This window comes from Chenopodium album, chromosome 17, assembly GCF_948465745.1.
Source record: "Chenopodium album chromosome 17, dcCheAlbu1.1, whole genome shotgun sequence".
NCBI lineage: Eukaryota > Viridiplantae > Streptophyta > Magnoliopsida > Caryophyllales > Amaranthaceae > Chenopodium > Chenopodium album.
In genome coordinates this window covers 3684870-3813189 of record NC_137850.1, presented here as the reverse complement: position 1 = coordinate 3813189, position 128320 = coordinate 3684870, and the positions used below count along the sequence as shown (strand labels likewise).

Genomic DNA, 128320 nt, shown 5'->3' with positions numbered 1-128320 from the left:
GATATTATCTAATTATGATTTAAAATATGAGATATTTTAGGAAATGTGTTGCCTTAATTATGAACATTTGATGTTGTAGTTTAGACAAGCATGTTGAGTGATTTATTATATGGCACTTTTATAATATATGATATTATGTTCCTATATATAGACTATTATGACCCATAGATTCTAAAATATGATCTGCGGATCGTGATATATTTTTGTAATCTAAATACGGTTTGCGTACCGTTAAGTATTTTTGTAACTTTTATTTAAAGTAAATAGATTAGTTATTTAAATAGTGTTAGTCCATAGAAGCTCATGAAGTGAAGGCCCAAAGGAGCAAGGTGGATGGAGATCCATGATGATTCAAGTGGGAGCTTTTCATTTCTAGTTTTCTTAGGACTAAGGGGACATACTATGTCATGTTTTATTGCATTAAATTAGTAGATTATGCATGGTTAGATTTTATTTATGTTGATTGATGATGCGCTAGAGTTCACTAAATAATCACAACATAAATGAATCTAGGTCCCAGTAATATTGAGATTGTTTTTCCAATTAGATACCCAACAATCCTTTAATCACGAGTGATGGGTTGGCCTCAGCAGAGCGTCACTTGTTATTTTAGGTATTGTGGGGTAGATCACGTTCTACATATTTAATTGGTTATGCTCAACAAGGTTACCTAAAGAGTTTAGAACCTTGAAGCAAAGGGTAATAATTAAACATGTGATGGTTAATTATCCAACCAAGAGTTACAAGAGTTGTAATCAGTAAAGAGTTTACTCACCTTAAAAATTTAATGCTTGATGGTAGGGCCTTAGTCCGGTCAACTATTACACAAGTAAAGGATCTTGGAATCACTTAAAATTCAATTGGGATCAATTAATATTGAATAAAGTGCTTTAAAGTTACCTAATTAATTCGTATATGGTACTTTAATGTTAAATTAAACATAATTATTAAACTTTGCCTTATTTTGACTTAGATGGGTAGCCGTAACAATGATGACAGTAATTCTTTACCACCAACAATGAAAACAAGGCTTAATTTTATCAAATTCAACGATTGGGAAAGAGAACTTAGAAGTTTTCTAAGGAACGAAAATCTCGAATTTCATTTAGACTTACCAATCGAGGGCAGATTTAGTCCAGACATGACTCTTGAGAAGCATTTGAGAAATGTTTCAGATTCTAAGAGAGTCGCATATGTAATGTTGTCTTCTATTCCAGAGGATTGGGCTAGAAGATTCATGGACTATGAACCTTATCTCTTATTCAAGTGCTTACGTGATGTTTGCAATGGAATACTAAATTCCCATGCAGATGGGAAATTGGATGGAAACGTCGAGGAAATCATTAATATGGTTCCCAAGAACGACGACTCCTGGACTGGAAATATTAGGTTTGAAACCTACAAGATCAATGGCGAGATAATTTCGAGAAAACTCTTGCCAGGCCAGTCAGTACAGATTCATGTGAATATGATGGTTCAACTATTTAACCGCATGAGTATGTTAGGGAGACCATACAAAGATCATCAGGTTCATGATATAATTCTGCATTCTCTACATGATGGTTTTGATCTAGAGAAACTTTCACAAGATGGTGAGGATTCTGTAGTCAAGCTAGTTGATTTACTCAAGAATCATGCAGAGAATTACCTGAAAGGAGAATAAGCCAGTACTTGAACAAGGATGTCCTCACTAAGATGAAGTGACAAGTAAGAGTTACCTAATATCCTATGTTATAAACATTTTAACTTTCACTTAGGTATGTGATACCAAGTTGCAGTGTTTAACATTATTAATGTTGGACAGGAACTGCAAAGAAGTGAGGCTAGCAAGGAAGTGAAGCTTGAAGGTGCACTAGAAGTGTTTGAGTGGCTAAAGATAGCTTCATGGTTTTAATTTCTGAATATTTATCATGATTTTAGAACAATTTACAGTTTTTGATGAGACAATTTTCAGTGTTAGTTTGAATACTGATTGGGTTTTACTTGGCTTGGACAAGTGTTGATCCATGACCAAGGTAATAAATTGTTTTCATTTTGCTAGATACGAGTTAAATTTTGTTTTATGACATTGATAAAAGTAGATCACAAAAGCAAAATTAGATGAAAGTAAACTTACTTATAACAAAGTAAGGTTAGGTCACATAAACCATTTGCACATCCAAAATAACAATTGGATGGACTCTAATTCTTATTTGATTATGAATCACTTGAGAATTAGAATTCATGCTTGATAAGGTGAAATGACCAAGTTGCCTTTTAGTTGAAAGGGTAAAAGAGCTAAAATGACCTTTTGGAACTCATACATATGATGTGTGTGGACCATAAGTTCAAGAATTAGCAAAGAGATTTAACTATTTCATTAATTTTACTAACGATTTAAGTAACTATATCGATAATTACTTAATGAAGTAAAGCTTGGAATCATTGAAATGTTCAAAATTCCAAAATGAAATGTAAAATCAGTTTGAGATGAATAATTAACACTACAATACGATTGTTGTGATAAATATTTAACTCAAAAAGTAAATGATCTTCTAAAGGGGATTGTTGAATTAGTTCACAATCCAGAAACATTACAATTAAAGTGTATGTTGAAAGAAGGAATCAAACTTTGCTTTCCATTGGTCGATCCTAGATTAAATTTAATGATTTACAAATATCGTTTTGAGGATATGCATTTACAACAACAATTGCGAATATACTAAACAGAAAACTTAACCAAAGCAATAGAAAAGATATCATAAAAGTTATGTTTTGGAAATGTTCCAAAAGTTATCTTTTCAAAATAGGATAAAGGGTTATGAAATCAATGTAAAATGTTTACAAAGATGAAATAATAGACCCTAAATCAAACTATAGTTCTTCATGGGTTTTCTCATGGAAACTAAGAGGTATTATTCCTACAATCGCACAAAAACAAAGTGTTTGTTGCTCGCGATAGTGTCTTTATAAAAAGAAATCTCTTCCTACAAAGCCAAGTGGGAGTAAAGTTAGATCTCGATGATATTCGAGACGAGCAACAAAAGGATGTGAATAACATCACATCAGAGACGAAGGCATATGAAATCATCTAATTTGATAAACCATGTGTCGAAGCAAGCTAATTCCACTAGCGAGGCTTCTATCGTTCCACTTGAATGAAAGGCTTCAAAGAGTGGAAGAAAATAATTCTATTGTTGCTCATACCTATTTTAGGTTACTTAGGATCAAAACAAACAGTTTGTTGAAATTCTGAGAAAAGGTGGATTTTAAAATTTTCCTATTGGAATGGCTAGAACCCACAACCTACAAGCAAGCTTTGGAAAAGTGCCAACTCAAGAAATGGCTTAAGGCCATGAGATCCAAAATGGATTCCATATCTGTGAAGATGTGTTAGTCCATGATAATCTTACAAATAGGGTCAAACCTATTAGATGTGTAAGCCTATTCGGATTATTCTAGTGATTACTGATTTCGATTACGAATTTTAGCAGTGGAGATCAAAAATCACCTTCATGAAATGTTCTTGATGGATGGCATGTATATGATACAACCTAAGAGTTTTGAAATCCAGAAATCATAGAAAGTTTTGCAAACTTCAAAAATTCATTTATGGATTGAAGTAAGCATTAGGGAGTTGGAACATTCGTTTCGATTAGGAAATCAAACAGTTTGATTTCCTCAAAGAACGAAAAAGGAATCTTGTAGAGACAACAAGTTTAGTGGGAGCAATTTATCTTCTTAGTCATGTATGTAGATGACATACAGTTCATATGAAATGACATATCAATGCTTGAGTAAGTCAAGCAGTGGTTAGAGAGTTGTTTCAATATGAAAGACTTAGAGATGTTGAGTACATATTGGGAATCATGATCCATGAAGTGAATCTTGAAGAATGATTGGAATGAATCAAGAGACTTATGTTGATAAGGTTCTTGACAAGTTCATGAAGCAAGACTCTAAGAGAGGATGTATTCCTATGTTTCATGGTAGTACGCTAAAAAAAAACTCAGTGCTTTCAAAAGCTAATAGAGTTGAGTTGTATGGATAATGTACCTTATGCTTCTGCAGAAGGGTCCATTATATGTGCCATGATATGTACAAAGAAAAATGTTACATATGACTTGTGCATGTGTAGCAAGTTTCAAGTAAATTCAGAATAAGCATACTGAAAGTTGCAAAGAGCAAATCCTTAAGCACTTGAGAAGGACTAAAGGAATTTTTCTAGCTAATGGTGTTAAAAGTAAATAAGTTGTCAAAAAGGTTATACGGATGCAAGTTTTCAAAACAGGAAAGATGACTCTAGATGTTGATCTAGATGCATATTCGTGTCTATATGAAGAAGGACAATAAGCTTGAAAGAGTTCAAAGCAGAATACAGTCGCATACTCATTGTCAGAATATGTGTTTTAGCTACACTAAGAGTAATTAAGGAGGAAGTTTGGATCAAACTGTCCTATGACTAAAAGGATACCTTTGCCAAAACAAAGGAGTCAGGGTCACATCACAAATCCAAACAAATAGATATGAGATATCACCTCATTTATGAGATTAATGACAATCGGGATGTCGTGATCTGCAAAGTTTTATTGTGAGTGAGAAATCACTAAACCCCTTCCACAGACTAAGATATGAGAGTCATATTAAAGACTTGGATTGAAGCAAGTTATGTAATTCAAGTTGTATATGTTTTGAGAAAACATGTTACATAAGGAATGCATCAATTTGCAGAATTATGTTTAAATAGAAATATCATTTCTCTTATTTAATTATAGTTTTGGAAATTAAATAAAATGTCCAAAATAATTATGAATTGATGGGTTCATCAGGTTGATGACCTGGTGAATGAAACCCCACAGGTGAACAAAATTCATATATTATTTAAATTCCTAGTTCGAAATCATTAAAGTGGACATAAATGATTTCAATAAATGGACTAGCATGTAAGATTGATTGGATAGCGCAGTTTCATGGGCTATAGGGGCATAGTGATGCTCGGTCAATCACTTGGATATGCATGAATGATGCATGATCGAACATATTGGCCTACTTTGAAGTTCAAGTATAGAGCTTCCGGATATATTAATGGATTCCTTTGACATGAGTGGAACATTGATTCCATTCAGTGATTGATTTAACTGTGGTACACTCAAACGTCTGCCCGTAACTGGAGATTATAAAGTGTGTTTCCCGGTTACTTCATGAGTTGAGTGGGAGCTTTGGTTGCTACAAGATTGGATTGAGTCTACCTATTAAATTAGGAAATGTGTCATGGCCGCTTGAAGAGGGAGAATTCAAAAAATACGTGGCCGCGTTCAAATGCATTACTCAGTAATCATTTGGTTTTGTAATTCTAACTCAGATTTCAAAAAACAATTTGTAGATTAATATGATCTCGACATGTGATGCAATAATATTATCAAATCAACACATATTGACTTAAGGAATTTGAATATTGCACACTTGTCTCAGACAAGTGGGAGATTGAAGGATTTATGTCTTCGTCGTGTGCAATTACTAGATATATAAATGGATCAAATTATGGAGATAATTAAGTTCGGACAATTGGGTCATCGTTTTATCATAGCTAGAGGTACTAACGATCTTTGGGCTAGTAAAATAGCCCAAAGCCCAATTGGACGGATCCTATAAGGTCTCACAAAGGGTCTAGATCGGGCATGAGAGGATAAGACCCATGATGGGCCTGATCCTCTAGTATGGCCGGCCATATGGAGTAAGGTTGAGGGTTTTGGGCTTCCTAACCTTAGTCTAATTATAATGTGATTATAAATATACTAGGTGCCTAGGGTTTGCTAGTTGTATGCAATTATCTGATCAGTGAGATCAAACCCTAATTAGCAAACACGAGACCAACCCCTCTCAAACTCTCCTCTCTATCTCACGGCTCTCTCTCTCCTCCTCGGCGCCAGTGTGGTGGTTCGTGGTGGTGGTGGATCGTGGTGGTCGGCTTAGTCCATTAAAGGTGGTGATCGCGGTTTTCCTCAATCACTCGACCAATCTAGTATTGGTGGACGGCTCGTTCGAAGCTCGTGGACTAAGTAGAGGAGCAACGCTTGGGGCTCTATTCTCTCCCTGATTTGTCAATCAAATTGCTACGTGGAATTCACGCTTCAAAGGTATGATTATGTGTCTTGTGTGTTATGCATGTGATCTTGGGATTAGGTACTTTTATGAATATGATTCATGATTTTCCGCTGCGTAGTACCTATAAACTCCTTCAGGTTTATGCTACGAAATTCTAGAGTAAGAATGAAGCATGGAACAAGGTCTAGATCTGCTAAGGAAGGGATAAAGAAGACAATCAGAAGACAAGTTCCTTGAGTGAGGAAATGAAGCTCCGGAGTTCCTTGAGTGGAGAACTGAAGCTCCAGAGTCGAAGCTTCAAAGAGTTACAAGAAGTCTATTTTATTTATTCTGTATTTTTATAATCCCCCGTATTTTTAAATATTTTATAAATGAAAATTTATTTTATTTATAATATTTATTTGTTATTTTTCATAATTTAATTTCAAAAGTTTCAAATTATTAATCTGGGTCGAAAATTATTTGACGTTGAAATTATTTTATGCACCTTTATTCTACAATTTATGTCCAATCACACAAGCCTAACCCATTTGTTTACTTAATCGACCCATTATTTTTATGAGGCCCAATCTTTCTTTTTACCCTACAATAATTCTCTTTTATAAATACCCCATGAATCTCCAAAAAATTTCCCACACAAAAAGGTTAGTCTTATTTTCATCCTCCTTTGTTTCATTATTTTGCTTAATGTTAATTTAATTGTTTTGAGTTTTGATTTTGGTATAAAGATTATATTTTTAGTATAAAATTATATTTTAATGGTATAAAGATTATAAATTTCAGATTATATTTATGTTATAAATTTCATATTTTATGAATTATAAACCTAGGGTTTCAATTTATTGAAAATCATGATTTTAGGGTTTTTATGAACAATTGATTTAGGGCTTTTATAGTAATGATGTTTTGAAATTTTGGTGATTATAACTACTAATTAGTTTAACTTAATTCCAGATTATTTTGAACACATAGATTCGTGTTTTAATTTTTAGATTTCTGTTCGTTAATATTAATCCCGTTTTAATCCCGATCAGGTTCTAAACTCATCCGATTTTGACAAAAAAGTAGTGTTTTCCATGTGGAAACAACGTTAGAAAGACTCACTACCTTTGGTAGTGAGAACCACCCTCTCATGGCCAAATTCAGCCTCTAAATATGATTTTCGGGCAGTTTTTGGTTTTTAACGAAGTTTTTTTTTTTTTAATTTTATCCTTGAGTTTAAAGGGTAAGAGATAATTTAATTTTTCTATGGATAACTTAAGTATAAAGATGTATTTTGATGAAGTTTTGAAGTGGTTTTCGATTAGTTTAAAATGCTGGAATTTTATTTAAAGTAGTATAATTGTGATTTTAATAAAAGGGTGTGATTACCTATTAAAAGGGAGATTTTTAGGGGTTTTTATATAATTTTTAGATTTTTATTAGACTTTGAACTTGTTGTAATTTCATGTATAAGAGTATATTTTAAGGTTTTTATGAAGAAAAATTTAAAGAACTATATATAAGCCTTTAATTTTAACAAAAGGGAAGGTTTTAAAGTGTTGTTTGATTTGGATTTTGAAGGTTTTAAAGTAAGTTAGTATTGCTGTAAATTTGATTGATTGGGTATTGATTGAGATGTTATTATTTTTCTTAGGAGAGGAGTTTATTGAAGGTGATTTCTAGTTAGTAAAGTGGCATACCAATTCGTTTGCTCAAGGTACGTACAAGTTACGAAACCTTTCTTTTAGGTGCATGTTTAAGGACGACGGATCGAGAACTTAGTATCATGTATAGGGATGACCGAGTTAAATTGTTTGGTTATACATTGTGAATTTCGTATGACGTGCACTATTTTATATTGCAAGTATTATTTGTGCTCTAATTATGCAAGGTGCGCTTAGAGGCAAAGGTATATGATTGGTGTAATGATTAATTTATTACTCATTCATGATTATGCAAGCAGGATGAGTAAAGGAAGAATTGAAGTCTTCTAAGACGAGGTTGAGGTTTTGGGGTGCCTTATGCACTCAAGGTGTTTATACACCGAGGTAGTAAAGGAATAAATAATAAATGTTGCTTGCCACTAATAAATCAAGAATTGAAATTGAAAAGTTGTTTTACTTGATTGAATTGATATTGGATTGATTGTATTGTTATGCATATGAGTCATCACCAATTAAGTCTAAACCTGTAAATCACGTAAAGTGCAAGATGGATGAGCAATAAAACTCTGGATTGGTGCACTTCTGGAGTAATGACAATCAGGGGTTGGGGTACATGGGGTATTAGCCGTATACTTTTCTCGAGACCGTCTGATCTACGAGTCTCTTATTTCAAATATTTTTCAAAACTAGGAGTTAGGTGAGATCTCATACTAACTACGGTCACGGAGTCGCGCCCGTGGTCGTTGGATGTTTATTGATGTTTCCGAAAGGAGGCATGGGGTTTTTCTTTTATTGATGTTCCAAATGGAGCATAGGTTGGACAACCTTGTCTATTGCGTAATCCAATGAATAAAAATAATGATTTACCTATTATTAATTAATGGAGTCTTAGTAATATAAATAGTTGAGTCGTGTATTGAGTCTATAATTTAATGATGCATGATGATTGATTATTAGTAGCAGGTTATGGATTTCTTAATTTATTTTGCAGCTTGTATGTACTCAGCTTTGCTGATTGCGTGCTTTGTGTGTCTTTCTTTGGTCATGGCCTTCGCCTTTCAATGACCCTGTGACGATCCAATTTTTACACTTGTAATATTGGGGAGCAGAATTATCACAGGTTCTTACACATGCAGCATTCATCAGGGTTGTGGGATCTTGAGTAGAGAGTTGGTTGTTTGCATTTTATTTCTTTTACAAGTTTGAATTTATTTTAAGTCGATTTTATTCGACACTATTTCTTTTGGGTTTGAATTTATTTGAACACTGAATTTAATCACTTACTACTTTTATTGGGTTTTGAATAAGGGCCTTAATGGTTCCAAGTTGTATGACTTAATTTGGTTTCATTCGTTGGTTTTGAAACTTATTTATAACTGATTTAGTTTTTCCGCTGCTATTTTCTGATAAAGCCTTAACGTTTGAACACGTGGCGGTAGCACGCCAGTAATTCTCTTGAACATTGTTCAGGGTCCTCAGAGGTTTAAAGAGAGAATTATTGGGGTGTTACAATTTTAGGCCTCTTGTATTCATGCTAAGTACTTTGATGTTTGATAGGATTTAGTGATTTTTATAAAGTTTTATTTTCCATATTTAACTTGGTTATTTTTGAGGAAATAATTTCGAAAAATATCTTTTATAAAATATCTTCTTGTTAAAAAGATTTTCTGATTTTATTATGTTTATCTTTTGGAAAAATCAGTTTTGGAAATTATTTTTAAACGTGTGTTTTACTTTGTCAAAGAGGTTGAGAAATTTAGGGAAGCAGTAAAACCACTTCCTATTAAAACGGTTTTGCTTGCTGCCCAAGCTCCAACTACTTGCACTTCCTAATTCCAAGGAAGTTGTGGCTTAGTGGAGATTGAGGCAACCGTAGTTTTAACTACCTCTATTTTCTATAAATTGACTCAGTTTTCTGTTAAGCAAAATACACTTGAGCATTACAATATTCTAGCTTTCAAAAAGAGTCATAATCCACTTAAGTCCTTGAGTGTCTTAGTACTTAGCATTTAGAGTTTTATATTGAGTTGTATTGGGTTAGAGTTTGGGTAAACTCTAGAGTGATTGCTTTGATTGAAACAAGGAGAAAAAGAGAGAAGAGAGTATTCAACTGGTTGAAGGATCAGTTGAAAGGGAACTTGAGTTCGTTGAGGAACTCGAGTTTAGAGTCTTAATTTTTAATATGTTGTTTGCCTTATTATTATTAAGAGTTGAGTTTAAAATCCCTTGTGGTCGTGGTTTTTCTTCTTGATTAGGGCCAAGAAGTTTTCCACGTAAAATCTCTCTTTGCACTTTAAGTTTTTGTTTGAGTTTCTTCACTAATTCCGCAATAAATTATCCTAGTTCCTCTACAATACAATTCACCCCCCCTCTTGTATTGTTCATTCGAGTCAACAATTGGTATCATAGCTAGTTCCTCAAAGAAATCAGGAAACCCTGACGAGTTAAGTTCCTGGAATCAAGATGAACAATCACGAGAAGTTGGAAGAAGGTTACTCTATGTAGCGACCTCCTATGTTCAATGGGAATTTCTACATGCATTGGAAGAACAGGATGGAGATTTTTATCAAAGCTGACAACTACCAAGTTTGGAGAGTCATTGAGGTTGGTGATTTTGAAATCACCAAAACCGTTGGTGAAAATGAGGTAGTTCCTAAACCTATGTCTGAGTTTGATAAGGAAGACTTTGAAAAAATGGAAATTAATGCACTTGCTGTTAAATTACTTCATTGTGGTCTTGGACCCCATGAACACAATTGTGTTATGGGTTGTAAAAATGCTAAAGAAATTTGGGATTTACTTCAAGTAACACATGAAGGAACTAACGAAGTGAAACGCTCTAAAATTGATCTGCTTATGTCCAAATATGAACATTTTTAAATGCAGCCAAAAGAAACAAATCCAGGAAATGTTAAACTAGGTTTACTAACATTATTAATGAGCTTGTTTCTCTTGGAAAGAAAATCCCTATTGATGAGCAGGTTAGGAAAAATCAAAGAAGCCTCCCTCTAGATGAGAGATGGAGAGCAAAGGTAACTGGCTTGCAGGAAACTAAAGACTTCACTAAGTTCAACATTGAGTAACTTGCTGGTTCCCTCATGACTCATGAGTTACATCTAGGAACCAACAACAGTGAAGGGAACAAAGGAAAAGTCCTGGCTCTCAAAGCTGGAGAACAAGAGGATTCAGAGGTAGATGAAGAAGAAGTTGCAATGTTGGTGAGAAGGTTCAAAAGAATGTTCAATCGAACAAGGAACTTCACCAAAAATCCCTCTACTTCAAAAGCTAATTCCGGATGTCACAAATGTGGATCTCTAGATCACTTTATTCGAGAATGTCCTCTATGGGAGACTGAGAAAGGAAAAAGGGAAGGCAAAGGAACAAAACAAGAGCAACAAAACTCCTTTCAACAAGACAGACATTAGGAAGGCTATGATAGCTGCTTGGGGAGATTCTGAGAGTGAAGATGAAAAGGAACAACCTGAGGAAGAAACAACCAATCTCTGCCTTATGGCCAAACGTGATGAGAAGGCTTACAATGAAGAACTGGCTAAAGAGGTATTCATCGATCCCACGAACTCTCTCTAAAGGAGTGCTTATTGATTTTATTTTAGAAATGGAAGATGACTGGAGAATTGATATTAAAAAGCTAAATGAATGTGAAAAAGCCCTTAAAGTCTGCAAGGAACACAGTACCTGGATAGAGAACCAGCGCACTGATGTTTAATGCAGATTCTTTGATCTCTTTGACAAGAATCTCCTTCTAAAAGAAATGAATGAAAGACTCAAGTATGAAAATATTATGGTTAATGTAGAATTGACTCAATACAAGCTTGCTAGTGTTGATATAAAATCGTCAAGTTCCTCTTCTGAATCATTGCCTAAATTTAATGAAGATTTTGAAAAATTATAACATAATCTTGATGAGTTAAGAATTGAAAAGGCAAATTTAGAAAAGGAACTTGCTATCAGAAAAGAAAGAAACACTAGTTAACTTGGTATACCTAAGTGGATTGAGAATGCTCAAACCAAAAGAACTGAAGGAGTAGGATACATTCAAAGTAAGCACAAAGGTAAAAAAAAGTATGTTGATTTGCCTAGTTACAAAGTATGTTCCTTCTGTGGAAAGACAGGTCACTTAGTGGATACTTGTTATAAAAGGAACAATCTGTTAGTAAGAATGTTAAGCAAGTTTGGGTCAAAAAATCTGACATTGCTTCAACGTCCAAGGAACCCAAGGAAACCTGGGTTCCTGAAACTAATCAATAAGTTCTTTTGCAGGTCCAAGTGAGGGGGAACAACACGTGGTACCTTGACAGCGGTTGTTCAAAGCATATGACAGGAGACAAATCAAAATTCCTCTCACTTGAGGCCTATTCTAGAGGAACTGTGACCTTTGGAGACAACAAGAAATGAGAAGTTATAGCAAAAGGAAAAGTAGGAAGGTCAAGTTCCCATTCAATTGAAAATGTACTTTTGGTCGAGGGTTTGATGCACAATTTGCTGAGCATATCACAATTTTGTGATAAAGGAAACTCTGTAAGTTTTATTTCTGATAAATGTAACATCATTAATGACAAGACAGGAAGGGTTATTCTCGAAGGAACTAGAAGAGGGAACACATACATTGTGGATCTCAATTCTGCTCCAAGGAATAACCTTACCTGCCTAACTGCCATTAATGATGATCCTTTATTATGGCATAGATGATTTGGACATGCAAGTATCTCACTCATGGATAAACTGCGTGCGAGGAACTTGGTCATAAGATTACCCTCAATCAAGTTCCTCATACAACATATTTGTGATGCAGAGGCAAGCAAGTCATATCATCCTTTAAAAGCAAAAACATGGTCAGCACCACAAAGCCATTGGAACTCATTCACATGGATTTGTGTGGCCCCATGCGTATTCAAAGTAGAAGTGGAAAGAAATATGTTCTAGTTATAATTGATGATTTTTCTAGATTTATTTGGGTGATTTTTTTGTCTAGCAAAGAAGAAACCTTTGATGAATTTGTGTCCTTTTCGAAGAGAGTACAGAAATCAAGTGGAAATCAAATTGTCCACATTCGATCAGATCATGGAACTGAGTTCGAAAATTCAAGATTTGATGAATTCTGCAAGGAGAATGGCATGGATCATTACTTTTCAGCCCTAAGAACCTCTCAACAAAACGGGGTTGTTGAAAGGAAGAACAGGACCCTAGAAGATATGGCAAGAACTTTGCTCATAGCTAGTGGACTTCCAAGGAACTTCTGGGCTGAAGCCTATTGCATGCTATATTATAAATAGTGTTATGATGAGACCAACCATCAATAAAACTCCTTATGAACTGTTTAAGGGCAGAAAACCCAATATTTCTCACTTTAGAGCTTTTGGATGCAGGTGCTTTGTTCATAATAATGGAAAAAGGAACATCGAAAAATTTGATGAAAGAAGTGATGAAGCAGTGTTCCTTAGCTATTCATCTAATAGCAAGGCTTATAGAGTTTACAATAAAAATACTATGTGTGTCGAAGAAAGCATTCATGTGATTTTTTATGAATCTAATATGTTTATGAATGTGCAGAAACAAGACAATAATGATTATGAAATTGGAATGGTTAGAGACAGGGAAAAAGAAGAAGAAACATCCAAGAAAACCAAGGAAAAACAAGAGGAACAAGTTCAAGAACCAGAAGAAAATGTTGAAGTTCCTCAACCTGAAATCTATGAAGAACAAGAAAATGAAGAATTTAGCCATGAAGAAGAGGCAAAAGGAACTGAGTCAAAATTGCCTCAGATTGGAGTTCCAGCAAGAGAGTTTCAACCAAAACTGTTCAAATATCAAGGCTCTCATCCTACAGATCTCATAATAAGTGATATAGGTAGAGGAACTCAAACCAGATCACAAATGAGGAACTTCTGTGCCTTTCAAGCCTTCCTTTCCATTATTGAGCCAAGAAATCATGAAGAAGCGCTCAAAGATGCTGACTGGATAATTGCCATGTAACATGAGCTCAATGAGTTTGAAAGAAACAAGGTCTGGCATCTAGAAGAGAAACCTAAGAACAAAAAGGTGATAGGGCTCAAGTGGGTATTCAGAAACAAGCTAGATGAGTATGGAACAATCGTAAGGAACAAGGCCAGACTTGTTGTGAAAGGCTATAATCAGCAATAAGGTATTGACATTGGAGAAACTTTTGCTCCTGTTGCTAGATTAGAAGTTATTATTATGTTAATTGTTTTTGCTTCATTTATGGGATTTAAATTATATCAAATGGATGTTAAATGTGCTTTCATAAATGGTTTTCTTGAAAAAAATGTTTTTGTGGAACAGCCACCTGGTTTTGAAAACCCCCAATTTCCTAATCATGTCTTTAATCGATAAAGCTCTCTATGGGCTGAAGCAAGCACCAAGAGCCTAGTATGAAAGGCTCTCCAAGTTTCTTCTACAAAATGATTTTAAAAGAGGAAAAATTGATAAAACCTTGTTTTTGAAATCTGAAGGAACTGACTTATTATTTGTTCAAATATATGTGGATGATATTATTTTTGGAGCAACTAACGAAACCTTGTGCAAGTATTTTGCTGATTTAATGAGTGGTGAATTTGAAATGAGTATGATGGGAGAACTCAATTTCTTCCTTGGACTTCAAATCAAACAAACAGAAAGAGGTATTGCAATTCACCAACAGAAATATGTCAAGGAACTATTGAAGAAATACAACCTTGATTAAGCAAAGACCAACCATACACCAATGGGTATAGGCACAAGATTAGATGAAGATCTACAAGGAACTAGTGTAGATCAAACCAAATATAGAGGTATGATCGGATCCTTTTTGTATTTAACTGCTAGTAGACCTGATATTGCTTTTAGTGTTGGCCTGTGTGCTAGGTTTCAATCAAATCCTAAAGAGTCACACCTTACAGCAGTTAAGAGGATTCTAAGATACCTCAAAGGAACTGACAATCTCTGTCTCTTCTATCCTAGAAGTGATACTTTTGACTTGAAAGGTTTTGCAGATGCTGACTATGCAGGAGATTTGGTGAATAGAAAGAGTACTTCGGGAATGATCCAGTTTCTTGGGCCATGTCTAGTTTCTTGGGGCTCTAAGAGACAAAACAATGTGGTCTTATCAACTGCTAAAGTTGAGTATGTTGCAGCTGCAACTTGTTGTTCTCGAGTACTTTGGATAAAACAACAACTAAGGGATTATGGGATGAAGTATGATTGCATTCCTATTTATTGTGATAATACTAGTGCTATATGCATTTCAAAAGATCCAGTTCATCATTCTCGTGTGAAACATATTCACATAAGGCATCATTTCCTTAAGGATAATGTGGAAAAAGGCTTAATTAAGTTAGACTTTTGTGATACTGAAAATCAAATTGTTGACATTCTTACTAAGCCTTTGAGCAGGGATAAATTTGAAAAGATGCGTATGGAACTTGGCATGATACAATTGAGTTAAGGAGACCTCAAGTTCCCCCTCAAAAGGTATAAGTGAATCTTGTATGCATCATATGTGTCTTACACAACTTGAATATGTGAAAACATAGTCCTGAGTAATTGAATGTATGGCATTGCATATGGGATCGTGGCTGTATGTGAAGAAATCAAATTGCATTAAGCTTGTCTATGTTACTAACAAACTATGTTGATTTGTTCCAAGTTCCTCCACAAATTTAAATCTCAATAAGATCTATTTTAACTTTTGAATTAATTGACTAGTCAGTTAATTAATTTTATCTATGTAAATCTTATCTTTTTATTCTGATTTTGAAATATCATCAAATATTCATTTTTAAATTCGAATTTATCAAGCAAATTTTGTTCAAATACCCTAGACTCTTTAAATTCAATTCACAATTACTAAAAGTTCAGAGCAAAGACCAAGTGAGAAGAACTTAATCATCCTCCCTCAAACGACACCTACCCCATTCAATTCACCTTCTACACTATTCCACCGACCTAATTTTCTTCTCAAAATTCCTACCCCTATATAATGAAACTAAACCCTAACCACTGTTCCTCACCACCTTACTCCGTAAAATACAATCTCATCTTTAGCAATTCATCTCCAATTCCCATGGAAACCTCTCCAAAAATTCAAAACTCACCACATAAGGATTCACCCATGGATATCGAGCAAGGAACCCCAGCCAAAACCATTGTTGAAAAACCACAAAATCGACCCATGGCTCGACGTGATTCAAAGAAGAGAAAAGCTCGAGGAAGAAGAATAACTGGAGTATGAGGAACTCGGGGAACAAATTCAGGGGGAAAAATCAAAGTCAGCTGCTATCAAAAGACTTGAAGCTAAAAATTGGATTAAATTGTTCAGTGAATGCTATGATAATGTGCTTGCTCATGCTCCTCTAAAGGAATTTTGTGCTAATTTTAAGAATGAGAATGGTGTGTATACTAGCAAAATTAAAAATCAAAAGATTAGTTTTGATGCTGATGATTTGAGTGTTGTGTTTGGGACTCCTAATGAGGGGTTTGATGAGTACTTCAAAGGAGAAACTAAACTGAGTATTAATGATGTGCCAATTGGTAAAATTATTGAGTCCATTAGGGGTAAAGCTTCCAAAGTGCGAACCAACCAAAATTTGTTCTCTCCTATCCAAAAGCTACTGTTTATTTTTGTTCACCAAGCTATTGTCCCAAGAACCCAACATAGAAATGAGGCTAATCACCTTGATGCTATGCTTATGTATTGTCTTGAAAACAAAATTCAAATCAATTTCCCGTCTCTTATAATTCAGCACCTCACTCACTATATCACCAACCATTTGAAAGTTGGGTATGCCAATTTTCTTATCACTCTTTTTGAGAGCAGTGGAATCTCCATGTCCAACTATGAGAGCCTCAAGCTCAATACAAACCATTATGTCCAACCCAAAAACCTTGAAGCTAGAAGCCTACAGGTTGTTGATAGGGTCACCCAATTTCTCTCCAAATCTTACCCCAAACCTAAGCAGGATGACAGTGTGAAGAAAAATGAGGATGAGGAGTTGGATAAATGGTTGGAAGGAGAGGAGAGTGAGAGAGAAAAGAAAAGAAAGAAAAAGATAAGGGGTCTGAAAAGAAGGATAAGAAAGGGAGTGCTCTAAGTGGAGGAAAAAGAAAGAGTCTCAGGTCGGACATAAGGCCTAAAAGAAAGAATGAGAAGGCTGAGTCTGTTCCTTGTGTGGATCTCAGTGAGGAGAAATTAGGTGCTCAGGGGAACAGGGCACTTTAGAACAAAAGCCTGTTGAAAAATCCTTTCCAACTGGTACAGGGTTTGCTGCATTAAGTGCTCTTAGCTCAACACTGGAATTGAAATCTCTCAAGGAGTCTGTGAAACAGATGACAGATTCTCAGTTAGCCCTGATTCAAGGTCTTGAGGCTCTTGAGAAGACAGTGGCAGAACTGGTGAAGATCTCAAAGGAACTCACCTCATCCTTTCAGAAGAGCACCTCTACTTTGTCTCAAGGGCAGGCTGATTTGCTGAAGAAACTAGAAGAGATGGTCGTTGAAGTAGTTCCAGATGATGATGCAGCAGAAGAGCACCAGTCCTCTGCCCCTGAAGCCTAACCATCTTTCTGTCTTAGTTATAAAACTTTTGATCTTTGAACTTGGTCTGGATTGAACTTATGTTTATTTTGCTTCTTTTGGGTCTGTAAACACTTAAACAGGTGTTGGACTTAATAATTTTGATGATGACACAACCTCACTTACTTACTAACTAATAAGAGGTTGATTGTTTGAGTATGTGATCAGTTACAATGACTAGGAGAACTAAGTGTCTTGCGAAGATACCATGAGAAACAGGAAAGCCAGAAACAAAGTTATCTAGAAAGAAGAGTTCATTTGCAGGAACTGGTGCTTCAGAAATGAAGTCTTGAGAAGAGAAGGTTCCCCTCAGGGAATAGAAGCTTCAGAGCAGAAGCTTCACCAGAGAAAAGAAGTTCCCCTTAAGGAACAGAAGCCTCGGAGTAGAAGCTTCATCAGAGAACATGAAGACTAAATATATTTTTATATTTTAGGATTTATGTAAGTATAAGAATTAAGTTACATTCGAAATAGCTGTGTGGAATTGGTCTTAGAAGATAAAAGAGTGCAAGCATATTTTTAGGAAAACAGTTAATTTCTAATTTTTATCTTTTCTTAACTAAAAAGGATTTTACTTTTATTCTGATTTTTGAAATATCTTTTTATTAAATAAAATCTGAGTTTAAGTTTTCCAAAACTTGCGGCCTACTCCCCATGATCTCTTTCATGTCATGGTCAAGCACATTGAGGAGTTCATGTTTCCTTGAATTTAGGAACATGATCTTCTTAGTGGGTTGTAGTAGGGGCGTAATGGATTTGCTGCACAAAGAGGATTTTCCAAAGCGTTTATTGCACTATAAATAGTTTTTAATCTCTGTTGGAAAAACTCACCCTTGCTCAAATAAGTTTTAGCTTTTTCTTTCTTTAATCGAGTTAAGAGTCCAATTCCACATTAGTGAAATAGAGTGTTCTTGTGTTCTTATACTAGAGTTATTTCTTTCGAGTTGTATTTTGGGGAACGGGGAAGTTTGAGTGAACTTCTGTTGTGAGAAAGAGAAGTGAGAAAGAGAAGAGAAAGAGAAGAGAGATAGAGAAGAGAAGAGTGACAAGTTGAGTGACTTGTTCCTCGGGGCTTTGAGTTCGTTGAGGAACTTGAAGTTAGAGTCTTTAGATTGTAATAGGACCATTTGCCCTATTCCAGTGAAGATTTTTTTCCTAAAATCCCAAGTGGTCGTGGTTTTTCTCCTTGATTAGAGCCAAGGAGTTTTCCACGTAAAAATCTCTCTTGCACTTTTAATTCTCTATCTTTCTGTTCCTTTAGCTTACTTAGTTTTAATTCCGTAAAAAGATTGAATATTCTGTCATACTACAATTCAATCCCCCTTCTTGTAGTACTCATTGAAACAACAACAGGGTATTTTCTTTTGTTTGGTGTTCTGGAGGAACATTAGTTTGTTTATGTGATGTGGATATTGCTTGCTTGCTTTAAGACTATTTGCATACTATTTCTGCCTATATGTGCTTTGTTCTTTGCTTTGGACACAAACCATTTTAGTATGGTGTTGTGTTTAGATATATGTGTGTGCAATAATTTTGATGAAAGCCAAAAGGGGGAAAAGAAAGGCAAACTCAATTGTTGACAAGCTCTCCATCCGTTTGTGTATTGAGGTATCAAGATCCTTATTTTCTAGTTCGTTTACTTTCAGCTTCTAGTTCATTTGTTTTTGTTCTGTTTTGGTTACACTTTTGATTGTATCTTCTTTATTTTACTGGAGTTTGCTTAGGTTTGTCATTCATCAAAAAGGGGGAATATTGTTGACCCTAAGTTTTGATGATGAATCAAAGGAACCTAAGCAAATCCATGTTAGTTTAACCTTTGATTTTAGTTGTGATTGATGACAGGTTTATGCTACGAAATTCTGGAGTAAGAATGAAGCATGGAACAAGGTCTAGATCTGCTAAGGAAGGGATAAAGAAGACAATCAGAAGACAAGTTCCTTGAGTGAGGAAATGAAGCTCCAGAGTTCCTTGAGTGGAGAACTGAAGCTCCAGAGTCGAAGCTTCAAAGAGTTACAAGAAATCTATTTTATTTATTCTGTATTTTAGGCCTCTTGTATTCATGCTAAGTACTTTGATGTTTGATAGGATTTAAGTGGATTTTATAAAGTTTTATTTTCCATATTTAACTTGGTTATTTTTGAGGAAATAATTTCGAAAAATATCTTTTATAAAATATCTTCTTGTTAAAAAGATTTTCTGATTTTATTATGTTTATCTTTTGGAAAAATCAGTTTTGGAAATTATTTTTAAACGTGTGTTTTACTTTGTCAAAGAGGTTGAGAAATTTAGGGAAGCAGTAAAACCACTTCCTATTAAAACGGTTTTGCTTGCTGCCCAAGCTCCAACTACTTGCACTTCCTAATTCTAAGGAAGTTGTGGCTTAGTGGAGATTGAGGCAACCGCAGTTTTAACTACCTCTATTTTCTATAAATTGACTCAGTTTTCTGTTAAGCAAAATACACTTGAGCATTACAATATTCTAGCTTTCAAAAAGAGTCATAATCCACTTAAGTCCTTGAGTGTCTTAGTACTTAGCATTTAGAGTTTAATATTGAGTTGTATTGGGTTAGAGTTTAGGTAAACTCTAGAGTGTTTATTGCTTTGATTGAAACAAGGAGAAAAAAAGAGAAGAGAGTATTCATGTAATACCCCGTATTTTTGAAACATATTTCTAAATATTTAATTAATTAGTATTCTTTTAAAAAGGGTATTTTAGTAAATTATTTTACTATTTGAATTTTAGAGCCAAAATGATATTTGAATTTTGGCGCCAAAAGTATTTTAAAAACTCAATTATTATTTTTGGATTTTGGATAAGATTTAATATCTATTTATTTTTATTTTAAAAACTGGATTATTTATATATTTTGGATATTTTAATTAAAGCAAAAACTATATTTTATTATTTAATTAATAGGTCCGAAAATTCCTAATGATTGACTAAGAATTTTGGATTTTCCTAGTGTGGAAAATCTGATTTTCTAGGTTAATTTATTTAGGTGAATAATTGGTATCTTTTTAATTAATTATTTTATACAATAGATATTATTTATACAATTATTTTTAATCCTTAAAATCTAGCAAATATTTCCCTAAAACTATAAGTGGAGGTCCGAAAATATGAGCATAGATATGCTCAATATATTCGGCCACCATATACTAATTTTGGGTTAATTATTTTTATAGTTTTGTATTTTAATTATCTTCCTCAAATTCCTTATTTCCTTAATTCCTATTTTCCATCTCACAAAGATTTGATCATCTTATTTTCCTACCTTATTTCATCTTTGATTATTCCCCAAGTAATCTCTTTTGCCATATTATTTTCATGACAAACACACTTTCCTAAATTCTATTATTCTTAATCACCTTAATATCAAAAGTTTACATATTTCTTTATTCACTTCTCCAAGTAATTCTTTAAATCTTTTTACCATAATTCTTCCTACATTCTCCTACCATAATTCCTTCATTCATGAGCCTATAAATACCCCTTCATGCCTCTCATATTCTTCACATCTAAAACCCAATTCTCTTCTTCTCTCTTCATCTTCTTCTTTTTCCTAAACTTTTTCATACTTTTCTTCTCCTCTTTTTATACAAATCATCCCGTTTATCTTTGAAGCCAGTTTTCGGGCACTTCTGGTCAGTTTTTGGGGTATTGACGTTTTACGGAAGACTGTTCCTCTCGAAAATCCGTGAGGTTAGGCTCAAGAATCACCCAATTCGGAGTTACATTGAAGGAGTTACAGCCTCTGCAAGTTTTGCCAATTCTTTCCAACGAAAATTCAATTCTCTTTAATCCTATTCTTTTATCTTCTTCATGATTAGTTTTCTAAAATACAAATACCTATTTCAAAGCTACAATTTTATATTAAAGTATTATTTTAAAAGAGTTTTATAGTCCATGCACATTAGATTTGAGTTTATGTTGTAATAACCTTATGGTTATGTTATTTGCAAGGTGTATTCGTGATTGAACTTTGAAAGTGCGAAGTGTTGATTGATATTTGGAATCAAAGTTCTTGAGGTTCTTTTTGTATGGTTTTTCTAGCAAGGATAAGGTACGTTTAGGTGGCTAGATACCTTTGAAAGTGATTAGTTTGAATAACATGTTTTATATGATTTTATTGGTGATTGAATTAAATTGATTTGAATTATATTTGAAGGTATTGATTTGAATAAAAGTATTTTGAATGATTGATTTTTAAATCATGTTTTGAATGGTTTAGATTACTTATCGTGTTTAAATAAAGGAATCGATTTTAAAAGGTTTGTTGAATTAAATAAAGGTTTTTCAAGGAAGAGTTGTTGATTTTGAAAAGCTATTAATTAATATGAGATTTTATTTTCAAGTATTTATTTACAAGGTTTGATTTTGAAAGCATGTGGAATTAATAAAAAAGATTTTGAACTATATTGGAACTATTGGATATTAAAAGGATTTATTGAACTATTGAATTATTATTATTAATGCTTTATAAGCATGTTGGTAATCCCACTATGCGGATTTGGTTTATTGATAAGGCCTTGGACTTTGTATGGCCGGGTCTTTCCTTAAGAATAGCCTTGTAATATAAGGAGACTAGCTTGGGGGGTGTGCACACTTGGGTGAGAAATTGGATTAAAAGAAATTGGTTCTTAATAAAGGAATTGGTTTTATTAACTATTATTTTGAATATTGAATCATTGGAATCGGTTTGAGAATAATGAGTTTGGAATTTATTGGATTAATTATTGGAATTGATTTTTAAAGCATGTTTGCAAATAAATTGAGTTTACATTATCTTGCACTTATCGTACTTAGCATAATTTGCTAATCCGTATTTCTTATTTGTTTTGGTTCTCCCTATTTAACGTAATGGTAAGCAGTGTGAGCATATGGGAGTCCCAGGATTTGCTTTACCTAGTTTAGGAATGTTAGTCTTGTCTTTATTTTGAGTACTCGTAACAATGTTACTATTTTTATAAGTATTAATAAAAGAAAGTTGAGTTTTCCGCTACGAGTTATGTTATTGAGTTAAGTATTTGAGTAGCCTTGCGTAATCACGCGGCGGTAATAAGCCCAAATCTATCTCTACGGTATAATTATACGTATTATACTAGTATTTCCGTAGAGGGAGATTTGGGGGTGTTACAATTCAACTGGTTGAGGGATCAGTTGAAAGGAAACTTGAGTTCGTTGAGGAACTCGAGTTTAGAGTCTTAATTTGTAATAGGTTGTTTGCCCTATTATTATTAAGAGTTGAGTTTAAAATCCCTTGTGGTCGTGGTTTTTCTTCTTGATTAGGGCCAAGAAGTTTTCCACGTAAAATCTCTATTTGCATTTTAAGTTTTTGTTTGAGTTTCTTCACTAATTCTGCAAAAAAATTATCCTAGTTCCTCTACAATACAATTCACCCCCACCCTGTATTGTCATTCGAGTCAACACTCCGGTTTGGGTGGCGAAATTTCGTGCATGGCAATAAGTTGAAGCTAGGAGATGCTTGTGTTTTCGAGCTGGTGGACCGTCGTAGCAATATGTACAAGGTGACCGTCTTTCGAGCCGATTAGTAAGTTAGCCTAGCTCAGCTTAACTAAATCCATAATCAAAAACCCTTTTGCGTTTAAAAAACAAAACAAGCAAAAAACCATAATCAAAATAGGTATGTAATGTATAAACGTTGGTTTATATTTTGTTTAGGTAAAGTATGGAACGGAGAGATGGTGTTTTCTAACCTTTAATTTTTTTTGTTGCAAAAGTGCAATGGTGTCATTCCCATTAACTACGGAGTACTTTTATTTTGTAAATTAATACAAGTATTCTCTATCATATTGATCTGTATGATTTAACTAATTAACCTCTTTCTATGAAGTATATTTTGAATGTAAATTCTTCTCCTTGATGATTATCATCTCCAATCCTTAAATTTATTATTACGTGTCATTTGTTGTTCTTATAGAGACCTCTTTTAATTTACGTTCCTTAAATTCATAAGCAACACAAAATGAAGTTGGGTCAACTTACTCTTGATATAGGTCAAAAAGAGAATTGGAATAATTGACTTTAGAGAATTGGAGAATAATTATTGCTAATTTGGTATTTTTGGTTATACTAACTTTGTTTCTAAAAGTTCGACTCACTTACTATCATGTGGTCAAAATAAAAGAATTTTGAGCACATTTTATAAGCTATAATAGGTATAAATCAGCATGTAAGATCTTATTAAATTCTCCTTATTACTCCGTATAAATAATCCAAATATTAACTTTTTATAATTTTCTGTTATATACAGTCAGAGTTATTCATGATTAAAGATGTTCATTGGAAACCGTGCAATTGCAAATTAGTAAAACTTTTAGGAACGGAGGGAGTATAATGGTTAAAAAAAGAGTAATTGTATGGTTTTCAAATCTCAATAAACAGCATAAATCATAATCACTACTCCATCGGTCCATCCATTCTTTTTAATTTAATATGGAGTACATATGAAGTAATTTTTTTTTTTTTTATTTATGACAAGAAGAAAAAGAATTTCATTAATTTTTGTGCTTTTTAATTTGTTACATAGATTTTTGTCTCTTTACATCAAGATTTCGGACAAACTTACTCACCAAAAAGTTGTTATATAATTCTAAGGGGTATGTATAACATTCTCCTTTTAAAAATGATCCTATTTTTTTCAAAAAAAATTTGAGTCCAATTTTAATATACTCCGTATTTTATTCACTGAAACTATAATCAACATATTAACATTTCAAGAGTTAATAAATGTTTGGATATGAATGCTTAATTTTTTTTGCATAGATAAAATTTATTCAAAAACTTAAGAGAAGATTATTTCCATTTTAAAAAAAAAAATAAAATAAAAAAATAAAAAAATAAAAAAAAATGAATAAATAATAGTACTAGTAAGTAGTAACAAACTTGCCCTGTTTATGACTAGGGCCTGTTCTCTTCAGCTTAATTTCAGTTCAGTTCTTTCAGCTCAATTCAGTTCAGTTTTTAATTTTCTTCTCTCATAAACAATTCAAATCAGTTCAGTAAATCAGAATAGACCCTAAGTATAATACTTATACATGATATATATCAAGTGTAAAGAACAAAAAGGAACATTATGAGTCGATTAATAAGGAAAAAAAAAAGTGACATAAATAATTTCTAGTACGAAAAATACCAAAAAACCGAAAAAAAAAATTCTAGTACGAGTACTAGATCCTACATTACGAGTATGTGACTTAAGCAAGTTTCTTGGGGCAGTGCAACCGGCAACAGTGCGAGTAATAGACAATTACTATCTGCTCAATTAGCATTTACTCGCACCAATCAATTATCAACTTTACTGTATTTAGTTTTTCTTCAAATACCCTACAATTTAATTCAATTTCCAACTTTATAACTGTGATATAGTTGTTGGAGTTTTAATACTTGTAATGCAAAATCGGAGTGTTGCTAAGTGAGTGTTGTTACCCGTTAGCAACATTGTGTGCATGGAGCTAGCGAGAGAGCTATAGATGGCATGGAAAGTAGACTAAGCAAGGTCGAGCTAGCGTTAGAGCTATAGCTCACATGGCATATGAGCTACTGCAAGTCTGAGCTATAGCTTGGATGGTAGCTCGTATGGTCGCTCTGCTTATGGCAGGTGCGAGCTATAGCTCGCGTGCTGCGCTTGTTGCTTGCTGTAGGTGCGAGCTATAGCTCGCATGCAATGCTAGCTCACTACGTTTATTGCTTGCGGCAGGGCCGAGCGATAGCTTGCTCATATGAGAGCGAGAGCTCGGCCGCTTGTGGGCTTATCGTGGAGGCCATGTTTGCTTTATTTATATCCTTTCTTTTGTACATATATATACCCTCCTAAACCCTCAAATTGAGATATACACAGTTTTGTTATCTCTGGAACCCTAAACACATAAACACAAACCTACCCTTTGAGATCTGAACAGTTCTTGAGTAATTCCACGCTTCGGGTTCGGGTACACGAATACAAAGGAGAGTTGCGTTAAACTTGGGGGGCGTGCGTCATCAGGAAACCTGTACCGGTGGTGGCGTATTTCGCTTCTAAGGCAGTGGATTATGTTCCATGGCGCAACTGTGAGTTTGAGATCAAGTATTTTTCCCTTTCATCTTTTTTGTTTGTCATTGGAATCGACAGGTATTTTACCAACAATAGTTTGGACTATGGAGTACTGTTGTATATTTATTTGCTACCTTGACTTTTCTGACAATAGTAATTTCTCTGTTAAGACTTAAGAATAATAGAGGTCAGAATAATGGATCAACAATATTTCCATAAACAACTCCTATCAATTTGTTGACTATGGGAACACATTTCTACAAAATTATGGTCTCCCCTTCAATTCAATCTCACACTCTAGTAAGTTTCTATTTTCATTTTATGTACTCATACTAGATTCTACTCGTGCTAATTTAAATTTTACTAAATTCTACCCTTTTTAATTTAAATTATTAATGTGTCACGCTAAATTTTTTATCGAGTTGTTTCTACAATTCTTTAACTAGTCGAAAGAATGTCTTCACGTACTTGTTGATATGTGACTTATGTGTCTACAAATTTCGCTAGTGTATTATATGTCATTTGACAATTTCTAACTCATCTTATATAATTAATGTATTATATATTTGTATACTACTATTAATTGATCAATATTTATAATTCATTTTTATTTTATTGGATGGCAGCGAATACCCGAAAAATATGTGAACAAATATAAAGAGGTGCAATTAGCAAAAGATTATGTGAACCTCAGAGTAGCCGATGGTAGAATTTGGAGAGTAGAGCTATTAAAACAATGTGACAAAGTATGGTTTAAGAAAGGTTGGGAAGTGTTTGTGAAGAGTTGTTCTCTTAAATTTGGTGATTTCCTCCTATTTAGATATGATGAAGCCAATTTTGAATTTTTTGTCACCATTTTTAATATGTCTGGTTGTGAAATCGACTATGATCAAGTGTTCCAAAATCGTATTATTGACCTAGCTCAACAAGTCCAAGAAATTTCGTCTTGTGATAATGATGATGACATTTCACTTGGTACGATATTTCTAACTAGATTTTTAACACCGAATTATGTTTATACATTATTATATACTCGTAACATAATAAACGGATTTTAATTCATTTTCATAAATAATGTTGTCTTATGAATTCATTTGATTTATCTATGAAGAGGCCAAGGATATTAATACTATTGACGAGACAAAGACAGAGACAGAGACGACAAGTGTTATGCATAGCATTGAAGCCTTCGAACCTCAAATGCCTCATTTCAAAGTTATCATGCATCATAATAATGTCTCTAACCAATATCGACTGGTAAGCGTAGCATCATTTTTAAAGAGTATGTAGTTTGGCTAGATATAGTGAACTAAGAGATCGAATTAGGGCATGTTCCGATTTACTGAAACAACTGAACTGATTGGGATTGAATTGAAGTGAACTAAAATGAAGTGAATTGTTTATGAGAGAAGAAAATTAGGAACTGAACTAAACTTAACGAAAATTAAGCTGAACAGAACAAGCCCTTAGGGGGCACACACGTACTCTTTCATCTCTTTGTCATACTAGTGAAAAAGTTCATTATTTGTCTTTCATCATTTAAAATGCTCATAATTATTTTCCTAGTTGATAAGCATAAATAAGATTAATTGAAATCATGAGAAATCTAAAATTTAATTATTTTACACAAATACATGCATGTTGTAGTCATTTCCAATCAACCACGTTAGAGAGCATTTGACGATTGTGAGCAAGAAGTTGAAGCTAATCTTGAAGGGATCAGTAGACGAGAAGTGGTACAATTTGAGGTTAAATGTGTATGCCAAAAATAATCTCGCACAAGTCGGCTCTGCTGGATGGGGGAATTTTGTACGGGACAATGAGTTGCACGTAGGAGATGCTTGCGTATTTGAGCTGGTCGACCCTAGGACCACCATGTACAAGGTTACAATCATTCGTAACTCGTAAGTGATGCGTTACATAGTCTCTATATAGATGTGTAGCAATTGGAATTTGAATCCTTATATCATTATACGCCTGCCCCATCCCAAATCCTAAATGTTGCTAAGTATTATTGTGTGAGTATTATGCGTTTCACATTAAAAGATAAGAGTTAAAAAAATTCAATAAATAAGCGGAGCAGCTAGATTACGTTTTTATTGCTTTTATTTTTACGATAAACCTTCACGTTGGACTGCTATTTGGAGGAGAATGATAAAAAGTACTCCGATCCGTACAAAGCTTATACGTAGTGCTGTATTATACGAAGTATTATATAAGCAAAACTAGCAAAAAGAGGAAGCATTGGTATGTACTCTACTACTCCCTCCGTTTTTTAAAATGTGCGGAGTTTTAGGAAAAATTGGATAAAGTAATAAAAATATGGAGGTAGTAGGATATGTGAAAGAATAAAAAATTGTAAAAAAACCAAAAGTAGTAGAGAGAATTAGAGGAGAGAGAACATGAAATTAATAAAATATGATTAGTGGTGGGTCCACTAGGTGAGAGAAATTAATTAAATATTGTAAAAGTTTTTCAAATAAGAAAATACAACAAGTATTTAAAAACGGTCAGAAAAAAAAATGGAACAAGTATTTAAAAACGGAAGAAGTACTTGTTAACTAGTCCTGCTAATCCATAAAGTTGTGTCTATTCCTTATTTGGTGTTTCAAAAAATTATAGTCCATACATTTGTATTTCTGGTTGTATTTATGGTCAACGTTAGATTGATGAATATGATTAAAATAGGATGGAAGAACTTATAGCAAAAGAAGATATACATGTTTACCTTCTGTTATAATGCAATAAAGTACACCCACATGCACTTTTATACTACTAATCATTGACGATTAAAGAAACTCCCAATTCCTTAACTACCGTGACATAACAAGATAAACGAGCACAACTTTATAAAATTATGGAATAGAGAGAGTAGTATTTTAAAATTTAGCGGCCACTATTACTTTCCAGATCAAAACGTGAACGCTTAATAATCGTTGATTAAACACTGATCACCACTAACTTGCCAAACACTTTTAATTAATCCCAGTATCCCAGTTGTTAAAAGAACCATAACCAAACATGCCATAAATAATTGGTCCCAAAAATCCGTTAATAAAAATACTTGTACAAAAGACTGCCGAACACATACTCCGACTAAACTAGGAAAGATTTTGTTTACTGTACCCCTTTTTTTTGTTTTTTTTTTTTTTTTTTTTTTTTTTTGAGGGAATACCCCGTGTATTTTAGTTAGACCTTATATTTGGAAAATCGTAGCCAATTATTAAAATATATTTAAAAAAAAAAAAAAACGAAATCTATATATACGTTCAATTGCCTATAATAATTAATAACCGGCTTAAAAGACCGCGATTAAACAAAGAAAACACAAGAAAGATTGGGCTAATGACGAAGATTAAGAAAGATAGCAATGATTCAGAGAAAAGGAACCCCTATTTCTTTAAGATTATTCTTTCTCCACTCGCTCAAAAATCTAAGCTTGTAAGTATTTTTAAGTTTTAACTACTTTTTGAGGTTATTCCAAGTGATTAGTGATATGTACTGTAACATATGTTAACAGAATCAAATCAAATAATGCTGTTGATTTAATTATGAACATATCAAAGATTAGACCTTTAAACCTAAATTAAATTAATTGATAGAAAAAACAATGATATTTTACTGAGTACATTAACATAAATAAATAAATTATTTCTGTATTATTTTAATTGTCTTGATGTTTATGTACGTGAAATATATGAAGGTTACTAGAAAGTGATTATATTAAAATTAATGAATGTCATACAATAATCAAGAGTACAATATCCGAAAATTTTGCGTAATTATTGGTTCCCGGTATCATACTGTTATTAGAATTAGAATAAGAAGCGTCCCTAATGTAGTTTTAATCTGCACGATATCCTTTACAATAGGTCAATAGTTTATCATTATTAATTGATCAACACTTGATATGAAATACGATTTCTTTGCATATGATTTGCAATTTTAATGTAGTTGACTAGTTACCATGTGTAATTTAAATTAAAGATGATATATCTCGGATATTTTTCTCAATTATCCAATGACATATACCTCAATGTTCAAAATTCTGAACATCCTTGGAAAGTGACATTAGAGACATTGAACAATAATAATATATTCTTAGAGAAAGGTTGGCAAAATTTCATGGAATTCTATAGCATAGAATATGGACATTTCTTACTATTTAGATTTGATGGAGGCTTAGTAGAACCACAATTCCACGTTTTTATATTTGACAAGAGTGCTACGGAGATAGACTATCCTGTTCGAAACTCATCAAGCTCTTTCGATACGAATTACAACTCCGAGCATCTTGAAAGGAATTATGAAACAGAAGAAAAGATTGAGGAAAATGATGTCTCAGTCGAAATCATAGATGAAATCAAACCAAATGTCAATGATGTTGCAAGTATTGTTAGTCATGATGATACGTTAGATTCTACTCATTCGAGTACTGATGATGAAGCAAGCTCAAGCTTCAAAAGCAAAGGTATGAAAGCTATTGTAATTGTGACGTGTTTATGTCTTGGTAACTCTTTGTTCGATTCAACTTATTTTGACTGAATTTATTCTATTATCTAAACTTATTTTAGTGACATGATGTTAAGAAGATCCTTAATTTAATCTAATTGAGATGTCTCACTACATAGTCTACATTATTACTTATTATAGTTGATTATTAATGAATTCTTGTGTTGTGAAGGGTATGATTATATCTCTCCAGATTTGAAAAAGAAACTTATGAGAAAGCTTGATGGCATTACCTCACAGCATCCTCACTCAAACAAATCATATATCCCTCAAATGTCCGTGACCAAAAAAAATTGGTAAGTTTATTTACTACCACCGTTTCATATTTTTTGCAACTTTAAGGGATTATTTGAGAAATATAAAATATTATAAAGTTGTAAAAAATATGAAAATGAGGTAGTAGTTATTTTTTTTTTTCATTCCATTTTCATTATATAGCTAGTAGATAGGTTAACATTTTTCATATAATCAACGTATATTCTCTGTTGTGATTTATAATTCTATTAAATTTTGCTTTAATGAATGTTTTCAAAATACTATTAGAATTAAATGTAATAACTTGAATTTATGATTTGACAAATATAAATAATGTTTCAATTAAAAAATTGAGGAATGTATATGTCATGAATGTAATTTATTTATTTATTTTGTGCATGTTATGTGTAGCGTGTTCCATTAGAGCATGCATCAACTTACTTTCCAAGAAAATCAAAGGAGATAATCTTGAAAGGACCAAATGGGAAGAGCCATCATGTAAGATTTTATACTGGGAAAGCTTCTGTTGAACTAATTAGTGGATGGAGAAGGTTTGCATCGGATAATGATTTAATGATTGGAGATATATGTATGTTTGAGCTCATTAATCCTTGCTCCCATTCTTATAAGGTTTCCATATATAGTAGCTAGCTTAATTTTGTTACAAATTCTAATATATATTGGCCGTTGTATATATATACATATCCGACTACAAGATAGAGGTTTTGTGATTCTATAATTATTGTAGTAAGATTTTTAAAATGTGCACAATGTAAACCAAATAAACAAATTACTCCATTTTGATGTATGTGCAATTACTCATCATTTTATTTTTTAAGAGTGAGGGATAGCTCAAATGGTTAGAGTTTCGCTCCCGATTTCAATTGATCATGTGATCGATTCTCACCTCACCTCGTTCTTGTGGCTCTCTAAACACACACTAGACCTTTTTTTTTTTTTTTTTGGCATATAAAAGAAAAAACCAAAGATAAGCCCATTTTCTAGCCTTAGTGGCTAGATCATGGACCTTTCCTACCATATTTCTAGGGATTTTAATTGTTACAACAAAAATAATATAATGAAATCAGAATTGAAACATCAAGCTAAGGGCTAAAGCACAGATTGCATCAAGGTAATTGAACTAATCGGACTTGCAGCTTAGCTAATCAGACCAAGGAGTAGTGGAGTACTAAGGGGTGTTGTACAATTCAAAACTAATTGGACTTGGCTTAGCTTGGTTCATTTGTCAATGAACCAAGTTCGAGCTTAATAATTTTTTACTTTCTACTATTGTATTAGTTTTCAAATTTATGACAAAGTCAACACAAACTAACGTCATTAATACATATAGTTATCAACGCAGTTCAAGGTATCTGGTCCATTATTTTGTGGGAGATTGAGCACATTATCTTCGATATTAGAGCTCTTCTTTCTCAGTTTTACAGCAGGAGCATTCACCATATCTATCGAGAGGCAAATAGAGCAGCACATTGGATAGCAAATGTAGGTCATTTAGTTAGTGATAATATGGATATTATACCTTGTAATAACTCTAGTTTAATTCCCATTCTTTCCTCAGATGCATTAGAAATTCCCCTCGTGAGGAAGGTTTCCTAATGTTTTTCCTTTTTCTTACTTTTAAAATAAATGCGATTAATACATACTTCCTCCGGTTTTTTTAGTGGACACCATTTGACTTTTACACTATTCACACACTATACTTTGACTTGCTTTTGTGATCTATAGATACGATAAAATATAATCATGTGGGATCTTGTTTGAATCGTCTATATGTATATTTTATTAAAATCCACTTTTTATAATTTTACAATGTTGATAATTGAAGTTATTAAGAGTTAAAAACATGTGTTGACAAGCGTGATAATAGAAAGGTGTCAACTAAAAAAACAGAGGAAGTTAAGTTATAACAATATGATTACCATTGTAAATATTCCAATGAGCTTATTAAGGCCAAGTGGCCCACATTTTTTTTTTTTTTGGTGTTTCACCCGCTTCACCCTTTGGGCTAATCCGGAGATCAGTTTTGAGTGGTTAGGTTCTAGTCCCCTCCCAATTGTTGTTGCAGGGGATCGAACATGGTTCCTCCCTACCCATTATAGTCCCAATCACCACTACACCAACAGCCAATTAGTCACATTATTGTATTGACTAACTAACAGTCTCTTATAAATCCTAATTGTCTAACTTGTTTATGTAACTAGACTTGCAATTGTGCCACTATTCTCGTGATTGGTTTAATTTGGTGAAGTTTCATGTTGGAGGTATTATTGTTGGCACTTACTTTAAACTTTACAGAATCTTATCTAACCTTTATTGTAGTAATTAATTAGACTGCACCCATTCAATCTATTCGCTTGTTAGACAAGCAAAAGAGTACATGCAAGAAACTAATATTTGACAACAAAGATGACGACTCTGATCCACTATTGACTTGAAGATCTTAGGTGAGAAAAGTGGATGATCAATTTAATGGAGTAATTTATCACCAATAAAATTTTAAGTAAATTTTTGTTATTAGATTAAATGAGACTAGATCAGATCAAACTAGCTTAAGGCTCGTGCCATACACGGTAAGTCTGATTTTTTTAAGAAAATTTATTATATCCAACAAATAAAATTTGATAAAACATACAAATCAAATACATAGACATTATAATGTCATAATCTATATTAATAGGCAAAGCAATAAATTATCTCAAAAATGGATTTTTTTAGTCTGCCCGAACTCGAGAATTTTTCAGGCGAGGTTTGATCAGATCAAGTGGCCATATTAGTGAATACTTATTTATAAATGCATTTTTAATAAACAAAAAAAAAATCAATCGAACAACAAACTAAAATCTTCACTAAAATTATTAGCAAAAGTGCAAACATACACAAAATTACAAATAATATATCACCTTTATATCTAAAAAAATCATTTGTTAAACACAACATTTATTTTATAGCTATACTATACTCTATAAATCAATTTGTGATAGTATGTACGTATAGTAGTAAAATTTCATAAAAAAATTGTAATTAACTTGAATATATAGTTATATTGAATTAAAATTGAAATAAAATATTAGCTAGAGGTATTTTTAAAAAAAAATTAAGTGATTTTTTAAACTAATTTCTTTAACATCTATTATATGAATCAATTTATTATAACTTTTTTTGGCAAAATCTAATAATACTCCATTTAAAAGATAGTTAAAAAGGAGTTGAAATAATAATTTTTTTTAAAAGTTAAAATAATTATTTAGGTAAATGTATATAGAATAATTATGAACACCAAATAAAAAGAACTATATATTTGTCATAAAAAAAAATATAAAAGATTTGGAATTATATTATTGTAGAATCAAATATTAACAAAAGAAAAAGGTTAAAAAGGGAAGGGCAGTTTTGGAGGGAAAAAACAGCACCAGAATGTGACACGTATCACTCTTAGTGTCTATTTTTCTATTAAGTTATTGATTGATACGGAGCAGGTCTTTTTATTTATAAACTAGTGTGTTGACCCAGGCGTTGCCTTGGGATGTTGACAGTTTTTTTTTTTTTTTTTAAGTGTTTTAATTTTTTAGTATTAATAATTTAGAACATAATGTTAAAATATTAAAAGGAATTGAAAGATTATTATGAGTTTCATTTGTTTTTAGTTTGGTTTTTTTTTATTCTACATTTATATACATTTATATGGATTCAATAAAGCATAAATTATTGCTAGTTAAGATGACAAGGCGTGTGGTATACGTTCCATGAGGTTAGGGGTTCAAACCTCTTTCTATGCATTTTCAGTTAACATTGCCTTGAAATATTAAATCGTGACGTGGCACAATGCCATTGATTATTGAGTGGGTGGCATGACACACGTAGTGTATAAACGTTTTTAGGAACGCTTTTTAATATATAAAGTATAGATTATTACTAAGTAACTTTCATAGTTATCTGAAAACTATACATTAAATGAATCTAGTGACACCTCTTTTGTTATATATTTCTTAAATTAATATATATATAACAAAATTAAATAATTAGATTAGGCGAACTAAACATAGTCTTATTATGCATACGAGTTTAACCATACTCATATCTTTATCAGTTTTACACAATTTTTTACTCAAAACCCTCTATAGTTTGATTCATTCTCACGTATTTCCATCAAGCCATCACTTAAACTTAGTAGGTGTTAAGTGTATAAAAATATAAAATGATCAATTGCAAAATAACCCCTAGAAATTAAAATACAAGTTTTAAAATTATAAATAAATCAACAACTTTTTAATAAATATAGGCACTATACTTAATATGCATCTTGTCGCATAGTCTCTATATGCATTTGTTGCATATAGGAGGGTAAAAGTGGAAAAACGCATTCAGAATGATACTTTTTATGGTGTCAGTTGTACAATTTTATACTATTATACATGTATATTGTACAATTTATGTTTTAGTAGTACTATTATATCTCACAGTAGTATAATATTTTGATGTACCATTTACATACTTATTTGTACTATTAGCATAATATTTATACCATTACAATATTTAATGACACTATTTATCTATTAAATGGTACTTTATACTCCCACTACAACTTCAACTTTATCGCTACATTGTCATCGTATATGCAATGTTTGCATATAGGAGCTATACGCTAGACCTTAACCATTACTAAAATGTCATGATGGTTGTACAGTTTAATTTTTGTTGACTTATTTGCGATTTTGCCACTTGATAAAAAAAACTCAAATAGTCGAGGTAATAAAGTGGGGCTTCTTCCATTTTCCCTCAATTCCCGATATACTTGTAACACGTGTCCCATTTATCTGTATACTTGCAATATTTTCTATTTTACTCCATTCGTATTCAAATAAGTGACACATTTTTCTTGAATACGTATGCCAATGTAAAATTTTGACTGAAAATATCTTTAATTATCAATTAGTAAAAATTATAATAATTATATATTATAAACAATTTATTGATTGAGAAAATTCCAACAAGTACCCATAAACTATATTTATTTTTATGTTTAAAAATCACAAACATTAGTCAAATTGAATTACATAAATAGTGCAGAAGTCAAAACGTTTCAATTATTTAAACACGGAGGGAATATTTTAAAACATGAGGATATCAAATTCGGTAAAATTGTATTTGCTGTGGCTATGTGGTACGAAGGGTTAGGGACATGACGGACTGACATAAATTGTACAAAGTTTAGCATTTATGATGAATGATGGCATGCTTTCTAATCTTATACTACCTCCGTTTTTTTAATTGAAAGCATTCTATTATCACGCTTGCAAATACATATTTTTAATATTTAGTATATTTAATTATCAATATTGTAAAATTATAAAAAATAGATATTATTAAAATATATATCAATATGATTCAAACAAGATCTCACATGATCATATTTTATCGTATCTATAATTTACAAAAGTGAATCAAAATATAATGTGTGAATAGTGTAAAAGTCAAACGGTGTCAACTGAAAAAACAGACGTAGTAATTGCCTTGGTTGTACACTACTTCATAATCCACAAACAACTCTCTTTCTTAAGTTCATATCTTATAATTGCCTTGGCTATAACTAGTGTACACTACTTCATAATCTACCAAATGGAGGTCCTTAAAAAAGGCAACAAAAACAAGGGTAAGAAGATTGCATCAACAACATTTCCAGAAATAATCCCTGACAATTTGCATGCAATTGGACCTTGTTTTTACAAAATTTTTGTAGCTCCTTCAACTCAAACTCACAACCTTGTAAGTTCATTATAATTTTTATTTTTATTTTTATTTTTATTTAATGTAAAAATTTAGGTTTCATACAAAATTATATTGTTGCTAGTTTGTGATGATTAATTATCTTATAAATGACATATTTCTTGCTACTTCATTTAATGGGAAGCAGAAAATACCCGAAAAATACGTGAAGACGTATTATGAAGAGCAATTAGCAAATGATTACGTTACACTAAGCGTAAATAATGGTAAAATTTGGAGAGTAGAATTGTTTAAAGAAGGTGGCAAAGTGTGGCTAAGCAAAGGTTGGGAATGTTTTGTGAAGAAATATTCACTTAAATATGGTTACTTCCTCCTATTTAGATATGATGAGGTCAAGTATGAATACCATGTCACTATTTTCGACACGACTTGTTTCGAAATAGAGTATGATCAAGAGTTCGATAATCATACTAAGAATCAAGAATTGATAAAAATTTCACCACAAGAAGAGGGGGTGGATCAAGATGACAGTGATGATCACGGTGTCATTTCAATAGGTAATGTGTTTTAATTCCTCCGTTTTTTATTACTTGCAAGTCTTGCATGTGACATAAGGTGAGGCCACCCTTAACCTTTTCGTATCTTACGTGTCTAATTAATATAAACTTTTTTTTTTTTTTAATGTAGATGCGAACGGTGTTGTTGTGGATGATGAAAACAAAAGTGTTATAGAAAGTCTTGAAGCTTTCAAATCAGAAAATCCTCATTTCAAAGTTGTCATAGAATATCAGAAAATGAAACTTATCACAAGTAAAAGTCCAATACTGGTAAGAGAAGCCAGTAGCAGGTTTTTTTTTTTCCGAATTATAATAATTAGTGTGAATTAATAAGATTACTTGATGATTCATCATACATATATCCTTATTTGTGTAGGGCGTTCCATTTGCCTATGCCAAAGTGTTTTTTAAAGATAAACATAGACGGGATTTGATTTTAAAAGGACCCGATGATGAAAAGAGCTATAATTTAAGGTCATATTATTACAAGTTAAGTACATCGGCGAGTATTGGTGGATCTGAATGGCGGACTTTTGTAAGGGACAATAAGCTACACGTAGGAGATATTTGTGTTTTCGAGCTCGTCGATCTTAAGAGCAATACCTATATGGCTACCATCTTTCGTCATCCGAACCACTAAAGTATTTTCCTTTGAATATTGCTCGGTCATTACTTGTATTGACTTGTTATATATTGTATTATGGATTAATTAACTACTTCGTATTTCTCTTCTTTAATTTGATTTCTTAGTAGATTTTTTATTATAATTTGAAATTATTTGACCATTTACAAGTTTGATTATTCTTACATATGAAGCTAATTGGTAAGTGATGTATCGTTTGAGTCTCCCTAGACGATGACTATAATTCTAGTCCATCTTCTGTCAATAAAAGTTAGTACTACCTCCGTTAAATACTATGTCCAACTTTGGAATATTTTATATCTCACAAATAACACCTTAAAGTTGCACGTAACATTTAACGGGGATAGAAGATCGAATCCGGCCAATTCATTCTAAATAACTACGGAGAAATTTTATTTTCAATTTTTAATGTGCATAAATAGATACTTTGTACAATCCTGTGGATAGATGTATGTAGTAGTCTTCGAGCAGAAGGTCCGTACCGTGTAGCTAGATTAGATTTACTTGCAATGTTGCCATTATCCATTCTTTATTTTTATCTCAAGCTATTGGTTAATTGGTGATTCCATGAAAGTTGCCTAGTTGAGTAACACTAAATTCTGCACAAGACATTTGAACAGTGAAGTAGGATTACATCACATCCTCTTAAGAAATTTAATTTTCCAATATATTGCATGCAACAAATGAGCTAGCTAGGAGTATTATGTTTTTTTTTTTTTTTTTTTATAAATTAAAAATTGATTTTGTCTAATATAATGGAGAAAATATTTGTACTACCAAGTCACTCAATCAGCTCGCTGGACCAGAATTATACTATTATATATTTATATGTTCAAGAATTTATTTACAACCTTCTGCTTATTTTATGGGAACAAAACCCACAATCTATTTTTTTTTTTATTGGTAAGAAAAAATAATGTACTTCCTGCATTATATGTTATGTGTGACTTTAGAGAGAATTGCGGTTATCAAGGCAAAATTTGAGTGGCAAAGATTAGCAGTTAGTGTAATGGAAAGTAATTAAAGAAAGGGAAAAGAGAAAATGGGATCACCCCACATAAAAAAAAAAAAAAGGTGAGAAAATTTGATTTTATTAGGAGGGAGAGAGAAAATGAGATCACCCCACTTAAAAAAAGAGAGAGAAAATGGGATCACCCTACTTAATGAGTTGTACCCAATTAATTCCCCAGATAAACAAAATTTGTTTATCGGGGGGTATAATCATTTTTCAAGTACCAGTTGAAGGGTACATGCGTCTTTTTATATACTAGTTGAGGGGTATATGTGTAATTTTCTCACCAAACAGTAAAAGCAAGTTACAAATAGTAATTGAACAGCTCATTAAAAGTACTGAATAAATAACCAAGTTTTTTCAATATATTTACAAAAATGCCACCAAATTAACAAAAATTCGTTTATTTGACAGATAAACTTGTATTTGCCGCTACTTAATTATTCAAATTTGATTTTTTAAGTAAGGGTATATCGGTCTTTTTAAGTTTTTTTGTTTACCAAAATAGGAAAGAAATAGAAAGTTACGCATAACCTTGATCATCCGTTTTTTACAAAAGTTGCACATAATATTTAACGATAAGTTGTAACACTAATGGTCATTTCACGGGGTTGAGACTCGAGAGGTATGTTGTAACACTAATGGTCATGTAAGTGATATTGTACATTTAATTAATATACTCCGTATTTTAGTTTGAAATTATGTGACCATTTGCAAGTTTGATTATTCTTATGTAGCCAGTTGGTAAGTGATGTATCGTTTTAGTCTCCCTAGTAGGAATGCTAATCAAGCGAGTCGATCACGAGCTAAGAGTTGCTCAATTCGACTCGAAAACTTTTTTCATGTGCTCAACTCGTGCTTGTTAAAGTTTCGACCAATAAACCTGCTCGACTTGTGTTCGTTAAAGTTTCGAGTCGAGTCGAGTAGCTCACGATCTACTCGTTAACATTTTGGCCATTCTATAATTATAGGCCTTTATTTTTTTTTTCACTTATTAAAGATCTACTTTTTTTATATTATAAATTAACTCTTATTAACTGTCAAATTTGTTCATGATAATAACTTTGTTTGTAATTTCTATATTAATAAAATATACCTATTATCGAGTTGCTCACGAGCTTATTATCGAGTCGAGTTAACATCATGAACAAATATTTGTTCTACCAAGTCACTCAATCAGCTCACTAGACCAAATTTATACTATTATTATTTTTTTATGATAAATAAAAATAAAACATTTTTTTAGTGTTTGAAGCTAGAGCTATAAGGACGAGTGATGAGAATCGATTCTAGGATCATCTAGATACGGGAGGGAAGCTCTAACCAGGCCACCTGATTTATTTCTCACTCTTAGTAAAAATAAAATATTAAAAACCTATTCTGCAAGTTTAATAGATTATTCTCTCCAAGTTTAAATAAGTGAAAAGTTTCTCTTGTGTATGTATGTCAATGCCAAAACTTTGGCTAGTTTGTCCATATACAAAATACAATATACTGATATACAAAGCAAAAGTTCAAATTTCAAATACTTGTATATTATACATATATATTGATGTACATAGCAAAAGTTTTTTCATACATCGGGTGTACAGTAAATTAATGTACTCCGTACATCCGGTTATTGTATACCAAAAGTTACCCTGAGTCTCATAAAGGTTACTCTTATTACTCAGTTACTTTTATTCTCAAAAAGTTCTCTTAAACTGTCAAAAGTTACCCATATTACTCAGTTATTTTTATTATCATCAAATTATCCTCAAACTATCAAAAGTTACCCATCATAAACTATCAAAACTTATATTTCTTTCCTTTTTCTATCCGTCATGCTGTAAATTATTGTACACCCGCTTTTTTAAAAAATAGGGAAATTTTCAATGATAGCTATGTAGTTTTGCACATTCTCAATGGTAACAAATTTTTTTACAAAGTCTCCCAAATAGCATTACTTTTAATAAATTTCTCTAACATGACAATTTTTTGTAATTAACGACTAATTAGCTTAATTAAACAAAAATTAACCTAATTACTGACTAAGAAAAAAAAAAGAAAAATCAGCCACCCTCCCCGCACTCGCGCCACCCTGCTCCCCGCCTCGGCCACCATGCGCCAGCGCGTACTACCCTTAAAACCGCTCGTTGGCGCTGACCCCTGAACACCACTATTCTTCCCACCTAGCTCGACCCCGACCCCTAAACCACCATGAACTTTGCTCCTCTCCCCTCGAAAAACTCTCCCTCCCCATTGACCGGCGCCAAAACCCCCTTCCCAGAGTTGGCAAACACGATTCGCCCCACCCTGCCGTCTTCACTCTGTTCCTCCCCTTAAACCACCACTCGAAACCCTTAAACCCCCAAATTAAAAATCTAGGGTTTCAATTGAGTACAGAATGTTTTTGAAAATCGCGATTGAGCAATAATCCATGGAATAATTCAAAGATAAACGAAGATGTTTGGAGGATTTTTAAAATGAAATTGAATGTGTCGCAACGAATTTAGAGAAAGAAGAGGGGTGATTAAGGTTAAGGTTACAGATTAGGGATGAATGAAAAGAAAGCAGATTGGTGGTTCAGTCGATGTCGGGGTCGAGGTAAGGTGTCGTCGATGTCGACTCGTGATTTCAGGTGTAGTACATGCCGGCGCGCGGTGGCTAAGGTGGAGAGCAGGGTGGCTAGGGGTTGGGGCAGGGTGGCTGGTTTTTTTTTTTTTTTTTGTTAATTATTAGGTTAATTTATTTTTTAATTAAGCTTTTTTTTAACAAAATTTTTTAATTAAGCTAATTAGTTGTTAATTGTAAATATATTGTTATATTTGGGAAACTTATAAAAAGTAATGCTATTTCACATAATTTTCCGAATATTTTGTTACCATTGAGAATGTGCAGAACTACGTAGCTACCATTGAGAATTTTCCTATAAAATATTTGTCTATAAACATATACTATTTTATTAAAACAAATGTTCTAAATAAAAGAAGTTTTGATGTCACGTGACACTCTTTTCATGGGTGTTTTATTTCATGCCAACCTCATTTAATTAGAATATAAAGATATGTCATCCTGAGTATTGACCGAGTTTTAAACTACAAGTAGTAAACAATATTAAATTTGAATATAAATATATGTCATGACTGAGTTTAAAACTACGAGTTGTAAACAATATTTTTTTTTTAATGGGCAATAATATATGTACAAGTAGTGGCATTTCTAAAATGGTAAGAACATAAGGGCATGTTTAGATTTACTGAATTGAGCTGAAATGAACTGAACTAAACTGATTGGAGTTGAATTGAACTGAATATTTTATGGGAGAAGGAAATTACGAGGTGAACTGAAAATTGAAGCTGAACTGAACTAAAAATAAGCTGAAGAGAACATGCCCTAAGTTCGAGAATCAATAACTTAAAAACTGTCAAATTTACAAGTCGTAAGGCTATGCGTATCATTTTCCTTGATACAAATTAAATTCACTTTGTTAATTAACTAATTATTAAATCATTACAATTAATAAGTATAAAATGTATAATATAAACGGAGTAATAAGACTAATAACAGATAAAGGTATACCAAGAATTTTGCCATTTATTTTCCTCAAAAAAAAAAAAGAATTTTGCCATTTATCCATTATTCAGCCGACCTTTCAAATGCACACTACAGTAATTTGTCCACTTAATTCATTAATTTTTCGGACAAATAAACATAATACAGTACTCAGTTGAAAATCATGAGAAGTAGTCGTCTAATGATGATTAAGAAAAGGCAAGCGCTTGAAGAAAGTAACGCTACGAAAACAGGGTTTGATTCAGAGAAAAGAAATCCCTATTTCTTCAAAATCATTGTTTCTCCCCTTGCTCAAAAATCCAATCTTGTAAGTACTTATTTTATCCATTTTTTTTTTTAATTCTACTATTAATTTTTGTTAGTATTTGTTTATACGATTTTTATGTTTTAATTTACTAATATTATGATCTTGAATGTATAAAGTGATTTTTTGTTTTGGGTAAATAACATTAGTGCTGTGTAATCAAGATTAAAGCAAAAATTGCTGTTATATTGACTATTAAGTGTATATTATGTGATTTTCTTGGCTTTTGGTTGAATTATGATATACTGAAATTGATTTACTTCATGTGGGTTACTACATTTTGCCACAAATTCAATTGGGGTTTTACTTTGATGATAGAGGTTGTTAAATTTCTTGGGGAGTTGAGTGATCCATGTATGATTCTTTTGGGTTAAAGTGATCCGTAATTCCAAATATCATCTTTTATTAATGTAGCACGAAAATGGCTCGGGTTTCGAAAACGACTAACCCTCAAAAATCAGCCTTTGAAACGATTGGGATGTTGAAACTTGAAACTTCATGTAGTCCTAGAAGTTTCCATGCTTCATGGAGCATGTCCTAAAAATAGTAGGACAAGGAAATATGCTTGATTCGAGAGCCGCTTTTCTTTTACTAAAAATTGACTAGGATAAGGGATAACCCTTTTTAGGCGAAATAGAAAAATGTGCAATCACAATAAATGTGTCAAAATCAATGCCTCCTTTTTACTCATTTTGAAATTAATGGAAGTGGGTCTACCTAGGTAGACGTATGAGAAGTACTCCTAGTAAGATTTGATCTAAAATGCTAGGATCGGGTGTCTTCCTAAATGTGCCCTTGGTGGAGAGTTGGTCTTAGTATCGATAGGATCAGGGGTGTCCTTAAGTACCATAATCCCATGTATGAGAAATGAGGTGGACTGATTGAATCATTGAATTAAAAACAAATGCTCGTATTACGAGTAGGACTGTAGGAGACTGATGAAATGTTGGTACTAGAGTGCATTGTTCTTTTTTGTTACTTCGTATTATGCTGATGTTAGTGAATCACTACGATCTGTAATTTTCCCCTGTACTCTATATAGACTTTTTGGCATAGATTCTGTCATCTCATCTTCTTGTGTGTATGCATGTTGTATTGCTGTTAGCCTGTTAGACTACACTTGCCTTGCATGATTAGGAGACGGTTTTTTATCTTAACAATAATTGAACATGGTCATTGTTTCACCCGTATGACAGAGGATTCCGGTGGTGTTTGTGAAGAAATATGGAGAACAATTATCTGATGACGTGTACCTTAATGTGCCAAATTCTGAAAAACCATGGAAAGTGGAAATGAAGAAAGAAAACACTGATATGTCCTTAGGTAAAGGTTGGCAAGATTTTGTGGAGTTCTATAGCTTAGAATATGGGCATCTCTTAGTATTTAGGCTAGATGGGGGTCTACAATCACATTTTTATGTCGTTATACTTGACAAGAGTGGTACGGAGATAGACTATCCTGTTCGAAGCTCTCATGTATCAAAGAGAAGTGCTGACAGTAGGGAGCTAAAGAATGGTGTTAGAGAAGATCACAGCCATCACACTGAAGAGGCCAATGATGTCTCCTTGGAAACGTTCAATGAATCCTCACCAAAACTCAACACAATCGACTCAGTTATTAATCTTGATACATCAGATTCAGATGATGATGATGATGATGATGTACAAGGTTTAAGCTTCAAAAGTAAAGGTATATAGTATGCAAATTTTTTTCATCTCTGTGTCACACTCAGTATACACCATACTATTACAAGCAGTATCTTTTATCTAATACCAAGTGTTTTAACTATCTGCACTACATAGGAAAAGTAGAAGTTTTGTCGGAAAATAATAGTCACATGTACTACTTGGTACTGTCACGTTCCTGTCAAGGAACTAATAAATGGTTTCCATAGTAATTAAACCCTTGTTAAGTCCTCAAATACGATAAATTATGTCAATGCAACAAAATCAATTCAGCAGTTGATGTATATTTAAATTCTTCTTTGCATGTGATTATGTGAAGGGAATGATGAAATCACTCCTGAAACGAGGAAGAAAAATCTCAAGAAAAAGCTTGATGGCTTAAAATCACAATATCCTCACTTCAAATCCATTATGTGTCCCACACATGTTAGTAACAAATACACCCTGGTAAGATCATTAATCTGTTTTTTTTTCTTTGTTCTTTTTTCTTTTTGTGTACATTTCTTGTAAAATCATTATAATATCTCATGATTTTAATGTCTAGTCTACATGATGTGTAGAGTGTTCCATTCAACAGCCATGCTTCAACTTACTTCCCAAGTGATAAATCTGAGAAGATAATCTTGAAAGGGCCAACTGGTAAAAGCCATGCCGTTGGATATTACTTTGGGAAGAAACATGCACAACTCATTAGCGGATGGAAATATTTTGTGTTGGATAATGGTTTGAAAGTTGGAGATGCATGTATGTTTGAGCTGGTGAGCCGTAAGCCCAATTTTTACAAAGTTTCTATATATCACGGCTAGCTAGTTAAGTAGTAAGGCAGGTTAATTTTTGACAATGTAGTCATGTAGAGTTTTTATCCGGAGATGCTTGAACCTTAGATTGTGTATATTGTAGTTTGGTAAAGTTTTGAAGACCAAAAACAAAGGGCATATTCAGACTGATGTAAAGAAGTTGAAGAGTCTGAAGACTAAATAAATCACGAGTCTCAGTATATTCAAAGTTCCCAACCATGTTCCTGATGCTATTTGTCAAACGCACTTTTGTACATTGTTAGTTTTTGTATGTTATATATTAATACTCCGTATATATGATCACTGGAAAGTGATACTTATCAAGCTTTATATGATTAATGTATGACATAGCTTACTGACTAACATTATTCTGGCTCGTCGATTCTTAATTCCAGTTGATAGGCGTGTCGCCTACCTAACAAAAATAATCTAACAAGACCACTACTATGTAGATAGGCAAGTAAGGGTCGAATCCAAAGAGACATGGTTTGACTAATTAAACTAACTCAAATAATCACTAAGCAAGTAACCAAAACAATAATGATATTAAAGCGATTAAATTTTAGTAATATAATAAATCAAAGGCTAAAAACATCCCAGATCAAGTATCACCACAAATATAATTAACGCAATAGTCGCTCTACTCCTAACATATAATTCAATTGATTAATGGGGAAAAGTAATCCCTAAATAGTATCAATGGTACGTCTTCTTTAAATACAATAAAGCATATTTTCGTGGAATCATATAAATTAAGGACTTAAGCATATTACTCTAACTTCTCAATTATCCATTCAACTACTCCTGTAATGAACTTCAAGCCTTTAATTGATTTATTTAAGATCATCAAAACCCAACTCCCAATGCGATTAAAACAATGGATTAATAACAATAGTAAAATAAATAAATAAAAAGCAAAAAAAAATAAAATAAATAAATCTTCACCGACATTAACCGCGTAACACCCCTGAAAGGGCTAAAACCACCGTTACCCACCTTCAATCACTTGCTCCTCCATCTTCTTCCCCAAATTTTCTCTGATTCCCCAATTTTCCCAAAACCCTAACCCTAATTTTTTCCCCCAAATTCGCCATGCTTCTCTCTCCAGGCCACTCCCCTCGCCACCTCTCTACTCCATCACCATCTCCTTCTCTCTCCTCCGCCGATCCCCCATCTTCTTCTTCCTCCCAACAACAAAACCCCCCTAAAAAATCTGCAACAGTTCTCGATGAAGACAGCTATGTCGCCGCAATCGAGAAGATCATCGAGCGCGACTTCTTCCCTGACATTCCGAAGCTTCGTGATCGTATCGATTGGCTTGAAGCCGTCAATACTAGGGATCCTGTTCAAATTCGTGATGCCCAGTTGAAGATTCTTGAGCGTCGTCGCGGTTTGAACCCCACTGATGGAGGTAAAATTCGAACTCCTGGTTCAACTTTTTTTAAGAATTCTGTTACCCCTTTTGATTTTGATCGAACCCCTACTGTAATTGATGGGAATTTGGGTGGTGGGGAGGTGGTTGGTGATGGGAATTCTGTTAATGTTAATTTGAGTTTGGATCAGTTTTTTAGGAAGTATACTAGTGAAGATAATGATAGTTTTAATAGAATTATGGAGAAAGTTAATAGGAAGAGGAAGGAGAGATATGGGTATTTGTTGGAAGGTGAGAAGGAGGAAGATGATGAGGTTAAGGGGATTGAGGATGTGAAGAAGGATAGGATTACGGATGGATATGGTACTTCCGATCAACCGGTGAGTACGTTGGAGGGTTGGAAGTATTGTGCTAAGAATTTGCTAATGTATCACCCTGCTGATAGAGGTGAAGCTCCATTGACGGCGGATGAGAGGGCCGAGAGGTTGAAGGGTTTGACAAAGGAGGTTGATCGCTATAATACGAGGTTTCATGGGAAGATGTCGGATTCTGGACCGAAAAAGGAGAATGAGGTTGAGGTTCTTTATAACATGGTAGCGGGGGGTACACCGGTGATGTCTGATAGGAATAGGGATAAGACCAAGAAGTATGATTTGGAGGATTTGAGGAAGTCTCCGAATGTTTTTTATGTGGAGTCTGAGAAAAAGGCTGAGAATGGTTATAGTTTTGTGAAGACTCCTTCACCTGCTCCTGGTGGGGATGAATCGCCATTTATCACTTGGGGTGAAATTGAAGGGACACCTTTGAGGTTGGACAACGAGGATACACCACTTGATATTGGAGGTAGTGGTGATGGGTCGCGTTTCAAGATTCCATTGCCGCCTACACGGGATTTGAAAGCTCATTCTTTGTCACGTGAGGCTGCTCGTAAGATAAAGGAAAGGTCAAGGATGTATGAGAAACCACCCCTGCCTTCGCCTATGAGGAGTGGAAGTGCCAGTCCTAGTGTGAGGACTCTTTCCCCTGCTGCTCAGAAGTTTATGAGGAATGCAATGGCAAAATCATCAGCTTCCGTTGATGAATCTCTGCGTGCTAGTTATCGAGGCAACAGCCCTGGCCCAGGTACTCCGAAGCCGGGAAGGAGCATGTCAAAGCTTGCTAGAGATGGAACCATTGATTCTGCCAGGTCACCTTCTGTGAGAGAAGGTTCTAATCCTCCTTGGTAATTGGTTTATTGGCTTGTAGGAACTACAACTTAGGGTAACAAGTTCCATTGTACATTAATTCTCGGGTATGGATCTCTTTGTAATTCAGCATCTGTATCTGATAACTTATGTTTCCCTATGGTTTCATGAAATACACGTTATATCATCTTGATCTCTTATTTGTCTATTTTATCTCTTTCTTTGTATTTTCTGAGAGTGCTTGATGCCTTTGTACCTCTGATTTATCATCACAAAAATTTATACTTGTTTTCTACTTTATTATGCGTGGTGCTTTAAAGTTGTATTATTGTGCTGTTTTCAATTTTGGTCAGCCTTCTGTTGTTTTTCATATGTTGTGTATTCAAGTTATGAAAGTTCTTAAAGAGGGGATATGCTACAGACTAATACGAAGTATAAAATTTGGTTTCCTTCTCATATGAATTTTTTATTTAACTTGTTGAAGTGCTGATGACATTTTAATTTCATGCAGTAGAAACTAGTATATTTTAAAGTATGGAGTAAGAGCACATTATTCCGGCTATTTACCTATAGATCTAGGGCTGATATTGGCAACCCGGCAGTCATCTGGGCCTGTGGCGGGTGCTGTTAGATAGGTCTCTATGCCCTGATTCTTTTATTAGAACAAAACTCTGCTTACCATAAAAAAACTGTGTTGTGGACCTGTGGTGCAGCGAGATAGTAATGATGTCTTGTTTGTCTAGTACTGTTGGACTGTTGGTTAGTGCTATACTGGAATGTACATGTGTGGGCCATATCTTCTTAAGAACGTATGCTATTATTGCAGTAGAGCAGAAAGTTTTTAGCTGTTTACATTGATCTCTTTGCAATGTTCAGGCTTAAGAGGTAATATACCTCTTAAATAGTTTAGTTATTTACCTATAGATCTAGGCAATTGCCAACCTGGCAGTCATCTGGGTCTGTGGGGGTGCTGTTAGATAGGTCTCTATGCCCTGATCCTTTTATTTGAGCACAAAACTCAACTTACCATAAAAATCTGTGCTGTGGACCTGTGGTGCAGCGAGATAGTAATGATTTCTTGTTATTCAAGTACTGTTGGACTGTTGGTTAGTGCTATACTGCTATGTACATGTGTGAATTTCCTGGGCCGTATTTTCTTAAGAATGTATACTAGTATAGTAGTATTGCAGTAGAGCAGAAATTTTCAGCTGTCTACATTGATCACTTTGCAATGTTCAGGCTAAGAGGTGTCTAATATGTCGCTTAAATAGTTTAATTTTGATTCCTTTTGAGGGATTTTCATTCTTCAACATTAGATAGAGAACTAACAAAAGTTGAGCCAAAAATTTGGAGGTTCTCCCGCTTGTCAGATCAAACACATCAGGAGCTGGCCTGACCCCCACTTCCCGCATTGATGACCTTGATGACAAACCAGGTAGAGTTGCTGTTTGCTGCACCTGGAGTTTCAATCTGATGATCTTTTGATATATTTTTTTTGCTCCAAGATATGTAATCTTCTTTCTATCATTTTATGTGGCTTCCAAAAAATGATGATAGTTCTAATGCAATTGCTTGTGGATTACACTGACCGTCCAACACGACTGCTTCAATAATTCTGCACTTTGTGCTAATTCTGCCTGCTTTCCAGTCATATGCTCAGAGTGTCTTATGTGCTTTTATAGATATTTTGCATGTTCCTGTTTAACTGGGTGTTCGTTACTCAATTTTCTTTATGTAAGCTCTGAGTTTTTTCAGGGTGCTGGCTTTTGACAGTATTCGTTCAAGTAGTTTTATAGAAGAGTCAGCCTCTTTAGAGAATATCCACATAAACTTATAGATTTTACCTTCATTAGAATTATGATTTCTGCTCGCTGTTGATGAGCTTTTACTTGGAGTGAGACTCTGAGACGCCAGTAAACCCATGGAGATTGGATTTTAGGATCTCATTTCATGTCAAGGGTAGTGACAGGCTCCTGTTCTCTAGAACCTGTGGTCAAATTTGGGTCGGGACTATTCTCTCCTCCACCAGTCAGTATCAGGTTAGGAACATGTATGATATATAGTGAGTCAATTGTGAGCTGATTGTTACCTGACTCGACTCAATTTGAAACTTTAAAATTTCTCGCCCATGCCTTGCCCGACTCCTCATCAAAGCTCTTCCTCCTAAAGTTTAAGTGTCAACTTTCTCCTTTTAGTGCTATAAAATATCACGAGCTTATTGAGAGTTGAGTTAGAGCTAGGCAGCTAGTTCAACTTGTGCTCATTTAAAGTTTTGAGTTGTGTTCGAGTCAAGGCAACTCAATTCAAAATTTGACTGAGCATTGACCGAGTCAAGTTCGAGTTGCTTGTGATCTTCTCAACTCAACTAGCACCTTAACTCTTGACTATTGTAGGAATTTCTTTACACAACTTATCTATGAATTTGTCCTCTTTGGAATCCTAGACCTTGAAGGTCCATTTGGAGGATGTTATAGCATTGAATCATTAGTTACAACTCTTACAAGTCTCCTTGGATTACTTTGTGTAATCCTTAGCAATGTTTCTTACTGAATTATGTGGTTAAAATGTTCTGCTGATTTAAGGATCGTTGCTCTTTTTATCCTTGTTATATTTTTGTCGAAATAAAGAGTACCTAATCATCATTATCTCTGATGGCCTTCTCTTACCTTAATTGTCATTTGTTACTTAATACGTAGTACATGTAATATCACTGGACGCAACCTCTGTGGCTCTGTTTAGATTCAGAAAGAAAAATTATGGAAGATTTAAGCTGTAGTTCCTGCCTAGCATACTTGTGCTTGTCACTGTTGTTTACAAAAATACTCCGTTGTCCCAATTCTATTTCAGCAGAGACCCTCAGCCATTTCCACTGTAGCTTATATGTGAACTGAACAATATCCCAATCAGGATTCAGAGTGTATGAGGTAGCATGCCTTGAGCAGCGCCTGTTTAGATTACTGCTGAAGTTTCATGAATAAGAGTTTCAGTGTTATGTCTGTATGATATTGTATTTAGTTTTTATTACATGTGATTCTCGATAGTCTGTGAATGACCTTAACTTCTTAATAATATTGGAAATGTCTACTGTTACATGTGATTCGCGATAATTTGTGAATCACTTTAACCTGTTAAAAATATAAGAAATGTCCATCTAGCTTTAGCTTAGACGTGCAGTAACCGACCTAACCGCCAGCTTTAAGACCTTTCTCACTTCTCACTTTGTCCAATATAGAACTCTGGATTTAGGAACAAGCAAAGGATTAGTGATTAGTCATTAAGTTGTAGTGGACTGTGTTCCAATTTTCTTGTGCATTTTAATATTTATTTAGCATTTGAGTAGAAATGTATTCTATTTTGAATGACAAACAGTTTAGATATTAATGTCCTTTGTTTATAGATAGATGTACTCCGAGTAATCGCGTATTATTGTATTAGTTGGGTCGGTGGCTTTAACTCATCTATCCGAAATTTTGGGAACTAGCAAGTCAGAGGAACTAATTTAGTACAGCAAGTTCTCATCGGGTAGGAAAAAAACATGTACAGCAGGAGTTAAGGAGGAGATTGGGATTTGTCTGGGAAATTCCTTCACGCAAAGAGCTTATTTGAGAGAGGTTGCCATTTTTCTGGAACTTGTTCATTTTGCATGCTGATACATTAATTGTGCTTCTTTATGATTGCGGGTTTTCAGGAGAGTATTGGGTCTTCAAGTTACTGATTTTACCGCATTGATGAGTGACTGCCGGTCTTTTATCTTTCATTGATCATGTTCATTAGATATCTCATATATAATCAATAAACCTGACTGCGGAAATTTATCATTATGATTCATGTGAAGCATGAGTGTAGGAAATGCAGAGAGTCCATAGCCTTTGAAATGCAGTTTTCTTGTGCCCTCAGATTTCATAGTCGGACCGCACTAATCATGCAGAGATTATCATGGCTGGCTCTGCATATGTTATGTTTCTGTAGTTTGCTTGTTCAATAGCTGGCAAATTATTCAAAAGATTATGAGCTCTAGCTTCCAGTGGTGTTGTACTGTTGTGCTTCGTTTCGAAAAGTAGTTGTTACTCCATTTCCTGCCTACTTGAGCAGGATCAGTAACTGTTTGTCACTTTACTGTGACAGGTCGTGATCCCACCCAAGTGGATTGAGGCTTAACTACTTTTTTTACAGTTGTAGTTCTGATCTTTAATAGTACTCTCTACGCCCCTATATATACTATGAGACGGAACGTTGTTTACGTGATTCTAATTCATCTCTAAACCAGTGATGAGAGAGCATCTCGACACTATTCTTCAGAAGTTTGCTTTGATCTTTTAGATTATTTTTCAAAAATTTAGAGTTAATCAATTAATTCACGCTTGAAGGGGGGGTTCAACTAAGGAAAATCACATGTTTTCACATGTTTTGCATTTAAGTTAGAAGCACTTGGACAGCACAATCTCATAGTTTGGTTGATTGCTGATATCTGGGCTTTGGTTTACTTACTTAAGCCTGAAAGTATGGATACATTGTATCTTGATAATTAGCAACCTAACCACGGAAACTGATTCAGCTTCACCTAGAGATAATTAGATACAGTGCGTGACTTTGATTTTTGCTTTTAAAGTTGCTAATTTACATGTTGCCACAATATATACCTAGTCCTAGACTTGATTTTGACAATGTTTGAATCAATCATGATAGTTTCAATTAGTTAACTTAAATATCAATCCAAATGAGAAAATAAACAGTACATATCCAGCAACTTTTGTGTGTGGCTGGCCACACCGTGTGGCCCAGCTAACACACGAGTAACTCCTGATAGACCGGGTAACTCATGACCAAGTAACCTCTGACCAAATAACCCCTGACCGAGTGAGTAACCCTTAATTGACCGAGTAACGTCCAACCAAGTAACCCTGATCGTCTTTTCGAAAAAAAAAAATGTGGCTGGCCACACAGTTGGCCACATATGAAAGTTTGTGATCAATTAATGTTGTATCAATCTTAAAAATTGGATTAGTGTCTTCTAAAAAATGAAGTTTGTTAATCATATAATGCATTCTATCATATCCTATACGTAAATATAGAATTAGTTATAAACTTTTAACCACAACTCTCCAAATCCCTATGTAAAAATTTATACACCCAATCTCGGTTTTTTTTCAAATAAACATTACATATATCCTAGACTCTCCAAAGCATACTTAAGTACACTAAATAAAAACTTTCCACCTCTAATTGCTAAAATAGTCTTTACTTGTAGATGTTTCTGCGCATCATCACGAGTACACTCTAGCTCAACAAGAGGAAGAGTATACATAAAAATCAAAGAAAATATATAACAACAAATCATAGTAGACTAACCCAACTAACCAATTGTAGTACTTGTAAACATACATTTGTTCACGAGAAGGTTAGTGCTTTATAGCAAGTTGAAGTGTTTCCAGAGAAATCAATACTGAGTACTGTTAATACCTATAACACAACAAGTAAGAAAGAAAGTTGGCAATTGATAAAATCACAAGCTATGTAATGGGTCTTGAAGCAACTTGTATTTGTATGCCCTTTTTTACTTCTTCCCTTTCTTTGCATCCTCAATCTTGCCTCATGCTAGTACTTCATAAAGAGGATTCTGCGTGATCTTACCCTATATCAAATCTTCACTTTCTACCTTATTAGAACTTTACGATTAATATTGTAAGTATTGATTAGCTAATTGCCTAATTAACATAGTCATAAGCAAAGATGTTCAATAAGAAATTGGCTAACATATTGAACTTAAAATGTACTGTAGAATTTTATCATCATTAAGAGTATTAATCAAGAAATGGGCCAATTAGTACACAATTAACTTGGAATTATATGGCCTTTATTTTTTACATCATTTGACCCAAAAAGCTCTAACAAAAAATGGGTCTATTGTGCGAAAAAATTATACTTGGAATGATGAACTAAACCCTAATCTAAGCTCTAGCTTAACCAAAAAGTACTATAACATAATTGCATGGTTGTAGAAAAAATGCCATGATTAAACTTGGCTCTCTCAGTAATGTTTTTACCTTGAGTCTTAGATGTGTGGAGCTTAAATTTCACCAAAGTGACGGTGCTTGAGGCATGGGTAGAGATTCTCTTACTTTCTCCACGATTTTTAAGTGTCTGACTTGTATATGTTATGTGTACACTCTTGAAAAATAACAAGGGTTGAAGTCTAGTATGAAATCCTTCTTAACCGAAAATAAAAAAATGTAGAGGCGGTGTATGTTGACCAACTCTGCGGAGTACGGACTACGGCAAACATAAAGTTGGGACTAATATAGTGTTGTTTCTTCCATAACCTCACCACATGGCAATGATGGCATCCTTTAGTATGCGATCAGCGATCTATTATCATCCAAGTTTAGTTTTACGTTGTTGTGTAGCTAGGGGTCGTGTTACCAAAACACTTTATAGCTAAGATGAGACTAATAGTTTCACATCCCATAAGAAGCGTTTTCCTTTATAATAGCTCATTTGGAAACAACAACAACAAAAAAAGAATAATACTTGTAATTCATTGATCAATTTCAATACCATAATCTTGTAAAAATAATGAAGCAAATATACAATATATAAGAGTAACACATGTGGATTATATAAGTTTATAATACTTTGAAACATATTATATCTCATAAATACCACCCCAAATTATAAATAATACTCCTTTCGTCCCTAAATAGTCTTGCTTGACTTTTTACGGTCTTCAGGAGCTCTCAGGAGCTTTAGCCGGTGTTAAAACGTCTATATCTCTATTTTCAAGAGCGTAAAGATTATACTTGATATTATTAATAAAATAATACTCCTTCAGTCCCTATTTGATAGTCACTTTTGGGCAATTTTCACGGGAATTAATAAACATGAATAAGAAGTAGCAAAAGTACATTGAAAAAGTTAATTTACATTGGGTATGCAAAAAAGTAGAGAGAGAAAGTAATTAAAATACATGGGAAAGTCAAATTTGCTCTAATAATTTTGCAAATTGGAGAGAATTTTGGTAAAAAATTAATATTAATGGTACTTGAAAAAAGCAAATGTGACTAACATTTCGGGGCACCAAAAATGGAATAAGTGACTATCAAATAGGGACGGAGGGAGTACAAAATGACAAATCCAATAGATCTCACATGAACCTATAATCTCTTATACTTCCTCCGTTCTTTTTTTACTGCACCATAAGGGATTTCACGCTTGCCAATGCATTACTTTAGCTATCAATATCTTCAATTATACTTTTGTAAAAATTATAAAAATTTGATATTTGAAAAGTAGAGATCGATACGAATCTAATTAGATCCCACATGACTATATTTTTTCTAATGTATAAATCACAAATGATAGTCAAAGAAGATTAAGTGAATAGTGTAAAAGTCCTAATAGTACAATAAAATTAAAACGGATGAAGTATATGAACATATAAATATAATTAAAGTTTTCAAAGTTTGACTCAAATAAAACTATATTTAGTGACGAAGGGAGTATTTTAACAACTACTCCATATTTTAAAGGATAAAAAGAAGGAAATTTTGTCAGAAAAAACCATTTATAACAACTTTTTTGTTGGAAAAAACCTTATAAAAATTTTTTGACACGGAGAAACCAGATTGTAAAATATTTTTGTTGAAGACAACCAAAAACACTAATTACCCTAATTATCCTTAATTTTTTCCTAATTAGCCTTTAACTCTCAATTAATTAATTATATTAATTAAAAAAAAAAACATAAAACACCCTCCCCCACCTCAGCCACCCCCTCCCCTACAGCAGTCGCGGCGGCCAGAATCGGCGCCACCCCTACCACCTGCCATCTACCTCTCCTTTCCCCTACCCTACGCCGGCGCTGATGCCGCCCCTACCCCGATTTCCAAAAGAAATCACACGAACAAATCGCAAATTTCGCCGGCAAGTTATCAAAACAAATCGCAAAAACTTCGGACCCTTTGAATCTTAATTTTGGAAGAGCTTTAAGCAATTCTAATGAATGCCCAGAATCTTAGATGACGAATCCCAATTCCTGAAACAGGTCGTTGTTGATTGCGGCGGTGATGGTGGCCACTCTATTAGGTGGAATTTTTTGGTTAGGGTTTAGAAGGGTAGTCGCAGCGAGGGTAAAGGGGAAAAGGAGGGGGCCAGTTCGCCGGTGGAGGTTGGTCGGCTGGGGTGGGGGGTTCTAGGCGGAGGCTGGGTATGGGAGAGGGGGTTGCTGCCATGGGAGGGAGAGAAGGAGAGGGTGGCTCAGGTGGAAGTGTCTGGTGGTGGTGAGAAGTGGTTTTTGTTTTTTCTTTTTTTTTTTTAATTTATAGATTAACTTAATTATTAAATTGATTATTAGTGAAAATTATGAATAATTTGAAGAATTAAAGGGAAATTAGAGGTTAATTGAGTGATTAGAGATTTCAGGTTGTTTTCAACAAAAATATTTTACAATCTGGTTTCTTCATGCCAAAAAAATTTTATAAAGTTTTTTTCAATAAAATAGTTGTTATAAATTGTTTTTTCTGACAAAATTTTCTAAAAAGATTCCTAAAATAAAGGGGTTGTTTTAAATAAGGAGTAGCAAAGTTGCGCAACTGCAGTAACAATTATAAATCCAAGTCCAATTAAAATTTAAAATAAAAACAACCTCTGTCACTCTATACAAGTCTATAAATACCTTGGCAGTTTACACGCCTTCTTTCTTCTACAATCTACACCCATCACTCTTAAAACTGAAACATCCCTTCCGTTTCTCTCTCTTCTTTCTCTCTCTTCACTACGTACGTCAGCTTTTCGTAACAGTATTCCTCTGCCGCCGCCTTTCGGTACTCTTTCTCTCTCCTCTCCTCAATTTCATCATTTTCTTTCTGCTATTTCCCATCATTTTTCCGATTTTTTATTTTCACTATTTCGTTTTCTTAATTCTGGTAATTACACATTTACACTTGTGTTTTTCCCACTAATTTGCTCGTAATTACATTTTTAAAGATTTTTCTGCATGTTTCTAGGATTTTATTGTGGGGTTTGAATTTTGATTTTGTTATGAGATGTTGTGGGGTTTTGAATTTTGACTTTGTTCAATATTATCTGTTGACTGTTTATTGTTTGAATTTTCATGTTGTTTGACAAGTTTAATTCGTGTCTTTTCTTTGACTTTTTTGCCATAATTTTAGCCATCAATACTAGTATCATGATTTTTTCTAGTTTTAGTTTTTATTGCTGTAAAAGTTACATGTATGTTATATATGTAAAATACATATATGGGCATGTGTAAAAATTATGATTTTTGATATGAAAAGAGATTATGTGACAAGTATGGTAGCTCTAAATTTATGGGATATATCAAAATCCTATTAAACTCCAACTAATCTGGATTCAAGCCGCTACCCTTTTGTCTAAACGAGGTTTTGTAAACAATACTTGGTTTGTTCTGGGTTGAGCAGTTATTAATGGAACGTTTTGTTTGTGTTTCATGTAGGAGAGTTGTGTGAGAGAGCTTGTTTTTCATTCCAACAATCACATATTTCTGAGATGACTTGTGAGAGTCTTGACCCACCTGAGGGTGATAAAGAACCATTCGAGGAGCTTGATCCTACTGGCCGGTTTGGTCGGTATCCTGACCTTCTTGGAGCAGGAGCTGTGAAGAGAGTGTATCGAGCTTTCGATCAGGAGGAAGGAAGAGAGGTTGCTTGGAACCAGGTGAAGCTAAAGAATTTCAGCCAAGACCCGTCAGTGATTGATCGACTTGTGAAGGAAGTTCAGCTGCTGAGCAAGCTGAGGAACAACAATATCATCACCTTATATCATGTTTGGAGGGATGTTGAGCATAACACACTGAACTTCATTACTGAGATTTGTACGTCAGGGAATCTGAGAGAGTACCGAAAGAAACACCGTCACGTGTCGATCAGAGCTTTGAAGAAATGGTCGAAGCAGGTGCTCAAGGGTTTAGAGTACCTGCATACTCTTGAACCCTGTGTTATACACAGGGACCTTAACTGCAGCAATATATTTATAAATGGGAACGTTGGCGAGGTATATAGTCTATCCTGTGATCCTGTCTCTTAAAATTTTATACTGACTGCATCTATCTGAGTTTGATCCTTATTCCTGTGTTTTTAAGCTAGCCATACTGCCATATGCCTATAAATAAACATGACCATTGTTTCATAGTTGTCAGCTGTTCAATGAATCTTGTGAATTTTGAATGGAAGATGTAATACTCTCTGTGTTGGCCCCCTTATGATTGAAATAACCACTATCGAACCTGCTATCTAAAATATGATCCAATGACATATAGCGCATGCATAGAAAACTAATCGAATTAAGAAACTGTACCATAATTTCTTCATTAATTTGTCCTTTATGTATATAAATTTGGGGTTAATTGAGACTATTGAGTCAAATTATTGGCCTGTTTATGTAACCTTTGATGTAACAAATCTTAAATGTACTTCCTGTTAGTTTGTGTTCCATTGACCAGGTTGTTGCTGCTTGTTTATGCAGGTGAAAATCGGTGACTTTGGCTTGGCAGCAATAGTGGGTAAGAGTCATGTAGCACACTCGATACTGGGTACACCAGAGTACATGGCACCAGAGCTGTATGAGGAAGACTATACAGAAGTGGTGGACATATACTCTTTTGGGATGTGTTTGCTGGAGATGGTGACTATGGAAATTCCTTACTGCGAGTGTGATAGTATTGCAAAGATATACAAGAAGGTGACTACTGGAATTAAGCCCCGGTCTTTTGACAAGGTGAACGATCCAGAGGTGAAAGCGTTCATTGATAAGTGCATTGCAAAGCCTAGGGAAAGACCCTCTGCCTCTGAACTCCTCAAGGACCCTTTTTTCGCAGAAGTAGATGATGATGATGATGATAATAACAACTTCGCAGAAGTTGATGATGATGATAGTAACAACTCGTCGTAATTTTGCTACTGATTAGTTGATCAATTTGACGAAGCAGGTATATAAAGTCAAAGTAGCCAAGTGTCTCAATCTATGGATTGATGACCAATAATGTTATTGTTCATGTATGCAGCAATTAATTAGGATTTAACGTTGGTATAATACTATAATGCCAGAACAAGATCTGAATAGAAAATTAGAAATGCATTTTTCTGTTTTGAGTGAATCACAAGTTCAGGAAAAGGCAGATATTACTTTGTATATACTTTTATTTTATTAATGAAATTTTAGTGCTATACTTCGTGGATGTGATATGTGGGCATCTCTTGATGAGCACATAAAGGTTGCTGCTTACTTTGTACTCTAATACTCAACCTTAGCATAAGATTATCTCTACAAGACTCTGCATCTATAATATCATCAATTCGTAAGGCCATGAACGTCGTATATCCTATCAGTTATCGGCCTCAATGCATTTAAGACCTTCTGATTAAGGTGGGAAAGACTAGCCTTTATCCATCATAGTTAGGCTTAGGTTTGAGATCATTTATTAGAGCATTAAGTTTCTGTTTAATTAGGAACCTACTTAACTTTATCTTGGCCTAATTGTGGGTTTTAAGAGTTGGATTAGGTTTGAACTTCTAATTTACATTAATTAATATTAAGTTTTATTTTATGGAAATTTTTGTGATTACGTTTGTGATAAGAGTGATTCTAATTAGATGTGTTCAAGTTGATCATTATTAGGTTTCTATCTATTAGTTTTACTTAGTTGTTTCTCCTAGTCATCATAACTCACAAGGGGATTAGAAGTTAAGTATTTGATGGTGTCATGCTATTAGTATTAGGCGGCACGGTCGTGTCCCACTGCCTAGTGGCGGAGCCAGAAATTTCAAATCGAGGGGACAAATGAACATCGTATAGTTTAACAAAAATGTTGGAAAAATGTTCAATACTTGAACACATAATTAGTTAAATATTAAAGTTTTACAAAATCTAAAAAACTTATTAATGAAATCTAACATCATAAACTAATCATTTCTCCTCTAATGGTACATTATTAGTATTTGCATTAGTGACAGATCTATAAATATTTATTAATGGGTTTTGACGAATTCAAACATAAGATAATATAGGTAAATAAACGCATTTGTCATGATTCAATATCATGATTCCTTATTACAACTATTTAAAATATTGTTAAAAATAATGGAAGGCAAATTATTTTAGACATATACAAAAAATTAAAGAAAATTAAAAAAAGTTAAAAATACTTAAACAGTTACAGAAAATAAAAATTACTTAAAAAGCTACAGGTATGGGATTTGATCTTGCGTTGCCTAGTTTAAATAGTGGGTGCTTTACCACCGCATCAACTAAGTTATTGTAGATAATGTTTCACATGAAACAATACTTATTTGTTAATCAGTTATTAAGCTGATATTTTTTTTTTTTGGAAGTGGGGGGACAGCTGTCCTCCCTTGTACCCCTCTCCCTCCGCCACTGCCACTGCCCATCGTCAAATAGTAGCAACAAGCAGGAACTTGAAACAATCTGCACGGGCATGCCACTTAGGACTCAGGCTCTTCAAACAGGGCATGAGCATGCTAGCTTGGTATCCTCCTTTCAGCTTTGACTGTCTCGTGTTCTGATCTTCTGTGACTTGCTATGCGCGGTTGTGCATACAATAGCACAAGCGTGTCTTTTAGCTTTAAACCAAGCCAAAACACCTCATGGCTCCGTCACTCCATTAAATTTACGTTTTTGGTGGCTTAGAACTTGAAATTAAACTGCAAACAACACTTAGGCTATTAGACACTCCAAATTATACATAGTTTTCTTCTTCTAATATCAGGTTGAATGTTAATTTTTTTATTTTATTATCTGCAACTTTGTTATGTAGTTAATCTATTAAACGCTGCAAATGAACTCCATATATCTTCCATCTTAGGGTCTGCTCTCATTGACTGAAATGAGCTGAACTGAACTGAACTGAACTTATAAGAGCTGAACTGAAATGAAAAGAATATTTTATGAGAGAAGGAAATTAGGAGCTGAACTGAACTAAACTAAACTAAACTAAACTTATTAAAGCTGAACTGAACTGAACTGAAAATAATCTGATGAGAACATGGCCTTAAGCTCCAATTGTGGAGCTAGTGATGTACTTGCCAATTTAGTGGACTGAAATGTTGGTTTAACATTTCAGCTAAGCGATTTGAAGGAATTCTCATTCCAAATTTGCAATATAGCAAAGCATATGTTTTGTGTTGTGGATTCAACAGTACCAAAAGAAAGTTTTATATACTCCATACTTCATATTTTCTTTGAACAAAATTTGGCAACTTATACATAATTCTTCGACTGCAGAAAAGATCATTTAAAGGTACTCCATAATATTATCTGCAATATACAAGTACAATCACATTTGAACTCTCAGTAGACAGAAGTAAAAGTACATTAAAAAGGAGAGAGCAAAGCAATAGATAGATACAGAGTACTCGGTTATTACTCCCCCCGTCCCTATTGATAATCTCTTATGAGCATTTTTCATGGGAATTAATAAACACAAATAAAGTGTCGTTTGGTTGCACAAAAGAAATGGGAGAAATAGAAAATCATGGAAATTTAGATCTTGGGGTTTTATTTGGTTGATCACAAACATAAAATTGTGGGAATTTCAAATTCATGGGAATTTCCAATCCTCACAAAATATGAGAATTAAATTACCAAGTGTCCCCTTAATAACTTGAAAATCCCATGATTTGCTAATTCCTCCATGAATAACAGACAACTTTCAACAATTCATGGGATTTCTAATGTGGAAAGTTAATTCCCGTAATTTGTCAATTCCTATGGGAATTTATTTCCCTTGTCAACCAAACGACCCCTAAGGGCCTGTTCATATTTTTTAGAACTGAGCTGAACTGAACTGATTGGAGCTGAACTGAACTAAACTGAACTGATTGGAGCTGAACTGAACTGATTGGAGCTGAGCTGAACTGAACTGAACGGAAAAATTAAAATGCATAAAAAATATGAAAACGTCTATGAAAATTAATGATAATATATATAGTGAATTGTGGAAAATATAAAAGTGTTATAAAAATAACTCTGTATTTTAAATTATTATATTTTAAATTATTAAATTTTGTAATATTATATTTTAAATATATATACAAATAAAAAGTATTCTTCAATATTTTACTGTAGTCAATCGCATATGCTGCAGTTTCTCAAAAAAGAAAAAAAAAAGAAAAAAAAAAAACCCTACTTTCTTTAATTATTAAAAAATCGTTCCCCTAAAAAAAAAAAATCGTTCCCCTAAATTTTCTTAAAAATATTTTACGCTTGAGTAACCTAAATTTTTCTGGTCATCTCCCTCCTCTCAACTATCAAGCAGCAAGGTTTCTTTCAAATTTCTCGAGTGAATTATTATTATTATTATTATTATTATTGTCGTTGTTGTAATATGCTAAAACATCTAAAACAAAAAAATTAAAAACTGAGTTGAACTGAACTGAACTGATTAGAGCTGAACTGAACTGAACTGATTAGAGCTGAACTGAACTGAAAATAAGTAAATATGAATAAGCTCTAAGAATAGTAAAAGTATATTCAAAAAGTAAATTAACATTGTGTATACAAAAAAGTAGAAAGAAAAAGTAATAAAAGTACATGAAAAAGCAAAATTTACATAGGAAATTTAAATTTACACAAATATTGTTGCAAATTAGAGGGAATTTTAGTAAAAAATTAATATTAATAGTTGTTGGAAAAAGCAAATGGAATCAACATTTTGAAACTAAAATTTGCCCATAAGGAACTATCATTTGGAAACAGAGGGATATTTATAACAATTAGAAGTAAAATGGGCACTTCTACAGTCGGATCATCATCTTAATGAGTACATTAAGGACTTCGTGATTTAAAAAGTGAGACAAAAGCTACATACGAAGTATAAGGCTTAATTAAACAATATAACATTAGCTGCGAATGCAATGTGATTAAGAAAGATGGAACTGCTAACTACTTAACCACACAAAAGTAACTTTTCTACTATATATACACCGAACTATGAAGAATACTCCACTAGATCAGCAATAGCCGAGATAGCTAGTAGAAGCACGCCTTCACAGTTCACACCCTTTTCTTAAATAAAAGGGTGCTTATGAAGATGTTTAACCAGATTAGGAGACACAAGTTGCTTCCAGAACTTCTGGAACTGTAATATCCTTCTTAATGTGGCTAGTTTCGAGCACAGCTCCAATGACTGCCTGCCCATTTACATAATGCTGGCGGCAAACAGGCATGTATGACTCAGCTCCGCCAATTAGTTCTGTCTGCGTCTCCCCTACCTTCCGCAGTGTGAAGAAAGCCCGCTTCCCACACATCTCACACCGAGCTGTCAGCTTTGTTACAGTATCAGCAAGCGGTATCACATCCAGCACAGATCCAAAGCTCCTCCTGTATTAAAAGAAACAGCATTCACATCAGAATTTAAGATCAACTCAAGCACATTATAAAGAAAAAATGTTTGACAGACTTTCGCACCTCAAGTAATCACCATCTAGCCCTGCAATCACAATGGTTTTCCCATCTTTCTCAGCTGCCTTACAGCAAAAGTCGTAGAGGTCATCAAAGAATTGCGCTTCGTCTATGCCAATTACATCCAACTGCAAACAAACATAAGCTTACAATACAAATACAATCTAGCCACAAAGCATATGATGTAATAAAAGATTTCAGATATTGCATCAGTTCAGCCATATAATTTCAGGGTCTAACATAACACTTTCATAAAATAGTGTACATAAATATATTCATGAACTATTTACAGTACCAAGTCCGAAGTTAATTTTCACAATTCAAATTCCGCTATTAACGCAACAATTGATCCAACCAAAAAGAGACGAGAGTATACCTTTTCATAAGCATCAAATCCGAATTTCTCTTGAAAAGAAGCAAGATCAGGCAGAGCCCAACAAGGGAAGCTCACTCCATCATGTGTCACAACTGAATCTTTCGCATATCTCGTATCCTTGCTTGATTTAATCATCGCCACAGTTCTAAAAATAAATAAATAAATAAATCAATCAACAAAATTTTTTTCATTTAAAATTCACGCTTAAAAGATACACTCACAATTTTACTTATATATAATCAATACAATATTTAAAAAATAATAATAAAAATAAAAATAAAAAATAAAAATAAAAAAAAAGCTTTATTATTAATCGAATTAGCTAATTCTCTGTTAGGTTTGATACAACATACAACTTAACATCAGATCTCTGCAAAAGGTACTATACCTTAAATCGACAAATTCACATACAATCTCCATAAATCCCAATTGCTATAGTAATTTAATCCTTAACCCAAGAACCCTAACATAAAGTTAATCCAAATTCACACAAAATTATAGAAATTTCTAGAATCTAAACTAAGATCAACCCACAAATAATAGACATATAAATAAAAGAAAAATAAATGAAAATGACAATACCTGCCGTTAGTGCTTTCAGTTTTAACACGACGAAGAAGGGCAGTAGATTTACCAGCAAACATGGGACCCACAATAACATGAATCTCACCAGGAACAACATTAGCAGAAGCAGCATCGCCATTAACGACGGAGCTGAGAGAAACGAATGATTTAGTGGAAGACATATTCGGAGAAGAAGGCAAGATGAGAGAGAGAGAGAGAGAGAGAGAGAGAGAGAGAGAGAGAGAGAATTGGAGAGGAGATGGAGGGAAGAGTGGAAGAAGATTTCAAATATAAATAGAAAAAGGGTGTTGGTGTGCTGAGGAAGTTTTGTGAAGAGAGGATAGTGAGTGTTTTTTTGGGGTTTTGAACGTTTGAAAAAATTGGAGCGATTTACGAAATTTTGAGATTTGGGTTTTGGAGGGAATTCTATGAATTTATGTGACAACCGGTGAGTGTGACTGTGTGAGTGAGGTGGGATTTTTGGATTTGGGTTTTTTTTAGTCCATTTCCAGGGCCAACTTTTTTATCAACCGTTTCTTTTTTTAAAAAAAATTAAATAAATAAATGCAATAGTTCAAGTGTGTTATCACGTGGATTATTCTATTGTTTTTTATTTCCAACCTTTTGTGATTTTTTTTTTTACTCTTTTCGATTCCTAATAATTGCATAGAGTTTTAGAAAAATAATAAGGTGCAGATCAAAATGAATTATTTATAATATAAAATATAAATAGTAAGAGAAAAAATAAAAATAAATAATTAAATAATGTAAGTTGAGTTGGTAGGAGAGAAAATTTAGTATTTTAAAACATTTGTGAGTCTTCTCAGACAATTGAAACTCACAAGTTTTCTTGGAGTCTTCTCAATAACATTCAAACTTTACTCAAAGGCTCAAAGGCTCAAAGCCTACACTCAATACAAAAGAACTCCTTATTCACTCGAGTTTGTAGTAGAGCTGTTTATGGTTAGGATGGCCCGCCAAGCCCGCCCAACCCGGCCAGCAAAAAGTGCGGGATTAGACAACCTTTTTGAAAAAAATGGATATTTGGGCGGGCTTAGCCCGGCCCGTTAATATAAATGGGCGGGTATGGACAAGAAAATATGTATCGCGGGCTAGTTCGCCCGACCTGTTTAGTAAAATAATAATAATAATAATATTTTAATAATTTTATTTAGTTAGTTAATTATGACATACTTTGTGTATTTTAGAAAATAAATACAAAGAGACTATATTGATCTATAAGCTTTTATTAGTTATAAATATTTATTTTAATTTTATATTTTATCATTAACGGTGTATTAAATAAGTTTTTTCTTTCATATATTTATAAAATACGAAGTATGTCATAATTTCAACCTTTTTTTTTTTTTACTTTCTATTATTATTTGTGAACAAAAATTTTTAAAGACAACAGTACCAAATAATTTTAGCACTACAAAATAATAAAAATATTAATTAGTATTATAAAAAATAAAACAAAAATTTAAGGCCCGTTAGCCCACGGACAAGCCCGACCCGTTTAGTAAGCGGGCATGGACAAAGTATCAAGCCTGCATAAAAGGGTTCGGGTTTGCTACATAAAACTTGTTGGACAAAAAAATAAGCATAAGCCCGGCCCACTACCCGCCCAAGCCCGTAAATGATCACCTCTAGTTTATAGACAAACTCAAGTTCCATATTGAAAAATTCACAAACCTCCTTGAAGTCTTCTCAGTCACACTCAAGCTTCACTAAAAGCCTACACTCAATACAAAAGAACTCTCTCAATTAGTTCTTCCCAAAACTAAAAGCTTACTACTTTCGTTTCGTAATAATCACAATAGAAGGCTTTGCACATAGTTTTAGGAAATTTATAGGGTAGGCATTATAGGGTGAATTTTATAATACTACCTCCGTTACAGGTTATGTGCAACAATTTAATATAAAGCAGAGAAGGAAAATGTCTAATCGTTGCACATAACCTGTAACGGAGGTAGTATAAAGTATATTTAGTAGAGATATATTTAATTGTTATGAGGAAAGAGAACTAATAAAAAATAGTTTAGGTGGGGTTGATATGGAAGTTTTTCGAGGGAGAGGAGAGATTTTATAGGTGGTTTGCGGGGACGAGGAGGTGCGGCTAGGGTATGGGGAGGGGCGGCATGGGGAGGTGGTGGGATAGGTGGTCGGTTGTGTGGTGGTTCCATGGTGGCTCTTATTCCCTTTGTTATTTAAAACAGGTAACACTGCAAATCAAAGGGAGTTACACTCTATTATTCTTCTTCTTTCCGTTTGTTTTTATCATTTTGTTTCCCTTTGTTGAACCAAACGGCCCATAAGTGTTCAGTAAAGTGGTGGTTTGCAGCAAGGACAGAGGAACTCTATTTAAAAACTTGGATTCCACTATCATATTATCAATACTCAACCTTAAAAACATATCTCTTTAAAAGGTAGGATCCTTCTACATATGTAGTATCCTAACTTTAAGAAAAGCAATCTCCCTTGCTTCACAAACTAAGCTAATTAACATTGACAGAAGAGAGTCAAGGTTGGTCTAGTGGTTGGAGGTCCTCCTTCCATCCCTATGAGAAGGGTTTGATTCTCATCACTCCAAGCAAATGAGATCCCTAATTTCCCCCTTCCTCCTCTCCTGAACTGTAAGGGAACTCTCCTTACTTTTTTTTTTTTTTTTTTTTTTTTTTTTTTGTAATAAAACATTTTTTAAAAAATAATAAAATGAAAGAGTAAATAAAGAAAAACATTCAGATTTACAACAAAAAAAAGGGATTTGAATAATATTGAATAACATCTCCAAATTCCGACCTAAAATAATGCATTTAAAGTAAGGAGAAGGGATCTCATTAAATCAACATCTCTCATTGTCTCATATGTTTGTCAATTCAAATATAAAGCCAATGTTTGAGAATATGGCATGAGGGGGGAGGTATGAGAATCCACTTCCACGGAAGTTACATGGGAGAAAAGTTAACAAGGAATTAGGTTAGAATGGTATTTACACATTTGGGAAAACATACAAGTGAAAATAATTCATTGGAAGTCAATTTTAGAATGAAATGACAAATATCCAAAAGCAAAAGAAATTCTAAGTGTTTCAACATGAGAAACAAAATATATTTTTCAAATGGTAAAGTCGTAAATAAATGCTTTTTTTTTTTTTTTTTGTTTACTAGCTTAGCAAAACCACTATTGAAGTAGTGGTTTTACCCTAATTAAGCTGCTACTTTAAGTAGCAATTTTGCCATAGTAGCAGTTTTGCTTGTAATTTTACAAATTTAACCTTTTGGCAAAAAAAAAAAATTTGTTTTTCATTTTGAGAAATTAAACTAGGGTGACTTCCAAAAGCATTCGCCATTTGGTAGATTTGTTACTTTGGCAACTTCAATTCTGAATGAGCTTCGAAATGGTTGTTTTAGTCAATGTGAACATGTTGGCTCTACAGAAATGATAACTTTGTTGAAAAATGTCGTAAATAAATGCATTTTTTTTTGTTCACTAGCTTAGCAAGACCGGTATTGAAGTAGTGGTTTTACCCTAATTAAGCTGCTACTTTAAGTAGCAATTTTGCCACAGTAGCGGTTTTGCTTGTAATTTTACAAATTTAACCTTTTGACAAAAAAAAAATTGTTTTTCATTTTGAGAAATTAAACTAGGGTGACTTCCAAAAGCATTCGCCGTTTGGTAGATTTGTTACTTTTGCAACTTCAATTCTGAATGATCTTCGAAATGATTGTTTTAGTCAATATGAACATGTTGGCTCTACAAAAATGATAAATTTGTTGAAAAATGTCATAACTTCTTCTCCAATTCTATAATTGATCTCATGATCATTTATTGGATAATTATTGAGATAAGCTATCATACGTCACTTGAACATCATCATATAAGTATATCACACGTCACTTGATGTAACACCCCAATAATTCTCTCTTAAAAACCTGCGAGAAACCTGTAAATAACCTGAACAAATTCAAGAGAATTACTGGTGTGTTACCGCCACGTGTTTTAAGGCTATTTCAGAAATTAGCAGCGAAAAACCAAAACAGTTTTAAATAAACCTCAAAATAAAGTATTTAAATCAAAATAAGTATTACAAGTTGGAACCATTAAGGCCCTTATTCAAAACCCAAAAGAAATAATAAGTGATTAAATTCCGTGTTTAAACAAACTTAAACCAAAAGAAATAGTGTCAAATAAAATGGAGTTTAAATAAAAATCAAACTTGTAAAGGAAATGAAATGCAAGCAACCAACTCTCCACTCAAGATCCCACATCCCTGATGAATGCTGCATGTGTAAGAACCTGCGGTTATTCTGCTCCCCAATATTACAAGTGTAAAAATTGGATCGTCACAGGGTCATTGAAAGGCGAAGGCCATGACCAAAGAAGGACACACACAAAAGCACGCAATCAGCGAAGCTGAGTACATACAAGCTGCAAAGTAAATTAAGGAAATACTTAACATGCTACTAATAATCAATCATACGCATCATTAAATAACAAACTCAACACACGACTCGATTATCCAATTTATTAAGACTTCACTAGTTAATAGTAGCTAACTCATTTCAATTTATTCATTGGATTTAGAAATAGACAAGGTTTTCCAACCCATGTCCCATTTGGAACATCAATAAAGAAAAACCCCATGCCTCCTTTCGGAAACATCAATAAACATCCAACGACCACGGGCGCGACTCCGTGACCGTAGTTAGTATGAGATCTCACCTAACTCCTAGTTTTTAAGAAAAATATTTGAAATAAGAGACTCGTAGATCAGACGGCCTCGAGAAAAGTACACGGCTAATACCCCATGTACCCCAACCCCTGATTGTCATTACTCCAGACGTGCACAAATCTAGAGTTTTATTGCTCATCCATCTTGCACTTTACGTGATTTACAGATTTAAACTTGGTGATGACTCATATGCATAACAATACAAACATTTCAAACACAATTAAATCAAGCAAGGCAAGTTTCCGATTTCAATTCTTGATTTATTAGTGACAAAACAACATTCATTATTTATTCCTTTACTACCTCGGTGTATAAACACCTTGAGTGCATAAGGCACCCCAAACTCTTAACCTTGTCTCATAAGACATGAATCATTCCTTTACTCATCCTATTTCATTAAATCATGAATGAGTAATAATTAAGTCATTTCACCAATCACATACCTTTGCCTCTAAGCGCACCTTGCATAATTAGAACATAACCAATAATTGCAATAAGGAATAGTGCACGTCAAAGGAAATTCACAATGTATAACCAAACAATTTAACCCAGTCATCCCTAGACATGATACTAAGTTCTCGATCCGTCCTTAAACATGCACCTAAAAGTAAGGTTTTGTAACTTGTACGTACCTTGAGTAAACAATTCGATTGGCCACTTTAGAAACTAGAAATCGCCTTCTACAAAGTCCTCTCCTAAACCAAATAATGAGAAATAAATCAATACCAAAGCAATTAAAATTACAGCAATACTAAAGCATTTTAAAACCTCTCAAAACATTAAAATAAAGCCTTTAAATTACTCCCATTAGCCAAAACTAGTAGTACAACATCCCAACTACAAGTTTATGTGTTAAAATCATGAAAATATAGTGTTTTATACCAAATTACAGCAACTTTAAAGTGGTTAAATAAATCTGAAAATTTGTTTTAAGCATATAAAATAATCCCATAAGCATAATTATTTGAAATAGTCATTATATAGCAAATTAGTGTGTTAAAAACCCAAGAATATATCAATTCAATGCAATTAGAGGCTTCAAAATAAAAGGTATAAAATCTGAAAATTATTATTAAGGTTAGAATATAAAGTTCAAAGCTTTTTCAATCACAAAATACCCACAATAATTATTTTATAGGTTTAGAAGCATAAAAACATGAAATTTACACTAATAGTCCATAAAAATCGAAACTTTAATAAATCTGAAAATTTATATACAATCAAAATAATCATACTTGACATACTTTGAATATAGAATAATTAAGTAACTTGTTTAGTACGTTACTAAGCCTTAAAACATGAAAAATCAACACTTTAATACCCTAAATTCATACATAACCAAATCTGAAAATTAACATAATAATTTAAACATACAAAACCCATAAATTTATAATCGTTTGTAATTTATACATAATATCAAAGCCTAATAACAATAATTTTATAATTGAAAACCAATAAAAATTGAAGCTTTAATTAAAATAACAAGGAATAAGAGGAAGAGAAATAAGGGGAAAGAGAAGGGAGGAGGCGAACTGCAGGGCTGCTGGGCGGCGCGGCGGTGGCAGCAGGGCAGCAGCGGTGGTCCGGCGGTGCTGGGCGGCGGCAGGAACTGTAGCAGCAGTTTTTTTTTTCTTCTTCTCGTGAAATCAGTAGGAAGAGGAGAAAGAAAATATGAAAGCTTTTCTCTTTTTTTTTTTTTTTTTTTTTTACGTGAGAAGGAGGAGGAAAGTGAGGGTTTTATTTGGGCTTTGGGTTTCCTAATTAGATTAGGAGTAATATTTGGGTTTTGGGCTATAATGTTAGAATTGTTTGTAAATTAGTAAAACACATTAGTTTACTTAAATCTTTTCATAAAATAATTTATTTAATGAAATTGCCATAAATATAATTGTAAGAAATTTATATAAATAAATTATGATTAAATTAAAAATATGGGGGATTACACTTGATCATCTTCATATAGGTCAAGACTGAATAACAAGAAACAATTGTTGACAACAACAGCAACAACGACGATAGGATTAAATAGCGAGGTTGCAATGGAAGACTGGAATGGGATTAGAGAAGGTTGGAGGAGTAAAATTGAAGAAAGAACAAAGAATGAAGGAGATCGAGAAAATTGAAGGAAGTTGAGATCAAGGAAAAAAGATTGAAGATTCGAGGAGGTTAATAGCTCAACTTGATGACATCAATGGAGATTGAGGAGAAAGAAAAGGGACATAATAAGAAGAAATTTAATAAATAAAAAAAAGATTGAATATTTAATTTGACAAAGTAGTGAGGAGAGAGATAAAATTGAAGGATAATAAATGGATTTGAAATGACAAATTTTCAAGTTAAATTAGTTTTTGGGCCGGGCGATGCCCCGGATTTTTACATGGAACTGATCACCAATATACGTTGTAATTTATGATTCAATTTTCTTGTAAGTAAATTTGTAGTTCATATTGTCATTTGCTACATGTTAATATTTTGTATTAAAAAAAATTGCATAAAAAATCACATAGCTTGGTGGTAAGGCACTTAGTTGTAGAATTAGAGATTGCGTGTTCATTTTTTTTTTTTTTTTTTTAAAAAAAAAAAAAATTATTATGATGAATGCATGACATACAATAAAAAACAAATATAAGGAGAGTGGTTGATGTGGCGTAATGAGTAATTGAGTCGGTGACGTGACGTAGTGAGGGGGGTTTACGTAACACATGATCGTTGTTAGGAACTCCTTTTAATAAATTAAAAAGATTACAAATTCTTTACATTGGGCTTATTTCTTAAAAGACTTGGATTTGTGCCAAATATAATTCTAAATTAGGGTTAGCCAAACAACCCATTTAATTCAATTTTAGAATTTCAAATGAAATCCCAAATTCCAAATAAGCCCTTAGTTAATCTAAAAAACAACCTACAACTGAGATCCATGAACACCAAATCTTCCTTCCACATATGTTCCCTTCATCCTAATCAATGGCATAGTCAAGTCCACTTACAAAGAAAAAAAACCTTTTTCTTAGAAAATTTGACTTTTAGCACAAAAAAAAAAAAAAAAAAAAAGAACATATCAAAAAATTGTTTTTAGCCACCAACTTTTCAATGTTTTATTTTACCACAAAAAAATTTAATAAATTGTTTTTCACCACATGCCATAAAAAAACCATTAAATTTAACGGATCTTCAAAATTCTTTGATTTGATTTTTGTGATAAAGACATGCTTTTGTATTGGTTTTGTGGGTCATTTTGATCTTTAGGATCCGATTTGAGGTTGGAATTGAAGAAAATGATCGTAAATGTCATATTTTGGATGGACATGGTTGTAAACTCGTAATTGGGCCGTAAGAAAAGAAATGATAGAATCATTTTTTTTCCATTCACATCAACACTAGAGAAAAAGATTTGGTCGGGCTAATTAGGTAAATAGTTTTACACATTCTTTTATTTGTTTTGAATTTGGCATACTGATTTCTCTATATTAGTTCGAAAATCCTATTTAATAGTGTGTCATTTTTTCATGAAACAAATGTCATAAAGTATATATTATGCATAATATTATTAATTAAAACAATGTTTTAAAGAAACCCTAACTTCCAAATAAATGGTAAAAGGAGGACTTTTAGGGGCAAGTTTACAACTTTGAAGTATATATTACTCCATATGTATATTTATACTTAGTCCATTCATGTGATTAGAATATTTAAGAAACATAATATCCTTTTACTTCGATCGATAGATGTATACACTTTCTTTGTCCACGTATCATCTTCCTTTATTCCATACGAAGATATTCATATACAATGTTTTTGTTACTAAAATTGGAAAATTTTCTCTTTCAACCCATGTGAGGTGGACACTATTGCTAACCTATTTTCTCTCTCACTTTCATCCCATCCTATTAAATTCCTTGATATGCATGTCTAAATCTAATAGAGTTTTTTTTTTTTTTTAATATAAGAATGGACTATATATCAATACATAAGCAATATTTGATCTCAGGTTTTAAACAATACACTTAAATCAACTCCTTTTTCGATCGACCACTTATTTTGAAACCTAAACCCTTGTGCAAAGAAAGAGGGCCAACACAAATAAAATGGGCCAAAAAAGGAAGAGCAAAAACCAAGCAAAGAAATGGGCTAAAACAATAGGGATGATTGCGATGGAGCAACATAAGAGAAGGTGTATTGTGTACTATTACAATGGTATGAAATTGCCCATAAGTATATAAGTAGAAGAATGGGAGGACAAGCAATCTTCCCCCATTATCAGATCGGACGTCCCATTTTTCACATCACCTCTATTTCTCTCTCCTCTCTCTTCCTCCTTCTTCTTCTTTCTTACTGAACAAAATCATTTCTTTTTTTTTTTTGATTTTTTAAAACACCCATTTTCATCTCAAAAACTTCAAAAAAAAAACCCCCAAAATATATATTTTCATTCACCATTTTTCATTTTCCTACACACAAAATATCCATATTTTTGTCTGTTTTTTTTTATTTATTTATTTTGGTTGGCTGTAAAACGCTTCAATCGTCAGTCCAATCTTAATATAAATTTTTTAATTTTAATTAAATTAATAAAAATAGTTGTAGGCATTTTTAGCTAAATTTGAATCAAAATTATTATTTGACTTAAAATTGGAAAAAAATAAATAAATTTATAAAAAGGGGACTCCATTTTTAATTTTGTTTGGAGGTTTGTATTGAGGAAGATATACTTAACATGTCCTCAATCTTTCCTCTCATCAGATCTTAGCCTTATTTTTCTCTCAAATTCCGCATCCGGGTCATCTTCAATCGGTGGGTAATTTAATTTGATTTAAATTAGTCTAGGTTCATAATTTTGATATGGGTATTTGATCTTTGTTGAGCTACCTGATTTTCTTGATCTGGGATTTTTTTATATAATTGAAATGTATATGATCGGTAATTTTCAGGGTATTATTTCATAATTCTGGATTTTATTGATCGAATGAAGGATCCGATGCTTTTTTGATTGAATCCGAGAACATACCATTTTGTAATTCGGCATTGTAATTTTGTTGGGGTTTGTGATTCCTTAGGCCAGGTATGGTTCTATTGCATTTCAATTCATTTGCGTAGTAGAATTGAATTTGGTCAATGATAAATGTTGTTTATTTGAGTTTCGAAACTATGTTAGTTGCGGATTATAGCTGAATTCTATGTAAATGTATTGGATCCACGACGAAAGTGTGCTTAATCTTGTTTAGAAAGTTGTGTGCTTGTGTTGGATTGACTTGTTAGCTGTTCGAGTTTGAAAATTCTGTGAGGTTTAATGAAAATATTCTATATTGAAAATATTCTATATTTGGTTTGTAGAAATATGCAATCCGACCTTGGTAAGCTATTTATTGGTGGAATCTCGTGGGAGACGAATGAGGAACGTCTTAGGGATTATTTTACCACCTTTGGGGAGGTGATAGAAGCTGTGATCATGAAGGATCGGACCACTGGCCGTGCTCGGGGCTTTGGTTTCATTGTCTTTTCAGACCCAGCTGTTGCAGATAGAGTTGTCCAGGAGAAGCACAACATTGATGGAAGAATGGTAATCAACTGGCTTATACTTTGAGCTTTCTATACATATTTTTTTTTTGTTGTTGTTTCAATGTATTTTGCATTTAGAATTTGTGTTTTGATGTGGAGGCTAGCTTCTAAAGCTTCCAAGGTTTGATTTTGTCAGTTAATATCAATTTTGGATGAATGCTGAAAGGTTTGCATATATGTGTAGTGCTATGCTTTCATGCTGATTTTGGTTTTTCGGACTTTAGGTTGAGGCAAAGAAGGCTGTTCCTAGAGATGATCAAAACATTCTAAGTAGAACTAGTGGCAGTGCACATGGTTCTCCTGGTCCAAGCCGCACTAGGAAGATTTTTGTTGGAGGCTTGGCTTCCACTGTTACCGAGAGTGATTTTAAAATTTACTTTGAGCAGTTTGGTACAATTACAGATGTTGTCGTGATGTATGATCATAATACACAGAGGCCAAGAGGTTTTGGGTTCATTACTTATGATTCAGAGGAAGCAGTGGATAGGGTTTTAATCAAAACATTCCACGAACTGAATGGTAAAATGGTTGAGGTCAAGCGTGCAGTCCCTAAAGAGTTATCACCTGGTCCTAGTCGTAGTCCAATTGGTGGTTATAATTATGGTCTAAACAGGGTCAACAACTTCCTAAATGGCTACACTCAAGGATACAATCCAAGTGCACTTGGAGGTTATGGAGTAAGAATGGATGGCAGATTCAATGCAATTGCAAGTGGACGAAGTGGGTTCCCTCCGTTTGGTTCCGGTTATGGAATGGGTATGAATTTTGAGCCAAGTCTAAATGCTAATTATGGTGGAAACGCTAACTTCGGTAGCAGTCTCAGCTACGGACGTGGTGTGAACCCCTACTTTATGGGCAGCTCAAATAGGTTTGGTAGTCCGGTTGGCTATGATGGTGGAAATGGGGGAAGCTCATCCCTGTTTAGCTCATCTAGGAACCTGTGGGGAAATGGGGGACTTAATTATAGCTCAAACTCTTCTACATCCGCTGCTTTTAATGGGTCTGGGTCAGGGACTGGTAATGTTGGAGGATCCTTTGGAAGTGGCAATGTGAACTGGGGTTCCTCACAAGTGTCTGGCCAAGGTGGGGGGAATGCTGTTGGCAGCGGAAATCTGAATTATGTTGGGGCTGATACCAGTTATAATCTGAGTGGTGGAGGCTATGGAAGAAACACTGGAAATAATGTAGCCCCAACATCATCATCTTATGCATCATCAAATGGTGGTGGGTATGATGGGGCATTTACAGACTTGTATGGCAGTAGCTCGATATACGGAGACTCTCCTTGGAGAGCATCAACTCCTGAGAGAGATGGTTCTAGCTCTTTTAGTTATGGGCTCGGGAATGCCGCTCCAGATGTATCTGCTAAAGGGTCTGCTGGTTTTGTGGGCGGATATAGTGTTAATAAGAGACAACCAAACAGAGGTAAGATTTTATGATGGATATTTTTCTTTTTTGTTCTTTTTTTCAGCTGCATTATGTTAAAATCTGATAATCTGATCTGGTATTTTTGATTTAATACTGTAAATGAGTAAAGATTAGATCTTGATATTATATTAAACTTGCTAATGGTTTCTTACATAAGGTAGTAGGTTTAGCGTACAAATCTCAAATTAGTGACTTGAGGTCACAACTCTCAGTAGGATTCACTCTAAAATTCTGCCTACCTTCTCCTTTCTCCTCTCTCTCTTTTTATACTAAGGCTTAAAGACTATTAACCTAATAATACCAGACTTCCCAAAGTGCCCCTCCTAAGTTAGTTTATTACACATTATAGCCAATGGTGATTTACTATCCTAAAGAACTTTACCCTCTGAAAGTGGTAGGAGTTTGTACAACTGAAATATCTTGCCAATACAAGAAAATCATGGATATGAGAATTTAAAAACTCGCACATTAGAAGCTGATTTTCGATGGAGTATTTTAATGCCCAGTAAGAACATATCGTTTTATGCTCACTTCTTGTCTCCTCCTTAGCGGCCGTGAACCTGAAACCCAAAAGCACTTGGTGTATGTAGTTAAAATTTTATTTTCCTTTTTTGTTAGTCAATTTGCTGTACCATGACCTTGTTATTATATCAATCTAGATTTTTAAATCAATATGGAGTAGAACTTTTTGGCAGTGGGTGCCCGTATATTTCCTTAATATAACCAGACTAATTTGTCTCATTTTAGTGCACTATGGTTTTGATGTGGGCTTCAATTGTTAGAAGTTAGATATCAATGGCTCATCCTGATACTCTTTACTAAGAAAGTGCTTAGTTTTGCACCTTGGCTGTGCTTCTTTGTAAAATTAACATAGCCTATCCACTAGGCATCAATCGGCTGTAGACTTAAAGTGTTTATTTAAACTGAATTAAATTGATGAAACTTTATTATTGTCAATCTTTTTTTTTTTTTTTTCTTTCCAATTGGTTATCTCAAATTTGGATGCAGAAAGATGATGATTTGGTTTTAGCTGTATCTGATATTCTGAGTGGACAGTTTTGCTAAGTTGGTCTTATATTGCTTTTTCTATATCGGACTCTGATCCTTTTCTAGGATGGTATTCTTATCATGAACATGGAAGTGTGTTTTTTTTGAATTTCTGATATTCCTCATCATACTTAAAAAGTTAAAAAGATCTAACGTGATATACATCTTTCATGCTTTTCGCTAGAAACTTACTCCATGGTTAAAATTAAGAAAAGATCTATTGTAGTCCCTTTATCTTCTTGTTGGGAGGTCTGGGTGAGGGTTGGTGAGTATTGTGCTATGGTACATCTGTAGAAAACACTGATATGCTCTCATACATCCACGGCATCCCATTCTTGACGAGGTACAATATGTGTGATGAAAGACCCTTTTCTGTGCCGCTAAAGGTATAGAGTTTGATCATATTGCTAAGAGGTCATCTACCTATAAGGAATTAAGGATTAACATTTTGGTAGATTGGTTTACTTGTGCTCTAGTTTCTACACCTGTTTCTTCCTCTCAGTGGCTCTTTATCAAGAACTTGTTGTATTCTGTAAACCTTTTTCATGAGTTTTGGAGACTGGTGACTTGGTGAGTGAAGACCTGACTGCGTCAGTGCATCCTAAATACTGGTAAGTAGAAGTTTCAAAAGCACTTTAAGGAATTAGTGAATGTTTAGGATATGGATCAATTAGGTTGATTGTTCAAACTGCACAAATGAGATGTTACTTTAAGTTTGGGTTACTTGCCATATCTTGATTTTGGAGCTTTGCTGAATCTCTGCTGGTATTGATGGATGGATATTTACATGTTGGGGGTTACTGTGGGAAAAGAGAAGCTTAATTAGAGGTGCACTTGGTATTTTCTTTTATATGAATTATTTGATATATTGCCAAGCTCAAATTGAGAATTTGTTAATTGTTAGTCTGTTTGGTTCAAGCATCAACTGATGTGTATTTGCTGCTTTTTCTCTCTGCAATTTGTGCAAAATTGCCTGCAGTTGACCCACAGACATTTCATGCATTAGGTTGATGTACAGATGGACTTAGTGCACTTTGTAATGGCCAAAAGTGGATATTTTTCAAAGAATAAACTTACATAGGTGCTCAATCAATTTTTAGCTGAGCTGATTTTGGCCTTTATTTATTATTAATAGCGGGGCATTGTATTAAGAAGAAAGAAAAATGTTCTGCCAAAGAGGAAAGTGTTTTTTGTAGAGTTGAGATCTTCCTCCACAGAGTGGCACAAAGGAAAAATTCATCGAGTGTAAACCACTAAATCCTGCACATTTGATGATTACTATCAACACAAAACCCAAAGAATAACTAGGCATGCCAATCTTCAAAGGAACTTCCTCCCCTTATTCTTCCAAAACTTACATATGTTGTGGATTTAATGTGATGATTTCTTTTGGTAAGGCTTTACTAAGTGCTGCTTTCTTTATATAAAAATTGTGTCTTGATAAGTACTTATTTCTTTATACAATTGGACCAACACAAGCTAAGCTAGCCGTTAGGACGCAATACCACAGAGTTAGGTTCTAAAACAGAACTTTTGCTTGTTGTAGCCATGGATGAACTTGGATAAACCTTGGATGGACTCTGATTTGTTCTTCTTGAAAATAATTCTCTCTCCAAATGCTTTTCAACAAGATTAGGAGTCAAGCCACCAACTGCAGATGTAGCACTTTTATTAATTAATTAATTTATTTATTTATTTTTTTTGGGAAGATGTACACTATGTACACTGCTCTGATATCAGTGCTGGAATAAGAAGTGTTTTTTCAGGCAGTCGCTATTCATCAGTGCTCTCTATCTTGGTCCTAGCAGTTACTGAGGAACAGATACTGTTTTATTGATAGAAAGTGGATTCTCTGAGCCAAGGACTATTAATGTGCTCTATGTTTATATGAGAAGAAGTAATGAACACTTGAGATGATTGAGTAAAAAATTTTAGCTGAGGAACAGAATATAGTGTTTTGTTGATGGAAGAGGACTTGCTACTCTTTCATTGACAACACGTGAGTGATGCAAGGGCATAATCACGAGTCTTTTATTATGTGATACAAGAACTAGATAAAAATTTTGGAAGCATGCTGACTGGACTATGGTAGATGTTTTTATTCAGAAGGTCCTTGTGCTGTATTCTTTTGGTTAAATTTATTTATAGGTGAGAATTTTAGGTATAATTTTGAGAAGAAAAACCTGTATTAACATGGTGCGCCATAAAGGTCCATAATGCTATTGATTGTTACCTGTTAACAAAGCGGATAATGTGTATATAGCAGCTGCTGATAAGCTCTTATATGTTCCATTTAGTATTCTGACATTGCTGAATGTGGAACCATAAAATTTTATTCATTCTCTGAACTTACTTTGAAGCCCTGGTGACATTGAATTCTTATTGCTGAAATTTTTTACAAATTAATAAATGTTTAGTATGGGTAGAAAAGTGGTTAATGGTAAACAACTTATTGTAGGACATGATGTAGTTGCATACTGTTGCATCATTGGCATCGGAAAAGTATGTCTTTTTGGATACATAGCATCATAGCATGTATCCACTAACTGAAATTGAAGAGCTTTTGCTTACTAATGCTGCAGTTCTATTTCTTCTTCCAATAGTTGCATTGAACCTCATACACAATCAGTTATACCCTAGCTATACTGTTTCTTTGCTCTAGAAACCTGTTCCTATGATATTCAGATTTCAATTACTTACAGGCAGTTGTACTGTAGGATCTTCCTATGAATTCTAACTGAGTCAACCATTGCCTAGAAAAAAAGGAAATGCTGTAGGCTAGTAGCGTTTGAAACATATGGAGCACTAACTAGATTAATGAGTCGTATTCTATGTATATATGGCTGCTTTTTCATGACCTAAAATTGACTTTAGCAAAGCGTATTATAAAATTTTACTTGTGTCTGGTTACTGTATCAAAAGTGCTTTAGATTGGTGGGGTGGTGATGGTTGGGAGGGGGGGGGGGGGGTGGGTGTTACTTAGTTCAAGGCTCCAGGGCCATCTTATTAAGACTAAGCTTAAACAGCTTTTTGATTGATTCATTTACTCTTTTTTTTTAGTGAATCTGGCTGATTTAGTTACTTTTTTTCTAAGGCTTCTATGCCTGTCATCTATAAACATTTTCGTTGCGTGAAGAAAATGTGTACAGATGAATCACTTTGATCTAACTTGAATATGTATTCATGTTTCGGAATTGCTTATATTGATTTTTTTTTGGTAATACTACGTATATGTTTCCTTAAGCTTATCAATCATTAATAGTGAATACTCTCGAACATTTTTCGAATTATTCTGATCTCATGTAATTCAATTCCAGAAAGTTGATGTTCCATATCAATTCTGATTTGTTTTTCTTCTCCCTTGACAGGACTTCCTAGCTAGAAGGCTAAATATCAGGAAATTATTGTAGATGGAGCAATCTGGCAATGCAGATGAAAGGTGACTAAATATAGTCCAGTTTAAATTCTGAAAGTTAATTTACATAGAACTGACTGGAGTGCCTATTCTGAAGATTACTTAGCAATAGGGAAGTTGTAAGGGATTTTGTTTTTGTGGCTTGAGTATTTTGAGTCATCATTCTAGGGTTTTTGAGTGAGGTGTAAAATCAGATTGCGGGATATAGTCAAATTGTATCATTCATCTCCGGGAGGTGTTGGGATACATGGTAAAGGATAGACAAGCCCCCCTTTTTTTTCTCTTTTCCAATTTTACCATCAATTTTCTTTTCTTTCTTTTTCTTTTTTCCATATATTTTGTTATGTGCTGTAATAGTTATGACAAAGCGCGGGTTCTTGTCAAGTACATTTTCATTTTTCTTTTGGATTGTATGGGGGCTTCTTGTTGATTTACTAGTGTGGAACTATTGAAGGAACCCAACTAGGGTTCTCATGAATAAGGCTCTTTATATATTTTTCTGATCCTCATTCACTGTAGAAACTTCATGTGGCTGCTGAACTTAATTGTTATTACAATATGACTTGATGAATAATTCTCATTGTTTTTCTTGTCTCTTAATAGCAATGGATGAGAATTTTCTTTGCAATGTTTGTATTTTCTGTCTCATAATATCGGCAACTCTAGAGTTTACATGCATGTTTAGGCGTTGGTTGAGCTTGAAACAGTCTCTTAGTTTCCGTCGACTGTAATGTAAGATAACTTGCATCAGGCTTTGTGACAGTTAGGGTTTTGAAGAAGATGCTTACCTGTCAGACCGGTTCTATCATTATTGATGCTTAATTTCTTTCATTTGATCAGTTGTGATCTTAAAATGAGAGCATTTTCATTTGTCAAAGTATACAATGGACCTTCAAGGAATCAGATAAATCCTCCCTTAAAGTTAGGTGAACCTGTCATGTGAAAGGTGATGAGCTGGTGATTATAGTCAAGGTTTAGAGATATTGTCAATGAAGTTATGTTAGTAAAGTCCTCAACTCCTCAATATTAGCCACCCATAAAAGACTTGAATCAAAATTACAAAATTCGAAAGATTATGTAGCAGTTAAACAAATAATACTACTCCCTCGGAGATAACTACGAAGTACTTATGAACCACATCTTTGGTGTAGATTACGTTCTTTGATATCTCCCTCCTCTGAGAAGCACCATCTCTGTAGGAGAACTCCATTTTTATTGGGGTGGATATTTGTTCTTGGCAGAACTGATTAGTGTAGTTCGACCTGAAAAATACTCGGGCTTGGGTAGAAAATATTTTCAGACATCAGACCCGACTTGACTAACAGATTCGAAAAAAAGGGCTTTGGGTTGTTCAAAACTGAAATTTTGGTTAAAAGTTGGCCCAGCTGAAAAAAATCCTGTCTAGCTCGAATTTTCGGGTTTGGGCATGGAATATTTGGCCCGAACACAATCCCAGATGAATTGATGCATTGGCCTGAAATGATCTCTCCTCTAAAAACTACTAAGAGAAGAATTTGGAGAATCAAATCATACATACGGAGTATTTATAAATCCAAATTTCACTCTTTCTATCCTTTATTTAGTTGGTATATACACTCATTTGAAATTTTACCAAATTCGTATTATTTTATATTTTCAAAATATTACCTTTTCTAAATTTATACTAATGTGTAATTATATACTTTGAACATCATTGATTGTAGGAGAAAATATGTTATTTTGACATTTTACAAAAAACACAAGTAATTGTTGGTCACTACAAATCACAGAGACACAGTAGAGAAAAAAAAATTCCAATTTAATGTTTAAAACTATATATATGTTCTTAGAGGAGTAACAATTTAATGTTGTATTATATGAGTATTATTAAAATCACTATTCCTGTGATTTTCCTATAAACTTATGATCGACGTAGCTTAGTCATTAAAGTCAAGCAGTTGAAAATGGGGATAAACTCAATTTGGCTTTATTTACACTAATTGATTTAGAAACTTGAAAATAGAACTCCCTCCATCCTTTTATTAGAGTCTCATTTCTAACATTTATTACTCACATAAATGTGACATAATAAAGAGATATGAGACTCTAATAAAAGGACGGAGGGAGTAGTTAATTTTGAGTAAACAATGTGCCTTAATTTGTAATCAAACCTAATGGTATGATGAAAAACTAATAGCATTAGGCATTAGCTTTGGTTGATTATTTCAAACCCAAATGAGATTAATCTTAAAGATAATTTTATGTGCCTGAGAAAAAGAAAAAGAAAAAAAAAAACATAGATGATTTTTTGGCGGTAAAAGATTTCGAATTCTGGAGAACTTATAAGTATATATATATAGATAAACTCTGTAAACTATAACAAAAGGTCAAGATGGCCGAGTTGGTCTAAGGCGCCAGTTTCAGGTACTGGTCCGAAAGGGCATGGGTTCGAATCCCATTCTTGACATTTTATTTTTACATGTTTTAAATCCCATTCTTGAGTCTTGACACAATTTGACCTTTTAGGGAAAATGACTTGAATGAAATAATTAGACCTTTCAACTACTTTTTTTTTTTGAAAGGTTTAGACCTTTCAACTTGAATGTTTTATTAGTACGGAGTATTTAGTTGGAAAGAAAGTAGCTAGATTAATTAGCATCTTTTATCAAAAAAAAAAAAATATAGAGGGCCAACTTATAAATATATGGAGGAAAAAAATTGATGCAATCGGCGAACTAGTAATTAAGTTGGGGTAAATGAAGCTTGATTAGTCAAAATATCCGCTGCTTGATTCGCCTCTTTGGGCCGTTGTTAGATTATGTAAATAATCTAGTGCATATTATTAGTTTTTATATTACTAATGTATCCTTAGCTTTACCTATAGTGTAACCTTGTATATATAATGAGAAAGGCATGGTACATATTCTTACATTCTCTTGTGATGATCACCGTATTCATTTCCTCCTATCAATAATTGAATCTTGTAACATACATGGGAAAAAATAAAGACAAAATATTAGGTGTAGTAAGAAATAAAGAAGAAAGATTAGGCCCCTTTTTTGTCAAAATTGGAGAAGATTATGGACATTATAGCTTCAATTGATGAACAAAGGAGTAGTAATTTTTTTTTTCTCGATTATACATTTGTAAAAATAAACCTCAAAAATTGCAAAAAAGAATTTGTTAAAAAAGAAAAGGAAAAAAAAAAAAAAAAAAGTAGAAAGCAAAATTTGTTCATCAGTTGAAGCTACCACTAGCTTTCTCCGAGCTTGGATTTGTTATGACTCCATCTCTTTTCAATTTTTCTTCCTCGGCTCTTCTACAAAAAACAACCCAACTATTAACCTCCAATGCTATACATATACCAATCAAGGTAGATAAGCACAAACAATAGGCCAATTTCGGGTAAGACCGGCTTTCCTCCATTGCTTCAAACCCTTGAAAAACATTCACAACCCCTAAAACCACACAAGCATACCCTACAAAATGATGGTATGACTTCCAATATTTCCTATACTTGTTTGTTGTCTTTGGCCTAAATAATAATGCTAGCGTTTGTAGACTTCCCAAGCATACCGCGATAAACCCTAACTTCCTATGCAACCCATAAACTTTTCCGGGTGATAGCTCCCCTAGTTTAAGCCCTATCGCGAAACCAATGGTTCCTAGGAAGAATCCGGTGAGTTGCATGCCGGCATGCACGTAGAACCACGTAGGGCCTAATGCTTCTATATGTCTTAAGTAACGTGACATGATTATGCCTATTGGAAGCATGACTCCCCATGATATTCCATTCATAACACCATGTACTATTTTCAAGGTTTTTAGGTCATTTTCGTGTCTTGCAACACCGGAAAGGAGGTCTATGGTGGTTGCAGAAGAGAGGTCATTGATCGTAGTTGGATGTATGGTAGGTGAATATCCTTGGACATAAACACCGCGATTCCATACAACATGGATCTTTGTTTTGTTAGGGGAGAGCTTGATTGTGGCGTATATTTCAACTTGGGCTCCATCATGTATTGTGGCTAATTTTCCACCATACATTTTTGCTGAAGATGTTAACAAGTGGATATGATCAAGAGGGCGCGATAATAATGGAGCCTTTTGGAGTTTAACCGTTGGGTCTAAAATATAAGGGAGGAGGACTAGTTGGCCTGTGTTAGGGTCCGGGAAGGCAATTAGGGTTCGGGTGCCTGTCATCTCTGCAGTAGTAGGATTGATCCCCCAACCTACCCATCCCGAAGGGGATATGAAGTTACCAAAGAAGACAACATCAAGGGTGGCATTGTGTGCGTGGTAAGTCCACGCAAGGGATGCTTGTTGGGTAGGAAGTGTCATACATTTCTCGAAATTTTTGGTACTAGTAATTGTGGTACAATGGGAGGATGTAACGGGTCGAAATTGAGGGGAGAAGACAAGGGAAAATAGGAGAATAAGGATCATGGTGGTAGAGGAAGAGCAAGGAGATACTAAAGAATTTGAAGATATATTTAGTGTTCATGATTTCTAATGATGAAAATAAATGCATATGAGTGTGTGTGATAATTAGATGGGAAAATAATGTCTAGGATATGATAATGCGTGCTTAACTTTGAAGCCAAGACAATAGTAAAAAAAGTTACTTAAATCAGTGGATTATATGTGTGAATTAAATACAATGATGTTTGGTAGTGTGTTTTAATAATGATGGCTCATATTTATCCTAACAACTTTATTGCTTGGGATGCAAAACTCATGCAATGATGATGAGCTCTATGTTTGTTGCAACATTTGACGCATTTTTAGTGGAAAAAAGATGCATCAAAGCACAATATCTTTATTTTAGGTCGCTTTGTGCTTGGCTTTCAAGCAAGCAAACTTTAAGAACGGATATAATCCTCTCAAAACATAATATACTCGGATCTATACAATAGTACAAAAACTTGTCAATTTTTATGATAGTTTATTTATTGGACCATACACAAGTTCATAACATGTGAGAGTTTGTCACGTACAAAACTAATAACTGAGCTACCAAGTCCTAAAGTTCTTCGTTCCATCCTAAAATAAATTAATAAACTAATAAAGTAGTAGTAACCCACTAGTGTCATAATTTGGACGTACTTTTTCTATTTATTAGTTTTTATATAAGACAATTAATCTTAAGTCACATATAATTGGCTTGCTCTCTTGATAAAAACCATCATATAGATAAAATATTCATGCATAAAAAACGTTACTCCGTTCGTGATTATTATGGTCTTACTGTTAAATATGACTTGAAATCTAGTACTATGGAAAAAGGTCAACTTCAAACACACGTATCTCTCAATTCAAAAGTGATTTTGAGATAATTCAAGTTGGAGGTGAAAGCTTGTTTTAAGAGTTTTTTTTTTTCAACAATAGGTCATATGCCTAATTCCAATAAGAAACGAGAAAGTTATGTCTACTTTACGAAAACCTAACAAAGCTGGAAATTGCGACGAGCAGGCGAGCTATAACTCTAGGCAAGTGAGCTATAGCTCGGCCCTATGAAGACTTGCGGCAGGCTTGAGCTAGCATAGATCGGTAGTTCGATTGTTCTAGGATAATTTATGGGATATTTCCTAAAATTATATCATTTTTTATGACGACTACTAATGATGTTCCTAGGGGAATAATTAAGGGTTTCCTTGTGTTGTATAAGGAGCCGTTGGGTGGACAATTATAAGCGCTAAATATTGATTAATTAGCCTAGCCAATTCAAGCCATTATGTACTCCCCTTTTGAGAGATTTGTGAGATGGAGAGCATTGTATCTCTTTTTGTTAGCTCTCTAGTTTATCCTCCATAAAAGCTAATAAGAATATACTATCTCTTAATTACCTTGTGAACGTAGGTCTTGTTGACCGAACCACGTATATCTGTGTGTTCATCTCATCTATTTTCTACTGTACTTTATGTTTTATATATTATTGTCTATGTTCCGCGCATATCAAACACATAACCTAAATCAATTGACCCTCATCTATTTCCTAACACTTACAATAATTGATGATACATCATGAAATCCATATCTTGGACCTGTTATCCAAGAATAGGTTCAAATACATATTTTTATTAGAAATATATGATTCTTTCGTCATAGTATCCTACGTTATTTTACATGATTAAAGCTTCAGATTTTTTTTTTTTCTCCAACAAAGTTATTCCTTAGGACTTAGGAGCATTTGGATAAAAAGATGTCCCTTTATTATTTTAGTAAAAAAGGTATTATATTCTTAAATTTTAGAAGACTCGCTATACACAAGTCATCATAATGGGTACACCAAAAAATTGATTGATGGTTTGTTAACCAACAATCTTCTCTAACAATCATGAAAATATTATTCAACAATCAAAAGTTCAAATTTTATGTAAGAAAAACGAGCAACAAAAAAAGTAGAGGGGTGTACAAGTCTATATTTAGTATTCACACTTAGGTGTGTATATTAAAATCTGCATTTTATGTGGTTGGTGCAAAGAAAATTATTGAGTACCATATTTCATATGATAATATTGATATAGGGAAATTGTAATGAGTAACACACACTTGTTATTGCATAATTGTTCATCAGCTAAAGAGGCTTATAGTTTCTCAAAAGATTAATGGGTAAAATCAGTACTATGTAAATACATACTCCGTAATCCGTAATCCGTTATCCGTATTATGTTTGATAACAATGTATATATTGACCAATAATACATCATAAGAGCACGACTGCGTTTTTATACATTTTTTACATAAAACTATTAATGTTTCCCACACTAAGGGCCTGTTCTCATACGCTGAACTAAACTGAACTGAACTGAACTGAACTGAACTGAAAATAAACTGAACTGAACCGAAAATAAACGGAACTGAACTGAACTAAATTGAAAATAAACTGAACTGAACTGAAAATAAACTGAACTGAACTTAAGTGAAGTGAAGTGAACTGAACTGAATTGAAAATAAACTGAACTAAACTAAACTGAACTGAAACTGAACTGAACTGAACTTAAGTGAACTGAACTGAACTGAACTTAAATTCAACGTATGAGAACAGGCCCTAAGATAAGTATATTATGATGTTATTGATCAATGTCGCTCTTACATGATATATATATTATAATATTAGGACAGTTTTACAATGACTACAATAAAATTGTACGAGTAGTTATTACAAAAACAAGATTTACACCGTTGATTATCAATATGTAAATAAGGGTCATTGATTTAAGTTGACCCAAAAAAAAAAAAAAAAAATCTTTAACCGTTTTTCATTCCTCATTCCACTAAAAAATAAACTAGAGTACTACGAATGCTTCCATTGGCTTCCATTGATGTTTACTACCAAGTATGAACAACCAAACAATCCACTTAACATTAAATCCATCAATTAGTGCAAGAATAGGTGGAATTGTTTCCAGATTTCGAAAAGGTGGAATTGTTTCCAGATTTCGAAAAGGTGGGATTGTTTTTGAACAGAAATAGCAAAGGTGAGATTATTAGTTTATATATCTAATGTATAAAATTTTATAGTAGTTTTCCATTGAATCATTGATTGTTTGGTTATAAATTTATACTCCCTCTGTTATTATTTTAGAAATCTTTTATAATATTTAATATATTTATCTCACTTAGTGGTCCTAACATAAATAATATTTTATTAATTTTATATTCTCTCTCCTCTAATTTTCTAACTACTTTTGTTTTTTACAATTTTTTTTATTCTTCCCCCGGCTCCACCACTTCCATATTTTATTACTTTATCCAATTCTCCTAAAACTCTGCGCATGGAGAAATGAAGCAAGTATTTAAAAATGGAGGGATTAGTAGTTTTCCATTGAATCATTGATTGTTTGGTTATACTTTAATCCTTATCCATGTTAATTGTTCTTCCATAGTTGTTTAATGGAGATTTAGGTTGAAGGTTTGAATACTTGGAAGTTCATCAATGGTAGTGAAAGCAATTGTTTTCCCCAAAATCAAGCGGTTTTAAAAATTATTTATATTTTATTTATAATTTAGAAGTCAAATTACATGAATGGACAAGATAAATCATTTGAGATTGAAAATAATTACAGTGGTTACTTTTTTATGTAGCCTTGAGAAGTCTTTTTACAATATCATGTAAAGTTTATACTTTTGACTTTTCCTTTTTCATAAAATAGGAGAAAGTGCTATTCAGATTGTTGATACAATAAATAAATCTATAGAAGTAAAACACATTAAATAAAGTGAACAAACTAAAGAATTCAATTGACTCTAATCTTGTGTGCTATTAATATGACATGTAATTAGGACCATAATTACTATTAATATGACATGTAATTAGGTACCATAATTCAAAATTCACGTGATAATAGTTCTAATGATCTAGGTTGTCAAAAAGTTATTAGGGAGTATGATTGATCAAGGCTATTTTTTTTCTTATTAAGATGGATTTAATGTGTCTTACTATAGGCTACTTATACGTAGTAAATTAAAGTTATAATAATTTATGACTTGTACAATCAAATTGTGGGCGATTGGACTGATTGCCATTGCCAACATTGAATAACACTTGATGGGCTTAATAAGTGGGCTTGAGTGCTTATATCAAGTACTTCACACTTTATTATTATTATTATTATTTTTAATATAAGCTTCCTTATTAAGTAAACAATATGTCATCCATCCATAAACAATTATTGTCCATTTTTTATTTAAGTATTTCATTTTAACTTTTGCACTATTTATATACATTATTTTGGTCAATATTTGTGCCTTGCATATAAAAAGTAAACATGACCACGTTGATACTTATTAGAAGTATCTCAATGTATGGTTTTGAAATATCAATTTTATAATTTGTACATATTGATGATTAAAGATACCATTGGTCAAAATGCAACATTGGCAAATATTCCAGTCAAATATTCCATGTGCAGAGTTTTAGGAGAAATTGGAAAAAGTAATAAAATATGGAGGTAGTAGGGTAGGTGGAAGAATAAAAAATTATAAAAAACAAAAGTCGTTGTGAAAATTTGAGGAGAGAGAGAATATGAAATTAATAAAATATAATTTATGCCGGGTTCACTAGTTGAGAGAAATGAATTAAAATATTGTAAAAACTTTCCAAATAAAGAAATGGAGCAAGGATTTAAAAATGGTCGAAAATGAAAAATGGAGCAAGTATTTAAAAATGGAGGAAGTATTATTTCAAAGTGTCTAAACTTACCAATTTTGGTATGTTTTTTCATTTGCGCTTTTCCTAAGTGCACAAGCACAACTTTGTTCGGGCCTAATAATGTGAAGATTGGAGGTACAACTCCGTACAAGACAATTTTTAAAGGATAAAAAGAGTAACTCAGATGTGCAAGGCACAATTTAAATAAAGAGATGCTAAGAGGAAATGAACCTTGCCTAATAGTTTACCCGTGCATCGGAGGACTCTCATGGAAAAACGACGATTATTCATGAGTGTTTGCATATAAAGATCCTCCATAATGAACTAAATTAAGGGAAAATATCACTTGATCTCTTTAGAGTAGGTTAATGTTTCACTAACACAAAAAAGCATGGATGCCACAGAGGTTTTTTTTGGCATATTGTTCTCATCAACTCTACCCAATCAAAAATCATAAATAAGACACGAGCCTAAACATAAAGGAACAGAAGAAGTATCGGACAAATAAAGTTGAGCCCGTTTTGGACGAAATGGGTTATAGACAAAACATTCTCAATTAATTGCGTTGCCGAGCAGCAGAAGTGTAAAAGTAGAAGAAAATACAACGATGGGAGTAAGCTTGGAAGGAGAAAAGGTTATATTGGTGCCATACATGAAAGAACATGTTCCCAATTACCATCAATGGATGCAAGATCCTTACCTTCTCTTTGTTACTGGCTCCGAGCCACTTACCCTTGATCAGGAGTATGAAATGCAGCTCTCTTGGTCCCAAGACCCCCTCAGTACTGCTTCTTTCTCTCTTTCCTCTTTCAATTTTTTTCTTGTTTCCTCAAAATTTTCAGATTTATGTTGCATAATACTTGATGGGTTTTGCTAATATTTGTGTAATTGTTGAAATTTTTATACTTGGATGCATTTTCTTGGAATAATATATGATGGGTTCTTAAAACTTTGAAAGATGCTTCAATTGTGGATGCATTTTATGGGATAGCTTTTAATTTAGGTTTTGTGGGATTGTTATTATTATTATTATTATTATTTTTTTTTTTTTTTGACACAAGGGATTGTTATTGATGTTGTTGTGCTTGGAGTTTTATGTATGATTGACTTAATAACTTGTCTGCAATTTTATGAGTAAATGGCTCAACTAATTAGTTGCCTTAGGATTTATTGTTGTTGAACTAGTATGAAATATAGAAGAAAAATGAGGAGCTGTATCTTACTATCCTTGTGAATATTGCAGTAACCCCTCAATTTGAATGAGTTTGGGAAGGAACAACCATAGCTTGGTTTTAGCAAATGAAGTTTAGTGGTGTCAAACTGTTAAATCTTTAGTCAAAATGTCAGCTTTTTCTGAATTGGTAAACTAATAGGCTATCTCCTGTAGCTCATTTCCATAGATAATGATAGTCGAGAAATTTGTTTGCCATGATGATCATGGAAACTGCTTGTTGAATTATTATATGATTCTGATATATCACAGAAAGTTAGATTAGTGTTGGACGGAAGGACCAAGTTTCAGCTAAAATATGCTTGATCTACGCAGTCTTTGCTACAGGACTTGAAGCTCGTCGAACATAAAGCGTCCATGGATGATTTAGGGGCAAAAACCTCCTTAGACTTTGAGCATTTTACACCAATGAGTCCTGCCTAATGTTCATATGCCATCTCAATTGTTGATTTAAGCCTTTAAAATGATTTACATATTATGATAGGCCATTCTTCTAGATGCTCAGCAAATACCTGCAGATAAAATTAACAACAAGATGCAAAGTACGGGTGTGTACTGCTCGGAAAACTTACGCATCATACTCAATCGATGGTCTTGTCATTTGTATTTTGGACTATTATCTGAGAGGGATAATGTGTTTCAAAAAGCAATGGCCAGTGGATGTAGCATTGTAGCATTAGGGTTCTCTAGTGTGAAGATGAAGGCATGAAGCATACACATGGTGTCAAGAATGTTCATATTTTGAAAAAGAAAATAACAAATTAGAGTGCACTTCTCAGCCTGAATCTTAAGATATTATTGGACCTCACATTAAACTTTATCATTTTACCCATACTTAGGAATCTTTTTGCCATCTTTTACAGGTTGAGGGAGTAATAGTGTTGACTCGTAAAAAGGTCAGGATTCATTTCACCTATTTTGCATATTTGTTTCCTTTCCGTGCAGTGTGGGGGTAATAGTAGATGTCCAAGATACTACTTAGATACTAGAAGTATGGAGATGGAATAGTGATGCAATGACATGTTTCTGACAATAGGAGATGACCTACTATAGATACAACAAATAGTCATAGTAATGGTTATGGAGTATATGGATCTTTTGAGTAGCTAGAATAGCCCTTATGAATAGTGTATATATAATGAAAGATTTAGGGTAAATACAGATTTGGTTAGACCCAAAGAAAGGAATACTGGGAAAGCATGTGAGGGGCTACATAATAGCGAGCAAACTTGGATGGAGATCATTGGTATTGAAGAAGTAAATAGAAATGGAGGTTAAATTGGTAGGCATCAGCACTGCATGTTGTGAACTTGTGACAGAAAATACAACAGATATTGAGTAGACAATACAAAAGGATACTTCAAATGCAGGCCATCTATGAATTTCAATGAGTTAAAGGAGCAGAGAAGAAGTTGTGTGGGTGAAAGAAGAGGTTACAAGAGAAAGGAATCTCGGATTTTTGGTACTTAAGCTGCTTTGACATTCTGATAATATGTGCAAGTTTAGATTGAAGAGTCAAATAATAAAGAGCCCTGGCTGACATTATATAAAAAGGAGAAAGAAAACACATTATTGTAGTTCTTTTCTAATTGATAGATTCTGTTGTTTTCTGTGTGGTTCGTCGTGCTGTGATGTTTGGTAGCATTTCTGTTGCATAATACTCCATTCATTTTTTTAAGTTGTGGTATGGATATCTTTCAGAGCGCACTTTCATTGTTCTGGATAAGCAGATGATTGAGGGGGAAATTGTACATGGCCAACCCCATATTGAAGGTAGGTTTAATCTCTAATTATTCTCATGACCGGAACATTTATGCTCCTGAATCCTGAGTTTTTTTTTTCTTTCTTTATCTTCAGCTATGGTAGGTGATGTTAATATATATATGAATGATCCTGAGGACCCTCTTTTTGCGGAGATTGAGATAATGATTGCTGAGCCTAAAAGGTGTGTCCTTAATTATTTACTCAATACATTCGATAGATTTGGAAATTCCTGGTTGACCCCTGCAAAAAGTTGAATGCCATTTAATAGCAGTATATAGATGTTTTTTAAGACTGTTATTTGTGACATGATGTCCAAAAAAGTTGAGGCTTGTGCATGTATATCAATTGTTAGTCTTCTGTATAGATATTAAATATATTTATTGCATGATTTGCATCACTTGTTTTTGGTAATTCAATGTTAGAAATAGGTTATACACCTTTGAAAAGAATATAATGGGAGAAACCCTAATTGAAAGGTGAACGAATTCTTTAAGACAGTGCGAGTAACTATAAAATCTAAGGTAGTTTCAGGATGATGATTTCTTCATAAGAAAGGTAATCGTTGAAGTATAAAACAAGAATAAGTGAAGGTTTTAAGTTGTTTTTCATAGATCTCTAAAATTGGGAAGCCTTATAATTGATACCCAGGTTGTCTGTTTCTCCATACAAGACTGGTACAGCCTATAGATGAAAAATCTTGGAAGATATTTGATTATATCTGAACCCAAATATCTATACTTAAAATGGTTGAAGTGAAACGTATTCTGATGTGGCTATCTTGTGCAAGTATATGATGTTTTCGTTACTTAATACATGAAAACATTGTCTCAATGTATTATGTTTGTACCCACCTGGGGTTCTTCAGTATATCCATTTGCTTGAAATTGTGGTGTTTATCTCCGTAGTAGAACTAATCACAATACTTCTGACTAGTATGCTATGTCTAGAATAAATTGAGTTGTCTTCTTGCCTTACCTCATAATATGTATATGTGCATATAGATTGAGAGCGTTCTGTTGTCTACATGCTGCTTTGGATATGACTGCAGTATAGGCTTGCATTTTAATTGCAGTATGTGTATTGGATATAGATTGGGAGTGGTTGATCACTGTGCTGCCTTAAATTGTTGGATATGACTATGCAGCTACAGACTTGTATTTTTAATTGCAGTTTGTATTATTGAGAGCGATGACATCTCTGTCAGGTTTCACTTGACACTAAAATAATGCAAAATTGTAAATTAATAGTCAAGAAGCAAAACAAAATGGCTCTGCTGAGTAATACTATTGTAGTATTTTTTTTTTTAAAAAAGGTGTAACCATGGGCTAGAAAGTAGAAATCACTTAAGTACTGCAAATGTTTTATTTTATTAACTAGAGAAATTCACAACAAATATATCTTAAGCTATGTAATCTCTCTTGGTAGCATAGTCGTGGCAAAGGACTAGGAAAGGAAGCAGTCATGATGATGATGGCTTTTGCTGTTGAGAATGTTGGGATCCATACATTTCATGCCAAAATCGGAGAGTTGAATCAAGCATCACTTCTTCTGTTCCGCAAATTGGTTTGCCCCGCTTACAGCCACTTGCGTATCTTTTTTAATTACTCCTTCACACAACTTTTTTTTTTTTTTTTGTTTCTCTTACTTGGTTGATCTCTTCTTTGGCACCAGGGTTTTCAGGACTCCTCGTTCAGTGAAGCTTTTAAGGAGGTGAGATCAGGGGGAACTTTGAGATCTTAAATCATGATTATAACTAATTTTTACATTGTTTATTACTTGTCTTGGTGGTTACTGGTTAGGGTTGTTTGGATTTAGACTTTTCTACTTTCTGTTTCTTTCTTCTAAATCTGGTCGATATAGTGACATAAGATGGCAGTCAATCAATTGCTGTAATTTGGGACGTTGGGGTGGTAACCGAAACTGTAGCAGTCGTCACTGTATCCTCAGGATTGTAAAATCATTTGGCTGGAGTAGAGTACAGATCTTGATTTATTTGGTTGATTTTCACTACAGAACTATAGAAGTTTCACCAAATCTGGCAATTAGTATCCATTTTGGTGTAAATTGTTTACTTCACAATATCATTTTTGCGAACTGGCACTCAACTTCTTTTGTGACTTTGCAGTGGACATTGGAGTTGCCAGTAACGAACGCCAAGAGGGATGAGTTGCTGCAAAGCGTTGGTAATATGGTCACTCATTCTTAGCCTTCATCGCTTGACTGGATACATTCTTCTGAATGGCAGGGAATCTGCAAATTCCCTCTCTCTTGGTCATGACTTATAAAAAGACAATAACTCAATGACAAGAAAGAGGTGATTTCTTTTTATGACACACTGAGGAGTCTGCAATTTCTCAAATATTTGTAGAAACTATATGAATTAATTTATCTATTAGTGTAGCTAAAAAAGTCCAGCTAGATAACAAGGAAATTAAATGAGGAATAAATAGCTTTTACACACTACATATTTGAACTTTTTTTTATTTTTTATTTTTATTGTACTAGTGTTTTTGGTGATGAATAGGATATGCTGTGTGTGAATTACAAGGAGTGCTTATAATAATTCTTCTACTGAGGGTATGTTACAGTATTTATTTGCTTTAAAAAAAAAACCTACATTAGGGCTACTACCTCGAGGCTTGATCTATACTAACAGGAAATTCAGTGTTCCAGATGACCTAACATATGGTCCGAAATGTGGATGAGACTGGGGAATATCATTTGACACTGCATTCCCAGCTTGCCAGGCGATGTTAAAAGTTGTTCTGTTGCTTAGCGGGCCAAGAAGAGCAGAGATGATCATCTCATCGTTCGAGTACTCTGCTGAAAGCTCTGAGACCGGGAAACTAAGAGGTTCAGGTTTCATGCTAGGGTTGTAGCTTTTGATTTGACTAGTATAGGCTTTCATATTGCCTTTGAGATCCTGGAAGGCAACCAGTGCTTGTGTTCCAACCATACCGCTTCCAGTTGGGTTAATCCCCCATGCAATCCATCCTCTAGGTGTCTGGCTTGCTCTGTATGTGATGTGAATTGTTTCTGCCGTGGAATTGTAGTTCCAATGGAGATAGGCTTCTAGAACTGGAAGGTCAGCGCATGACTGAAAATCCCTCTGGTCGGAAAACTTGTAGTTTTTACAAGTTTGTGCCGAAGACACAAGAGACAACGAAGCAATGGTACAGACTATCAGGATGGTTCTTGTGATGGCCATGATAGCTACTTCTATAGTTCTATACTGATTTTTTTTTTCTTTTATTTTGAATTTTCTGATGGGAAAGTATGAAAAATCGAAAGTTTTTACTGATGCTTAGAAAATGCTGTTTATAAAAAAGAATTTCATGGTTTAAGAATTCAAAGAATAGGTTATCTTTTTCATGTTAAGTGGTGTGCTCTTTTTATATATCAAAGCTGTGACAAATATCATGAAGAATTTAAAATCGAAGTAGTTGGCTGCTTCAATTTGAATGTTTCATAGTTTAAGCACTGGATAATAAACATGAAATGGTAATCGATTTTGGAAAAACTCATAGTCTTTGGGTGCATGCTCCTTTATTTGTTGTTTATCATGTTTTATCATTGTCTTTCCTTAAAAAATTAGACATGTCCAGAAGGGATTTACCACTAAAAGGCAAAATGTGGGAAAGTCCACAGATTATTAACTTTGCTAACAATATGGACTATGGAGTATTCTGTATTCCTACAGCTGCGCAGACGACGTATGTGCTACCGAATAAGAGTTAGTCCACCAAAGATTATGCAACAAGCTGTACTCTGATAGTTGAAATTAATTTCCTTTCCTTTCAACTTTTCAAGTGATATCATCTACTACAAGGAGATAATCTCTGAAATGTTGTAGCTATCCTAATATGAAATACTACATTAACTGGTATAACATCAATGAGTAAAGGATGAACTAGGATCTGAACTTCAAATGCCTCAGAAAAAAAAAATGGTGATTTTGAAACGACAAATGTAACACAGAATTCATAATTCTTCTGTTAACGAAGAATTGAAACCATTTGTGAAATACCTATATGCACATCAGCATACCTGATGTAACACCTGAAATGATAGCAATTCAAATAGAAAGCAAACGTCAAGCAGCATCACCTACAAATATTTATTGCCCTTGCTATTAAACAAAAGCAATTCTTCAAATGCTGTTGACAAAATTAGACATCGACTGATAATATCTATTTCAAGCTAGATCTGAGACAATATGCAAACACAGAAATCAAAAAAAGTTTCTACAAATTTTCGTTTTTAAAGACAATGGCAGACTATAACTCTGAATAGCTTTCATAGAACCACAACAGGAGCATTTTGAGACCCTAAGGCTTGTACCCTTACGCCATAATCTTAGCAGATCTGACAAAAAGGCTGTCGACAACCTTTGCAACATTGGAAATGGTATCCAGCGTAGCTTCATAAATAGCCTCAGTCTTGGGATCATCAAAGATAATAAGACATCCTGCACCCTGATCAAGAGTCCCTGCAAATTTCTTATCCAAAATCATCTGAGATAATTTCCTCTCCACATGATCAAGGGGAAGTTCGATCAATTCAGCAATGTGGGCAATCTCAACCCTTGAAAATGGCTCGATCAGTCTGCAAAGATTCTGCTCCAACAGAGTGTCATAAAGAGATGATAGATGCCTGTGAACAATAGGATCTTCTTGCAGTTGATCCTTAAAGTTTACCAATGAAGCCTCAAAGAGTTTCAGAGAACGCTTTGAATAAGCATCAGCAATAGCTTTCATAGCATCAAGATCAGGGCCCAAGTACTGCAAGCCTGCTTTTGAAGATATTATTCCAGCAACATCATCAGCTTGATTCACCATGACTTTGCACAAAAGCATGTATTTCAGACTGTATACTGCTCTGGGATCCTCAAGAGCATTAAAGGCCTCAAAAGCTTCAAAGAAATAGCTGTATGCAGTTTTATAGTCTTTCTCCTCGGCATGGAGTATCCCACTCTGCAGGTCTATTGTCCCCTGCTGAGCTGGAGGCACGTATATGGCATTGGCTGCTGTTCTAGCTGCAGTAAGGGCAGCCTTTGCTTTGGGAAGGTTTCTCAAAGAGAAATGAAGCTTGCTCTCCAGTAACTCAATGTCCACTAAGAGAAGTTTATCATCTAATCTTCTGACCTCCTTTATCAGACCTGAAAGGAGAGACAACGCTTCAGAGTACTCCTTGATCTCCATCAACAAAGCAGCGAGTCTGGCCTCAACCCGTTGGCGAAGGAAAGTTCGTTTCTCATCACGAGTCCACTGTACCATATCTTTGCAAAGGGAGATCTGGAGTTCAGTTGAATTAGGTATTTTAGCCACTGTATCAATGATTCCTCGCACAATTTTTGCAGTTTTAGCTTTGGGAATCATAGAAAAGTAGGACCTCAACTGGGTCAAAAGAATCCGAAGATCTTCAGCCTTGTTTTCTTGCCTAAGATAATCAGTGAGCTTTGTGATTGCCTGTTCCTTTATGCGCAAAGCATCAGGTGAAGAAGATGGATCTGCAAGCACTCGCTGCAGAATGGTAATAGACTCTGCAGCGCTATTTGCTTCCAGAGCCTGTTCAAGGGATTCTGTGGTTGCAGGCAGAAAATTGGCCATTGTTGTTTAGTATTGGTGATAAAATAAAGTCCTGTGACGACAAAATAAAGCAATATTAGCATTAAGTTATTAACAATATATGTATAGGTACAGTCCCCATGCACACCCAAAAAAAAATGAGAAAGAAAGAGGCTGGGGTATGCGCAATAAATAGTGGACCTTCAAATGGGCGAGCAAGGAAAACTAATTCTGTGTTACATTACAAGATACTAAGAAATAAATATCAATTAAAAAGGCAACAAAGTAACAATAGAAGATAGAGAAAAAATGGTTGGCAAGGAGGTCAATAACTGATTTCACACTTAAAACTTTCCAAAGCCTAAGTTGTGGAACATAGAATATAAGAAACATATTGTTGGATCATAAAAAAGACAGGCAAGCAACAACACCCCCCCCCCCCCCCACCCCGGGCAGGGTTCTGCTCCATCATCATCCTGAATTCAAAGCATGGTCATCTAAAAAAGCTTTTATATCAAAAAGAATTAAAAATAAAAGTTTTAATCCAGGAATTCCCCCAATAGCACAGAAACCATAGCCTGTTAGGCAGTAAATTGGAAAAGCTGAATTCAGTTAAGAAGAAAAGCTAACAATTGCCTTAATGCCTTATCATTATAAACCAAACCTATAGAAGAACACTTGAATACACTAGACAGTGTAAACCCATTTGGACAAACACCCTAAATCAGCATTCAAGAAAAATATCCAACCCAACTCAAAACAACCCGATTGGAGCAAAAACCCGAAATTAAAACCGTCCAAGTACGAAAATTTCTCTCAAACATTTCATCGAACAGGTTCTGTGCAGAACCCAAATTCTTTAAATTTCGCTTAAAGACTCAATACATAGTTCCCAACATTCAAATCAACAATGGAACCACTCTTGATTAACCTCCCATAAAGGGTATGAAGTATTCGTTCATCCTTCAAATCATCAATAAAACCCAATAATTCTCATGCTGATTAGAGGAGAGAAAAGGATGGAATTGTTGAATTCGTTTCTGAGTAATCTCAATCTGGGTTGCTTTAGAAGAATTAAGGCTTTCAAGGGATTAAAGCAATTGCTCATCAAAGTGACGGAATAACAGAACCATACAACAACTCAGATTCAGACAGCAAATATGTGGAAATCAACCGGCAAAACCATAACACACATTCAGACGGCGATAATTTCAATCAAGAATCTTAATTCAGATCTCAAGAAATGAACAAAGGTACAAGATCTAATAGAAGAAATGAACAAATAAATCAATTTCCAGCCTCACAAGCTAAATGCATGAAATTCAAACGAATTATACAAATAAATTAATCATAATCCACACCCAAAAACAGTAGTGATTTGGGACGAAAACTACAAGAAATTGAAGAACTTACAGCGAAATTCAAGATAATTGGTAGCGATTCAGAGGTCAAATCGAGCTAGTTCACTTGACCAATCTTAAATCTAGAAATTGAAACTAGGGAAGAGAGATTTAGGTAAGGTGACCGGCAAAAGTAATAAGATTTAGGTAATGAAACTAGGGAAGAGAAATTGAAACCAGCAAAAGTAATAATGTGACCATATCTTTTGAGGTGAAATTTAGGTAAACTAGTAACAAAATCGAATATGACATATTATACTTCAACATTCAATAGAGTTGATATATAATTCAAACGAATACAATTTCATATCTGACAAAACAAGATATTGGCTATTATGTTTGTGACTTTGTGATATTCTAAGATACTAATAAAAGACTTTGGTACGAAAATGAAATCATAATTGTATTTTTCAATTATCATAAAGTCAGAATAATGCTCTAGCCCTTGGATTATTGATTATATAATACTCGTAAATTTAGAAGGCCATCTTAGGAAAATCAGCGATTTCCAGTTTTCCACTAAACATTCCTATTAATCAACATTATTGAATTAGCTAATATAATTATCTGTATTTGAACCTTCAAACTATTTATCAAGAGAAGTGCAACCTGATTAAAGGACATTATTGCAACAAGAGGTAGGAAAATCCGTCCTATTAAGTTTGGCTAAAATTCACATAAAAACATTCAACATTAATTCAATTACAGGCTAAACCCTAAAGATCATGCAATTAAATCAAAATTTCTGGAAAATAAAATTGGACAAGAAGTAGATCTAATGAGTAAATTAAGGTTAAAAAGATGCACCAAACCTAAAAAAACAGTAGAAATTGAAATGAATGAATGAATTGAAGAAAAATGAAATACCTGAATTTGGGGAAATCTTAGTGAATTAGAGTTGTTCTTCGAGAGTGCGTGTGCCCCTTTTCTCTCTCCTGTTGTTCAGGGTTTTGTCAAGTTTTCTTGCTCAAGGAGCAACTTCTGGGTTTTCTCTCTCTATATTGAAAGTAGTGAAGCAGTATTATTGGGCTTTAGAGAGAGAGAGGACTTTGATTTATTGGGCTCTAAAGGCTAGATGGAGATTTGTTTCAAATCCCAGTTGAGATGTTGTGCTTGTTGGCATGTCTCAAGGGGTTGTCTCGGGACTCGGGCTAGTTGAGCTCGAAGCTCGACTCGATCAAAATTCGATTCAATCGTTATTGGCCCTAGCAAAAAATGAGCTACATGTAAAAAAAAATTTATATAATGAAAAATGATACATAGTATTATAAGAAAATAATAATGGATCATTGTCGATTCAATCTTTGGTTAAAAGTACTGGGGTTGTACCCAAAATCCGTCATCAAATTTGGCCAACATCATTATCTACATCAAAAGAAAAACTAATTGTCTATTAATATGTAATTAGCTAACTAGTTCCTGACTATAGGGGTGCTTAAATTTTTAAATAATAAAAGTTAGTCTCATAGAATAAATTATATGAAGTAATTCACTTATTCTTCACTTTGGCTCACAATAAGTCTAACTAATAAAACTAAACCGATACAATGTGAGTTCGTAAAAATTATAGAATAAACCTGGTGCACAATTACTTATCGTGTACCAACCATCAGGTATATCATACAAATTGTGATTATAACATTTTAAGGTGTAAGTATGTCATCCAAAAACTGATTATATTATTTGCAATGTAAATGTGTCTATCAAAAAGTAAATATATCATTCAAAAACAAATCAAAAAAGTGATTAAACCATCCAAATTGTATCTAATAATATTTAATATTGTTAAAATTTGGGTTTACAATAATTTAGTATTTTTTCGTGTCCATACAAATTACAAAACCTACTCGTAAATTTGATGCGTTAACTTAGTAGAGAATCCTCTCTCCTATCTTAATTGAATTTTTTTAAAATAAAAATAAAAAATAAAAATAAATCTATAATATAATTGTAGAGTCGTTTTAACGAGACCCTCCAAAACTCCAATGCTCAACTCTCATTCATTTAAAAGGTTGTTTTTTTTTATTTTTTCTTTTTAAGGAAAAAATAACTACCAATCCCACTGCTTTATTTTTATTTTTTTATCATTTTTTTAAAAAAAATCAATAACTACCCATTCACTATTTTATTTTATTTTATTATATTTTTTTATTTATGGGACTACTACTAACATTTCACTTTGTGTGTGTGTGTGTGTTTTTTTTTTGGTACGTAGTATAACATATGACATTCATAAGCACGAGTATGCAGTTCCTTTATCAACAATTCACTATAACACTCAAAATCCTCAACATTTTACTTTTTTTTAAACACTACGTACTAACATTTCACATTGTTTTACGAGTATTTTTTTTGGTACATAGTATAATATATGTCATGCATTAGCACGAGTATACAATTCCTTTATCAACATTTCACTATACTACTCTAAATCCCCAACCCTTCAATTATAAGCATTTTTTTAGGGACTACCCTCCAAACATTTTCCACTTCTTTAATCATCAAAATCAAAAAAAAAATGTACAACACGTTTTTGTGCAACTGGCCTCAGCGAATAACTACTTGCAACAGAACAATGTATGTAACTCGTAGAGCAAGACACTAACCCATATGACACTAACTGAGTAACACGAGTAACCCCTATAACACTGAACGGGTAACCTCCCTATAACTTTGAAAAAGTAAACCCCATAATAGCAGTGCGTGGCCACCGACATAAAAGAGTAAGACCCTGTTTTAGCACAGCAAGTCTCAGCACATTATTAATACGATTATTAATTTTCAGTACGACATAGCTAATTAGGGTTCAGCATAACCGACCAGTCCAAAATCGACCATTACAACTCAAGTCTAAATTACAACATCAAAATCAACTTTTCACATTTTAAATATATATTTTCTTATATATCTCGTGCATTTTACACGGGTACACTCTAGTACTCAAGAACACAAAAGTGGGAAAACACGCAGATAACCGGTAAAAGGGGAAAAGCATATAATTCATTCAACTCAAGAAATGAATGTACGTACGTGTAAACACATTGGAAAAATATTGAGGACTTGGGCCCAAATCCAACTTCTCAATCGGTACTCGCTATCTACTCCCAACTACCGAACCGCTGTGAACAGGTCAACTTCCCACGCTTTTCTATTCGTGGCGTACGTATACTGTAGACTTGGCGGCATTTCTCGTAATAAAACTATTTTTGATACGTTTAAAAAAGAAACTATGGTTAAAGTAAATACGATACTCCCTTCGTTCCTAATTTTTTGCCCCATTTGACTTTTCACGGTCTCTAACAAGCGTTTTAAAACGGTTATATCTCCATTTTTATACGTGTAAAAATTATAAAAACTAAATATCAATAAAATGTGCAATGAGACGCATCAAACAAGATCTTACATGACTATATTATCACTTATAGATTAAGAGTATTTTATGGTCAAAGTTTATAAAAGTTGACCTAAATTTTTGCAATGGGGCAAAAATTTAGAGATAAAGGGAGTAATATATATGTGGATAGTTAATGATAAAAAAACAAATCCAACGTGCTAATTATTTTGAGACTTATGGAAGTATCATGTTTCATTTTAGTTACTTAAATTTAGTAAAAAAAGAATTCTTTATTTAGTAAATTAATTCTACTTGGAATTTGAGTCATTGTACATGGAATCTTGGATTGTACTCTAATTTTAAATAAATTGTCTATTTTTCAATGACAAGATCATTACTCAACCCTTATGTAACAACTAAGGGCCTATTCTCATACGTTTATTTTCAATTCACTTCAGTTCAGTTCAGCTTAGTTCAATTCAACTCAGCTCCTAATTTCCTTCTCTTATAAAATATTCAGTTTAGCTCAGTTCAGTTCAGTTTAGCTGATTTCAGTCTATTAGAACATAACCTAAGAATCTTCTTAGGTTGTACGAGTATGATAGCTAACTCTCACAATTCCAGTCTTAAATTCTACCAATACTATCTTTGGAATGTCAAAAACTAATTTTCCACTAATAATCCATAGAGGAATAGATCACAAAAAATTAGAAAAACCAAAGAAGAGACTGTGGTCACCTCTTTCGGGAATGAATGTTGTGGATCCTATATTCAATTATGAGTTGTATATGTTAGCTTGAGCAATCTCGTCTAAAACAAACATTGAACCACAGGACATCAAGGTTGCTAGTTTGTTCCAATCTTAAGAAAAAAAGAATGAATATAACTATCAATTTTACCAATATAGCGTAGATAGCAGGTTTAGGAAGGATGCATACATTCATTTATCAAAGGAAAAGCGATTATAGAAATTGTACATGCATCATCGATTCATCGACAATGTATGCTCCCAAAAAGATTAGTAATTACAATGGATTTAAGATGGGTCATGGAGAAATAACTTTGAACATACTCTTTCTTTTAACATATGATTAATCAAGGGTGTGTTCTGTATATTCATCTGATTTTTACTTATATGAACTTATTTAATCTTATCTGAGAAAACTTGAACTTATTAAACCTTATAAAAACTTATTTTAGTTATTATTTGTACTTAGATAACCAAAGTGGAACTTATTTTTTCTGAATTGAATATATCTACACTTAGCTGTTATTATCTGAACTTTTTACACCTGAAATAAGTGAAAATAAAATAAGAGCTCTTAATTGAATTAATAACGATGGCAAACCAATTCAATTACTTAAATTTTTGATATAATTATATGGTCTTTAATTAGTTTGGACATAATTGTATACCTTAATTAAGAATAAAGAGATCATATATAAAACCCATCTCTAGAAATTTTATTGTTAACATCATAGTGATCATATATACATCAACCACTATAATAATATGAAGTCAAAACCACACGGATCAAGTAGTAGATATTGAGAAGGATTTGATAAATGTTTGTGTGGAATACTATGCCCCAAATGAGAGTGAGTAACAAGGGTCATCTAACACCACAACTAAAATTCTAATATTAACGATGAAGCTGGTTGTAACTTTAAAATATAACTAATTTCTGCTCATCATCAAACTGCTATAAAATGTATAGATGGGTATATGTAAATTTTGAATGATACGAAAGTAAGTGTAGCACGAGTCGTACTTTTGTTATTTATCTTGCATGAGAATAAAATATTATGTTAAGTGATAGATAGATTTAACTAATGTCCACTTATAATTCAAAATTTGACAATTTCTTCAATGTTAAGTCCTTTACTTTTCCATATGTTTTTAAAAATGTAAAAGCATAACAATTTGCATTTGATTGGACTCTACCTTACACATTAATATTAACAACTTATTTGGAGAAACTCGAACATGACTTACCATTTACACTTATCCAATATATATAGTATTATTATATTTGACACAAGAAAAGCAAGAATCAAATGAAGAAGATGAGCATATTCAATAAATTAGGTGTAAACTCCAACAACATTATAACTTGTAATTAACTTCTATATTGAGTTATTTGAGTCTAGCTAGTTGTATATTTGTAAACATGCTAATTTTGTCCTTAATAAATTAGACAACTAAAGATAGAGAAGAATAATCACTCACGTTTTTTCAACTAATTGAATAATTCACCATTTGTCGGAAAATTTTGATTTCTTGTTAGTTTAATTTATCATTTTTAATAATTGGGAAAGTCGGACCAAATCCATGTGAATACGGGAGTTGCCGAGTTGGTGCATGAGCAAAAGGCCAATTTGACAGGGCATCACCGTATGAGTATGACCAAGTAATTACTAACTTTCTTCTCTTTCTTTATTGCTAACTTCGAATTTTCATTTTTGTTACTCTTCTTTGTTTTCTCTTTCTGACCATTACTATACTTCGACTTTTTAACAAAATTAAATCCCAAAATCTACATTTTGTATACCAAATTCAGCTAATTGTCTAAATGATTAATGTTTTGATAATGATATATAAAGGTATCTTGCTGACGAGCGTCCCGATCGTTAGATAACTAATTAATATATAACCTAAAATAGTACAGAGTATTAATTTTGGAATGCATGTCAAAATCATGTGTTAATAATCTCGATATAATTAATAATGTTTATTTTACCGTAATATTTTCATTTTTGATTTTACTACTTAACGCTCCGGGGTACTTGTTAACTTTTGCAAAGTAAAAACAATACATAAAATAAAACAATAATTACACCAATCATTTCTAAATCATTGACTCTTGGTAGCAAAACTGCTAGAGGCCTAGAGATATGAATTGCCCAAAAAATAATGTAAGGAGTGAATATAAGAGGTTTGAAGCCTTAGCAGTTAGAGCAACTGTAATGGTAAGCTGATTAGTAAATTAACTTTATTTGCCACATAAGATTTTAAGCTAATATTTTTTGTAGCTAATTTGTGTTCCAATGGTTAGCTACTAACTTGTGATTTAGATGAGTCTTAATTTCTTTATTTGTTTTAAAATTTGATTTTATTAATAAATCAACCACTCTTTAAGCAAGTTTTTTTCACAAGTAAATTAGCTTAATTAACCATGCTAATTTCATACTAGTATATAAGATCCAATGATCAAGCTAGTAGTAAGGGAATCTATTAAGTGAATTAGCAGATACATTAACAAAGGTTGGGGACAAATATAAAACTCGACTTCCTCTTTTAAAAATTATCTAAGTATATGTATAACCCTTTTTTTTTTTTTTTTTTTTTGTAGAGAGTCACAAGGGACGGATGATGAGAATCACACTCAGTTTATGCATAACTTTGAATTCCATTGTCTTGATTTTTTTTATTAGGCATACATCCTTAAAATCCTTCCGTACCATTATATTCCAAAAGAAAACTTTTTAAAAGGAGTAAATATATATGAGCTGAATTTAGAAATACAAAATACGTTATACTGTTTCTCAAAAAAAAAAAAAAAAACGTTATACTGTGCAGTAGTATTTATTATTAGGAAAAAAATATTATCATGTCAAAATTATACGAGTAATAGCAAAGCATGATTTAGTATCTTCTGTGATTGCATTTGTTGACCTTGGACTGTCGAAAATATGCAGCAATTAATTAGGGAGTATTTTTTTTTACAGAATGCAGCAATTAAATTATATAGTCAAAACAACATTAAATCCATGTTAATTATTATTTTAAAAGTTTTTTAAGATGTTGTTATTAAAAATTAAGAAAAATGCTATACATAACCCTTAGCTCTTAGAGCAACTTCAATGGCAAGCTAATTTGACAATTAGCTTGTCATGCCACATAAGCTTTTAAGCTAATTATTATTTTAGCTACTTTTTGCTCCAATAGCTAGCTATTAGCTTAGTAGTACTTGTTGGATAGAAAATACATAGAAAGAGCTTAATTGGTGCAATGAGCATTTTCATTTTGGCAAGTTTAATTCCCAAGCAAATTAGCTTGGCAAAGCTAATTTGCTTATCCAAGCTAATTGAGTTTTCTAGCTCCAATGGTCAAGCTAATAGCTAGGGAATTATTGTAATTGCAAGCAAGTCCCTAGCTACAACCATTGGAGTTGCTCTTAGGGCTACATATAAAGAGCTAAAAATAGGAAAAAAATAAATAAAAAAATATAACATTAATTACAATGATTTACGTATGATTTTGTCAAACATTTCTAAATTAATACCAATTAATACCAAATTAGGAAAGATCTTAAATGCTTATTCATAGCCCTTAGGGGACATATAGCTTTAATTTTTTGATTTGTACTTAAAAAAACACTAAATACACTCCTATCCCAAAATACTAAGCCATAATTATATTTTGATTTGTCCTTAAATAATTGCCCACTTTCTAATAAGGCCTTATACACTTCAACTATAAAAAAATAATATTCAATAAAAATAATTTTAGTTCGGTAAAGAATTAAAGATAATATCAGTCTATTAAAAATAATCACATTTTAGTAAAATTAAGTCTTTTTTAGTAAAAATAAATTCAATAAAATGAGTAACTTCAAAAAAAAAATATAATAGATTATCAATAAAAATAATTTTAGTTCAGCAAATATCATTTTAGTTTAGTAAAATTAATTTCAGTTCAATAAAAATACTTTAACTTCAGCAATAAAAAGTTCAGTAAAAATAATTTCTATTGGCGAAAATAAGGTGTTGAGAACAGGGCCTAATATACCTTGTAAACTCTCAATGATAAATATGGAGTACTGTATAAGCAAGGTTACAATTTGTACGAGTCATAACAAATTAAAAAGGGCAATTAAAGATGGATAAAAAAAATCTTTTAGATAAATTATAAATTGAGGATTTTCTAAGGTGTCCACATAGGCATTAATAAAGATTCATTGTCAATAAAATTATTCTAATAAATTAAATAATAATCTTTCCGAAATTATAAATTACTCCCTTCGTTCTTAAAAACTTGCTCCAATTCTCCATGCGCGGAGTTTTAGGAGAAATTGGAGAAAGTAATAATATATGGAAGTAGCGGGGTTGGTGGAAGAATAAAAAATTGTAAAAACCCAAAAGTAGTGGAGATAATTGAAGGAGAGATAATATGGAATTAATATTGTTTGATCCACTTGGTGAGAGAAATTAATTAAATATTGTAAAAGCTTTCCAAATAAGGAAATAAAGCAAGTATTTAAAAACGATCGGAAAAGAAAAGTGAAACAAGTATTTAAAAATGGAGGGAGTATATACCATAGATAATAAAGTTTCTCTTTAGGATTCACCATTCCCCTCATGGTAGTAGTTATTTTATTTTATTTTTTTTTTATTTTATAAACTCGGCAATTTCCCTAGGATCAAATTATGTTAACATAGGTTTTATCTTACCCAAAAATCTTGTCCTTAAAATATAAGTCTGTTATTATTTTTTTTTTCTATTGCAACTATTCCCTCCGTGTTTTAATAAGTGTTATACTTTGACTAAATACGCATGTCAATACATGATTTTGACCATTAATTTATATAATTATATGTTAGTAAAATTATAATAAAATTGATATTATGAAAATATACATTATAACGAATCCAACAATGTATTATACAATAACATTTGTTTTTTATATATTAGTAAATTAATCAAGTCAAAGCCATTATGTGAATAGTGAAAAAAGTCAAACTGTAACACTTATTAAAATATGAAGGAAGTAGTTCTTTTTTAAATTTCATATATACTGTAAACAATCTTTTTTTTTTTACTTCATTTTTTATCCACTAAACATCGTCGTATTAGTTTATATATGTGTATCACGAGTACTTAGACTACATTCAATTCATATGATTTGATTTGATTTGATTTGAAATTTTCTGATTTAATGTGAAATAGCGTGGTCTTATCTGATTTGATTTTCTGATTTGGACAAATTTTGACTTAATATGTAAACTTATGCGTAGAATAAGGGCGTGTTCGACGTTAGCTTTTGAGTAGCCTTTAGGTAGCTTTTAGTGGTTTGACCAAATAAAAAATATAACTGTTTGATAATGTAGTAGTTGAGGTAACTTTTAGTGGTAGAAGTAGCTTTTTATCAAAAGTTAAAAATATTAACTTTTGAAGTTAGAGGTAACTTTTGAGGTAGCGGTTAAAAATTTAATCTATAGTTTTTTTTAAAAAAAAATGCTGATTTTTACGTATAACAGCTAATCAATCACTACTTTGCCAAACACTCATACCTAAATTATTTATCATCACAGCTAACAGCTAACAACTACTTTCACAACAGCTAACATCTATCTTCACAGCTTAAAAATTATCAAATGAGATATCATTAGATTTCTTTTAATAAGAACTTTCCAAATATGATATTTTCTTAATTTTATAAATTACAAAAATAAAGATTAAAAAAAAAAAGCTTTAATTTGGTTTAATATGGTCTAATATGTTATTTGTAAATTTGAACATAGCATTATAAATAAAGAAAGATTATGAACATTTTTTTTTTTTATAATTTTTTTTAGCAAAGATTGGGAATACTATTAAAATATAAAAACGGGTAGTTGTGGATTATGTTTGGGTCTCGGCCTTCCCCACCAAAGACCAAAGCTTTCCATTAATTCCAAAAAACTAGTAGCATGAATTGGTCAACTACTCCAACTCTTCTTCATGCCTATAACTCAATCAAAACTCCCCACCCTCACCAAACCCAACACACATACCAATAGAACCTTCCTTTTTCCTACAACCCCTTTTCATTACAATCTCTATATAATTCCACTTTCCACCCCTTCTTTCCCTTGATCAAAACTTCCTCCCTTTTACTTTGGTCCTCTCTACCCAATTTACTCTCCCCTCTCTCTCTATAAACCCACAACCCCCATTCAAGCACCTGCTAGCCTGGCAAAACTGATTCATATCCGATTACTCGATGTGGAAGATGGGATCAACAACTAGACTTTCGTTGCTAATATTATCAATATCTTTCTTAGTCACAACGGCAATAGCACAAACAGCATGTAGAGCACACACCTTTACAAACAACCAACAATACAGCAGTTGTAGTGATCTCCCTGAATTGAATTCATTCTTATATTGGACCTATGATTCGACAGCCGGTACCGCCAACATCGCCTTCCGAACCACCGGGGTTAGCCCGACCTCGAACTGGATCGCGTGGGCCCTTAACCCGACTGGGTCCGGCATGGTTGGGGCTCAGGCTTTGGTTGCCTACCGAAATTCTTCCAGCAGCGTTCACGCCTACACATCCTCTGTTACTTCTACTGCCACCACTCTTGCTCAAAGTAGCATCAGTTTCCGGGTATTTTACTATTACTCCTTTTTAATTATTCAACAAATTATACTTTTTTTTTTAATTAATCCCAATGAAATTGTGTATTTTTAAAAATTATTCATTACATTTTTTTGAAAGGATTAAATTTCACTCTAAGAAAATTAATAGAGTATATAAATCAATCGTGATTGTCAATTACTTTTAAATTTCTAATTAAATTGATCGTTATCAAGAATCAACGTGATAAAAATAACGTTATTTTCTCTCTATTTGGTCACAAGATACAAGTATCTGGGCAAAAGAAGTAATCTTGTTTTAATACAGAGTATTGCATAAGATATTTACTACCGGCTATGCCAAAAATAAATTGTCACTTTGTCAATAATAGAAACGTGTATTAGCTAATACGGAGTATTATAAAATAAAAGTATATGAATTTCCCATGAAGAATTAATAATTATTAATTGTGATTTTAATGTTAAATATAACAGTCAAACAAAGATTTTTTTATATTTAATTATTATTTCTAATAAGTTCTGCTTTAGGGTGATGTAATTGTTACACTATGATGATATTGGCTATTTGGTACCATTGCGGTACAATTGGGTAAAGGTCAATACATCGTTTTAAAAGTTAGCATTGAATTATTTTTAAAATACAATACTTTTTCCGTGGAAGAAAAGTCTAAATTTTACAGGTAATTTCTTGATTATGGAGTTAGAGAAAAGAAAATGTGATTTGGTATCTGGTTTAATTGTATGCTATCATCAACAACAGGAAAAAGAAAGATTTGATTTGCAATAATAAAAACCAGCTATTTATTCCTTATGTGCATGTTATTGAATTGACTAGTGTTTAGATTTAGAATCAAACAAAATGATCACTAGCCGCCCTGTTTGATTGGAATGGACAGCCTAGCTCATCACTCGTTATTATAGTCGAGTTATAATTGTTACATTACTAGATTAAATTACATTGTTCGTTATATTACAAACTACATAGTGTTATTTTTATTTTTGTTATATATTTATTCCCGTGCTAATAATTGGTGACTTCTGTAAACACTATGGTTATATGGATGATGTATTGTTTACAATATGTCATTATTAGATAATTATATGTACGGTACATAATAAAATTGGTAACTCGACTAATTCATATGAGATGGTACAACTATAATTCAGGTGAGCAACTTATCGGCAACTAGCGGGACCAATGAGATGACAATATTTGCAACTATTCGGCCACCAAGTACGACGGTGAACCAGGTGTGGCAAGTGGGCCCAGTGACCGGAGGCAATCCAGGGCAACATTCTCTTAACAGTGCTAACACCAAGTCCTCTGGTTCTATTAACTTCCTTTCTGGCCAAGCTACCGCAGGTGGTGCAACTATTCAAAGACTTAAACAAAAGAATGTAAGTTTTCAATTTCACAACTCCCACTCGGTGTTTTTACTCGTTTCTAATACAATCGACTCCATAAAGATGCAGGGGTGTTCAAAAATACCTGACCTAGCCGGACCTTTTATTGACTCGTTACAAAGAAAATTGTCTAATGCCATTACATTTACAAATTTACATCACAAAGTTAAGAAAAAAACCCAAAAAAGCCCCAAAGCTAGTTGGGATTAGTTTAGTTCCTACCTCTTTTGAAATTTCAACCAATTTACCTACTCTTCTCTTATTAAAGCTTCTTCTATTCTAGCGTATATCTTTGAAAGAGTCATTTAGCATTATGTTATTGCTTGTTTCTAATGTTATAAATTAATGCATAAGTTTTTAGTTGTAAGTCCCTTTTAAAAATTTAAAATCAAGTGTCAAGCATACTTAAGCACATTAATTAAGTATTTTATTACTCATTTGGTTTCAAAATGTAAGAAGTTTTAGCCATTTTGAATGTTACTATCAAAAATTTAATTTAATGATCAGGCGTTACACTATCAATATAATAGATTTTGTCTTCTTCCATCATCGATATACAATTAACTAAAATAGATTATTAAAACTTATTTAGTTAATAAAAGAGATTAAAGTAATAATGCCTACTTTGTGAGTTGTAACCTTAGCACATGTGTTTGGTAGTCTTTGATCACGATGAAGTGATTATAATTAAGCGAACAAATTTGAGGCTAACATGTGTGTAAGTGTAACCACTGCCTCGTACTAACATGGAAAAATAATGATGAAAACAAATTATTGGATCTTTTGGTTGGTGAGCTATTTTCGTGTCAACAACGACATGCTCTTTTTTTCAATCTCTTTTTCTTTTTTATTCTTATTTCTGCGTTTAAATCCCTATTATGTTTTATATAGTTGCGCTTAGAATTAGGTGCATCGATTATATTTTTTCCTTATTTGATAATTCTTGTATGCATTTAGATGCATTTCATATATTCTTCGTATATATTAGTATCTTTTGATACAAGTCATACAACTTTTAATAAATGCAACCGAATATATGTAAGAAGTTTCGTTGTCGAAACATCACACGCTTAGATTTTGAAAAAATCATTCTATCAGCGTTTTGAACTAGACAAAGAAAAGAATGTTATTGTTCACCCACCACCAATAAGCATGATGTTGATGTGAAAATTTAGAAATCATTTCTTTTGAAAGACTCGACACTTGAACATCTCAACTTTTTTTTTTTTTGTGGTTATTTAATTCTTAAGAATTTTTTTTAGTCAATATATTCATGTTTTCATTTTTTATTTTCTAACTAATATTATAGATTCACATGTTTACTTTATAAATTTTATGTATTCGACATGGTCAAAGATTTATAAATATAGTCAATAAAGGTCAAAGAGACATCTAATTAGACATCGGTAGTTGGTACTAAATTAACTGTACATTTTGTTTTTGTTTTTGAATTGTTGTCATGTTATTTGAGAGTGTGTACACTAATATTAAGCAAATTGGATAACCATAATTAAATTGGGGGTGTTAATTGCAGACACACGGAGTTTTGAATGCAATTAGTTGGGGAATTTTAATGCCATTGGGAGCTATAATTGCAAGGTACGTGAAGGTGTTCCCATCAGCCGATCCAGCATGGTTTTACCTTCATATAGCTTGCCAAATCTCTGCCTATATCATCGGAGTTGCTGGTTGGGGTACTGGTCTTAAACTTGGCAGTCAATCTGTGGGTATTGTTTACCACGTCCACCGTAACATTGGGATCGCCCTTTTCTGCCTCGCCACTCTTCAGGTTTAACTCACTTATCTTATATATCTCTGTTTGAATTAATTATCACATTATCTCAATCAGTTATGATAAAGGTTATAATTCGTACATAACATTAATATGACTAAACATTGTTATATAATATGGTCTCATAGAAATATCTACTTATCAAGTTATAACATGTTATTCTACGCGTGTAGAGAATCAATATTATTTCACTTTATGGATATAATATACTTTCAATATTTTATCTTTCTATCTTCTAGAGACTTGTAATGGACTATGAACATGATACATTAGAAAATTCATGTAAGAACACGTAACATAAATTACATGGAAAGTGATGAATAATGCATAGCTTTTTTGACTAAGCTGCCACATTTATGGGGCCAGGTAGGTAAGGTAACTCAACTAACACGGTATGTTCCATAAATCATAAAATTTCAAGGTAGAGATTGTAGTTACTTCTGACGTCTAGCTTTTAGATTGTCAATTTTGGTTTTAAATGTAAGTTTATGTCTTTTAATGCCGGTCCATTTTTTATTACTACTACTTGCATAAAATTATACGGGTACAATTATCTAGTCTAGATAATACATCACCACCTAACACCCTTATTCTAGAATTACCATAGAATATCTTTCTTTTTATTTTCTTTGATTAGCAAAATTATACTTCATATATATGTAGCATATATTGATATACTGCATCTGTCTTTAAATAAATGTCTCATTTAGCTTTAATAATTTTTTTTTAAACTCTAAAATAACAAGACAATGAGATTTAGGTTAATAATTTTTATTTGCAAAATTTATTAAATTACCACGAAACATAAATTTGTTACTTCCTTAAAAGTTAAAACAATGGCACTACAATGGAAAAAAAAAGGGGTTTGAAAAAGTATCATATTGATACTGTTTAAAGTAGTACCAACTACCAAAGTCGTCAAAGAATTCTTAGTCTACCTAACAGTTATTTTCTAACTTCAAATTTTGGTTGATACGTTCTTTTGTTTCATTTTCTAAGTACTCGTATGTATCTTGGCTCAAAATCTAAGATAGAATTGATTTTTTTTATATTCAAACCTTTGGAAGCTTCTTCTTGTTGTGGACTTATTTCTACTCAACATTTTATAATCACACATTCACATCATAAGACATTTTCCATGAACAATATAATAGGAGATTTTATTTGTGTTAGTTGACTAATATGTTCATAACTTCATATTGCGTCGTACTAGAAAGCTCGTTTTTATAGTCTCTATATATTGTATAGAATATATAGTATATGTATTCCCTAGGTTTTGTCCTCATTAAAAAGTGTGGACTTTTTTTGCAAGTCAGATAAATAATTGCATTTTTATATTTTTTCGAAATTTGAATAGAGTTCATAGAACTTTTAATAGAAAAGAGGATTCTCTTGTTACTTTTTTCTGTAAAACCTAAGATACTCGCCAACTTAATGTTAAATTACAACTATATACCTACTTGTCATACAATTGGGGTAGGAGAGAAATCGTTTTGATATAGTTTCAATTTATTTGAATTTCAGGTATTTGCCCTACTTCTAAGGCCAAACAAAGACCACAAGTACAGATTGTACTGGAAGGTATACCATCATGGCATTGGATACATCGTGATCATCTTGAGTATCATCAACATCTACCAAGGATTCGACAAAGTGTTGATGCCAGAGAAGAAATGGAAGAGAATATACTCAGGCATCCTCATTGCTTTGGGAGCCATTGCTCTTGTATTGGAGGCATTTACGTGGACCGTCGTGTACAAGAAGAAGAAGACTGATCAACAGAAACATGGTCACCATGCTAATGGAACCAACGGATTTGCTAATAGTTATGCATAGACTGCATGCTGCTGTTTTGTAAATTTTTCTATACGTTTGTTTCAAATTTAGGCTTATTATTTTAGGTTGTATTATAAACTACAGATTTTGAATATTTTCTTCTTCTTTTAAATCCCTTTTGTATTATTGTTGCCAGTGAGTTATAGGGCATATTTGATTGTTTTTATTACTATGATAGTTTTGGTCCGATCCATTGCCTTTTGTGCACTTGCACACATTTTTTTTCCTCCTCCCTCTGTTTTTTTTTTCCTTAGTGATGAGCTATTTTATACGGTACATGGATTAAAAATGTGCACTTTCTTTTTAAGCCATCAAACTTTCTCTATAATTGTCAACAAATTTAATTAGATGATGTAACCATGTACCAAATTATGCAACTTCGATCTTTTTTTATTTTGTTTTTTTTATTCTAATTATTGTTTAAAGTACTAGAACTATGTCTTCAAATTTTATCTCATAATAATACTCTAATAATAGAAATGTTACTCCATGGTTTTCAAAAAAAATAAATGTAACTCCATGATGTAGTGAGAATGTTTTATTTACAGTAAAAAGAAAAAAAGAAAAGAAAACACAAGCACTTAGCTAGACAAGTAAAATCTATTGCTCGATTTACCTTCGGTTCGAGTAATGGTGGTGAAAGCAAATTGTTTCAAATTAAAGGTTACCCATATTGGGCATCAACAATAATAAAGCTCGCATTTGAGCTTCAACTTTGCATATAAAAAACCAATGAAACTAAAAATTGACTTAAGAATATAAAAAAACGTCTTAGGATTTGTGATCAATTTCTAAGTTTCTAAGATCGCCTTAATTTTAAATTTAGTTGAAAATGACTTTAAATGTTTGGAGTCGAACTAAACTAATCAGTGGGTTAAAGGCTCTTTCTCGATTTCAATAACTTTCAAGGAAATTTTAGAAAATAACACCACAAAAATGTCACGATTTTGATTATAACACCACAAAAAAAAAAAAAAACTTTTATTATAGGAAAATTTGACTTTTATCACAAAAAAAAATTAAAAAAAATGTTTTTTTACCACCAAAACTTCTAAAACTTTTACTTTTCCACCAAATAAAAAATTTAAAATTGTTTTTTACCACCTGTCGTAAAAAACCTAACGGAATTTTTTAAAATTTTCGATTTTTCGTGTCAAACACATGCTCTTTAGGGGTTTTCGGGGGCATTTTGGGTCATTTGGGTCCAATTTGAGGTCAGAATTGACAAAAAATGATCGAAAATGCCTCGTTTTGCGTGTTTAAAAATACCTCGATTTGCGTGAACACGCAAAACGAGGTATTTTCGGTCATTTTTTGTCAATTCTAACCTCAAATTGGACACAAAGGGCCAAATGCCCCCCTAAACCTATGAAGAACATGTTTTGCGCACGAAATTCGAAGAGATTTTTTAAAAACCGTTAGATTTAACGGTTTCTTGACGTTAGGTGGTAAAAAACAATTTTTAGAAATTTTTTTGGTTGTAAAATAAAAGTTTTTTAGAAGTTTTGATGTTAAAAACAATTTTTTGATTTTTTTTTTGGTGGTAAAAGTCAAAATTTCCTTATAACACCACAAAAAAATCCCAAAAATTGATTTCACCACCACCTAATGGATTTTTGGATGAAATCCGTTAGTGGGGTCTTAGAAGACACGTGTCAAGTGTCTAGTGGTTTAAATAAATAAATTTAAAAAGAAAAAGAAAAAAACAGACCTTACCCCTAACAACCCAACCATCCCACCACCGCAAAGGCCATCACACCAGCCGCCGACTGCCGCTGGCATCCCTTGCCCCCACAAAAGTCGACGAAACCAACCCCTTTAACCGCCGCTCAAGCTCTCCCCCCCTTCCCCCTCCTCGAAAACCATCACAAGCCGCGAAATCTACCCTAATTTCTCCAATTTCCGCCGCAAAATCTACACCCATTTCCCCATTTTCGCGAAATCTACACCCATTTCCCCCATTTTCGCGAAATCGGCGACCGAAATCGACTGATGGAGGGCTTCCATGTTCGATTTCGGTCGTTTTGAGGGTGAAAGATAGGGAAGGTGGTTTTGGGGGTTGATGTTGCTGTGGTGTAGGTGGTGAATTGTGGTGGGTAGGTGGTGATTTATGGTGGTTAGACAAGGTTGGGGTGGTTTTAGGAGAGGAGGAAGAGGGGAAGGGAGGGTTTCGCCGGTTTTCGTCAGGGCAGGGAGTGCCGGCAGCTTGGGTTAGGCTGTCGGCGTGGCTAGAGACGGTGGTGCCGGTGGTGGGGTTGGCTGGGTTTAAATTAGTTTTTTTTCTTTTTTTTTATTTTACAACCAATATATAAGTGATACGTGTACTTTGTGGGGTCTACAAACGGTTTTTTGGATGGCATCCATTAGGTGGTGGTAAAATCAAAATTTTTGGTTTTTTGGTGGTGTTATAATATTTTTTTTTTTTTTTTTTTTTTTTGTTTTTTTTGTTTTTTGTTTTTTGTGGTGTTATAATCAAAATCGTGACATTTTTGTGGTGTTATTTTCTAAAATTTTTAATTTTCAATTACATTTTGTTTTATGTAAAAAATTTGCTAAGTGCATAAAATGTATGTAAAAAATTTGCTAAGTGCATAAAATGTATTCATTTTTAGTTAGATGTACAACGAAAATGTTTTTTTTTTATTTTTTTATTTTTTTGTGTAAGGTAAGAAAAAAAGGAAAGAATTAGGACCCTCTCCTCACGAGGGGCGATCCTAAAGCATCTGAGGTGAGAATGGGGTACAAAGTTGAAGAGGTACAAAAAGAAATATCCAATTTGTCGATGACAAGATGGCCAACATTTGCAATCCAATCTGTTGCTCTGTTTGCTTCTCTATAGACATGCCGAATTTTCCAATGGGGGAATCTGCGAAGTAGGATCTTGATATCTGCTATAATGTGATCAATCTGCCATGGGGTCGACTAAATACCGTTCACTGCGTTGACAACGAGGAGATTGTCCCCTTCAATTTGAAGATCTTGTATTCCTTGTTGGAGGGCGAGGATAATTCTCTTGTGAAGACCAAAAGCTTCAGCTACAAAGACGTTGGTGGTTCCAAGGTTGAAAGCTTGTGCTGCAATGGGTTTACCGTCACTCTCTCTGATGATGACTCGTGCTGCTGCTGAATTGTTTTTTATCGAACCGTCGAAGTTGAGTTTGAAGGAGTTGAGAAGAGGAGCTTCCCATGCAACTAATTGTGGGATAGGGTGGTTTAGGTGAGGAAGATGATGGGTTTGGGATCTCTGCATTAGAGACCCCGAGCTTAAAGAGGTATCTATGAGAATGCAATAATTCCACTCTTTGAATGCAAATTGCACTCGGTGGAAGGTTCTAGGGATGTCAAGAGTCTCATTCTTAAAAATAATAGAGTTCCGTTCTTTCCAAATACTCCATAAGAGGAAGATAACCTTTCGGAGGGAGGAGTTGTTTTTCCGAAGTGTAGATAATGTCGTTATTAAGTCTATAGGTTGAAGTTCACCAGGCAACCAACTTTGGGTTAAAGTGTGGTTCCAAATTTCTTCGGCCCTATCACAAGTAAGAAATAAGTGATTGTGAGATTCCGGATAAGCGGAACAAAAGGTGCAAAGATTAAGAGGAATAATCTTTCTTTTATAAAGGGTGTCTCTAACTCCAAGACTATTATGCATTATTTTCCATAAGAAGATTTGGAGTTTAGGCGGGATATCTAGCTTCCATATCCAACGATGTGGCCATTTTACAGCATTTGGCTCTAAATCATGTGCTATCCATGTAGCCGACTTTACCGAAAAATTTTCCGAAGGCATAGGGCCCCATACTGGTGTGTCAGTCATTTGAGTGCTAGGTAAGGGGATGCCTATGATTAGTTGTACAATATAGTGTGGTAATAAAGAACAAAGCTTATGTTTATTCCAATGTCGATCTGGGAGAATAAAGTCAGCAACCCTTAAGTTAATGTTGACTTGGTGGCCTTGTAACTCCAAGGTTTCTAGGAGACTTTTATTTGTGACCCAGTTGTCTAGCCAAAAGTAAATGTCATTGCCATTACCGATTTTCCAGCGAATGCCTTTGCGCAGAATTTCCCTTTGCACAAGAATGGTTTTCCATATATGCGAGTCTTTAGGTTGAAGTTGATATTAAAAAAAGAGGAGTTATGGAGATATTTCTCTTATATGAGTTTAACCCAAAGATTAGTAGGGTCTGATAGGATCTTCCATCCTAACTAGGCTAGGAATGCTTTATTTAAGGGAAGGGTTCGCCTTAAACCTAGGCTGTCGTAGTTCTTAGGTTTACAGACTTTATTCCATGCTATTAGAGGGGTACCGTTTTTTCTTTTTATTGCCTCCAAAAGAAACTTCTATGGAGGGAGTCTAGATTTTTCGCAATATCAGTGGGAAGGAGAGACGAAGAACAAATGTAGGACGGAAGAGCTTCTAAATTACTTTGGATTAACGTATGATGACCCGCTTTAGAGGTAATTTGCTTCCCAAAAGCTTATTCGTTGTTGGGTGCTATCAAGTACTTGATATGTCCATTTTATATAGTGTTTTACCCCCGTCCCTTGGTCATAATTGGTAATGTTTTTGGCTCTTTAGAGCCACTTTTATTACTAATTGGTGTTTTATAGTGTTTTCGTAGTTTTGGTTGACTTTTGTAGGGATTTGCACCTTTGGAGCATTTTCCCGAGATTTTTATGGAGCAACTACGAGCATTGGAGGAGCACAACCAGTTTTCATAGCCCAGGGCCGGTTAGAGTCATCGAACTGGTGATTAGGGGCTTGGTGCATGTGATACCGAGGCATTTGGACCGAGTATTCAAGACCCGAAAATCCGGATTGGGCCGAAGAATCGGAGCCTAATCGAGAAGTCCAAGTTGCAAAGGTTGTGGCCCGGCCAAAATAGGCTCCGCCCGAAAGCGCGCCCGGTCGAGCGCGAGAGACGCCCATGATGGAAAAAGGCGGGCCCGATCGGACGGTGTGGCGCCCGATCGGGCGCGTATTTCTGAGGAGCTGACTTCGGCGATTTTTGTTAGTTTTGATTAGGATTAATTAAGTGTTTAATATAAATACGTTTTAGAGTTTTTTAATGGGGACATCTCTCTCTTTTTACTTCTATTACCTCTCTTCTTAGACTTTCTCTCACTACTTAGTTTCATTTTCTCTCTCTAAAAACTCCATACTTTGTTCTTGATTCAACTCCTTGTTTACGATAACTTCGGTAACAATTTCTTCTTTATTAATTTCAGTAATTTTATTTCTTTAATTCATCATGTTTCCTTTAATTGCTTTGATTAGTTTAGATTCAATTATGTGTGAGTAGTTCTCTTTCTAGGGTTGTTGGGGATCCATAAATAATATGAAGGGGTAATTTATTATTATTGATTATCAATGCTCGATTAATTTCCTATTGACTGATTTAATGCTATGCAATTAGATTAGGCCTGGTTTAATTGTATGAGTTTAGCAATATTGATTCGAGATTCGAGAGATGAGAATTGATGTTTAGGCTTAGTTTCAATAGGCGGACTAATTTATAAATCGTTAAGTCGAGATTCGAGAGAGGAGATTTAATACCGGTAAATTAACTCTGTGATTATAATATATAGCGAAAGCCCTTTATGATCTGATTAATTGATGCATTGATTGTTATGTTTTACCCTGGAATATTGTTTATTGGTGAACCTATGCCCTAGGCTTTTATTTCATTGATTTTCCTCCTACTTTTATTCCTTCCCACTTTTACTCTTAGTAGTTAAGTTCCCTTTTATAATAACAATTTGATCACTTGATAATTTAGGTTATATTATTAATTGGGAATAAATTGACTTGTTTCCCTGTGGTTCGACCCTTCTTCCCTATCTACATAGTTAGTGGATTTAGGTAATATTTTTGATTAGGTGATTACGACTTTAGCCTGTCAGTACTCTCTTAAAATCTTTTTTCATAGGGTAATAGGAGCTAAACAAGACCCCTAAATATCTTCCGAGAGATGACTTGGGAGTCATGTTGAAATGTGCTGCAAGGTCAATGCGACGACTATTTGTAATTTGGCGTGAAAAAATGATTGATGACTTGTAGATATTAATTAGTTGACCAGAGGAGGAGCATAACTCGTCTAGTATTCTCTTTAAATTATTACAAGCCGACGTTGTAGCTTTACATAAAACTAAGCTGTCATCTGCAAAAGGAGACACGGAATATTAAATGAGCGAGGGGCAATTTTGAACCCGATCCCTGATTTATGATTTTGGCTTTATAGGGATAATTTCCTAATTAGAACTTCCATGCATAAGATGAAAAGATACGGAGAAAGGGGGTCCCCTTGTCTTAGCCCCCTTGAAGGCTTGAACCATTATGTAGTTTCTCCATTGATTTTGAGAGAATATGACACTTTTGTGACACATTCCTGAATCAAGTGAATCCATTGTGGGGGGAATCCAAAACCTTTTAAGGTTTCCCACAAAAAATCCCATTCAATTCTGTCATAAGCTTTTTCCATGTCCAACTTTAATGCACACCAACCCGTTTTATTTTTTGATTTATGGAAGGTGTTAAGTATTTCTTGCACTACAAGAATGTTATCAGATCATGTATTGAGCGATCAGGGGTAAAAGCATTTTGTAAGGGGCTAACTGATTTCTTTAGGATTGGACATAGACGATTAACCAGGATTTTTGATATGGCTTTGTAGGTTGTGTTTACCAGGCTAATTGGTCGAAAATGATTTGGGGTTTCTGGGATATCTGTCTTCGGTATTAAGGTAATAATAGTATGGTTCACAAAGGGGGGGAGATGCCCATGCGAAAAAAAACTCTGAATTGCTATATTGATGTTGTTCTCAACTATTGGCCAGTAGGCTTGAAAAAATTTAGCCCCAAAGCCATCGGAGCCGGGGGTTTATTTGGATTCATATCAAAAAAGGCCCTTTTTATTTCTTCTTTAGAGATTGGAATGAGGAGGGTGTTGCAATCGTCTGGTGAGACAATCGGTTCGATAAAGGAGAGATCAATTTGTCGACTAGTTGGCGAATTAGAACTGAATTTATATTTGAAGGAGTCAAGGAGAAGTTTGTGGATTTCCTCTTTAGATTCTACACAAGTACCATCGGTATCTTTTAATCTTTAAATTTTATTAAGAGCTATCCTTTTATGCATTTTATTGTGAAAAAATCTTGTATTTCTATCACCTTGGATAAGCCAATTTTCCTAGAAAGGGCATCCCAATGTCGTTGGCCAAAGAGTAGAAGTTTTTCTTGTTGGCGTAACATTCTATTCATATGACTTACCAAAATCGGGTTAAAGGGTTGTATTCATAATGCTTCCTCGAGATCCTTTATTTTTTCTGCATTAAGTATGAGCTTGTTATTATTATTCCCATATCTTTTTTGTGCCCAATGTTTTAATTCGATTTTTGTACGGGACAATTTTTGTTGAATTCTGTAGAATCTTGAACCTCGAATTGGTGATGGCCATGTTTTTTTCACGATTGCAAGAGCATTGGCCTCGAGTGTCCAATGGTTTTGGAATCGAAAGGGTCGACGGGGCATAATTTGATCATTGTAATGAGAATCATAAATTAGAGGAGCGTGGTCTGATATTGTAAAGACGTCAAATTTTATTTGACCTTTCAGAAAAATTTGAAGGAAGTCATTACTACTGATCGCTCTATCTAATTTTTCATAAATAACTTTGTTATTGACACATTGCTTCCATGAAAATGAATTTTGGGTACTAGGGATGTCTATTGCATGAGTATTTGCGATAAAATTAGGTAGGCGTTGTAATTGGTGAGGAAGAAACAGTCTCCCTCCAATTTTGTCATTTACACACAACATTTCATTAAAGTCTCCTAGAATAATCCGAGGCATAGTAATATTTGAGCTAAATAAATCAAGGTAATCCCAAAATTCATTTTTATTAGACTCTTGGGCTGGACCATAAATGCCACTTATTAAAAACTCACAGTTTAGAGGTTTAAAAATAATAGTTAGGTGGGCACACCTTTCTGTCAAAGTAGATTGATTGATACTGATTTTATCATCATTCCAGCAAACCCAAATGCCACCGGAGTGATCATTTGGTTCAATAATAAGTGTGCAATCAAAATGTAGAGATTTTAGTATTCTCCTACTATTAACAGAATTTGTCATAGTTTCCAAGACAAAGATTACGTCTGGTTTATGCTTGCTTTTTAAATGTACTAGTTCGGCCAACGCTTCGGGTCTTTTCCCACCCCGTATATTCTAGCATAGAATTTTCATAATAATAATGTGTGATCAGTTAAAAGGGCCTTTGCCACATAAGATTCATGGCGAGTGTCAAGCACTCGATTCCAAGGGGATAGAATAACCCATTTATCAAAAAACAATATAATCATTATTACAACTTTAATTAAAATAACATAATAAGAAATTGAGCCGGTACATAATAGTAGCATGATCCACGGATGGAAAGAGTTTTTGGTTACCCTGCAAGGAAGATGTAAACAAGAACATGGGCGAAAAGCAATCATGAAATACAAGAATAGAGAATATAGTGCATTCAGAAAGCATAACTTCAGGTTAATAGCCAAAAGAACATGCCAAAAGATGGGAAGTTGCAAGCTTGGGTTAAGACCAAACAGACTATAAGAACCTTGATAGAATAAAGGAGTCCAACAAATTCGTAACTCAAGAAACTGTAAATCCATCTTTCCAACAAGAAGGGGCATAACTACCTGAGAATTGAAGACCCAAAGACCCAAAGTACCAACACCATTTAAATTAGGAACAAAACTACATAAAACCTTTGAAATCATGACAATATTAAAAATAGAACCACGCATATCAATAACATAAAAATGTAAATCAAGGTATAATCTAAGAGTGATTTCCAACAAGACAATCATAAGCAAGGAAGGAACAAGAACTAGATTGTGAAATACGACTAGGATCGAAATGAGCATACCCATATATAAAGCATAGGTATTCCAGAAAAGGAAAAGTAAAAGCTTAGAAACGGTGAGAAGATTACATGAATAAAACATAAGAGTACATGAATACAACATCCAATAAACATTATTAGTGCAAAAGACAATAACAACAAAATTTAGCTTGCAAAGATAAGGTGTCAGAAACATAGCAAGTCAAGAAAAGGCAATAGCAAAATATTGGATTAATATGGTTCACATGCAAAAGGACGGTAAATCCAAAGATAAATAGACAAAGAGTAATTAAAATAAACTTAGGACGGTAACAAAGGGTAAGGTTCACAAGCTTGCAAGAAGGAAAAATAGACAAAAGAAGAGACAAAATTAGGACAATTAAACTAGCTTCCACCAGAATCTCACATAAACCATGACCAAATTGGGCACTAGGAGACAAGGTTTTGAGCTTAATGGAGAATACCTTATGGTGGGTATAACAAAGAATGGACAGCGTAGATCTAGGCTTCTTAATTGGGTGGCGGGGGCTACGAGGCTGGAAATTCTTCTTCTTAAAGGGACTAGGTGGCGGTGGTGGAAGGCTACAAATGAAAACCTTCAATTTCTCAAATTGATAATTTAGAGAAGTTGGGTTCGAAGGTAAGAAGTTCTAGTATCATGGTGAAGGATACAAACAAGCGACGACGGCTGTCGAGAAGCAATGGAGTTTCTGAGTAAGAGTATACCCAATGGATGACCCAAATATTTGGTCATGGATTATTATATAATTTCTTTCTCTTTCCACTCATCCATGACCAAGTCACATGACCAACCATGACCAAAGACTCCCAATGGTTGCCCAAAATTACTTTGGTCATGATTTTCCCTCTCCTACTTTTACCATACCCCACCATATATTCTCTCTCTTCTATCCCACCATATAATTTAAAATTGTTGTTAAAAACATAATAATTCCTATAATTGTTGCACATAATTAAAATTTAAAATGCTTAATGATAAATATAATTATACACTAATTGTAATCAATGATGTATTATTGAAGCGCAAATGTCAAATACAAGGACACTTAATTTAAAACCTCGTTAAATAATAATAATACACGATAGTACGATAACACATGCATGATTAGAACACATTATTTAGCATTAGCTAAAACATACACTAAACATAATTACTTAAAGAAAATACTCTTAAGGGCCCAATAATACATCAATTACTGCCTATTATAAGACTCCCCATATCTAAGCCATAAATGTTCCACTAAATCTGACTTCAAGGCTCTATGCGTAACTTCATCACGAACTCGAGCTCTATTAGCCATGTAAGTGTCCAAATTAGCTGGTCGGTTACTACTGTTGAAAAATTGAAACGGTCCTTCAGAATTTCTTCTACTTGAAGATGGGGGTTCAGCTTGCTCATATTCATTTGGATCATCATACCTTAGATCATAATATCTTGTGTATGTATCTTGCTCATCCTCGACGATCACGTTGTGTAAGATGATGCAAGCTATCATAATTTTTCCAAACATTGATACATCACGAGCCAGAGTAGGATGCCGAACTATGGCAAAACGAGCTTGTAGTACTCCAAATGCACGTTCGACATCCTTTCGCTGACCTTCTTGCTTTTTGGCGAAAAGACCCTCTTTTTCATTTTGGGGGAGGGATATTGTGGGAATGAATGCCGCCCATGTAGGATATATACCATCCGTGAGATAATATCCCATATTGTATTGGTGGCCATTATCGACATAGTTAGCCGAAGGTGCACAACCTTCGATTATATCATTAAATAATGGAGACCTATCAAGAACATTTATATCATTACACCTTCCTGGCGTCCCGAAAAAAGCATGCGAGATCCAAAGGTCTTGTGATGCCATAGTTTCTAAAATCAAAGTGGGATTATTAGCTCTCCCGGAAAACATGCCCTTCAATCTTAAAGGAAAATTCTTCCATCGCCAATGCATACAATCAATGGATCCCATCATTCCTGGAAAGCCTCGACGTTCTCCATCTCGTAGGAGTCTGGCCATATCCTCTTCATTAGGTCTTCTCAGATAGTCGTCACTAAAATAAGAGACAACTCCTTCAACAAAATGTTGTAAGGAGTCTCTCGCAAGAGATGCACTAATCCGTAAGTAGTCGTCAACGAAATCAGCAGCAGTTCCATATGCAAGTAATCTTAAAGCCGCGGTGCATTTCTGCAATGCTGATGCTCCAAATCTACCAGTAGCATCTTGCGTTTGTTGAAAGAACTGATGACGTGCTTTCTCATGCGGAATCTCCGACGGAACAAGTTTGCAGGGAACACTGGAGGATCAGCAAAATAGTCATTCCATAAACGGTTGTGTCTGTATTCACGATCCCTTTCGACCAGCGTCCTTGGTGCCCTTGGATTTTGATTAACCATTTGAAAGAATTCAACTGGATTGGTCATTATGAATTCATCCATCATTCGATCAACAAGACGATTTGACCATCCCCTATCAGTGGCGTATATGAAACACTACCATACTAGACACACCGCTATTAGTGGCGTATCCAAGATTTAAAACCAGGCTATGCACAATTATATAAAGGTATTCAAATAACATCATGAGATGAGTCTAATGCTATATAATCATCATATAATTCAAAGTTGCAAGATAAAACACTACATGAATACTCACACCATCCCCAAATTAAGTGCCTATTTCACTTTAGGTGTTATTTGACCATCAATATAAAAAATTATGTACAAATGTTTAAAAAAATCTGATGTACAGTAGTGATATTGTAAATCGGTAAAAATAAAGCAAGTTGGGCACGTGTGGACCCTATTACCTTCCATCTCTCTTCTTTCATTATTTCATTTTCTTCTTTCAGTTTCTCTCTCTACTCTTATCTTCCACCTCTCTCTTCCTTCACCAGTTCATTCTCTTTGTCATTGATTGAGTGTTTTAAAGGTTTGCTCACAATTTTTTTTCATTTTTATTGATATTTGTTATTTAAATGTTACTATTCAGTTATATATATATATATATATATATATATATATTTTCTTGGGTTCTTTCTTAGTTTGATTTAGTTTAATTCCTGATTTTTTAAAAAAAAATTTCAAATCAATTGATTTTGTCATTTTCTAGTAGAATTGCAAATTGATACTTAGTAAAAACAATGAGGAAGAAGACGATCAAATTGCAATTACTATTTTTTTTTGGAATTTTGATTGATTTCGTCATTTTTCAGTAGATTTGCAAAACGTTCAAATCTATACTATATGGTTTTTTTTCTCAGTTTTTGATTAAAATGATAAGGTTAAACCTACGAAGAAGATAATTGCTCCTTTTGCTATTCAAACAAAGAAATAGATGTATATATGGGTCGCTTTTATGCATAAAAAGGGTAACATTTGTGCATATAAAGGGTACCATTTTTGCATACAAAGGATAACAACATTTTTGGGGAAAAACACAATCATAGTAATACTATGTTTTATATGGGTCACTTTTATGCATAAAAAGGGTAACATTATGCATATAAAGGGTAACGTTTTTGCATACAAAGGATAACAACATTTTTGGGGGCGCTGATACACATACACTTAGTCTATGTGCTGCCCCACATAGACATCCAATGAAATTGCGACACGTCAACGTTCTTAAAAAAGAAAGAAAAAGAGTTGAGCGGGAGAGTTAAGCGGTAAAAAGGTGTGAGATTCCCGCCTAAGAAGAGAGCAGCAGTAATAGATGAAATCATGGCGCCATTTTGTTAAAAAATATTACTTCCTCGACCAAGGTATGTTATGTAGTTTTAGAAACAATTTCTATGGTAATGGCCAATGAAGTTCTAGTCATTCGTTGAATCGAAGCTGAAGTAAGAAGGTCAAAACTTTATTGGGCGACATTGGCGGTAAGTTTTTTTTATCAATTGATCAGGTTTAAAATGTATAATTGAAAGTTTTCTCTTGATTTGACATAGTTGTAGCGAGAAAATTAGGAAATATGTTATATGTGATGAAAATGGTTTTCACAAGGAAATATAATTGGTTTGAAGTTATATGGGTTGAAGAAAATATGCTTTTAGTTTTGTAATGGAATTCCAATCCATGGATTTATTTTTGATAAAATTTGGAAATTTTTGTTTTGTAGTTAATAATGTATAATGTACCTTTCTCATGAGTTTTTAAAATTATTTTAAAGCAATTTTAGTGAGATATTAATTTTTTTAGTATCAATATAATTATAGTGGTATAATTATGTATTATTAGATGTACATAATATAATTATAGTGGGGAATAATTTATGAGTTTAATTGTGGTATGCAGGGTTGGGTTGTAGTGTAATGGCAAATGTGGAGGGCAATTTGGAAAGAAACATTGATCTAAATGAGGTGTTTGAGGACTGTGAAGAAGATGATCGGGGAATAGCAAATGATCCAGAAGTCTAATATGAATTTTGAAAATAAAACATTCTTTTTTTTTATACTAATATACATATACTCCTAAACAATAAATTTTGATACTAAAATAATACAAATGATGAATTACAAAAATTTTCAAAACAATTTCAATACTACAACAATACACTTGGTCGCCGTCGTCTCTTTCACTCGCTCATCGGCACCTTTTATTTCACCCTCCATTGTTCTAGACCATCTTATGGACCGCATCACTGTATGATTTCGCCGACCCTCATTTCATACTCTAAACCACATCAATTTCTCATTACGTCGACCATCGGCCCTTCATTTCCTCTCAACCACCTTACTCGCCTTAAAGCCACCATCATCCACCCTCGCCTTAAAGCCACCATCGTTGACCATCGCCTTAAAGCCACCGTCGTCGGCCCTCCTAAGTCTCTTCTCGCAAATATTTTCCGCCAAAAGTACAATTATTTTCAAATTTAGAATTCGAAATTCAAAATTTTCATTTGCAAAATTTTTAGAACCACATTTTCAAAACTATTGGGGGTGGGACCAAGTGGGCCAACTGCATCAGCCAATAAAAACATTTGTCTATGTAGGGTACACATAGACTATA

At 33.5% G+C, this 128320-nt stretch overlaps 12 protein-coding genes, 1 non-coding gene and 2 pseudogenes across 15 annotated transcripts; 10 read left to right on the top strand and 5 right to left on the bottom strand.

Annotated features, from left to right (window-relative positions):
* The first annotated feature begins 24867 nt into the window (after nucleotides 1-24867).
* Nucleotides 24868-27280, top strand: LOC145588521 (B3 domain-containing transcription factor VRN1-like). Its single transcript, XM_081645168.1, has 6 exons — nucleotides 24868-24888; nucleotides 24941-25107; nucleotides 25451-25481; nucleotides 25999-26347; nucleotides 26484-26629; nucleotides 27020-27280. Exons 1-6 carry the CDS (start codon nucleotides 24868-24870, stop codon nucleotides 27278-27280), a joined length of 975 nt encoding a protein of 324 aa, XP_081501294.1.
* Nucleotides 27281-29359: 2079 nt separating this feature from the next.
* On the top strand, nucleotides 29360-31637 carry LOC145588520 (putative B3 domain-containing protein Os03g0621600). The gene is made up of 4 exons (XM_081645167.1): nucleotides 29360-29843; nucleotides 30057-30163; nucleotides 30551-30769; nucleotides 31503-31637. The coding sequence occupies exons 1-4, from the start codon at nucleotides 29360-29362 to the stop codon at nucleotides 31635-31637; spliced, it is 945 nt and encodes a 314-aa protein (XP_081501293.1).
* Nucleotides 31638-35776: 4139 nt separating this feature from the next.
* On the top strand, nucleotides 35777-37081 carry LOC145588519 (putative B3 domain-containing protein Os03g0621600). The gene is made up of 4 exons (XM_081645166.1): nucleotides 35777-35923; nucleotides 36009-36441; nucleotides 36572-36711; nucleotides 36818-37081. The coding sequence occupies exons 1-4, from the start codon at nucleotides 35777-35779 to the stop codon at nucleotides 37079-37081; spliced, it is 984 nt and encodes a 327-aa protein (XP_081501292.1).
* A 4733-nt stretch (nucleotides 37082-41814) lies between these two features.
* On the top strand, nucleotides 41815-44621 carry LOC145588518 (putative B3 domain-containing protein Os04g0346900). Its single transcript, XM_081645165.1, has 5 exons — nucleotides 41815-41958; nucleotides 43152-43644; nucleotides 43960-44087; nucleotides 44201-44398; nucleotides 44541-44621. The coding sequence occupies exons 1-5, from the start codon at nucleotides 41815-41817 to the stop codon at nucleotides 44619-44621; spliced, it is 1044 nt and encodes a 347-aa protein (XP_081501291.1).
* A 786-nt stretch (nucleotides 44622-45407) lies between these two features.
* Nucleotides 45408-47220, top strand: LOC145587425 (uncharacterized). Its single transcript, XM_081644162.1, has one exon. The coding sequence runs from the start codon at nucleotides 45530-45532 to the stop codon at nucleotides 47033-47035; it is 1506 nt and encodes a 501-aa protein (XP_081500288.1). The 5' UTR covers nucleotides 45408-45529; the 3' UTR covers nucleotides 47036-47220.
* An 8489-nt stretch (nucleotides 47221-55709) lies between these two features.
* Nucleotides 55710-58087, top strand: LOC145587424 (putative serine/threonine-protein kinase WNK11). 2 transcript variants are annotated; one of them, XM_081644159.1, is made up of 3 exons: nucleotides 55710-55812; nucleotides 56466-57022; nucleotides 57494-58087. In XM_081644159.1, the coding sequence occupies exons 2-3, from the start codon at nucleotides 56519-56521 to the stop codon at nucleotides 57917-57919; spliced, it is 930 nt and encodes a 309-aa protein (XP_081500285.1). In that variant the 5' UTR covers nucleotides 55710-55812; nucleotides 56466-56518; the 3' UTR covers nucleotides 57920-58087. The 2 variants fall into 2 exon arrangements, with proteins under 2 accessions (XP_081500285.1, XP_081500286.1); XM_081644160.1 differs by having other exon boundaries at nucleotides 55797-55914.
* A 3665-nt stretch (nucleotides 58088-61752) lies between these two features.
* LOC145587423 (thymidine kinase a-like) lies at nucleotides 61753-63618 on the bottom strand. The gene is made up of 4 exons (XM_081644158.1): nucleotides 63405-63618; nucleotides 62823-62967; nucleotides 62453-62574; nucleotides 61753-62365 (listed from the first exon to the last, which is right to left on the bottom strand). Exons 1-4 carry the CDS (start codon nucleotides 63566-63568, stop codon nucleotides 62089-62091), a joined length of 708 nt encoding a protein of 235 aa, XP_081500284.1. The 5' UTR covers nucleotides 63569-63618; the 3' UTR covers nucleotides 61753-62088.
* Nucleotides 63619-72383: 8765 nt separating this feature from the next.
* Nucleotides 72384-80070, top strand: LOC145589394 (heterogeneous nuclear ribonucleoprotein 1-like). Its single transcript, XM_081645939.1, has 5 exons — nucleotides 72384-72912; nucleotides 73050-73180; nucleotides 73453-73678; nucleotides 73902-75102; nucleotides 79521-80070. Exons 3-5 carry the CDS (start codon nucleotides 73457-73459, stop codon nucleotides 79532-79534), a joined length of 1437 nt encoding a protein of 478 aa, XP_081502065.1. The 5' UTR covers nucleotides 72384-72912; nucleotides 73050-73180; nucleotides 73453-73456; the 3' UTR covers nucleotides 79535-80070.
* A 1862-nt stretch (nucleotides 80071-81932) lies between these two features.
* On the top strand, nucleotides 81933-82013 carry TRNAL-CAG (transfer RNA leucine (anticodon CAG)). Its single transcript has one exon. It is a non-coding gene; the product is annotated as a tRNA-Leu (tRNA).
* A 411-nt stretch (nucleotides 82014-82424) lies between these two features.
* Nucleotides 82425-83992, bottom strand: LOC145587422 (cytochrome b561 and DOMON domain-containing protein At2g04850 pseudogene; annotated as a pseudogene).
* Nucleotides 83993-89217: 5225 nt separating this feature from the next.
* Nucleotides 89218-94162, top strand: LOC145587420 (GCN5-related N-acetyltransferase 9-like). The gene is made up of 6 exons (XM_081644157.1): nucleotides 89218-89482; nucleotides 91633-91704; nucleotides 91789-91876; nucleotides 93126-93258; nucleotides 93367-93405; nucleotides 93821-94162. Exons 1-6 carry the CDS (start codon nucleotides 89308-89310, stop codon nucleotides 93899-93901), a joined length of 588 nt encoding a protein of 195 aa, XP_081500283.1. The 5' UTR covers nucleotides 89218-89307; the 3' UTR covers nucleotides 93902-94162.
* A 177-nt stretch (nucleotides 94163-94339) lies between these two features.
* LOC145588517 (cytochrome b561 and DOMON domain-containing protein At5g47530 pseudogene) lies at nucleotides 94340-94912 on the bottom strand (annotated as a pseudogene).
* A 1008-nt stretch (nucleotides 94913-95920) lies between these two features.
* Nucleotides 95921-99688, bottom strand: LOC145589392 (26S proteasome non-ATPase regulatory subunit 11 homolog). 2 transcript variants are annotated; one of them, XM_081645938.1, is made up of 3 exons: nucleotides 99530-99649; nucleotides 98676-98758; nucleotides 95921-97335 (listed from the first exon to the last, which is right to left on the bottom strand). In XM_081645938.1, the coding sequence occupies exon 3, from the start codon at nucleotides 97302-97304 to the stop codon at nucleotides 96039-96041; it is 1266 nt and encodes a 421-aa protein (XP_081502064.1). In that variant the 5' UTR covers nucleotides 97305-97335; nucleotides 98676-98758; nucleotides 99530-99649; the 3' UTR covers nucleotides 95921-96038. The 2 variants fall into 2 exon arrangements, with proteins under 2 accessions (XP_081502064.1, XP_081502063.1); XM_081645937.1 differs by lacking the exon at nucleotides 98676-98758 and having other exon boundaries at nucleotides 99530-99688.
* Nucleotides 99689-108749: 9061 nt separating this feature from the next.
* On the top strand, nucleotides 108750-114580 carry LOC145587419 (cytochrome b561 and DOMON domain-containing protein At5g35735-like). Its single transcript, XM_081644156.1, has 4 exons — nucleotides 108750-109372; nucleotides 110530-110760; nucleotides 112301-112555; nucleotides 114083-114580. Exons 1-4 carry the CDS (start codon nucleotides 108983-108985, stop codon nucleotides 114392-114394), a joined length of 1188 nt encoding a protein of 395 aa, XP_081500282.1. The 5' UTR covers nucleotides 108750-108982; the 3' UTR covers nucleotides 114395-114580.
* A 2736-nt stretch (nucleotides 114581-117316) lies between these two features.
* LOC145588516 (uncharacterized) lies at nucleotides 117317-118207 on the bottom strand. Its single transcript, XM_081645164.1, has one exon. The coding sequence runs from the start codon at nucleotides 118205-118207 to the stop codon at nucleotides 117317-117319; it is 891 nt and encodes a 296-aa protein (XP_081501290.1).
* Nucleotides 118208-128320: the final 10113 nt, after the last annotated feature.

Coding starts and splice junctions, on each gene's coding strand:
- LOC145588521 (XM_081645168.1), top strand. CDS start 24,868: ATGGCATATGAGCTACTGCAA. Junction 24,889..24,940: donor TGGCATATGAGCTACTGCAA/GTCTGAGCTATA, acceptor TGCTTATGGCAG/GTGCGAGCTATAGCTCGCGT. Junction 25,482..25,998: donor ACAATAGTTTGGACTATGGA/GTACTGTTGTAT, acceptor ATTGGATGGCAG/CGAATACCCGAAAAATATGT.
- LOC145588520 (XM_081645167.1), top strand. CDS start 29,360: ATGATATATCTCGGATATTTTTCTCAATTATCCAATGACATATACCTC. Junction 29,844..30,056: donor CTCAAGCTTCAAAAGCAAAG/GTATGAAAGCTA, acceptor TGTGTTGTGAAG/GGTATGATTATATCTCTCCA. Junction 30,770..31,502: donor CTTGCTCCCATTCTTATAAG/GTTTCCATATAT, acceptor TTATCAACGCAG/TTCAAGGTATCTGGTCCATT.
- LOC145588519 (XM_081645166.1), top strand. CDS start 35,777: ATGGAGGTCCTTAAAAAAGGCAACAAAAACAAGGGTAAGAAGATTGCA. Junction 35,924..36,008: donor CAACTCAAACTCACAACCTT/GTAAGTTCATTA, acceptor TATTGTTGCTAG/TTTGTGATGATTAATTATCT. Junction 36,712..36,817: donor CAAGTAAAAGTCCAATACTG/GTAAGAGAAGCC, acceptor TTATTTGTGTAG/GGCGTTCCATTTGCCTATGC.
- LOC145588518 (XM_081645165.1), top strand. CDS start 41,815: ATGAGAAGTAGTCGTCTAATGATGATTAAGAAAAGGCAAGCGCTTGAA. Junction 41,959..43,151: donor TTGCTCAAAAATCCAATCTT/GTAAGTACTTAT, acceptor CCCGTATGACAG/AGGATTCCGGTGGTGTTTGT. Junction 44,088..44,200: donor TTAGTAACAAATACACCCTG/GTAAGATCATTA, acceptor CATGATGTGTAG/AGTGTTCCATTCAACAGCCA.
- LOC145587425 (XM_081644162.1), top strand. CDS start 45,530: ATGCTTCTCTCTCCAGGCCACTCCCCTCGCCACCTCTCTACTCCATCA.
- LOC145587424 (XM_081644159.1), top strand. CDS start 56,519: ATGACTTGTGAGAGTCTTGACCCACCTGAGGGTGATAAAGAACCATTC. Junction 57,023..57,493: donor TAAATGGGAACGTTGGCGAG/GTATATAGTCTA, acceptor TTGTTTATGCAG/GTGAAAATCGGTGACTTTGG.
- LOC145587423 (XM_081644158.1), bottom strand. CDS start 63,568: ATGTCTTCCACTAAATCATTCGTTTCTCTCAGCTCCGTCGTTAATGGC. Junction 62,968..63,404: donor ACTGAAAGCACTAACGGCAG/GTATTGTCATTT, acceptor ATTTATTTTTAG/AACTGTGGCGATGATTAAAT. Junction 62,575..62,822: donor GATTTGATGCTTATGAAAAG/GTATACTCTCGT, acceptor GTTTGTTTGCAG/TTGGATGTAATTGGCATAGA.
- LOC145589394 (XM_081645939.1), top strand. CDS start 73,457: ATGCAATCCGACCTTGGTAAGCTATTTATTGGTGGAATCTCGTGGGAG. Junction 73,679..73,901: donor ACAACATTGATGGAAGAATG/GTAATCAACTGG, acceptor TTCGGACTTTAG/GTTGAGGCAAAGAAGGCTGT.
- LOC145587420 (XM_081644157.1), top strand. CDS start 89,308: ATGGGAGTAAGCTTGGAAGGAGAAAAGGTTATATTGGTGCCATACATG. Junction 93,259..93,366: donor TTCTTCTGTTCCGCAAATTG/GTTTGCCCCGCT, acceptor CTTTGGCACCAG/GGTTTTCAGGACTCCTCGTT. Junction 93,406..93,820: donor TCAGTGAAGCTTTTAAGGAG/GTGAGATCAGGG, acceptor GTGACTTTGCAG/TGGACATTGGAGTTGCCAGT.
- LOC145589392 (XM_081645937.1), bottom strand. CDS start 97,304: ATGGCCAATTTTCTGCCTGCAACCACAGAATCCCTTGAACAGGCTCTG.
- LOC145587419 (XM_081644156.1), top strand. CDS start 108,983: ATGTGGAAGATGGGATCAACAACTAGACTTTCGTTGCTAATATTATCA. Junction 109,373..110,529: donor AAAGTAGCATCAGTTTCCGG/GTATTTTACTAT, acceptor ACTATAATTCAG/GTGAGCAACTTATCGGCAAC. Junction 110,761..112,300: donor AAAGACTTAAACAAAAGAAT/GTAAGTTTTCAA, acceptor TGTTAATTGCAG/ACACACGGAGTTTTGAATGC.
- LOC145588516 (XM_081645164.1), bottom strand. CDS start 118,207: ATGACTGACACACCAGTATGGGGCCCTATGCCTTCGGAAAATTTTTCG.